The sequence below is a fragment of the Amblyomma maculatum genome, chromosome 10 (genome assembly GCF_055883805.1).
Source record: "Amblyomma maculatum isolate TAMU_Amacu chromosome 10, ASM5588380v1, whole genome shotgun sequence".
In the NCBI taxonomy this organism is placed as follows: domain Eukaryota; kingdom Metazoa; phylum Arthropoda; class Arachnida; order Ixodida; family Ixodidae; genus Amblyomma; species Amblyomma maculatum.
This window is the reverse complement of record NC_139353.1, coordinates 1,787,611-1,930,700: the sequence shown is the minus strand read 5'-3', so window position 1 is coordinate 1,930,700 and position 143,090 is coordinate 1,787,611. Positions and strand designations below refer to the sequence as shown.

At 46.6% G+C, this 143,090-nt stretch overlaps 5 protein-coding genes, 1 non-coding gene and 2 pseudogenes across 11 annotated transcripts; 2 read left to right on the top strand and 6 right to left on the bottom strand.

Annotated features, from left to right (window-relative positions):
* The window catches only part of LOC146175369 (uncharacterized), a 7,420-nt pseudogene extending 3,954 nt beyond the window's left edge, over positions 1-3,466 (bottom strand).
* A 21,444-nt stretch (positions 3,467-24,910) lies between these two features.
* Positions 24,911-29,132, bottom strand: LOC146175368 (uncharacterized; annotated as a pseudogene).
* A 7,562-nt stretch (positions 29,133-36,694) lies between these two features.
* On the bottom strand, positions 36,695-38,984 carry LOC146175367 (uncharacterized). Its single transcript, XM_084580798.1, has 3 exons — positions 38,939-38,984; positions 38,379-38,607; positions 36,695-38,274 (listed from the first exon to the last, which is right to left on the bottom strand). The coding sequence occupies exons 1-3, from the start codon at positions 38,982-38,984 to the stop codon at positions 37,875-37,877; spliced, it is 675 nt and encodes a 224-aa protein (XP_084436924.1). The 3' UTR covers positions 36,695-37,874.
* Positions 38,985-45,338: 6,354 nt separating this feature from the next.
* Polr3F (RNA polymerase III subunit F) lies at positions 45,339-69,234 on the top strand. The gene is made up of 10 exons (XM_084581702.1): positions 45,339-45,634; positions 45,751-45,868; positions 45,966-46,033; positions 46,083-46,150; positions 46,222-46,334; positions 46,468-46,611; positions 46,674-46,781; positions 51,858-52,067; positions 67,727-67,832; positions 69,169-69,234. Exons 1-10 carry the CDS (start codon positions 45,576-45,578, stop codon positions 69,174-69,176), a joined length of 1,002 nt encoding a protein of 333 aa, XP_084437828.1. The 5' UTR covers positions 45,339-45,575; the 3' UTR covers positions 69,177-69,234.
* Positions 69,235-69,242: 8 nt separating this feature from the next.
* LOC146175365 (protein dpy-30 homolog) lies at positions 69,243-70,761 on the bottom strand. The gene is made up of 4 exons (XM_084581703.1): positions 70,701-70,761; positions 70,295-70,383; positions 69,981-70,129; positions 69,243-69,872 (listed from the first exon to the last, which is right to left on the bottom strand). Exons 1-4 carry the CDS (start codon positions 70,708-70,710, stop codon positions 69,779-69,781), a joined length of 342 nt encoding a protein of 113 aa, XP_084437829.1. The 5' UTR covers positions 70,711-70,761; the 3' UTR covers positions 69,243-69,778.
* Positions 70,762-70,876: 115 nt separating this feature from the next.
* On the top strand, positions 70,877-75,013 carry LOC146175364 (uncharacterized). 2 transcript variants are annotated; one of them, XM_084581704.1, is made up of 3 exons: positions 70,877-71,163; positions 71,831-71,959; positions 73,517-75,013. In XM_084581704.1, exons 1-3 carry the CDS (start codon positions 71,086-71,088, stop codon positions 73,631-73,633), a joined length of 324 nt encoding a protein of 107 aa, XP_084437830.1. In that variant the 5' UTR covers positions 70,877-71,085; the 3' UTR covers positions 73,634-75,013. The 2 variants fall into 2 exon arrangements, with proteins under 2 accessions (XP_084437830.1, XP_084437831.1); XM_084581705.1 differs by having other exon boundaries at positions 70,881-71,130.
* A 10,023-nt stretch (positions 75,014-85,036) lies between these two features.
* Positions 85,037-136,961, bottom strand: Ccdc85 (coiled-coil domain-containing protein 85). 5 transcript variants are annotated; one of them, XM_084581697.1, is made up of 9 exons: positions 136,847-136,961; positions 133,641-133,935; positions 129,280-129,531; positions 123,080-123,431; positions 112,880-112,959; positions 110,248-110,436; positions 108,113-108,163; positions 107,056-107,157; positions 85,037-86,934 (listed from the first exon to the last, which is right to left on the bottom strand). In XM_084581697.1, exons 2-9 carry the CDS (start codon positions 133,884-133,886, stop codon positions 86,899-86,901), a joined length of 1,308 nt encoding a protein of 435 aa, XP_084437823.1. In that variant the 5' UTR covers positions 133,887-133,935; positions 136,847-136,961; the 3' UTR covers positions 85,037-86,898. The 5 variants fall into 5 exon arrangements, with proteins under 5 accessions (XP_084437823.1, XP_084437824.1, XP_084437826.1 ...); XM_084581698.1 differs by having other exon boundaries at positions 133,641-133,959; positions 136,847-136,940; XM_084581700.1 differs by having other exon boundaries at positions 133,641-133,938; positions 136,847-136,940.
* On the bottom strand, positions 122,641-122,713 carry TRNAK-CUU (transfer RNA lysine (anticodon CUU)). The gene has a single exon. It is a non-coding gene; the product is annotated as a tRNA-Lys (tRNA).
* Positions 136,962-143,090: the final 6,129 nt, after the last annotated feature.

Here is a 143,090-nt window from a genome sequence, read left to right as displayed (position 1 = left end):
CTCGGTCGCGAAACGGCTCGAGTGTCCGCTCTTTACTTAAATGTTTCTCTATGGCCTACCTGCAAAATGAAGCACACATGTTTCCATGAACCGTTTGCCATGCCGCTGCCAGACCCACTGAAGAGGATTGACCGGTGCGTCGCTTTTATGTCCCGTCGGGTCCGTGTCGATGAGGTTACGGTGTTGTGCCATGCGCGGTCGAGGCAGGCAAGATCGGGACCAGTCGAGGCTACGGATGCATTGCCATCTGTGAGTAGACAGCAATTACTGAATGGAGGGCCAGTGAGGGTGCAGTTCCCGTGAAGGAATCTTGAAGAAGAAACATTGCTCAGGAAGTACGAGACAGCGATACTTCCGGCTATCTGCAAAAGGAAGCACGCATGTTTCCATGAACTGTTTGTCATGCCGCTGCCAGACACACAATAAAGTGCGTTCGCTGACGAAAATCCACACCAAAATGCATTCAAGAAGCTGGTAATAGCGCGTCTAGCTTAGAACATTTCACTGCTTATGTAAATTAAAGCAGCTTGCCCACTTGCGGCTATCTGCAAAAGGAAGCACACGGTTCCATGAACCATTTGCTATGCCGCTGCCAGATCTACAATAAAGTGTGTTCGCTGACGAAAATCCACACCAAAATGCATTCAAGAAACTGTTAATAGCACGTCCAGCTTAGAACATTTCGCTGCTTATGTCAATTAAAGCAGCTTGTCCACCATGCAGCATTGTAATATTGAGAATAACGCTGCTTCTATCAGTCTGTATACTGGTAGTGCAGACAGGGCTCTTTTATTTATATTTTAGTCGTATGGTTCTATGTCATAGCGGCCCCATATTGATGAGCTAGCAGCATGCTAAAGACCGTGCGCGTACATCTAATGGTCGATCATGCTCCACCGTGTAATGTAGAAGCTGTATGCGTAGTTCATGGTCAGAGCGCCCACGGCATCACGTGCGAGCCTGGTTGACCTACATACAGGGCCCCCCAGCGAGGTGTCTACCCCGAAAGCAGTCGGCGCGCCATAGCCGCCTGCGTAGTTGGCCTACTCGTCTCCATCGTGGCCGTCATGGCTGCCATCATCTACATACTCGTCTCAGGTAAGTGCGAAGAAAAAAACATTATAAGGGACACTTAAGCTCCTCATTTTAAGAATGTGACGAAATAGCGTTATTGGCATTCTTTCGGTTCCTCGTTCGCGTACATGTCTGTTCGCTTAATTGCCAATCATTTAAATTGTGCCTCAAAAATATCACACGTTCTGATTAGTAAACAGCCTTAAGTTACTACGTTTACGAGTTATCACCTAAACAGATATGAAGTAAAGCTTTAACCAAAGTCCTACAAACGTGTCTACATGGCATAGGATGAGTAGCGTGTCAGGCACCGCCGTGGTGGCGCAGTAGTTAAGATGCCCGACTACTGTGCCGATCCTGGTTCGAACCCGACCGCCGGCGGCTACGATTTGATGGAGTCGAAGGGGGAGGGTGGAAGGGGGATTGAAATAAGAGAGAAAGATTTGCCAGAGCACAGTGCTACGGAGTAATTTCGACCGCCTGGGAATCATGCAGTGACATAGTTTCGTCTCTATCGAAACCACGGTGTAAGTAGATATCTTGCACCGTGATCGAAACGCAGCCGCCGGCGGTCGGGTACAAACCGCAGGCGGTTTCGTTTCGATGGAGGCGAAACGAAAGGAGCAGTATCCTTTCTGGGTGGACACCTGAACCACACCATAAGAAAAGGAAGAATGAGGGAGTGAAAGAAAATAGAAATATATAGAGAGATAGAAAGACCGGAATAATTTCTACAATCTGAGCACTGTCACTGACATCGCATCATCAACACCCACGTTCGAACTGTTAAAAACCCCAATACGAACGCCGTTCTTAAGGTGGTGCCAACTCAAATAGGACTGGCGCGAGTGGGCGCCACATTTGGTGGGCCAGCCACACTGTGCTGACAGCGGCCGTTGTTGTTGCGAATGTAGGAAGATGGAAAAGAAAATGCAAGGCCCTGCTGACTGGCTCTATAGCTGAGCCGTCCCCATGACCTTGAGCTCGCTACTAGCGCAGAGCGCGCAGCTGCTACTGAGGTAGTGATGTTACGACTGGCGGCGGGCAGGATGGCGTTCTGCGCATGCGCGCCACCAGTCGCTGCCCCGCGGAGTATGGGGGGCCAAATTTCTCCTGTAGTGACGTTGGCAACCTTACGTGTCCGACGCAACTACGATGTGCTCCAGCAAGAAGAAAGATGACGGCGTAGTCGATAGAACGTCAAATCATGCGGGACGAAGCACCGACAAGATCGTTCTTAGACCACGTGGCGCTTTGGTCAGCCTCACCAAATAAGGAACGGCCCACCTTACGGACGCAATCAAGATGACGGCTAGTATCAACCCCCGCGTCGAGAGAGGATCTCATCAACATAAAACAACACTCAATCCTCGTCTAAACGAGCGCGGAGTGGAAATTGAAGTAGTACGCCAGTCTCAGTCACATCATGGTTGATGGCAGACAAGTGGACACCTTTGCCTACGTGGCCACCTCAGAACGCTGTGGCAAAGAGGGGAATCCACGGAGTGCCTCTGAGATATTTCATCGAGTGAGTTTTGTATCGACTAGACCGAAGAGACAACCCCGAGATATGGGGAGTCAGACGACTAGGCAAAAACTCCAAGTCGGTCTTCATTCTCTTCGAGGTGAAAGTAGTTTCAAGATAGATATATCTTAACAATGCGCCGTATCGATATGCCAGTTGTACTGTAAAAAGTAACGAAGTGTGCGCTCCATGTGGCCGTTTCGGGCATCGAGAGGGCGTGTGTATAGTGCCTAGAATATACTGGCTAGTGTGCCGAGGGTGGTGGTGGTGAAAAACATTTATTAGATAATATTTACATGAGAGAGAGAAAAAAAAAGGTGGGAGGCAGGCCTTAAGGACCAGCCTCTTACAAAGTTTAGGAGGGGCCCCTAGTCCGGGACTCATGTGGCTTATATGTGTTGCCCAGAGCGTGATGTCGTCGGCATACAGAGCATGCCTGATGCCTGGGACATCATTAAGCAATGGGGGGAGGTGAGCCATAGCGAGGTTAAAGAGGAGGGGAGAGAGGACCGCTCCCTGTGGAGTTCCTCGCGTACCCAAAGGGTAAGGGCCATGCTCCTGGTCTTGGATACGTATATAGGTTTGCCGATCAGTGAGGAACTGTCGGATGTACCTAAACTTGATGTGTCCACAGTTTGTCTGCGACAAATGTGTGAGGATGATGTCGTGGGTTACATTGTCGAAGGCCCCTTTGAGGTCCAAGGCGAGGACCACCTTGTCGCTACTGGGGTATTCGACCGGAGCCAAGATTTCTTTGTAAAGTTGGAGCAGGACGTCCTGCGCGGACCGGTGTGGGCGGAAACCGCACATTGTGTCCACAAAGGCGGGTTTAAGCTCTAGATATTGAGAGAGTCGGTCCCTGACCATGGTTTCCATCAACTTCCCCACACAAGAAGTCAATGAAATGGGTCGAAGGTTTTCGATGTTGATGGCTTTTCCGGGTTTCGGTATGAAGGTGACTAATGCGGTTTTCCAATCCATTGGGAGAGGTGTGCCCCCTTCCCATAGGGCGTTGAAATAGTGTAGAAGGCTCAGGTATGCCGAGTCCGGGAGGTTAGCAAGGAGCTTAACCGTCACTCTGTCCCGTCCGGGGGCTGTGCCACGTTTCATTTTTGCCAGTGCCGCTTTTAGGTCGTGGAGCTGGAATGGTCTATCCAGCTCCTCATTATCAGAGCCTGCATATGAGTATGCCGACCCGCGGGAGTCCTGGATGCCACAGAGATATTTGTCTCTCAGCGCTGTAGTCAATTTAGTGGTGTCCCCATAGAAAGCATGAATAACTCTCTGAAGGTGTTTCTGGGTTTCGTTGCGTGTTTGGTTCGGATCAATCAATGCGCGGAACAGGCGCCATGTGCTCCGATTCGACATTTGTCGAGCCGCGGTGTTGCAGCGGTCTACCCAGTTTGAGTCAGCGAATTGGGCCGCATACTCGGCTGCCTCTTGGGTGAGTGCCGCTATTCTAATTTTGAGTTTGCGGTTATGCTTCTGCCGGCGCTATCGGCGGATGAGGCTATGCCGGGCCTCCCAGAGGTGCAAGAGGTGGTTGTTCACCGCTGGCGTTGCCTCCGAGAGTTGAACCTGTTGTTCAACCTTACGAAGCTGGGCCACCAAATTTTGAGACCAGGATTCATAGCCCTGTTGGGCTATAGGCTCAGAGTTATTATACTCCGATCGGAAACGTGTCCAGTCTGGGAGTTTAGCTTTTTGGTGGGAGCGTGTAAGAGGCTTAGTGCGGCCCGCCGCCACCACGGGGTGGCACTACCAATAGCTAAGGTGCCATCGCTCCGCGTTCGCGGCCTTGGCAGCATAGGCAGCATATAGGTCCGGATAGCGCACTGCGCTTTTCACTGGGAAACCTGTCTCTTGACGGTTTGAGCGCACTTTTTGTCTAAAAACAGTCTTGGTGGAAGACAATTGTACCATCCTAGTACTGTGCGGAGAAAATGATACGCTGAAATAGTGCTCGAGGTAGCGTTTAACAAATACTGTCGGGTCCATGTCTGCTATATCTTACTGTTTTATTTATTCAGCTGAACCGAATAAGGTCTTGAGCAGAACACATATTGACTTCCTGATATCCAGCGAGACAAGAAATTTGAAACAACCACCTGAAGTTGACACGTTGGTTGCAATACTTTGTTTGATTAAACGATCGAGTCCGGGCCGGGTTCAATATATTGCTGCTATGAAATATCCTGATGGCGATTTTATTTGATCTGGAGCCAGTCGATTGCGATCCATGCATTGCGATCGCGGATGTAGGGTATCGTATGCATCTTCCTTCTGACTGAGCGCTCAGTCAGCTCATATCCCAGGTGGTTGTCCCGAATTATGGCAACTATATTCTCAATCGCGATAGAACCCGGAACGGATCGACGACGACTGTTATTGTCCGTGTGACACAGGTATCAGAAAATACCCTTAATATTTTACACTGTTCCTTAATCAAACTTTGAATTTTATTTACTCTTCGGTCTTTTCTTATGGTCCATAGTATATCGCGATGCCGCAGTCAAGTGCTACGAACGTCAATACGGGCCTCATGCTTTCGGATAGGTTACATCGACGTTTCTACAATTCAGTCATGCTTACTGCTAAGGTGATATATATCAGGTTAGTGACATTTCATCGCATCACATATATGTTACAGAAAAGAAGGGCGATCTTGCTTTTCCGTAACATATGGCACGTGCGCATGTTTTCAAAGATCGCATGCGACAATAAACACAAGCAGTCTGAATCTGACTTCATTTTTTGTTCTTACTCTTTATTCATGTGTTTTATTAGAAAGTCACTTAATTGTTTCTTCATACATAAATAATTATTGTGCGGTGTGCTTTCTTTTGTAACAGAAGGAAAGGCAAGAAACAAAAGTGGTGATTGTATTATTGATTCTTTTTTTCTTACAAAGTCTACAATACAGAAAAATTTGAGCAAAAAGGCGCAGCAACAGTAAACAAGTAAAAATAAAGAAATGCACCGCTAAAGGTTTCGAACAAAGGCCGCACACGACACCGCAATAATTTTAAAGTAGCACGATAGCAATTTTTGGTGGTATTTTTTTTTATTGTTAATGATGCGCTAGATATTCCTGTATAATTCTCCACGTGGTTTTTCGCCTACCACCGCTAAGTAATTTATAATTAATTTTACTTTCCTCCCCAGTTTCGGCTTCAGTTTCAGCAGCCGAGCGGTTGCTGTACGGTCACAAATTGTCTAGGTCACGCGCGGGATTAAAAAAAAGCTGCAACCGCAGACTCACTTATTAGCGCCTCATTTTGCGCTTTCATTAAAGCCACTTGCTTCTGCGCTCCAGCCAGTTTTCTCCTATGCTTTTCGCAGAGCGCGAGAAATTTTGCTGCATATGCTTTTTCCTTCTTTCTGCGCATCTTGAGTAAGCCTCGGCTGGTATTTGCATTAAGCGAAGCTAACCCCTTCAGAGTTGACAGTCAAGCGACACTTTTTCTGCAAAATATATTCCGATGAATGATATGTGCATCCTGATTCAGCTGGTTTCAGGCCACATCCGGAACAAGGACGTACCCTCCAGTGCACTCTGCCTATATAGCTTTCCAGCTTTAGCTGTTGTTGTATTGTACGTGCTTGTTTATTTCTTTTCCGAGAATATACACTGGTAGCGTCCACAGAACTGCGTTCAGGCTTCAAGCTTCCAAAAGTTATCGTTTTTTCTATGTACAAAGTGGCAAAGATTTTTTTTTTTTCGGCTCGATAACGCGCGTAGGCTTCGGTTAATTTGGTCCAAGTTGCAGGGATCTAAATTGAGTCAAATGGATGCTGAGGTTCAAAGCTGCACGTCTGCTGCTGCGGGCATGAGTTCTCGCTCGGCTCTTTTGCTGCCGGCTCCTCGGAAGCATTGTCAAACATCCTTGACGCTCCGTGGCTGTCGTCTGCACCACTGGCATTACTGGCACTGCGCTTTTGTCGTTTAGCGGCCGATTGTTCACAAAGGTTCCTCAACATCCTTTTCGATGTCTTCTTAGGCAGAGGATGGTTCGGATAATGGTCGAATAGCGTTGGCACTGTTTCGGGCTTAAGGCGTGGTCTATCTCTAGCGAGCTCGTTGACGATGCCGTTCACCGTCACTTTGAACGTTCTATCGATGTAGCCCTCCTCAAAATATTTTTCCCAGACAACACACGTTGAAGTCAACTTAAGGTCCTCTCTTTTAATCAGCCGCTTCCACTACTCAAGGTGCGCAGGGTCCGATGGCACACCGAACATAGTCCTGATTCGAGCGGTAGCCACTCCGACAGAGCGGTACGAAACATGTCTTTTCCCTGCCCTGATGCTTTATTTTTAGCATCATTAGTCGTTGCAATTTAATTCCCTCACATGAATGCAAGAAACAGAACGACCAAAACAAAAGAACAGCGTATACATGCGTCCAAAGCGCTCGAACCACTGATGGCTCGGCCAGGTGGTGGTGGTGGTGAAGACGTTTAATAAAAATATAGAGTTACATAAGGGTTGCTCTGGGGTCAGGCTTAGTGCCCTTCCCCTCACAAACACTAGGTGGAGTCCCTAGTACGGGACCCTAGTGGCTTCCGCTGCCGCCATTGCTCGTTTGACCAAGGCCTTTTGGGCTTTCAGGTCGGAGCAGGCGAGTAGGGTCGCCTCCCAGTCCTCCCGTATGGTGTTTGGGTTAGGTGCAAAGGCCGGGTTGGAGGGGCACGCCCACATTATGTGGAAAAGGTCCGAGGACATTTCCCCGCAGTGCGGGCACTCCCCGGAGAAGGCACTGTCAAAGCGTTTAGGTGACGCCGGGCACATCATGCTATTCGTAAGGAGGCGAAGAAACACGCGTTTCTCCGCTCTTGTTTACCCTTTACACGGGTGCCAGCGCAACTGCGGCAAATCAAGGGCGCGCCGGCGGCCGACGGCACGGATGGATGGATGGAATATAGGAGCGTCCCCTTTGAAACGGGGTGGTAGCAGTAGCTATCATGCTCATTTTCTCCCTATATCTTCATTATTGATTTAAATTGGTCAACTAAACCATCATTCTATTTATTAAATTTTTGTTTCTACATTACTAACATTATGTCACTTCTCTGATCTTAAGCCACCAACTTTCCAGTCGTTTTTTGCTAGTTTCCACCGCCGGTTTATTCACCCGGCCACTGGTATCTCTAAACCCCAGAGTTTCAGGAACAGTGATTGCGCCTGCATCAACTTCCGGATGGATACCACTACATTCGAGTATAATATTGTTACGGGAAATATTCACAGTACGGCAGTTGTCCACACCACTGAGGATGATCACAGCACAGCACTCGCACAGCACAGCACTCGTCTGCGTCTTCTTCTTCTGGGAGTCTGTCGCACTTCTTTCTCGTCAGCACGACCAGCGAATACCGCTTAGTAAAACTACCCCCCCCCCCCCCTCGGGAAAAACACAGTCCCGGTGCGTTCTACGTTTGCGAAACAGAACGTGCATAATAGTGCTTCAGGCGGGACACATGAACTATTTCAGAGGATGGCGCTCTGGACGAAGATTTCGGAGGCACAGATTCAACTTCGTATGTGACGTCTGTCACGGGGCGCAAAACTCCGTAAGGCCCTGTGTAACGGGGCAAAAGTTTTTCACACAAGCCCACGCGACGGCACGGGATGCACAGCAAGACGAGTGACCCAGGAGTGTAGTGAACATGACGGTGGCGACTGTCGTACCAGAACTTTTGAGAGTCTTGGGATGCAGAGAGCCTGGCATGAGCTTTCCTGCGGGCATCATGAGCACGGGCTACGGCATCACTGGCGTAAGTACTGGTGGCATCTGCCGCGGTTAGTGAGGTGTCGAAGGGCAGTAACGAGTGTCGACCAAATATTAAATAAAATGGGGAGTATCCAGCGGTACAATGGACAGATGAATTGTTGGCGAATGTCACAAAAGGTAGATGAACGTCCCAATCCAGGTGGTCGTCAGACACATACATGGACAGCATGTCTGTGAGGGTACGGTTTAAGCATTCCGTGAGGCCGTTGGTCTGGTGGTGATGGGCAGTGGTGAATTTGTGGCGGACGGAGCACGAACGGAGAATTTCGTCAACCACTCGCAACAGAAAGCAGCGGCCACGGTCAGTTAGTAGTTCAAGAGGGGCACCATGATGAAAATCACGTTTTCTAGGAGGAAGTCAGCGACGTCCGTGGCGCAGCTGGTCGGGATGGCTCTGGTAATAGCATAACGCGTAGCATAATCGGTAGCGACGGCGATCCATTTGTTCCCTGAGGCGGAATCTGGAAAGAGCCCAAGAAGGTCAACACCTACACGGGAAAACGGGTCAGTGGGTACGGGGATCGGCTGCAAATGGCCTGAAGGCATAACTTTGAATTGATAAAGGCCGTCAGGGGTGATGAACGCTGATTTTTCACGGTGTCTCTCGTCGACAGAGATCTGCCAGTACCCGGAACGAAGGTCGATGGACGAAACGTAGCTGGCTCCGTGCAAAGTATCAAGCGCGTCGTCAATACGCGGAAGAGGATACACAACTTTTCTGATTATCTTGTTTAAATGACAATATCCAACGCAGAATCTCCAGCTGTTATCTTTCTTTTTGACCAACACAACAGGGGATGCCCATGGGCCACTGGAAGGCTCAATTATGTCGTTCGCCAACATTTTGTCGACCTCTGTTTGTATGACGCGTCGCTCGGCAAGCGAAACACGATAGGGCCGCCTGTGAATAGGACTGGCGTCATCGGTGTCAATGCGGTGACTGACAACTGTGGTTTGACCCAATGGGCGGGTACCGAAGTCAAAAAGGTCACTGTAGGTGAGCAAAAGCTGTTTTAACTCTGCGGCGAATTTAGTCTGGAGATCAGCTGCAATCATGCTTTTAACAGGATCAGGGCGCGATGTAGAGGACGGTGGAGTGGTTGCAGGGATGGAATTTGGATTATCGGTAGTCAGAGCTGAAATGGCACAATCGGTCATCGGCGACAGCTCTGCTAGTGAAATTCCCTCGGGCAGAACTTGAGTTGATAAGCTGAAGTTAAGGACCGGGAGAGTGGTACGGTTCTAGGAGATATGCACAATCAGATGGGGAAGGGTGACGTGCCGCTGCAAGATGACATCAGTAATGGGACACGCGAGATAGTCGCAGTCTGGGACAGGTGGGAATGGCGACATAAGGATGTAGACGGCAGCTTGAGGAGGAAGGCGGGATAACTGTGCTGATCGAAGGCGGGGTGAGCAGGAGGGGTCTTCAGAGCAGAGCGGAAGGTCCAAGCGAAGTAGGCCGGTAGAGCAATCAATGAGGGCAGAGTGGGCTGTTAAAAAGTCAATGCCAAGGATAACGTCGTGGGGGCATTCTTGGAGGACGGTGAACAACACTGGAGCACGACGACCACCAATGGTAACTCGCGCTGTGCACATGCCAACCACGGCAGCAGGGCTTCCATTGGCGACGTGAACTGGGGGCGAGACGCCTGGAGTAAGGACTTTTTTTTTAGGCGACGGCGAAATGAGGAGCTGAGAACCGACAGTTGAGCGCCGGTATCAATGAGAGCAGAAACGGGAACACTATCCACAAGGACGTCGATGCGATTATTTTGTAGGGCAGGGGTCAGCAGCGGTTTTTCATTCCGGGTCACAAATACAGCGTCACCTCCGGGAGCTGCATTGGCTAGTTTTCCGGTATGTGGCTGGAATAGGACGGGGACAAACTGCGGCGAGGAAGAGGAGAACGCGAGCGTCGGGTCTGCGGGGATGGTGAACGGTTGGCAGCACGAACAGGGACAGGTGAGGTATAGCGAGGGGCATAGTCTCCGCGGCGGTCGACGTAGGTGAATTGACGAGATGGCGTGTACCAACGGCTACGGCAGTGACGGGAAATGTGGCCAACGCGGGAACAAGTAAAGCAGATGGGGCGGTTGTCATGGGTACGCCACTCATTCGGATTGCGGTACCGATATCGGGGCGAGAAACTGGCGGTGGGTGAGTCAATTGTTTCAGTGGAGTTACCACATACAGCACATGCGTCATCTCCATTGATAAATTTCTTTTTGTAGCTGCGTGTTCTATAAGGCACCCTGATCTAGCTTGAAAAAGTTAGAGCACTGCCTCTTGAGTTATCAAAGAAATCTCCCTTCCTGATCTGCATTTTCCACTTTCGGTATAATTCCACACTATGTTCCTTTTCCAACGAATTTATCCAATTTTTACCTTCTGTGTTTTTTACCTGTTGCTTAATGCTCTCTATTTCTCCGTCCTTGTGACTAGTATACTTACTAGTTAGTTTCCTAGTTCTTTTCCTCCATTGTGAGTCAACGCTTTTTAAGTAGATGTATTTAAATACTTGAGCTGCTCATCTGTTTCTGTCCAATTTCCTCAGGCGTTCCTTATATAATATTTTACTCCGAGCTTCCCGTACTTCGAAAGATGCCCAGCCCATATCTCCCTGTACCGCCTCATTTGTAGTTTTGCCGTGGGCACCTAGTGCTAATCGTCCAACGGATCTCTGATTTATTTCTAATGTCGACTGTACCTCTGATTGTAGGCACAAATCCGCATTTCCGAAAGTAAGTACGGGCATCATAATTCCTTTCCAAATACCCCTCAAAACCTCATACCTATTGTATCCCCACAATGCCTTATGCTTCATTATCCCCGCATTCCTTCGCCCTTTGGCCTTAAGTGATTGCTCATGCTTTCCAATGTATGCCAATTCTTCGTTTACCCATACCCCCAAATATTTATATTCTGCTACTCTAGGTATTTCAAGGCCTTGTATTTTAAGACCCTGATCAGTTGAGCCGTTGAAAATAATCAGACCTGACTTAACTGCGCTAGAACTGAAGCCTAGAGCGTCCCCTTCGTCTCCGCAATACTTAACTAGAGTTTGCAATTCTTCCACACTCTCAGCTAGCAGCACAATATCGTCTGCATACATCAAACCGGGAGGCGCTGCTCTACCGCCTTTCCACCTAATCTATATGACAGGTTAAAACCTAGGTTACTGTCTTGTATCCTCCGTTCCAGGTTTATCATATAAAGCATGAACAGCCCCGGTGATAGAGGACAGCCTTGTCTTAATCCTTTGCATACTTTGACATCCTCCGTACTTCTTATCCCTTCCCACGTAATTTCTACTTTGTTATCCCGGTATATTTCCTGTAGGAACTCTATTATCTCATAACCGATACCTTCTTCTTTTAATATGTTCCACAGGAGTTCCCTGCTTACGTTGTCGTACGCCCCGTTTATGTCCAGGAAGGCCAAATACAAAGGTCTATTTTCCACTCTAGATATTTCGATGCATTGGGTAAGTACGATCTAAGCGCCTACCATTTCTAAAGCCGTTCTGAAGTTCTCCGAGTATCTTGTTATATTCAACCCATGCTTGCACCTTTAATTTCACCGCCTGCATGGCTAACCTGTACATTACAGATGTTATGGTAATCGGCCTGTAGGATTTTATGCGCATCCTTTCTCCTTTCCCTTTATAAATCAAATTCATTTTACTCTGCCGCCAGCTGTCCGGAATTTGCTTATTCGTTATGACTGTTTCCAAAGCTTTTAACAACGTTTCCTTACTTTTTGGACCGAGTTCATTAATCAGCTTGATCGGAATTCCATCTATTCCTGTAGATGTGTTTTTAGGAATATTTTTTTCTGCCTTTTTCCAGTTTAGATTGGTCAGTTCTAAGGTGCTTTGTATTCTGATTTGTACCTTTACGATGAGCAGCGCCCCTGGCGGCCAAAGCTGGAAGGCATCGCTGACGCGGCCATCTCCTCCCATTGAGAGATCCCTCCGCACGACACACTAGCAAGTATATCCGAGCGACACCAAGTGCCGCGGCTGCGGATTGGAAAGACCACCCAAGGACCACCAGTGTGATCTAAAATGTCAACTGTGCGGCAAGGCCCACGTGCTGGGGGACCGGAAATGTCAAGAATTTTTCTGGACTCCGTATGAAGTCCAGAAAAAACAGGGGGGAAAGAAATTGGAAAAACAATAAGCGACATCTGGTGGCGAAGCACCAGAGCCGGCGACGTGCGCCGAAGAGATGACTTCCAGTTCCTGGAGGACTCTTTTCCGAAGTTGGAAGGCACTGACACCCAGCAACACCTTCTCGACTTTTACAAGGCCTGCTCACATCCTCCTCTCCCCAGCCGTCTACGTCACGCTAGTTGTCCTTTTCTCCAAACACCGTTGGCGTTTGGACGGTACACCATCGCTCCAGTCGCGTAGCGTTCCTTGGCCCGCGTTCAAGTGTGGGATTGCAGATGGCAGGAACGCTAGATGAAATGAGACTTCTGGTTGGTCACTTCGATTTTGATGGCTGGTGATGTCACTTCTCTGTCGACCAATCAGGTGTGCCGCTCGCCCGGACAGCTTTGTTCTACGACAGTATGAACCAATAAAGGCTTTCTCCGATCGTTTCCGCAAACAGGATCGAGCGAAAATGTTTGAGCAACTGAATATCAGCTTTTTAGTCGTCGCTGCCTACTCTCTTGGTTAGGTTTGGTGCTGCAAAGCTCCGCGTTTACGTTATTTTTGGGTCGCTTTCCCACGCTCAAGTGTGCTTCCAATCGCGTGCATGCATTTTTGCATGTATCAGTACGTGCAAAATATTGAAGTGTGACCAGCATTATCGGTGCTTCAAACGAGGATATGGCGTTGTGCAGAGGACTACATTTCACGTGGCGTAACATGGGGCGATGTTGTGTTCCTGGTTTTCACGGGAACTATAACACTGGTCCCAAGGTGCTTGTTCTCGCGTTTCCAAAGAATGCCAGTAGCAATGAAGCGTTGTCCTTGTGTTTGTGTGTGCTTCTTATGATGTGTGTTGTTACCAGCTCTTCTGCCTTCTTCTAAGAAATGAATCGTGAATTAGTCATCCCGCTGAAGTATTTCACACCCAGCGTTCATTCAATGGTGAGAAACTCAAGTTTATGCCGTACTCCTCATGTCCCACGTGCTCGACCAGAAGGTCAGGTAGTGCTTAAATAGTTTGACGTCAAAAGACCAGCAGTCTTAGTGACTTTCACCAGGGCAGGGATAATGAACAGAAGTATGCAGTACTGTGCTGGACTGCTTAATAACATGCAAATTATGTAATAGTGTGTTCATATACCGGCAATAAGTGACTACATATTTTTCATACATTGCGCAAGTTTGTGAACTTCACTTCCAAGAGAAAGACCTAATCAAGAAGCTATCACACTTTGATGCAGCAACAGGAAAGGCTTTGGCAGTTGACAGTGACAGGTTTCATCTGATGTCCAATGCCGTACCACCTATTTACCCGAACTGCACAGCTTACTTGAACCAGTCCCAGCCCCGTAAGGTCGTGCCTTGTCCACCACCGAAGCGGTGGCGGGTGAAATGACAGCCTATCAGATACAAATCTGGTGGCAGGCTAGCCCCGTAGGCATTTTTTTAGTCGATTTATTGCCTCAGGGCATCAGTAGGGTATGAGATGAAGGATGAATAAATGATTAAATGAATGGAAAAAGGTTGGATGATTTTATGAAGTCCAGAAGTGAGCGATGATGAGGTCCCTGCGTCCAAGTGACGTATGAGGCAGGATTGGTTGCTGAAAGGCCAGCTATGCTCAGGTGCCGGATTCGTGTTGGCTCTAGCGCTGGGCAGTCCCACAGTAAGTGGTGGATGTCGGCCTCGACATCTTCGTTTTTACAGATCGGGCATCCTGGGCGAGGATATAAGTGTTGGAAGTATGACCACGTCCTAGTGACAGCTGGTGTAAGGGCAACACCGACCCGGATCCTCCTAAGCGCAACCTCCTCTGCACGGGTGAGACCGCGGGGAAGGGATATCGCACACAGAGGGATAAGTGCACGTGTGCGGCCCCGGAGGTGCTCCTTTCTTGACAAAAGAAGGGTAGCGTCGTTGACTTCGAGAAGCCGTGGGATTGATGCGTCTTGGTTCACGTTGCAAAATCAGCTTGATTTTGGGAAGGCAGCAGATCCCGTGGGACCCACTCAATGCGTATTGATTGTAGGATGCTCGCCGCAAGCTGGTGGATGTCCTGGCAAATTTTAGGGCAGCGGCTGACACGTCGGAGCAGACGTACTGCTTGAAGTGCGTCAGTGCGGATGACAACGTGAGCTGTAGGGAGCATGGGTATGGAAGTCACGGAGCAGAGTGCCTCCTGAACTGCCACAAGCTCAGCGCAGAAAGATGTAAGTGGTTCCTAAAGCTGAAACGTAGTTGTCTGATTCAGGCTAGGTCTCCGTGGACAGATTGCCGTTTTGGCTTCACAGCCTTGCAGGCTTCCATCTACGTACACTACTATGGAATCTTGAGGCAGGTGAGTATCTTGCTCTTCAAATTTCTGGCGAAGCAACGATGCCGAGTTGGCAGACGTTGGTCTGCGGATGTCAGTTGGCTTGTTGTCTCCTAACTGTATAAATTTCTAGGGAGGGAGAACTGGGCGCAGGTGGCTGAAGAATAATGTGTGACGTTGCATACGTCCTCAGTGCTTGCGTGGAATGTGACAAAGTGGCCTTGAGTCTGCGAGCATGACGGCGCTGCTGCACCAGTTCATTGATGGTGTTGAGCTGCGCATTCTCCTGTAACGCTATGACCGGTGTGAGTCTTGGAAGGCATGTTATGGTCCTCATAGCTTCTCGATTTACGGCTTGAAGGCGATCCCATTGTGCCCTTGTAAGATGCTGGAACTGGGCCTGATAAACAATACGTGGCTGCAGAACCGCCCTCACTAACTGGCGTGCAACAGACGAGCCAGCGCCACCCGTTTTAGGTGCCATTCTTCTTATGAAACTCATAGTTTGAAGTGCTTGCTTTTTTGCCTGAGAAAGCCAAAAGAAAGACAAGCAGTCGCTGATCCTGATTGGTGAATTGTTAAGCCCAGAATTTTCAGGCTCGAACTTTCTTCTATTGGGGTGCCTGATAGAGAGAAACGAATTGGATTTGGGGTAAGTTTACGGCGTCCCCAGCGGTTGGCGACTGACGTGTATGAAGTTTTACACACAGAAAGTTGAAGGCCAATGGAGGATGCGTAATCAGAGGTTACGTCTAATGCTGACTGAAGGCATTTCATTTCTGTGAGATGCCGCCTTGTAAACTTGTAAAAATGGTCAGACACCAGAAACTCTATTGCGGCATATAGTGCGTGCCGCAACAAACATTATTTTGAACAACTTTTGTAAAATGAGAAACGATCATATTCAAAGTGCAGCGCAAAAAAAAAAAAGAAAGTCGCGGACAGAATAATGAAGACGTTAAGCAAGAAATGAAATTGGCCGCTTCCAACCCGCCCCGCCGGGGTGGTGCAGTGGTAAGACGCCCGACTACTGTGCCGGAATTCCCGGGTTCGAACCCGACCGCGGCGGCTGCGTTTCGATGGAGGCGAAACGAAGTGGCGTCCGTGTGCTGTGCGATGTCAGCGCACGTTAAAGATCCCCAGGTGGTCGAAATTACTCCGTAGCCCTCCACTACGGCTCCTCTTTCTCTCTTTCCACTTTCATTCCCACCTCCCTCCCTTCCTTACGGCGCGGTTCGGGTGTCCACAGAGCAAGTGTGACAGTTACTGCGCCTTTCCCTTCCTGTGAACCAATTTCACTTTATTTTATTTAACTTCCAACCCTTCATGTCAATAAAACCATTTGCATAAAAGCATTTGCCATTCTATTTCAGAACGCTGTTTACAAGTCTAAAAGCTGCCTTAGATATTGGCGGTGCATGCCTCGGTGGTGCAAAAAAAAATATACTCGAGTGTTAGTCAAGCTCCCTTAATAATTACCGAACGCAAAAAAAAAAAACTGCAACAGACGCGCACCTGGGTGTCATTATAACAAGCAGTCGCGACAATTCAACGCGAACGCCAGGCGGCCGAAAGCAGCGTCCGTGGTGCCGGGGGCAACTGGCGTGACGTCACGGCCTCCGTGGAAGGGCCTTAGTCAAGAGGGTGTTGCACCCAGGGTGCCGCTCCGCATCCCGAGCAAGAAGCCATTCAAGAGGACGCTCGAGATACTCCACCAACCCGTGGAAGCGGAGCGAGAAACGCAGAGCCGTGAATTTTGTAGACGGTGTCTCCCGGACTTAGAGAGTAAAGATGAGGAAATTGAGAGTTCAAAGGAAATGGTGGAAAGCATTGGGGAATTGCAGAATGATTAAGATCTGATAGTCAGAATTTGAGTAATCCGAATCAGCAGCGGCGACCTACGAAGAAGCAATGAGTCATTAAGCAGACGCACCTGCGGCAACAACCGCAACAGGGAGAGGATAAAATGGCCCCAGTTGAATCCAAAGCTAGCACGCGCTCGAGGCAGACGAAGCGGTGTTCATAGATAAGATTATATAAAGGCATTGGGGACACCCAGTGCTTCCCCCTACCGGAGTACAGTGGGGTGCCCACCGATGGGCGCTTCCAGAGACTGTCCGGCTGAAAACTAAATCCGCCCGGACGAATAATCTGCTGAGAAGATGATGACTCGATTAGGTACCTTCCAGAGTACATTCAAGATGTTTGGGAGATACCAAAGCCGGGCAAGTCGCCGCAGCATAGAGAATCGTAGACCAATTTCCCCGACGTCATGTGTAGGTAAATCGATGGAGCACGTCGTCCAGACAATCTGTGCCCACACGAGATGATCGGGTTTCGGCCACACTTGTACACGCAGGACGTGATGTTCCGGCTGAAACATGACATAGTGGACTCGCACACTAATGACGCGAAGATAATCTTAGGGCTAAACCTCACGATGGCGTTTGATAACGTCAAACATGACGCGATCCTCATGGGCTCAACGAAGTCACGTATAGGGAAGAAAACATACACGTACATCAAGGACTTTCTGTCAGGCAGGACTGCTTGCATAAACTTTCCAAATTTAAAATCGCCTTTGATAGAACTGGGAAGCAGGGATACGCTGCACAGCTCCGTGCTATCCCCTTCCCTCTTCAGAGGCAAACTCTCGCAGTTGAATGGGCTAAAATTTAGTGTTCTACGCGAATGACATTGATCTTTGGGTAAACCAGGGTAGCAATTAATGCGGAAGTCGAGAACTTATTGCAGTCTGCTATTGATGTAATTTTCGAGTATACAGCTGACAGGGGGCTCGCGTGCTCGTCGGAAAAGTAGGAACTCTCCGTGTATAATCCAAAACACCACCGATGCAAATCATTGACGCACATATAGATTGAGGTGGCAGGTACAGAAGTACCGAAGGTGGAACAGATTAGAATATTAGGGTTGATCCTCCAGGCCAATGGGTACAATCTAGAGGTCATAAAGAAACTCCAGCATTACGCGATACAGACTCTGGGCTTTATTAATCGCATAGCAGTCAAGAGCAGAGGACTTAAAGAGAGAAACCTAATGAAACTAGTGCAAGCGTACGCGATTAGCAGAATTAGCTACGCAACGTCATACTTGGATATCAAAGCGGCGGAAAGGGACAGGATAGACGCCCTCATGCGCAAACGCATAAAGAGAGTATTAGGGCTACCTATGTGTACCTGAACGGAGCGACTGCTCGCTTTGGGAGTACATAATACTTGGAGAGAGTTATCGCAGGCGGTTAAAGTCTTTCACACAGAGAAATTTAGTGCGACAAATATGGGCTGGGTAATTCTTGCGAAAGTAGAAATAAACCCGGAGGAAGGACAGAGAAAGAAAGTGGGCATACAGAGGGAGATAAGGAACGCCCATGGTAGTTCCCCCCCTCCCTAAAAATATGCATCCGGAGTTTAATAAAGAACGAAGGGAGAAGCGACCTAAGCCCTTAAAGCTAAGATTCGGAAACATGGATGACAGGTAGCTACGTTGATGCGGCCTGAGGCCAAATCGTGGCGGCGGTGGCTTAATTCGGTCGTAAAAGGGGCCAAGGAGTGCCAGTTTCCGCTGCAGCTGTCCGGGGACGCAATATAGAGGCTGCGGAGGAAGCGGCTATAGCTTTAGCTTGCGCGGAAACAAAATCAAAATTCATCATAAGTGACAGTAAGACTGGCATTCAAAAATTTTGGAAAAGGCAGGATCTCACCGAAGGCGGCAAAGATCCTTAATCAAGAACAACTGAACAGGAAAGTTCAGAGAATCTCGAGCACTCTACTTTCGGGCAGCCATGGGACCCTCCGACGACCGAGGTAACGAGGAGCGGTTGCTAAATCATAGGGAAATAACCAACCATTATCGACTGACACGTAGGCTGGTATCCCCGCCAGACCCAAAATTGAACAAAGCTGCTGCATGGCAGCGCTTGCAGACTAATACGTGCATGGATCCGGTCTTGGCGTACCATGTGTACCCCGAAAAGAGAGAGCATGATAGATGTCATGGTGGGGCGAGAGGGGCCCTCAACCTCATAATATGGGAATGCCCGTACTCTCGCGGGGTGGGACAAAATATAATTTGTAGAGAGAGCTGGGAGACCCTGCTACAAAGCTCGGACCCTGACCTCCAGCGGAACGTCATCCACCTGGCGGAGGAGGCTGCCATGGACCACGGCCTGCGTGCCGGTGGTGGGGGTGATCGGCTTCTTCTGATGGAAAATAGCGGAAAATGGTGGAAACGTTTTTCAATCAATCAAATCCAGCGTGCTGAGAACGGGTATAACGGAGCTTTCAGTCTCGTCAGGAGTGCGCCGGCTGTCTGTGCGCTCGCTTCAGCGCAAGCGTCAGGCGAAATCCTGTCACTCGACGAATGTAGCTCGGCGCAAGTAACTTTAGCCGGGGGCCACAGCCGCGCCAGCAGGTTGCCGATGACCACCGAAAAGACAGATTATAGCCCTTTACCGAGAAGCTTACCAAGCACGAAAGCGTGTGCCATGATCGAAACGGAAGCAGCTACTGCGGCCCATGGCTTACGATCGTGAAACTTGGCTCAAGGATAGCTGAACCCTTAAAAGTTTTTTTGCTACCTTCACCACATTAGCGAAGTACACTTTAAAGGATTGCCAAGGCCAAACAGGTTCTTAATGACAGTGCATGGCGCGGCTGATAGAAAAGAGGACTGTATATACTATATAAGGAAGAACAGAATGTACAGTTCAGCTAGCGCATGAAATTAGTTTTGGAATGTGTTAATTGTGCAACATGTCCTTGATTTATTAGCGATAATGGAACAAAATGATTGAATACGGGAGTTCATTACGGGTAGCGGCACAAAGATTAACTGATTTGCCTTAACTTATGAACACCTGGAGTTTAGTGTCATATATATTCTACAAAATTTTCCACAGATTAGGAGACAAAATATGAATACTGTGCCATTCCAGATCAGTTTTCTTGGGCATTAGATTATTGTAAGATATTGTTGCAAACATACTGATGGGGATGCATATAAGAAACCTTTCAATGCATTGCTTCCATTTGCGTTTTTCCTTGTGCTCGCACAAAGTAGCAAAAGTCTGCTGTAGAATGGGTCTGTCAATAATTGTGAGGCAACTGTTCAATGTAGTGAGATACTTTTGTGAATGCAGTTGTGGCGATGATCAAATTTTTTGTTGCTTAACAAACTCTTGCTTTTAATCTTGTCCAGCGCTCTCAATGAGTAGTGAGAGACAAATAGGGTGAGCTCATGACGATAAATAGCAAAATAACTGTTATGAATACAATTGTGGTAATAGTCTAATTTTGTGTTTCTTGACAAACTCTTGCCTTTAAGTTTGTCCAGCGCTCTTACTGAGTAGTGAGAAATGCAATAGGGTGAGTTTATATACCAAGAAAGCTACAAGCGTCCCAAGGGACGATCTGCAGTTATACGATGGTGCAACCTTACGATATGCAAAAAGAAAGAAATGCATTCTAAAGCAAGTTCCTTTTAAAAAAATTGCGCTTGTAGAGACTTGTTTTGGTAAATTCCATGGATTCATGATTGATCGGCAAATGACCTCTCGCTTTGCAGAGGACGCCAGTCCGTCTTTACCCGGGGAACCGCATCACAGAGTCGAAAAACGTAAGGTGTCTCTGCAGGTTTGGTATAATGCAAGCTCTGTGTGATATAAGGCAAGAATACGAGACGCAGATCAGGCAGTATGTACTAGGAATCACCTGTTTCTGCGTAGAGCGATCGGCAGCTGTTCGGTCCGTTGCAGTGACTTTCAACGTTGTGGCGTGCTACACGCGCATCGCTAAAGGAGGTCTCTCTGATTCAGCCCGCTGTGTGGGGTAAGGCTGCGACAGTTGTGAGTCTCACCGAGGAGGAGTTGCTGCCTCTTTATGTATCCGTTCTCTACCACGACCGAAACACCCAACTGAACCCAATATGGCAAAATCTAATCACAATGAAAAGCATGAACCCTGAGCTCTATACCACACTTCAGGGGATTTGACAAATTTGCTGCTGAAGAAATCCTCGTTGTTCGCAGCATGCCCTGCTCCAGAATTAAGGCAAATCATATAAAACCTCTCTTGAGTACATTGTCAATATTTCCGCTCAAGCTCAAAGCTGGACCAGCCTGTAATACAAGATGGGTCCATCCAGGAGCAGGCAGGTCGGAGAGATCTCTGTCGCATTTTTTGCACTTCCTCGACTACGGTTTTCTGTAGACATTGCATGTCTGTACTTTCGGCCCGTATGTTCTGTGCTCTTTTTTTTTTCCTTTCTTCATATTATAAAAACCGCAGTGAAGCGCTTGGGATGATCTGCGTGCTGAAGACTTTGGCTTCAATACTGGGAGCTGGAAAAGGTACGCCATCAAAGTTTTGCGGGATGAAGAAATTAATAAAGCGTTGAATATCGCCGAGCATATGCTATTTTTGCGAAGAAGCTCCCCGAAATAAGTCCTGTCTCATAAGTTTCGCTTCCGGACATAATTTGTGTACGGTCCCGCCGCGGTGGCGCAGTGACTACGGCGCTCGACTACTATTCCCAAGAATGCGGGATCGAATCCCGGCCTCAGCGGCCGCTTTTCGCTGGCGGCGGAAAGCAAGACGCCCGTGTGCTTTGCGATGTCAGTGCAAGTAAAAAAACCCCAGGTGATCGAAGTTTCCGGAGTCCTCCACTACGGCGTCTCTCATAGCCTGAGTCGCTTTGGGACGTTAAACTCCACAAACCAACCATAATTGGTGCACGCTTAACCGTGCCTCCGGATACTTTTTCCATGCTTGCATCAAAACCTACATAATCTTATAACCATTTCTGCGACATCATTTTGTAGCCATTAAGTGCGAAATATGCGTGAGAATTGTAGCTTTTGCAGCAGTAACGTATGGCTGCTACTGACAGAACGTACCAAGGTATTCGACGTTGCGCGCCACTATATAGCTAATTTAACGTTAAAGAATATTCCAGTCATTAACTTTAAGATAGCTAAAATATACTTCTCGCTTTGGCATTTCTCTATGATTTTCATGTAGAAAATTGCAGCACCCGCGACCAGCGGCCATTAGGTGCAGTCAAGGAGAATATGAATCGTATTTTTATATCCGCATTGCAGTTAGTTTGCCTGCCCGGCTGCCCTTGCCTTTGCCGGCTCAACTGCCTGCCTGTAGACAGAGAGACGGACGGATGGACAGAGTCAGTGATGAAGTAAAAGTTAGTCCCACGAAGAACTTACCCCATCACAATCTCTTTTTCCTGAGAATGTACAGTGTTCAGTCTTCCCATGGTACTGTAATCAGAGCTCATGTGGTACACTATGCGCCGACCGCCCACGATCTTACGTCTTTCGCTACCCAACGCAATCGAGTGAGCTATACCCGCAAGCGTGGAATTTTGAATTGAAACCTGTCAACTTAGACAAATTTTGATAATGGACATTGAAGCGAACAGGACAAAGTCCTGTTTACTGAAAGAACGTTTTGTTGGGCTAGTTGGTGACAGTTCATTGTAAGTTCAAGACACGAAAACACACACGGACACAAGAAAGGTAACGGGACGGAGCGCCACTCATAACTGCTTTATTGAAGGAAAAACACGCCAATATATAGATAGTCGTACACACAAGGAACATCATCGTGATTCAAGGTTGATATGTGTGGTAGACGTAGCCGGTATAACAAGCAAAACTGTTTATTTATACATCATGTTTTCGCTCCGCTTGGCGCGGTTGCCCATGCCGGGGTCTCCCGGCGGTCCGCCTGGTTAGCTTGCCGCTTGGGGCGCTGTCGTCAGTAGGCCTGAGGAAATTGGACAGTAACAGATGGGCAGCTAAGGTATTTAAATACCTGTACCTTAAAAGCGTTGACTCACAATGGAGGAAAAGAACTAGGAAACTAACTAGTAAGTATGCTAGTAACAAGGACGGAGAAATAAAGAGCATTAAGCAACAGGCGAAAAACACAGAAGGTAAAAATTGGATAAATTCGATGAAAAAAAAAAAAAAAAACAGAGTGTGGAATTATACCGAAAGTGGAACATGCAGATCAGGAAGGAAGATTTCTTTGATAACTCAAGAGGCAGTGCCCTACTTTTTGAAGCTAGATCAGGGTGCCTTAGAACACGCAGCTACAAAAAGAAATTTAACAATGGAGATGACGCATGTGCTGTATGTGGAAACTCCAGTGAAACAATTGACTATATTATACTCGAATGCAATAGTATCCATCCGGAAGTTGATGCAGGCGCAATCACTGTTCCTGAAGCTCTGGGGTTTAGAGATAACAGTGGCCGGGTGAATAAACCGGCGGTGGAAACTAGCAAAAAACGGCTGGAAGATTGGTGGCTTAAAAGCAGAGAAGTGACATAATGATTGTAATGTAGGAGCAAAATTTAATAAATAGAATGATGGTTTAGTTAACCATTCTAAATCAATAATTAAGATATATGGAGAAAAATGAGCATGATAGCTACTGCTACCACCCCGTTTCAAAGGGGACGCTCCTATATTTGATCCATCCATCCCACAACACCCCCTTTCTTGAAAGGTTTGATCTCACAGGTCCAGGCGTTCTGGTCGCTTACAAACACGTCCACTTCTTGTGGTGCTGGTGTCCTGCAACGGTTGCAGGTGTCTTGCTGTACGTCTTGCTTGTCCTCTGTCGGTTTGTACAACGTAGGACCTTGGTTTTGATGTTGGCTGTGTTACCACGCCGTGTGATGCAGCTCCAGCGAGGATGCGCACCGCTGGTCCTAGCGGTAAGCGCTCTCGGCTCCGTACCTTGTGCCGGATGTCGTATCATCGTTTTGCACGAGCTCTGTAGGTTTCATTATTTTGTCTGAATTCGCTGTCGTCCCACTTCGGGGCTAGCAGCTTCGAAGTGGTTGGTACCCTATTGCAAAAACCAGTGCCACTGGGCCCAGCGCCCCAGCGCCATACATGATTATGGTCCCAGTATGACGCTGGAAACTGGGCGCACTGGGACGCGGCATACTGGGACGCTTCGCACTGGCGGCACTGTTCGCCCGGAGAAAAAAAGGCGTGGGAAAAAATTAAAAGGTAAAAAGTATCGAAACAAGTTAGGTACATAAAAAAACCTACAAAGGTAAAAAAAATAAAAAAAAATTGAGTGCACCAAGCGCGCTTCGAACTAGCCCTAGTCCAAATCACTGAATCAACACGCTAACCACTCGGTCACGACGATTTTTTTTCTTTATTGCCGACTTTGACATTTGAAAGTGAAATCAGAAATACAGTGCATAAAACGCGTAAGTCAGGCTTCGGCAAACACGGATTAAAATTCTCTCAGCGACACCAAAACATCCAGCAAGGTAATCCATTCTGGTGGATCAGGGAGGGCTCGGTAACACTCTCTTAGTGAAACGACACTTTCAACAAAATGCTCGCGAACAGGATGCACGACAAGATCAACATGTTCAAATTGCATCCTCGTTTTCCATATTGAGTGCAGGCCCAGAAGCATAATCAAATCATATGGTATATCCTGTGATGTTTCTATCGGCAAGAACCTTATTCCATATGGATCGAGTGGTAACTGTTTCTTAAGCGTGCGCTGTAAAACATCCCAGTGAAATATTGGGTCCCAGCAGTCAAGAAAAACATGCTCTATTGTTTCAGGTTTTTTGCATACAAAACAATTGGTAGTCCAGGGTACGAAGATGCCTTTGCTATGAAGCCATGTCTTAACGGGTAGCGTGTTAGTGTGCAATTTAAAGAAAAAAGTTTTGACTGAAGATATTACCGGCATTCTTTTAACTCTTTTAAGGACGTCTTGTCCGGGGCCTCCACGGTATGGCAAACGGTACAATGGCTGGGGAAGCATGATGTCAGTGAGGTCTCTATAGAGTTTCTTCTTGGTGACATTGCACAGATATTCATGAGAGAAACGCACATTTAACAACCTAAAAGCAAGCATAACTTCACGCAGATATCCAGTCACGGCACCGCACATATTTTGACATGACGACACCACGAACCCTGGAAGGAGTCTGCTGAGCCTGACTTGAATCACTGTTCGGAGAAATGGATTGTTTTGGTCGCGTAGATAAATAAAGCGCGATACAACCTGGCGCATAAATAAATGCACAAACCCTAGTCCTCCCTTCGTGGCAGGAAGGAAAAGATTGGTTCGACTTGTTCTCTCCTATGTCGAAGCCCAAATAAACACAGCAAAAACACGATGATTTTTTTGTACACTGATCCTCATGGCACCCAACACATTCATTACATACCAGATCTTAGATACAAGGAAGAGATTGCAGATTGTGGCTCGGGAAAACATCGACAATTGCCTTCCTTGCCACGCGTCAGCCTTTTCTTTTGCAGACAATGCTTGGTTAGCCCGATATGGCTCTGGGTCGCGATAGGCATCAAGCGGTACACCAAGATAACGTTTTGGAGCAGATGCCCAATTGAGCCGACAAAAATTGTCCGACGTGGCTTCCCAGTCTCCATGCCAAAAGCCATGACTCTTTTCCCAGTTTATCTGGGCCCCGGTGCACTCACAAAATTGTTGTACAACAGTTGTGGCATGCTGAATACTGTCTCTGTCGGAGCAAAAAACGGCGATATCATCGACGTAAGCCAAGATTTTAACATGGGCCGCCTGCAGTCTATAACCTGTTATAAGTTGGCTATTTGCAATGGCCAAACAGAGTGGCTCGAGGTAAACAGCGAACAGCAAGGGTGACAGCGGACATCCTTGCCTCACGGACGACAAAACTGGCAGGCTGCCAGTGAGTTCTCTGTTTACTATGGCTCGCGTTGAGCAGTTCGTGTAGGCCATTCTCACTCCCTCGGTTATAACAGTACCGACGTTCGAATGCTCCAAAACGCATAGCAGAACCTCGTGCGATACACGGTCGAACGCCTTCGCCAGGTCGAGCTACATCATAGCCACGCGGTCACCGAATGCATCGCAACACTCAAGAATACTCCGAGCAACATGGACATTAGTTGCTATACTTCTGCATTTTATGCCACAAGTCTGGTGCGGTCCAACTAAAGTTGTTATCACTGACTGCAAGCGTTTGGCCAGAGCTTTCATAAAAATCTTGTAGTCTACGTTGGTAAGAGTGATCGGACGATAGGACCCTACCAACAAACGTTTATCCGCATCATCACTCTTTGGTATGAGCACAATGTGCGAAGTTGTAAAAGACAAGGGCACTCTTTTTATTTCGTAAGCTTCATCCAGAACCTTATGCAACATGCGGGCTGCCTTCGTTCTGAAAAATTTGTAAAAAGCCGCTCCTAGACCGTCAGGCCCGGGTGTTTTACCTAGGGCGAGGGCGTCGATTGCGCATTCTATTTCGCCCTCAGTAATTGGCTGCTCCAGTTGCTTCTTGACCGTTTCATCGAGACGTGGCATAAGCGAAATGAATTTCCAGAATCCGTCCTTTGCCTCGCGTGAGCAACTAAACAGATCCTTAAAATGATCGGCAACCACTTTCTTGATAACGGTGTTATCCGATGTGATTGCGTTCCCGGTTGATAACTGGCGTATTTCTTTCTGACATGCATATCTTTTTTCGTCAGATAGCGCTCGCTTAGTTGGCGTTTCTCCTGCCCAGAGCTTCTCTGATCTAGCGCGTACAATCGCCGCTTTGTATTTTTTCGCATCCACACCTTTCAGCTGGCTTTTAACTTCCCTTATTTCTTTCGTGTAATTGAATATTTTCCATGCTTATCAAGAACTCCAGTTCTTGCTGGAGTTTTGTTTCGTTCTCTCTTTGCTAGTATGCTATGAGGCTGCTTCTTTCGATTGCTTTCATTTTAACTCGCTGTTTAAATTCCTCCCATTCGACTGCAAAACAGGGGGGCTGCATTTCAAGTAACTTTTCGAATTCTTCCGTTACTGCGTTAACGAAGACCTCATCCTCAAACAGCCTCACATTTAATTTCCATAGGTCCCAGTTGAATCGAATATTCCTCTGTCTTTCCCCAAACGTTGCCATCACCAAGCAATGATCACTAAACTGGACGGGCTTGACTTCGTAGGCAGTACATAAGGACACCAACTCATGTGATGCATATATTCTGTCTAGTCTCGCGTGACTTTCACGTTGGAAATGAGTGTACTGCGGACGATTTTCACCGGTCAGCACGCTTCCTATGTCTTCGAGATTGCATTCATGTACCATTGCATTTAGCACCTCTGCACTTTTGTCTCGGACACGCGCACGCTTAGCGCGATCCCAAGCTGAGCACACGCAGTTGAAATCTCCCAACAGTACTATCACTCTGTCACAGTGTATGTAAGCATCAAAACGCTCAAAGAAGTATCGACGCTCTGTTTCAACATTCGGTGCATAGGCACAAATGACACGGAAAGACAGACCAGAATAGGTGAAATCAACGACTAAAAGGCGCCCACTTTGACAAGAAAGCACTGATTCCACAGAAATCCCAATGTTATTGCGTATGAATAGGGCACAACCACCTGATCCACCATCTGCATGACATACACATACATGAAACTGCATACGGAAATTAGACACCATTCGATCAGTCGCTTCTTCGTTTTCACTTTGTGTCTCTTGGACGGCAACTATGCATGTAGGTCATTGTCAAGAAGAACGCGACTAAGTTGGCACTGCCGTCTCCTTGCACAAAGCCCTCTTACGTTTAGAGTGGCTACCCGTAACGCTGTTTCAAGAATGCTTGCCATGGCGACACGAACGAATGGTGCCCATCACAATGAAACATGCTTCTCGTTTGATACATTTTCGATACCATGGGAACCGCATGCTTCCCAACCAAAATTCTGCCTTGGATTTAAAAGGAACGTAAACGATTTTTTCCGGCATCCGTTCAAATACTAATTTATACAGTGTTTCAGCCATTGTTGTCACCAATATCCCCCCCAATCCTTTTACGACCCTGACAGCAAAAACTACGGTGGCGGCTTGCCCGCCTGCCGAGCATCGGCGGGATTGCTCGTACGCGGCTTGAAGGATGATCGCCGCATACCTGGTCCTGGCGTTTTCGCTGGTGGTTCGTCTCCACCAATTCCTTCCTGATGCAATTGCTTGCTGTCGGTGTCATCGTGCGGCCGTTTCCCTGCCGGGAGGTTAGCCGCTCCGAACGCAGTGTCCATGCTGTCGGCGTCTGCTTGGCTGACGGCCACGGCGGTGTCTGCAGGCTTTTCGTCCGTGCCCTTCGGCGTCTCCACGATGTCTCGTGAAGGCATTTGTAGCGGTTCTTCAACCACTGCTTCTTGTACAGTGCTGTCCCCCACTTGCGGTTTAGGTTTGTTCGACGTCGCCACAGTGGCTGGCGCACTTGCTGCAGCTGATGCTTCCTCCGCGTCTGCCTCGTCCATGAGCAGGTCAGACACATCCTCACTGCCCACGGGTCCGGTTACACTGGCATAGGTCCGCGAACATTGGCTCTCGTCGTGGCCGAAGCGACGACAGACACCGCACCGCGGAATACGGCACTCACGGCGAATATGGCCTGTGGTTCGGCAGCGAAGGCAGAGTGGAGCCCTGCCCGGCACAACAACACGAGCTAGCTCACCGGACACGCTCAGCTGATGAGGTAGATCGTCAACCTTCACACCGACGTTCAGCTTCAAGGTCACGTTTCTTGTGGTAGAGCCTTTGTCTGTCACTCCTTGAGCACGCCACCGCTCTCGAGAGATGTCACTGACCTTGCCGAAAGGAGCGAAGGCGAGACGCACGTCCTCGTCTGTACACTGTGCAGGAGCCAGTGCACCTTCATGCGTATGTCCCTGTTGGCCGGGTCAATGACGAGGCAGCGCTTCTTCTTCACTTGCAGTTCGCCAATGCTGACCACCTTCTTGACTGCTTCGGCATCCTTGAGTGTAACGGCCCACACATGGCTCATTCGATACGCCCCCAAAGCGATAACGTCGGGGAGCACCGAAAGCTGAGCGAGGGCGTCTCGAAAATCCTCAACCCTATACGGCCGGGCAGTTATGTCAGCGTGCAAAAATACGGTATTTAAAACGAACCGACCTTCGGGAAGACTGGGCAAAACAACCTGGTAATCACTGTCAGAGGACAAAAACCTGTTACCGCGGCCCTGCTGGGCCGCTGACACCGCTCCGTAGGAGCCCATGAATACACGTCCGCTCGCTAGCGAAGCCGGAAGTGGAATCCACTCGGCCACGACGAGAACTGGAATTCTTCGAAACATTTTTGCATTTTATGTCTATGACCCGCATTTATAAGGTTTGGACTTCATGTTTCGCAGTCTACAGGCCATTGCTACCGCTCTAACAATTACAACTTCTTGATCATTGGAGCTTGCTGTCTGCTCTCACGACTTGCAAGTAATGTTCTGGGTGCCTATGCACGCTATTTTGTGCACTGGAATCATTTTAACATGTGGAGTTTGAAATCGCTGGTAAATTTACGAACGCCGGCTCTTCGGTGGTGCTCTGCTACCGTGGGCGTAATTTTCGCTAAACACGGAGCTTTAGTACAAACCTTCAAGGAAAAAAGTGCGACCAAGCTTCAATAGCGGCAAGCGCAGCAGCGATGACCCTATATTGCGTGTAACTAAACCTTATTTGTATGTAAACATTTCGGGAAGCGTTGCGATGACCGAGGGCTCGGCTGCTGCATACGCAGAGTAAGAAGGAGCGCAAAAGCTTGAGAAACACGCCAAATATTACGCATTACAAGCGCTGTATGTTGTTTTTTCTCTCATGGGCCCATCGCTCGGTAAACTACTCTCTTCCTCGTTTTAGTTTTTTTCTTTCTGCTGTTTATACTGGGCCGTGGTGTAGGCTACGCTCGCCTGCGATTGAGCCCGCATTGAACATTTTGGCAGTGATCATTGTGTTAGAGTGCCCTAAAGATCAGGTCTGAAGTTGGTTATGCATGGTAGCCCACATTATTCAATTCTAGCTTTAGTTGTGCGTTAATCGTCAGTGTGTCATGAGACAGAGGCGCGGCGGTCATGGTCTCTCTTGAAACGCTCGAAAGGACCTATCGAAACATGGAAACTCTAGAAAAAAGATACTGCCTTTGTTTTCTTACAAATGCGCAACGACTTCGCAGCAAAAAGCGCTTCCTTGAACCAATATTTTTCATATGCGCCCCGATGGTCGACTGCGAGTACGCTGTTTCCCTGTTGGCCCTGAGGGATGCTACTCCGGCTGACGCCGCAGGCCGCACAGGCTATACTGGGGCACTGGGACCAGTGCGGCCCCAGCGCACATACAGCGCTTCTCCCAGTGTATCGCGGATGCCAGCGACACACCCAGCGTCAAAAGGCTAATCCCAGCGTTTTTCTCCCATCGCACCAGTGCAGCCAGTGTCTTCCCGTTACTGCTCCAGTGAATATCGCAGACCTCCAGCGTGCCCAGCAGATCCAGTGCAAAACTAGCGCGAAAATCTTACTGGTTTCGCACTGGAGACGCTGGTTTTTGCAATAGGGTACTGTGGTGTTCAGACGACGTCCCATTAAGAGTTCTCCTGGTGAAAACCCTTCCACGCTGGGTGTGGCCCTGTAGGCAAGCAACGCTTCGTCTATGTTGGAAGACTTCCTCAAAAGCTGCTTTGATGTCTGCACAGCCCTCTCAGCCATACCGTTGCTCTGCGGGTAGTAAGGGCTTGAGGTTGTGTGTGAGGCTCCCCAGTGATGCACTAGTTCTTTGAACTCTGTGGAAGTGAACTGCGGCCCGTTGTCTGTGCGTATTGTCCGTGGAACACCGTACCGTGCAAACATTGGCTTCAAGACTAGGGCTATGTTTTTTGTAGCTGTCCTCGGCAGCTGTTCTAGCTCGAAAAATCGGGATTAGTAGTCTATTACTACAACATACTCTTTCCCCTCCAGCGTGAAGAGATCCATGCCGACTGTGTCCCAAGGGTGTGCTGGCAATGGGATTAGAAGCAGGAGTTCTGTTTCTGGCTTTCTGTGCTCTCTGCAAGTTGAACACTTTTCCACGTAGTCTTCAATGTGCTTGCCTATGCCTGGCCACCCTATGCATTCTCTTGCCCCCACTCGGCACCTCGTTGTGCCCAAGTGGCCTGCGTGGAGTTTTTTCAAAACCTCTACTCTGATGTCTGGCGGGATGATTATTCTGTCACCTTTGAATAGCAGACCATCAACGAGCGAAATCTCACTAGCCACCTCGACGTACCTTTTCAGGTCAGGTGACAGCCCATGCACAGTTGGCTATGATGTAGTGCAAAAGGTAGCCACCCTGGCAAGTGTTTCGTCTGACTGGATGCTTTCTTTCTTTCTTTGTCTGCTGGTTTCCCAGATGGCTTCAGGGACAGAAGGTCAGCTGTGTACAGCTTTTTGCCGGGAGTGTGGGACCTGGTGTAGTCGTACTCCAAAAGGCGCATCCTGAAACGTTGAAGGCGAGGACTCAGCTCGTCAAGTCGTTTAGTCGTCAGCAGCGGTATTAACGGCTTGTGGTCCGTTTCCACGTGAAAGGTTGATCCCAGCAGGCATTTGCGGAAATGTTCGCAAGCCCATGTGATTGCCAGTGCCTCCTTTTCGATTTGGGCATATCTTTGTTCTGTATCCGCAAGGGAGCGTGATGCATATGCCACAGGTAGGAGCTTTTCGTGCGACTGCTGTAGAAGTACAGCCCCAAGACCGTATGAGGAAGCATCCAAGACACTGTGTGAGGCGACTGAGCATCGTAGTGAGTGAGAATAGGCGTCCTGCTTAAAGCTTGCTTGAGTTTGTCAAAACTCTGCTGCTGAGCTGGGCCCCAGTGCCAGTCGGTGTCTTAGTGGAGCAAGTCTCTGAGAGGCTTCGTAAAGTCTGCTAGCTCTGGAAGAAATTTCGCTAGGTGGTTTACAGAGCCCAACAAAGACCTGACTTCTGACACATCACATGGTGGGTCGAGCTGGACTATGGCTCTGACCTTTTCCGGGTCGGCGCTGACTCTAGCTGTTGAGTTTACGACGTGTCCTAAGAATGTTACTTCTGTTTGTAGAAAGGAGCACTTGTCGATGTTGAGGGTAACACCTGCATCTTCCAGCTTCCTCAGCACCAGCAGTAGGTTGGTGTCGTGTTCCTCAGTTGTCTTCCCTGAGACAATGATTTCATCTTGTAGACACCTCACACCATCTAGTCCTTCGAGCACACGGAGCATTTCTCGTTGGTAGAACTCTGGCGCTGTGGAGATTCCGAAGGGAAGCCTCAGGAACTGGAACCTGCCAACTGGCGTGATGAAGGTTGTGTATTCGCGAGAGTCCTTGGGCAGTGGCGCCTGCCAGTACCCTGCTCGTGCATCTAGGCGGCTGAAAACTGTTGCACCTGCTAATTTTGCAAGACATTAGTCCACCGTAGGCATGAGCACACGTTCGCGTATTATTTGTTGGTTGAGTTGACCATAGTCCACGCAGATGCGCAGCTCATTGCTCTTTTTTCGTGCGACAACCACTGGAAAACACCACTCGGTTGCTCGCTCGATCTTCTGGATGATTCCCAAGTCTTCCATCCTTTCTAGTTCTTTCTTTACAAGTGGAAGCAGTGGAAGAGGCACGCGCCTATGATAATTGACTGCGTATGGCTCAGCATCCTTTTTGACTTTGATGCGGTACTCAGTCTTCATGACTCCAAGCCCAGACGTTAGCTTTGGGTATGACGCCAAGAAGTTGGGGACATCACTTGATTGTGCGAGGGTTTCGTCTAGCTCAAGAGGGCGCTGTAGAATCCCAAGTGATTCTATAGCTGGTCGACTGAGCAGCGGTCCTTTTAATCCTTTAATGATGAAGACTGCTTCTTGGACTTCAGTGTTGCGCCAGGTGACTGCTGCATCGATGTAGCCAACAGTGGCTATCGCTGTCTGGCCTGGGCCTATCAACAGCTGTTGCGTTGACTTGATCGGTCCCATGACGCTTCTGTCGTACTGGTCGTGTGCGATTGCAGTCGCATCCGCGCCGGTGTCGACCTTGAAGGTAAAAGGCAAGTTGTTCACGGTAGCAGTAATCCTCCACGGCGTGTTCACTCCTACTTTGATTTTGCCTAGATATAGCTCTCCGAGATCTTTTGGTCGTTGTCGGATACTCGAGGTCTCGTCCTTCGGCTTAGACATGCAGACGCGGGCGTAGTGGCCTTTTTCCCACACTGGTTGCACGTCTTGTCTATCGCGGGACACTGTGTCTTCGTGTGGTCACGCACACCACCACACCACTTGCAGCGTTCGTCTCCCGTCTTGTGTGTACGTTGAGGGCGCGACTTGAAAGGCACCTTCGCTTCGTTCCGGTGAGTTTTGACGTTTGTCTGGCCGCGAACTTCTCCCATGTCGAGAGCTGGCTGTTCAATGGAGCGAATTTCCTTGTGTTCCCGCTCTCTGAATTGCGAGCAGCTGTAATTGCTTTTCCGAGAGTGAGTTCTGCGTCAAGCTGCAGGCTCTGGCTGAGCTTTACGTCTCGCAAGCCGACCATGAGCCTGTCCCGAATCAGTTCGTCTTTGAGAGTTCCGTAATCGCATCTTTCGGCCATCTTGAACAGTTCAGTCGCAAATGCGTCGACGTTTTCACGCTGCTCTTGTTTCCGAGAGTTAAATCGCGCTCTCTCATGGATGACATTCTTTCGAGATAGGAAATGCTTTTCAAAAGCACTCACCACGGCGGAGTATGATGCCATCTGTTCGTCTGTCAGTTTCAAAGCAGCGAGCACGTCCTCCGCTTCTTCGCCCACGGCGTAGAGTAATGTGTTGATTTGCGTCGTCTTCGGGCTAGCGGAAGTCGAGCTTTGTCGGCAGTTCCATGGCGAGCGGGTTGAACGTCATTCTCGGAGTGCAGCTCGCGCGCTCTTCGTTCGCGCCGCGAGTGTCTGGCATGACGCTGCGTCCGCTTACGTTGGGCTCGCTGTCCTTCTGGGTGTCACGCTGCGTTGGTTATCCCGCCGCTGCCACCATGTGGTAGACGTAGCCGGTATAACAAGCAAAACTGTTTGTTTATACATCAGGTAATGGCGCCCGTTTTCGCTCTGCTTGGCGCAGTCGCCCATGCCGGGGTCTCTCGGCGGTCCGCCTGGTTAGCTTGCCGCTTGGGGCGCTGTCGTCAGTGGCGCCCACGGAGAGCTGTGCGTCCTCACACTCGGCGATAGATATTTCGCGACTGCTGCAGCCTTCGAAGCATCAGTACCTATACGCCCAATTTTCTTCGTCTGAACTTTGGTAATGAGTGATTACACATTTCCGGTTACGCCACCGAGTCCTCAAGTACAAAAACTAGTGCACCACTAGAAGTTTCAAATGGGAGACCAGTCTCGGGTACACAAGACGATCCAAAAAGCACACGCCATGGAACGGCGGCAAAGCATGGCCAGCGCGCGTGAGCGCCTTCAAGCTTTTTTATTTAGCCACCAGACGGCACCACCTGTTTCGTGAAACTCTGGGAGGGATAACGACAAGCCCGGAATCGCGCGAGAAGGGTGAAACGCCGCTACGACAGGAGAGCCAACGAGAACGAACTGGTGGAGACGAAAGGCTAGAACGTACGTAGAAGGGTTCTGGTGGTGGGGGACTCCAATGCAGCGATATTTGAGGAGGCTGTCCTAACAACAGTGAAGGGTGACAGGCGTTTGAAAGTGGAGGCCCAATCGAGAAAAGGTATGGTAGAAGCGGTGGCCAAAGCCTAGGCGGTGGTAGGGAACAACAAGAATGTAGAAACCCTGGTCATCATCCATGCTGGACTCAATGACGACTTGAAGGGGACGAGCCGGAATCCCGAGAGGCAGTTAGAAGTAGGTTAAAGAACATAAATGAGGCCTCTGAGAAAGTGCATGTGACTATATGCACAATCCCGGAAGTCCAAGGGCAGTCCAGCAGAACAGAGGGGAGAGTAGTCCAGGCCAACCGGATCATTATTAGGAGCCTGAGCCAACGACTTGGATACAACACAATGGAGATTAACAGGGATGTGTACTAGGCCAGCCTCCACGCGTTTGCACGAGAAGGCATCCACTACAGCCGGCCACCGGTAGGAGGGTAGGAGGCAGGATAGGCCACCTGGCAGCAGCTTTTTAGGAGGGCCCAGGGTCCTGAAGCCATCAGTGTAAACAAAGGCAACCAGGAGGACGAACCTAGATCAGGGAAATATAGAAGCCATATAGGAGAAGCAACAGGCATACGTGCAAGAGCCAAATTAATTCATACATAAGGTATATTAACATGCAAGGTGGCAGGAATAGACTAAAATGGGAGGAAATAGAAGAGCAGCTAAGGCAGGAGAAGTTAATGGTTTATGGATTTGTGGAGACACATCTTCAGGACATGGAGCAACCACCCTGTAACCCTGATTATGCATGGGAATACTGCAACAGAACAGAGGGCAGTAGAAAGGGAGGGGGAATTGGTGCATTCATCCATAAAAGTACAAATAGGCAAAGAGTCAAGCAGGAATGCAAGGAACATTTATGGCTAAAAGGAAAAGTGGCAGGGGAGCAAACACTCCTTGGCTTTGTATACCTGTGGACAGGAGCAACCGCCAAAGAGGAAAACAAAAAAATGGTGGAATGTACAGCAGATGACATTAATGAGCTAGCAAAAGGATGCGAGATAATTGTAATAGGGAACATGAATACACAGACTCAGCAGGTACCATGCTGCTGGATATGTGTGAAAGACACGACTTAGTTGTCTGTAACAATACTGAGAAGTGTGACAGGGTCATAACGTTCGAGGTGGGGAGTCTGCATTCGACAATAGATTATGCAATAATGTCACACAGGATGTACGATAGGCTAGGGGTCATGAACATAGATGAACATGGCGCCAGGAGTCTAGGCAGTGATCACAAACGTATCAAGCTGAGTTTTGGAATAAAAACTAAAGCAGGAATGAAGCATGATGACCAGCCAGATGGGATCTTTTACTCGGAGCAGCAAATGGGAACAGCAAGCAACCAAATTGAAGCAGTAATCTCTGAGGATAATAAAGCAGAGTGGACATACACAAAGTTAATGGGACTGTTTGAGCTAGAGCTGGCTAAGGTGCGAGTCGGGAAAAAAAGGACAAGACGAAAACCAAAGAGCTGGTGGGATGGGGAGGTTAAGCAGGCCATAGTGAAACGTCAGGAAGCGTCCAGGGAACACAGAGTTTCTAAGCGTAAGGGAGAACCAGAAGCAGACGTTGAGAGAAATGGGATAAATACATAAAATGTAGAAGGGAGGCATCCTACTTAATCAATGAGAAAATTAGAAGACAGGGGTCCCAGTGGCTGCCAGAAGTAAACAAAAAGGACAAAAATGCAGCTAAGACATTCTGGCAACATCTGAATTCCCTTTGTAATAAGACTAGCCTAGAGCAGAGGTCTATTGTTACAGATCAAGGTATCCGGCTAGAAGGGGAAAAGGCAATAGAACATATACGACCAGAAAAGTTTAAAGAACCAAGAAATGTCGTAGGTGCCTTAGTAGAGGAGGATAAACCGGTTAGTGCAACTGTTTCAATTGGACAAAGAGAGTGAGAAAGGGCCGAGAAGAGAGTACCAAGTAGTACATCAGCAGGCCCTGATGATATTCCTATTATGTTATTAAAGACATTAGGCCCAAAGTCTAAGGAAACGTTAAGAGAGGTGGTGAGCAAAATGTTAATGGATGGCGAAGTTCCTGATGAATTGAGACTAAGTAAGATGAGCATGATCCTCCCGAGTTCCCAGGTGCATTTAGGTTCACAGATTGTTTTGAAAGTTTCAGAAAATGACGTGTACATTACAAGGAAGAAAAGTGCAATTTATTTCTTCACCATTGTCTGCGGTTTTAGCATAACATGCTGTCCAATATATTGGACACTGGCACTCTACCCGATTATTTCTAAGCTAATGGGCATGCTAGGAAAATTAACATGAAATATGATTCCAAAGTGCAAAAAACTTTTTATTATTCACATATTCAACAAAATACGACCCAAAAAGAAAGGTGAACCTTCACTTGGTTACAAACACCTATTTGGTCACTTTTTGTGAGCCATTTCAAAGCATTGCCTGTCCTTTGTGACACAAAAGAACATGTTGCACTTCGTGCAGAAGAACTTCGTATTCATGCTACAACCTCGCAGTCTGCAACGGGTGGCATTCACAGCATCAGTTATTCTGGGGAGGTGCCCACTGGTGTTTTCTTTCGTTGCAGCGGGTGAATTTTTGGACGCTTAGCTGGAGGAGCCCACTCGTCACTGTCGCTATCAGTGTCTTCCTATTTGCGGCCTTCAGCAACGAGAGATTCAGCTACAGAAAGGCGAAACTCTAAAAATTTCATGATTTCTTTTTTCTCTCTGTGCATGTCCTCACTGTACTGCACCCATGAATTGCTCAATGTAATGTCAAATAGATGAAAAATACTTCTGATAGTCCATTTTTTGACCCGGGCCTTGATTCTGTAATAGCTAATCATTCGATCAGCCAGATCAACACCACCCATGTTGATGTTGTACATTTTGACATGTGGCCGGGGTACGTCAAGGTATTTTGTCTCCTTGCGTGACCATCTGCGACAGCTGTCTTCTGGCTCCTGGCTATGAGTTGACGACAGCAACGTAATAGGCTTATTATCGTACCATCGTACCACAATTTGCCGATAGTCCTTTCTTATTTGTGCTTCTGAAGCGCCTCGCCCTCTCATCTGTAGTTCTTTTTCACTGGACAGCTTGATATCTTTTGGCAGTCGGTTGTTCATCACTGGTCCAGTCGCAGCAATGCCTTTTTGCTCAAATTTATCCAGAAGTGCACTTGAAGTGAAATATCTATCAAAATATAATTTCGTCCCTGGGCTGAGTGTTTCTGTCAGTCGCAGCACCGCTGACTCCGCTATTCCAGAGCTTCCAGCATACAACTTTGTTTTTTTTACCTTGGCAAATCTCAAAATCAAGGATGAGACCGTTTAGTGTTGCTAGAACAAAGTTTTTTAACCCCTCAGGATTTGGCTTGCGTGGTACAAACTGCTTGAGTTGTGTTCGCCCGGTGAACGGTATCATCTGCTCGTCAATGCAAACGTGCTCGGGGCGAGGGAGTTTGTGACACCCATCCATAATTAAAGAGACCAGGGGTCAGATTCTCCAGAGCAGGTCCTCTTTCTTCTCTTCATCGCCAACATCAAGCTCATTGACAAGCTGAAGCCGGCGTCGTAACTTGAAATACCTGTTACGAGTCATGTTTTCGGCTACAAGCGGAACTCTTGTCTTTCTTTGCCAGTACATCTGAATCTGTGGGTAGCCCAAGCATGACATCGTCAATGAGGTCCCAAAAAATGTCTTAAGTTCTTCAACTGATACATCCAACGAACGTCCAGTCGCTTCCACATGGATTCCGTTCATTGCGTAGGACATTTTTTCGTATGCCTTTTCAGGTACATACTGCAAAAAGTAATTGTAGGGGGCCCAAGAGGACCGCACTTCACTGTCATCAGCATTGCCGGGAACGAAAGCTGGAAGCCATGTTGTAATGGGCCTGCATTGAAATAAAAAAAAATGTGTGTAAAATATAAAAATTGTTTCTTTGCAGGTTCGTCACAACAAACACAGCGAAGCCATACACAGTGTCAGAATGCTTACCCTTTAAGACGTTTCCAGCGTGCTCCAGATGTTTTGCCGATAGAAGCTGACGGACCATCCTCTTCACTACTTTCATCGTGAGAGCTGACAGCTCCCAGTGGTCCAGGAAAGCTGGGGTCCACTATGGTGTCCTCATCGCTGTCAGAGAGGTCAATATCTGATGAGTTGCCAGCAGTTATTCTTTGTAGGACTGTGTCTGCAGTTTCGACTGACACCAAAGGCCTATACCCTGACCAAAAAAAAAAAAGAATGTTTAGTGCACAGAAATACAAAACAGTCCAAAACGCACAGACCTCCATCACGGCAATGGAATTGTTGCGCCGATAAAACTAAGGCGCGCTAAGCTCATTCTGGCGGCCATCGCATTTCTGCGTTCAAAAAGACCGCGTTGAGTGCCAGCATACCACGTGTTGGTCATTCAAAATAAAACGAGCAGGAAACGCCAGAAAGCGGGCACACAAACAAAAGTTTCAGTTCTGCGTGTTCTCTGAAACATAAGTTATGATTTGAAGCAGGTTTTGTGCCGAAATACACGTGAAAATACGAGAAACAGAACTTACTTTTCCGGCGGTCGCCGTAGAAAGATGCCCTGCTGAACGCCGCCATTGCAAACTCCCCTGGTAGCAAAATAACCACGGCCGGTCTCGAGGGGAGCGCGCGCTCTCCCTCGAGACCGGCCGTGAAATAACTGATGCAGTTTGAACGCAACTTCCTAGGTGGCGCTAGTAGGTGTCCAACATTATCCAACATATTGGACGATTGGGTGTTACCGGCTAAAAAGCTTTGATGCCTGAGTAGTGGCGTAGTATTCGATGTCCAATATATTGGACAAATGCCTTATAACGGGAACTCAGGAGGATAAAAGGGAAAGGGGGACAAAGCTGACATAAGCAACTACCATCCCATAACAGTAACATCAGTGGTCTACAGGCTTATGATGCATATTATAAAGGACAGACTGCAGGCATGGGTAGAGAGCAAGGGGGTGCTGGGAGAGCTGCAGAATGGTTTCCGGAAACAAAGGAGGTTAGAGGAGAATCTGTTCTCATTGACACAGTGTATTGACTTATGAAGTATTCTGGATGTATTAGGTGTGGAAAGTGGAGTAACCAATCTTTTAAAATATATTCATAAGGATAACCAGGCGCTAATACAATGGGAAAAAAAAGGTGTCGAAGCCTGTAGAGGTAAAGCGGGGGCTTAGACAAGGATGTTCCCTGTCACCTTTGTTGTTCATGCTGTACCTGCAAGGATTAGAGGCTAAACTAGAGGGGAGTGGACTCGGCTTCGACCTTTGCTTACTCAAGCAAGGAGAATTTATCCAACAGTCATTACCAGGGCTAATGTATGCAGATGATATAGTACTGATGGCTGATAACAGGGTATATTTGCCGGATCGAGTTGATGAATATCTGCGGTACAGAGGGAGATAAGTTAGGTCTGCAGTTTAGCAAGGAAAAATCGGCAGTCATAATTTTTAATGATAATGAGGCTGGCGAACATAGGATACAGGAGGACATGCTGGAAGTAGTGGATAAGTACAAGTATCTTGGGGTGGGGATGAATAATGGAGCTGAATATCTAACGGAGCATGAAAAATATTTGGCAGCTAAGGGAAGCAGAAACTTAGCCGTCATGAAAAACAGAGCACTGTGGAATTACAATAGTTATGAAGTGGTGCGAGGGATTTGGAAAGGGGTGATGGTTCCTAGTCTAACTTTTGACAATGCACTCCTGGGTATGATATCAGAGGTCCAAGCATGGAAATTAAGCAGCGCGGGGGGAGGGGGGTAGGTTTGCTTTGGGAGCTCATGGGAATACGCCAAACCAGGGTGTGCAGGGCGACCTGGGATGGTCTTCTTTTAATAGCAGGGAAGCTGGCAGCAAGCTAGCGTTTGAGCAATGATTGAGAAAAATGGGCGAAAAGCGGTGGGCTAGGAAAGCCTTCAGCTACCTCTACATGAGGAATGTTGACACAAGATGGAGAAGGCGGACAAGAAAATTGGCAAGCAAATATTTGGACAGCAGTAGGGGGACCAGCCAGGAATTATCAATCAAGGAAAAGGTTAAAGAAACAGAGAGGGGTCTGTGGAAAACAGGGATGGAGACCAAATCAGCATTGGAAATGTACAGAACTTTCAAGCAGGAAATAGCCAAAGAAAATATTTACGATAATTCTAGGGGCAGCTCATTGTTGTTTGAGCCTAGGACAGGAGTATTACGGACTAAGACGTACCGAGTGAAGTACCAAGAGATAAACACGCTGTGCAGGGTGTGTGCGGAGGATGTGGAAACGGCTGAACACTTAATAATTTCCTGGAAAGGGCTCCGTCCTATAGTTCAAGGCAATGGGGCAGCTAGATTTAGCCAAAGCATTGGGGTTTAAGGATAATGGAGGAAAAATAGACCTTAAAAGGGTAGAAATAACCAAATGACGGTTAGCTGATTGGTGGCTGAAAGCAAGACAAGAATAGGTCCAAACTACATTAATGCTACTCACGGCTAGGCGACCTGTGGCGCCGCCGTCCTATTCAAAGGGTTCAGCCTTATCCATCCATCCATCCAACCATCCACCCACCCACCCACCCACCCATTCACCCATCCATCCATCCATCCATCCATCCATCCATCCATCCATCCATCCATCCATCCATCCATCCATCCATCCATCCATCCATCCATCCATCCATCCATCCATCCATCCATCCATCCATCCATCCATCCATCCATCCATCCATCCATCCATCCATCCATCCATCCATCCATCCATCCATCCATCCATCCATCCATCCATCCATCCATCCTACTGCATTGCAGGGTGCCTTGGTGCAAAGGCCGTCCCGACATACTCGTAGCTGTCGATTTACACAAGGCGTTCAACACCATCAGCCATCAAGCCATTGTCGACGCGCTCATCCACACTGGAGTTGGAGCCTTCGTCATCAACTTTGTGAAATCTTCCTCAGTAACCGAACCTATGAAATTCAAATCGATACCAACCACACGGTGCAACATTTCACAGACTGCACTGGTGTGCCTCAAGGCTCAGTCATTTCCGCCATCTTATATTTAACATCGGCATGGCGAAAATTGCATTGCAACTAGACAAAATCGATGGCCTATGATTCACAATATACGCGGACGACATCACGCTTTGAACCACGTGCGTGCCGTAATACGGCTCGAGAACAAACGGAGACGCTACAAGTGGCACTAGATACAATCGACAATGAGCTTCATTGTACAGGCATGCGTCCATCCCCTGAAAAAAACAAAATTTCTCGTCTACATCCACAGCCTACCTCAAAGCGGAAACTACAGTTCTTGCGAAATTACACACACAAAAATTATGACGATGACACCAGAATCACGTTTGCAACCATGCCTACTACCAAGAGGGTTCACAGCTGCGCGCTACTAGCCACAGTGGTCGCAGGTACTGGTCCGCAACTGAACTCGAGTTAACGGCCATCGACGAGGCCCTTCAAAACTGCACCAAAGTAACAGCTCGTTTCATCCACGTCTACACCGACAGTCAAACTCTGAAAACTCGTTCTTGCAAGACCTCAGTGCAACACCGCATCAAACAGCACTGCCACTACCTGCGAGAGACCTCACAAGTCTCGGTACGGATTCATCGGAGACCTGGACATCACGCACAAGGAACCGGGAACAGGACTGCTCACGAGGTCGCTGGCGCGCAGCTAGAGGAAGACCGCGCCGGAATAGCCTAGATGGTGGTCAGTCCAACTCTGACCACCCTTACTGTTCTTCAGTCTCCCTCATCATACCGGATTGTCATCACACGGCTTAAACATGAGCGGAGGGGTTTGTTGCGAGACTTTGTCCCCGATATTTTTCCTCCGATCCCTTCCGGCCTTTCTCGCCCTGCCCAAGTTCTGACTCACAAGGCGCGAGCCGGTGCGAGAGTACACACAGGACATCCTGAGTCCTTGGCGCCGAACCAAGCTCGGCTGCCCCAACTGCCCAGACAACACACATACATCCCAGGGATTCCGATTATGGAAGTTTCGGATGTCCTAGGGAGGTCCGGAAACGTCCCACAAAAATCCCCAAAACATCCCAAATGAAACAAGAAGTGACTTCCTCAGGACGTCCCAAACAATACCGAGGTGGAACATGTTTGGGGTATTTTAGGAGCTTATTGGGACATTGTTTAGGAGATCTTCCTCTGGTTGTTATTCTAGGCCGTCTTGTCGAGGCCTCTAAGAAGCATGCATGAATCTCAGCATTATGAGCAGACTCAAGTTGCCATCTTTATTTGTATTGGGGCAATTAGGGCAGGGATGATTTGGGAAGAATTAGAGGCAGAGTTGAATTTCAACGGGAAAACCACTATGCTGGAGGTGACCATTCCCAATTTTCTACTTATGATTATTTTGTGTTGAACTAACGATGCAAAACAGACATTATAATATTTACCTAGATAGCATGTTACTTACTCGATAAATGCCCATGTGCAAAGCAACATTGCGGGCGTTGAACACTGCATGCTGCAACCTGTACATACAGGTTTTCTGCATGTGTCTATATACTGGGTGTCAGCTACTATGCATAATAACCACACAGCGAAAACTTTGCGGTTCTTGAGAAATTACACATATTCACACTTTGCAAAGAACAGAGGAGTCACAATTTTGAGATCACCACACTCCTCAAGCAATTCAATATATACTCCACAACAAAGGTGTCCTGATATGTGCAAGCTATGCACTGCATATATGTAAAGCTATATAAAATTATCTCTTGAATACTTATATATTTTCTTAGCAGTACAGTTAACCAAGGTCACATGTCACATTATGTTAACTGAGCCTCTTCATTGCTTTGTCGACAATAAAAATAAAGCCATTAGTTATAGCTGATTTGTGTTTCTCGGAGAAGTTGGGCACTAGGTTTAGCTGTTGCAATTGGCATATGCCCTTTTTGCGAACACGATTCCCATTGAACCTTATCTCTCATATCATGGTAGGCTGCATATAATGCAGCACATTTCGTGACCGCCTTTTATATATTTTCCAAAGGAACCAATTTCCATGCAGCAGCTAATGCAGTTATGAGCTTACATTTGCTGTTCATATGCTCTGAAAAACCACAATGAACAATGACTTGCAACCCCCAACATAGCCTCTTGGAAAAGCGCAACTGAAATTTAGTTAGCAACTATTGAGTGTCATAGCAGGGACGGCGCTAATTTCTAGTTATAGTGACGATGCCTTTTGTTTTTGACATTTCAGGTGAATTTGTGTGGTTCTTGTTCACTAGCTTTCGTGTGACAGGGTGCATGATCCCTTGCAACTGCCGTGGAATGTGTTTCATCATCATCATCATCATCAGCCTGACTATACCCACTGCAGGGCGAAGGCTTCTCCCATATTTCTCCACTTTACCCGGTTCTGTGCTAGCTGCATCCACTTGACCCCCGCGAACTTCTTAACCTCATCCGCCCACCTAACTTTCTGCCGTCCCCTGCTACGCTTTCCTTCCCTTGGAATCCAGTTTGTTACCCTAAGCGACCATCGGTCATCCTTTCTTCGCACTACATGTCCTGCCCATGTCCATTTCTTCTTAATTTCCACTAGAAGGTCGGTAACCTGAGTTATTTCTCTGACCCACTCTGCACGCTTCCTATCTCTTAATGTTACCCCTACCATTTTTCGTTCCATAGCCCTCTGGGTTGTCCTCAACTTAAGTAGAGCACTCTTGGTTAGCCTCAATGAGGATCGAAAGTGACCGTGTGACAGAGGTATAAAACTCTGCTTGCCATAAAACACCACAGCTGAATCGCCGGCATCCGCAATTTCATACCGTAGAAACATTTGTGAAATGATTTACTCAAAAGAACATATAGCAATGGCCCGAGGTATAGGATGCTGGGGCAATCCGCGTGAACAGTTGAGAAATGTTTGGTGCAACATTTAAAAAAGCATTAGGTGAGATTTCTTGGAGCACTCTAATTACAGAAATTTAATGCGGCATCATTTTATTTATGGAATTAGCAATGCGTTGTTCAGCTCGTGAGGCTGCAAACCTGTATTAACATCATTTCTGTGACGGATGGAGTTGATGACTTCTTCGACCGGAAACCATGTTGACATATTATTTTAATGAAGGAGCCGGGAATTAACAAAAAAAAAAAAAAAAAAAAAAAAAACGACGGATGCACAACCAGCGCCGCAAGGTACATGTATAGTACATGCAAGGTCGGCTTCATCTCTGCAGTAAGTTGAACCGGTGGTATCAAATTGGTCGAGACGTCCTTGTGCCCCGTCACGAATGCACGCAAAAAAAAAAAAAAGAACAAAGGACATTGGAACCGTTAATTGGAGTATAATTGGAGCACCCGGCGGACAAAGGTAATTAGTTTATCTGTTACGAAAGGTCCGAGCTTGAGCTTTGCCCTACGCTGCATTGCTGCGTGCAGCTACACGTAGACAACACTTGCAATCTGGAGCTCCTCCTAGGTGCACCGCTGCGACTATAGTGAACTAGAGCGACCGACGCGCGCAATCTAGCGGTGACGTCTAGATTGTTGTTCGAGGCTAGGACAGGAGTATTGCGGACTAAGACGTACCGAGTCAAGCACCAAGAGATAGACACGCTGTGCAGGGTGTGTGGGGAGGATGAGGAAACGCCTGAGCACTTCATAATTTCCTGTAGAGGGCTCCGCCCTATAGTTCAAGGCAATGGGCCAGATTTAGCCAAAGCATTGGGGTTTAAGGATAATGAAGGGAAAAATAGACTTTAAAAGGGTAGAAATAACCAAACGAAGGTTAGCTGATTGGTGGCTGAAAGGAAGGCAAGAATAGATGTTTCTCTATGAGAATAGGTCCACACCACGGTGGTCCACACTATATATTACTATTCACGGCTAGGCGGCCTGTGGCGCCGCCGCCCGATTCAAAGGGTTCAGCCTTATCCATCCATCCAACCATCCATCGTCTGTGACGTAGAAGAACGTGAGAGCAGCGAGGGACCGCCCCCGGTGCAGGATGCTGTGAAATTTGTCTCCCGGCGTTTCGCAATGGCATCAAATGATGGCATAACTAGCATAGCGAAGAGCTTGTCAGTCGTGGGGCCATCTACCTTGGTTAGCTCTCACTCCACCTTCAGGCGGGTTCTGGTTGTTGGCGTCTCCAAACCAGTTTATTTACGCCTGTACTGTTAACTAGAAGGATGGCAGAAGCTGTCACGGTGAAAGTTGAGAAGCTCGACGCTGCCGAAATCGAGCAAAAGTAAGCAAGCACGTTACTGTGTTTATATTCTTGCTGCGCACCAAACAGTGCCCTGTACCAATGACGCGAGTTCTTGGTGGGAAGACTCGGGAAGTGTTCCAAACTTTTCTTTCCAGGGTCATCGAACTGTGCTCCGCAAATCCGGCGGGCATCACGGACAAGCTAGTGCAAATGCACGTTCCAAGCTGTGATCCCAGCGCTAGGGTTGCAGCTTTTAACAAGTTGCTCAGCCAGGTACTGTTGTCTCTCAGGTTCTTCGCAACTTCCCTCCGCTTGTAGCCCTGTTTTCGCAATGCGGTCCTTCCTGTCTATTCTCCCTTGTTGTTTTCAGGGGAAGATTGAGATCCTCAAGCAAAAGAACCAGCTCCTCTACCGCCTGAAAGATAGCGATGCGGACAAGTGAGTCAGGACGCTTATTAGAACATAGGTTAACCTGCTTGTTTTACAGGAAGTGCAAGGGGTCCGACAGAGAAGAAAAAGTTGTGTACAAGATCGTCGAAGAAGCTGGAAACAAAGGTGTGATTAAATCGACCGTCGCAATTCGTCATGTAGTTCAAGCATTGGTTTTGGCTTGGTTTGCTCGACAGGAATTTGGATCCGTGACATTCGCAACAAGAGCGGCCTTGTTTTGACGTCCCTCAACAAGATTTTGAAAAGCCTGGAAAGCAAGAAATTAATAAAAGCCGTCAAATCTGTGTCGGTAAGCCGTATAACCTTCGCCTTTGGTGTTATTTGTGCAATGCAGTCACTTCAGTTGCCTTGCATGGAAACAGAAGCTTGCAAGGGTGTTGCCATGTATTTCTCACTGTGTTCTTGATCATTGCTTATTACAGGCCTCCAAAAAGAAGGTTTACATGCTGTACAACCTCGAACCTGATCGTTCTGTGTCAGGTGGTGCATGGTACAACGACCAGGAATTTGAGTCAGAATTTGTTGAAGTGTTGAATCAGCAGTGCCACAGGTTTCTTTTGAAAAAGGTGACCATCATATAGTCAAGACATTTCATTGAAAAGCTGCTCATAGATTGATGTTTGCTCAGCTCACAGTTGCCAAAGAAACGTCGAGTGACCCTGTTCTCGAAAAGAATGCTTCTTTTGCCTCTTCTAAAGAGGTTTGGGAGTTCATCAAGAAGCTTGGAATCAGTAAGGTATGTGTGCATGACACTTCTAGCAAACCATCTGATTATTTTATATTTGTGTGCATGGTTATTTCATTGTTATGTTAGGGTGGCAGTCTTTTTTCTGTCTTGCATGATACATGGCTTTGTGGTTGGTCTGCAAACAGCTGAGTTTCCTTGCAGACTTTTGTAGTCCGCTTATTCTTTTAGATGCGGCTGAGTGCTCTTTTTTGCTGCATGTGTCAAGCAAAACTAGGAGGGGATATAGTTCAGCTGCTAACTGACACACAGTGCATCTGCTAGCTTGAAGCACATTTTTGTTAGTGTATTACATTGTTGTATGAAGCACCATCACTGTGCTCTTATTCACAGCATGTCTGTGTGAAGCATTGAAATAGCTGAAATCACAGTGACTCTAACATATTCGACTGGCCAAAGACATGGGAACACAAGAAAAAGAAGTACTTGAGACAGCGTTGTACAGTGCACGAATTTATTGAACAGACTGGTGCCACTCCATTTAGAACACGAGTGGACTAAATGTAGATTCTTTTTTTTTTGATCTTTTAGTAATTTAATTGCTGTCAATTGTTGTGGACTTTCAAAGGAAAACGTATGCGCTAAAGAATAGTATTTGCATTGGTGGTGCTAGTGTAGCTTCATCATCATCATCATCAGCCTGATTATACCCACTGCAGGGCGAAGGCCTCTCCCATATTTCTCCACTTAACCCGGTTCTGTGCTAGCTGCATCCACTTGACCCCTGCGAACTTCTTAATCTCATCCGCCCACCTAACTTTCTGCCGCCCCCTGCGGCATCGCCTCGGTGGTGTCCAAAAATATTTTTTTTTTTTTTTTGGCCAGGTGACAATTTTTTTTAATGCAGCCTGACGAGTGAGTTCTTCGTGTGTTTAGATATGTTGACGATTTTTTTATCATTTTGAAGCTTGTGCCAGTGACTCTCTGCTAACCATCATCATCATCAGTCGGACTATACCCACTGCAGGGCAAATGCCTCTCTCATATTCTTCCAATTAACCTGGTACTGTGCTAGCTGCATAATCATTGTTAGCAAGGTGTTGAATATTTTTAATGACCATACATTCAACATCTTTTTAGCCAACGTTTAACAAAGGCCACGTGTGCTGGAGCTACTCCCCAAGAACAGAAAAAAAACTCGTTTGGTGTATGTCTTCGCATACTCTAAATTGATCAAGAGAGCCAGCTTTTGCCTGAGCAGTGTCCTGAAGAAGAGCTGTCCGCACGCAGCGAATGACAGCTTTCACCAAATCCTTCGTCTAAGTGGTGCAGTCTGTTCAGATCACTTGCCGAGTGCAGTTGTTGAGTTGGTACTGCAGGAAATGAAAACCGAGAACAGACGGGGCTTGGAAGGGGCTGAGCTAGAGAACAAAAAAAAAAAACGGTGCGGTGCCCTATCTACTTGGCATTTTGCATAACCTGAAAAGGGTGGCAGAGTAGTGTGCTGTGAAAGTGGCCTTTTCTGCACCCTGTAAGCTGTGAAGCCTCTGTTCAAGAATTGCCAATGGCAGAAAAGGAAAGCAAGTGTCCTTTGAATAAACTATCAAGCATACCAACAAGGTGATTAGTTGCGCCACTCATGTTTTGTATAAAATCCCCCTTTCCTGTGGTAGTGTGTATATGGGTCAATCCGGCAAGTGCGTGAGTGACTGTGCATGTGAACAAAAAAGTTCGCCCAAAAATGCGTCCAACCGAAATAAGCTCCCCCATTACAGCAGGCAATTTGAAAATTGTATTCTGGCTTTCGACAGAATTTCAGTAATCGGGGAAAGGACAGGGAGGAAAGGGAGCTTCTGAAAGCCTATCACATTAGGATGCAAGGTAGTGACAAATGCATCAATGCACCATCGCTGCTGCTCACAAATAGACAGTTTAGGCTATTAGGCAACAGTGAGCACGGGCAGGTTTTAATTTTGTGTTGCGTGTGCCAATGAATATTTATGTGTTCGTGCAGCTGTGGTGGCCCGCCACGCATGTTTTTTTTTTTATGTGCTTGATATGTGCGCGTCATTTGGTTTCCTGGTCATTGGTTGGTCCAATGACATGGTCACCGTGTTAATGTTCACAAAGTGAGTAGATGGTAGTAGCGAATACCAATGAAACCTCTTACTTAGTGATGACAGTGATCTGCCAGTAACTCGGGCAGTGGCGGCATACGATTGAAGACCTAACAAAGCCATGTAAGGAACTTAAAAAAATTATACGAGGACTAACCTAGAGTAGTTACTAGGAATTGCAAAGGTGTAAAAGTGCAAGTTGTAACGGGGTATCAGTTTTAGCCATGGATTTCATCACACCAAGTTCATGGGAAAGAAATTATCCGGATACTGACTGGTTGTAGTGCGTTTTCCTGGATTCTCAAGTTACAGGCAATAGGATCATTTTGAAGAAGCATATGTAACTGACTTTTGTCATTATGCTCACCTATGTGTGCATAACTTGAAGGCTAATACAAAATCTTGATATGAGTAAAGCCACCATGGGAAGGTAATGAAGGGATGATGACAAAAATAGCATTCAGAGACAGAAAGCTGTGTGGAATAGAGAAGAGATAGCATTGTGGGTTTGATATGCACATGTCACTTGGCTTCCTGAGCTGGTGAATATGGCAACTTAGGACAGGCAGTAACTGCATCCCATGAAAGGGAAATAACTAGCAGAATAAGAGGATGGAGTGCATTTGGCAAGTACTTGCAGGGTATGACTAGCAGCTTACCGGTATCGCTCAAGAGGAAAGTATATAACAGTTGCTTCTTACCTGTATTCACCTATGGAGCTGAAACGTGGAGGACAACGGAAAGAGTTCTTCTTAAGTTGGGGACAACGCAGAGGGCTATGGGTTGGAAAATGGTAGGTGTAACAGTAAGGGGTAGGAAGTGTACAGAGTGGCTCAGAGAAATAACTCGAGTTAGTGATAATGTAGTGGAAATCAAGAAGAAATGGTCTAGGGCAGGGCATGTAGTGCAAAGAGAGGATAACCAAAGGTCGCCAAGGGTAACGAATTGAATTCCAAGAGAAGGAAGGCCTAGCAGGGGGTGGCAGAAAGTCGTCAGGTGGTCAGATGAGATTAAGAAGTTCTCAGGGGTCAAGTGGATGCAGCTAGTACAGGACTGGGTTAATTGGAGGAATATGTAAGAGGCTGTCGCCCTGCAGTGGGTAATTATAGTGATGATCATTCGCAGTGGCGTCGCGAGGGTGGTGCGGTCAGAACCGGGTGCAGTGTTCAGGGGGATGCAGTTGGGCAGTGATCAGGAGAAAAAAGCGGGGAGCGAAATTAATTATTGTGTATGTAAAGACTCGACAAGGCATGCATTGGTGCCTCTGAGACACTGACTGGCAAGTGTGATCTTCTCGTAGAACGAATTATTCTGTTGTGAGGAGTGCTTGAAAACACATGGCTTAGTTTATGCCAGACTCTACGTCATTTTAACGTTTGACCGGGCCTGTGTACATGCGTGTAACCTGGAAACACCAGCATTAACCCGACACCCATCGGAAACCCCTGCGCAGGAACGTTAGACGACACCCGTCAGCGGCTGTGCTACCACATCGCCTCTTTTTGTGTATGTGCAGTTCATTCTCCTTTCCTAAGCGAGGACCGCTGGCAGTATCTTTCCGGCAGTGTTTAGTCTGGTTCATTTATATCCTGTCTTTCTCTCTTCTTGGCCCAGTCGCACATCCACCTCACACTTTCAAAACGCCGAAAGGCACAGAATGCCTGTTGCTCAGTGGAATGGCCAGTGTGATCTCTACAGAGTAGGTACAAAGGAAGTTGTGATCCGGTGCTTGCAATCCGGAAGTTGCGATCCAGTGGAGAGGGAGTGCCGCGCCTCCGCACTGGGTACAGGTGACCATAGCGATGCCACTGGTCATTTGTTTGCATTTTAGCCGATATCGAGAGTAGTAGATTTGAAAAGAATAGAATTTGTGTACAAAACGTAGACTCTTAATGGTAACAAGGTACCAGGAGTTAGAGGACGTAGCTGGTAGCAGCGTGTAATTTAGTGAGTGAGAAAATGCGGTTACAAAGTTTTCTGGTATGGGATGCAGGGGCATATTTACCGGTTACTCTCAGGAGGGTGGTTGAGGACTGGGGAGTTTCATTTGAACCATCTATTTCATGGAAATTTGTGGTGGAAAAAGTGAGCTGCAGAATAGTTTGCTTGTGTAAATTTTCTGCTTGGGGGTGGCCGGTAGGGGCTATACCCCCCCCCCCCCCCCCCAACTAAATCCTCTTCTGCTTAGGATGGGCACAGCTCGTATGAGATGGGGCTGACCAGTGATCACTGAGAAAGATGCCTTTACTGTGTGGTGCATGTAATAAGCATAGTGAAAGTGGCAATTTTATTACAACATAAAAGATCTTTATGTTCTGTGTCATACTTTAGTCATCACAGTCAACAACTGCAGCCTAATTTGGACATCTTTCGTTCTTGGGACAACTTTGATGGTCTCATTGCAACCTAAGCAGACTTTTCAAGCTTATGTGCTTGCTTATGTGAAAGAAGTGAGCAGGGATTATTAGGATGCACATTCTAGCTAAGCCATCATCCCCATACCCATTGAAAATTTTGTTTTTCTGGTCCTTCGATAGCTTCAAGATTCTGTACAAAGTAGTTTGATTTATGGAGTTTCAACATCCCAAAGCGACTCAGGCTATGAGAGATGCCATAGTGGAGGGCTCCAAAGGTTTCGACCACCTGGAGTTCTTTAACGTGCACTGACATCACACAGCACACAGGCGCATAGCTTTTCCCCTCCATCAAAAAGCGGCCGCTGCGGTCGAGATTCGATCCCGCATTCTTGGGCGCAGAATTCGAGCACCCTAGCCACTGCACCACCACAGTGGGTTGTCCAAAGTAGTGGACAGAAAAACAGGCATTAGGGCATTGCACAGAAAAACATGTAAATTGAAGCCAGCAGCATGAGGTGCGACATATTGTTGTCTTCTATTTGTGTTCACACTTTTATATTTCAATGGAGTGGTTATCTATAATAAATCGCCACCAACTAGGCTGCATTTCTGTATTGTTGCTCACAAGATACTTTTTCTGCCGTTCTTCGCAGGTCCAACTATCTCTTGAAGACATTGAGACTATCCTGAATACACTGATCTATGATGGCAAAGCTGAAAAGACGGTCGTGTGTGGGTCTAGTGTCCTGGGCGGCTCTTCGAAGAACTCGTCCTCCAGCGAAGAGCTCTTGAATCTCTACCGTGCAATTGAACCACTGGTTGAAAGTGCTGGGCTCATGCGGATGCCATGTGGAACTTGCCCCGTGAGAAATGTTTTGTTTGCTTTTGTGATTTTTGTGATGACCAGTGCAACTGCCCATAGAGAATACATGCACATTTTCAGGTAGAAGCGCTAGCGTGCCTAAGTTTAGTTGTATATATATGGGTTTTTTGGCAGCGTTCTGTGTTCAAGTAAGAGAGAAAATGTTTCAAGCAGAATTTTTACTTCAACTTTCATTTCTATTGCACAGGAAAAATAAATGTCAAGGAAAATCATAGCTTTAGTCAGGTCGCTCTTTTTTTTGCCCTTCTCCTGAAAAAAGTAAGCTATCAAAATTTACCCCGTAACAATTTTTTCCACTTTTCTTGTTGTGTTTTAGGACGCAGTTCTTATTCAAATCAAGCTGATGGTTTGCATTTTTGCAGGCTCTGAAATTATTGCATATATTTTCTGCATACTTTTAAACCAAGTTTGGATGGATGGAATATAGGAGCGTCCCCTTTGAAACGGGGTGGTAGCAGTAGCTATCATGCTCATTTTTCTCCATATATCTTAATTATTGATTTAGATTGGTTAACTAAACCATCATTCTATTTCTTAAATTTTTTGTTTCTACATTACTAACATTATGTCACTTTTCTGCTTTTAAGCCACCAATATTCCAGTCGTTTTTTGCTAGTTTCCACCGCCGGTTTATTCACCCGGCCGCTGGTATCCCTAAACCCCAGAGCTTCAGGAACAGTTACTGCGCCTGCATCAACTTCCGGGTGGATACCATTACATTCGAGTATAATATGCTCAATTGTTTCACTGGAGTTACCACATACAGCACATGCGTCATCTTCATTTTTAAATTTCTTTTTGTAGCTGCGTGTTCTAAGGCACCCTGATCTAGCTTCAAAAAGTAGGGCACTGCCTCTTGAGTTATCAAAGAAAGCTTCCTTCCTGATCTGCATTTTCCACTTTCGGTATAATTCCACACTCTGTTTCTTCTCCATTGAATTTATCCAATTTTTACCTTCTGTGTTTTTCACCTGTTGCTTAATGCTCTTTATTTCTCTGTCCTTGTGACTAGCATTCTTACTTGTTAGTTTCCTAGCTATTTTAATCCATTGTGAGTCAACGCTTTTTAAGTACAGGTATTTAAATACTTTAGCTGCCCATCTATTACTGTCCAATTTCCTCAGGCGTTCCTCATATAATATTTTACTCTGAGCTTCTCGTACTTCGAAAGATGCCCAGCCCATATCTCCCTGTACCGCCTCATTTGTGGTTTTGCCGTGGGCACCTAGTGCTAATCGTCCAACGGCTCTATGATTTATTTCTAATGTCGACTGTACCTCTTATTTTAGGCACAAAACCGCATTTCCGAAAGGTCCGGGCACCATAATTTCTTTCCAAATACCCCTCAAAACCTGATACCTGTTGTATCCCCACAATGCCCTATGCTTCATTATCCTGGCATTCCTTCGTCCTTTGGCCTTAAGTGATTGCTCATGCTTTCCAATGTATGCCAATCCTTCGTTTACCCATACCCCCGATATTTGTATTCTGCTACTCTGGGTATTTCATGGCCTTGTATTTTAAGACCCTGAACAGTTGAGCCGTTGAAAATCATCAAACCCGACTTAACTGCGCTAAAACTGAAGCCTAGAGCGTCCCCTTCGTCTCCGCAATACTTAACTAGAATTTGTAATTCTTCCAGACTCAGCTAGCAGCACAATATCGTCTGCATACATCAAACCGGGGAGGCGCTGCTCTACCGCCTTTCCACCTAGTCTATATGACAGGTTAAAACCTAGGTTACTGTCTTTTATCCTCTGTTCCAGGTTTATCATATAAAGCATGAACAGTAGCGGTGATAGAGGACAGCCTTGTCTTAATCCTTTGCATACTTTGACATCTTCCGTACTTCTTATTCCTTCCCATGTAATTTCTACTGTGTTATCCCGGTATATTTCCTGTAGAAACTCTATTATCTCATAACCAATACCTTCTTCTTTTAATATGTTCCACAGGAGTTCCCTGTTTACGTTGTCGTACGCCCCGTTTATGTCCAGGAAGGCCAAATACAAAGGTCTATTTTCCACTCTAGATATTTCGATGCATTGGGTAAGCACGAACAGGCTATCATCTAAGCGCCTACCATTTCTAAAGCGTTCTGAAGTTCTCCGAGTATCTTGTTACTTTCTACCCATGATTGCACCTTTAATTTCACCGCCTGCATGGCCAACCTGTACATAACAGATGTTATGGTATTTGGCCTGTAGGATTTTATGTGCATCCTTTTTCCTTTCCTTTTATAAATCAAATTCATTTTACTCTGCCGCCAGTTGTCCGGAATTTGCTTATTCGTTATGACTATTTCCAGAGCTTTTAACAACGTTTCCTTACTTTTTTGACCAAGTTCATTGATCAGCTTGATCGGAATTCCATCTATTCCTGTAGATGTGTTTTTAGGAATATTTTTTTCTGCCTTTTGCCAGTTTAGATTGGTCAGTTCTAAGCTGCTTTGTATTCTGCTACCTTGTGTTGCTTCCTGATTTGTGGAGATTACCCTATCGTCGCTTTTAAATGACTCGGCTATAACTGGCGTAATGTAGTTCACTGCGTTGTCTCCCTTTAAACAATTTCCCTCGTTTGAATCCGATCTTGCTTTCTTTGATTCTTTTTCCCTAGCCAGCTTATATGGTTCCAGAATTTTCTTGCTCCGCCTCTAAAGGCATCGTGTATGTCAGCCATCCAGTGATCAGTGGACTGTTTTATTTTACTTTGGACAAGGGCCTGTACCTCAAGTTTCTTTTGTCGATATGATTCCCATTTTTGGTCGATTTCCTCCTGAGATACCTGTGCTTTCTTTGCCACTCGATGTTCCCTTGAAGCAGCCCGTCGTTGTTCAATAGCTTCCCTGATTTCCTTATTTCACCAGCTCCGTGGCTTCCTCTTTCCATTCCAGCGGTTTGCTACTTTAACCTCCTTAATTTTCCTCCTTATGAGTAGTTCTACCTGTTCATAATCCCAGTCTTCCATGGGGCTTTTCTCTATTGCTTCCTCTATGTCTGCTGCTATCTACGCTATTTGATCGTCATTTAATTTTGCATTTACTTTTTGTCTAAGTTCCATTTCTCTTTTCATCAAGGGCCCCATCTGCAGACTAATACGTTTATGATCACTTCCCAGACTACACTTGCCTTCTTCGTCTATTTCCAGTTTTGTGACCTTGCTATAAATTTCCTGCGACATTAGACTGTAGTCAATGGTCGTCTGCCTGTTGCGGAATTCCCACGTGATTTGGCCTTCACATTTTGTTTCTCTATTTACTATAACTAGATCATGTTGCTCACAGAAATCTAGCATTAGCTACCTGTTACAATCCGTGCATCCATCCAGATCGTCGATGTGGCCGTTCATATCCCCCAGTAGAATAATATTGGCCCCGTTTCCAAACTGCTTATATCGTCACTGAGACATTCAACAAGATCCTTGTTTTCTTGCCTGCATTGGTGTCCTGTTCCTAAATAAACTACCCCTAGCCATGTCCTTATGCCGGCAATTGTTCCTGATACCCAGATATGTTCTTTACAAGATGATTTAATTCTTTGCCAACTTGTTCCCTGGTGTATCAACATACCTACCCCTCCACCCTTTTTTTCCGTTCCCGTTCTGTTGCACCCTTCCCAGACGTAGCCTTCTATAAACGGCAGATCTTCTAGATCTCCGAGATGGGTCTCGCAAAGAGTGTACACACCTATTTTGTCATCCTTCAACTGCTGTTCTATCTCTAGCCATTTCGCTCTTTTTCTACCTCCTTGCATGTTTATGTAGCTGAGTTTAACGTTTTTGAGTAAGTTTAACTTTATGACATGGCTCCACCTGGTGGCCGGCTATTATGATGATACTACACTCTACCATTAGTATCATGTCTGGTCGTGTACTTTGTGTACATGTAAACAGGATTTCTTGGACTTAAGCAGGCTGAAATGAACCGAAGTCTTTTTATTGTCCACTCAGGATGTACCCTTGTTCTTTCCCCTTTTGTCGCCGAGCATGTTTCAAGTGACCAAGGGGAAATAGATATTGAGGTCAGTCATTGCAGGTGTCGTCCCCTTATTGTGCGCAGGAGCGCATTCTCTGCAGAAAGCCATTATTGTTCCTCATTGAAACATGGAAAGCCACCAACAACACATTTCTTTTCATCCACGCCTACCGTTAGCACAAGATTCACTCGTCAGTACTTCATCTGTTGTTTCATTCCTAAAACAAGCAAAATATTTTAAATCAGTTATAGAATTTTAAAACAACTCTTTAGATGTCTCTCACACAAATAGCACACTAAACCTTGCGTTTGGTGCATGATACCTTATTTGCCTACGTGCCATTAAACGAAACTCAAACTCTGCAGAAAGCTGCTCCTCTCTTGTGCTTCAACACTTCAATTCCAACTCTGCAGAAAGCTGCTCCTCTCTTGTGCTTCAACACTCCAATTCCGACAAACGTGTTTCGTGCATACCCTGCCATCTGGAGAGAATGGTTTGAAATAGAAGAGCATGCTTTAGAATTGGGCAGCGGGATGTAAAAGGTAAAAAGCAAAAATATACGTACTCAGTACGTAACGGGGGTGTTTATTTGTCTTCTAAAGCGCTGCGAGTCCCCCAAGGAACACCAGCACACACCACTGTGGCTTCTGTTTCTTCTTCTTCCCTCCAATCTCTTCTTCCTTTCCTAGCGCCCCGAAGCACGTGACACTTCTTCTTGGGCCGTAGCCTTTTTGGGCCGTTCCTCTTTTATGTCTATGCTAACGACCTTCTGAGCATAGCCTATCATACAAGTTGTATTCAGTACGCTGACGACACAAGTTTTTTTCTTAGGGGATCTTCTGCCGATGAACTAATCAATAGTGCAAATCTGGTTCTTCATGCTCTCCACAAATGGTCCGCACTAATGGTTTGGTAGTTAACTCTAACAAGACCAAAGCAGTCTTTATTCATCCCCTTAGCCTGGATATTACAGTAAACAATACTCTGCATCTAGAAAACAACGTTATTTGAAATTGTAGACAAGTTCAAATCACTCGGTGTTGTATTCGACTCTCGCATGAGGTGGTCTGACCATATAATGTATATTGAAAGCAAGCTCACTACATCTGTGGGTTTCCTCTCGAGACTGCGTAACGAATTTTCCCCAAAGCATAAGCTCCTTATTTATCACGCTATAATTCAATCGCACATAAAATACTGACCTCGTTTGGGGTACAACATCCAAAACAAATCTAAACATCATACTCGGTCTCCAAAAGAAGGCAATTAGACTGATCGCTGGTGCATGCTACACTGCCCACACAGAAACATTATTTCCGAAATATAGGATTCACCGTGTGCATACCATGTTTGAGTATCGTCTACTTCACTGCCTTAAATTGTCACCTAAATGCTTAACTGACTTGAAGAATATATCTGGACTTAAGCCTTACGAAAAACCCTTTCACACCAGAAGTAAACAAATATGGGACGTTCCTCGAACGAGGACGTTATACGGTAACCAGAGGCTTCGTTTTACTTTACCATGCATATTAAATCATTATAGCATACACAACCCAAACATCTTTACCGCCTCAATTAAGGACTTTAAGCTATATTTTATCAATTCTGCACTGTTTCTCTGTACTTTCCGTTCCTTGGCTTAAACATTATTATAAGAAAATAGTCACTTCATTTTCATTACGTTTTGCCATGTTTCGTGCATACTGTTACATTATTGTGGGCCGTTAATTTACTGTGCCGGTTTTTATTTGTATATATGTGCTCTTTCTGTGCTTCACAATTTTCATGTTAATATATGGATATATTCGCCTTAATGCCAGACGTCCTGTTGCTCTGCCATTACTGGGCCTCGGGCATCTCTCAAGCTATCGTTGTAGCTTTTCGCCTGAGGCCCATTTCCTGTATATTACTGGAAATACATTTTTTTTTTCAATTTTCAATTCACTTCCCCCCTCGCAGACGAAGCCGCAGGGCAAGCAGTTTAAGGAATGTGCCGGGGATGGAACCTTTTAGCCGAGCCACATGCACCACCTGGGTCTGGCGTGAGCATCGGCCACTTTCGGTGCGGCGTGAAATTACATAGTTCACGTCACTCAGGTGCGCCAAAACGACAAAAGGGCCACTATAGCGAAACAGCAGCTTCTGGGCTAAACCACGCTTGCGCAGCGGTGTCCACAGCAACACTAAGCACACATAAGAGACATGTGGGTGTCGGTTGTCATAACGTTCCTTCGAACGTTCCTGTGAGTCCAGGATACGGAGGCGGGCAACGCGGAGAGCTTCTTCGGCTCGACATAAAGTGGTGGCGATAGAAGGTTCGTTGTGGAGGGAGAAAGGAAGGATGGTATAAAGACAGTTGCGGGGAACTCGAGCATACAGGAGGTAAAACGGAATGTACCCAGTCGTCTCGTGCTGTGCAGTGCTATACGCGTATGTAATGAAAGGGAGGATGTCATCCCAGTTCTTGTGATCAGAGTCCACATACATCGCCAATATAGTGGTCAGAGTGCGGTTCGTCCGTTCAACAAGTCCATACGATTGCGGGTGATACGGCGTTGTATGACGGTAATCGCAGGTGCATAGACGAAGGAGTTCTTCGATAACTTCAGCTGTAAATTGGTGCCCACGGTCACTGATCAGAATTTGAGGAGGGCCATGGCGCAGACGAGAAATTGCAGAAGAAATAGGGATACTTTGTAAGCAGTGGCTGAGGGTATTGCGGCTGTGTTTGAATATCGAGTCCTCGCACCAACACATACCACTATCCACCGATTACCGTTCGAAGATCGCGGAAAAGGACCCAAGAGGTCGATGCCCACCTGCTTCAAAGGGTGCGGTTAGAGGCGCAATAGAGTGCGGCGGTCCCGATGGACGGGAAGTAGGGAGCTTATACTGCTGGCACTTGACACAACTGGCTACAGAGCGCTGAATGGCTTGACGCATTTTCGGCCAGTAAAAGCGTTCCTGTGTGCGATGAAAGGTCCGGGCGACACCCAAGTGGCCCAACGTGGTATCGTCGTGTATCATTTCAAGAACGGGAATACGGAGGTTTTCCGGCACGATGAGGTGAAAGCGTGCACCTCCGGGGTTGAAATTCTTCTTGTAAAGTAGGCCGGCACGAACGCAGAAACGCGCATCTCTTGAACCATGAGCGGCAGAGAAGAGCGGTGCCAAAGTCTGATTGTTGCGTTGTTCTGTCTGGAACAGTTGAGGGTCAGGAAACGTTGCCGAGATAGGCGCCGCAATCTTCTGAGGATTCGGCCGAGCACCATCCTTATCTAGCAAGTGACCAAGAACAATTGTTTGGCGTTCGCCAAAGTGGCATTTCTTAGAGTTGAGGACGAGGCTTGCTCTCTCAGTGCAATCAAGATCGATGGCGAGGTGGCTATTGTGTTCCTGAAAGGTCTTGCCGAAGATCACGTCATCCAAATAGCACAAACAAATTTTCCACTTGAGTCCGCGCAGAATGGGTGTCCATGAATCGTTCGAACGTGGCAGGCGCATTGCACAATCCAAAGGGCATTACGTTGAACTCATAGAGACCATCGGGTGTCACAAATGCGTCTTTGTCGCTTGGGTTCATCGGTATCTGCCAGTACCCCGATCTCAAGTCTACTGAGGAGAAGTATGATGCCGAATGATGGCATTCGATTGCATCGTCAATACGTGGAAGCGGATACACATCTTTTTTGGTGATGGCGTTAAGGCGACGATAGTCGACACAGAAACGCCATGTGTTGTCTTTCTTTTTAACGAGAATAACTGGAGCCGCCCAAGGACTTGAAGATTCCTGGATAACACCACGTTGGAGCATGTCATGAACTTGTTCGTCAATAAGCTGACGTTCGGTCGGAGACACACGATAGGGATTCTGTCTGATCGGGCGAGAGATTCCAGTATCAATCGAATGACGGATGCGAGAATTTGGAATCGGTGGCTGATGATCTCTGGTGAAGTCGAAAACCGAAACATGCTTGGAAAGCAGGTCAGTCAAAATTCGGCGCTCCTGTGCTCCCAAAGATGTGTTTATCATTGCCTGGATTCGAGACTCTGCAAAATAGGATGTTTTCTCTTCAAGAGCATGGTTACTTAGTGCCGCCACGTAATTCGACACACCTTTCTCGTAATGAGCGAGCCTCATGCCACGAGGCAACACGGCTGGCTCGTCTGAATAGTTTACAGTCCACAGCAAGATGTGGTGGCCTCTGGTGACTGAAACTATGCAACGAGGCACCAAGACACTCTTCTTTGCACAGGCCAGTGTTGTAAGTTCCACTACGGCGTCGAAATCCTCGCACAAATTCGTAGATGAAATAACTTGAATGAATTCTCCGGACATCGCAGGTACAACTGTATCTTCAGACACAGAAAACGCTCCTAAATCGAGCGACGAGGTTTCTACAAGAGCCGACATCAACGCAGCATTAAGCGAGATCTGTCCACTATGGCAGTCTAACGTTGCACCACACTGTTGCAGAAAGTCTATCCCTAGAATTACTTCATGCGTGGAACGAGGCAACACTGTGAATTCGGTTCGAAACGCTTGGCCACCAATCACAACGTTCGCATAGCACACACCCAAAGGCACCAATGATTCACCGCCAACACCATGGAATACTACAGCTTGATTCACGCTAAACATCACTTTTATGTCCTAATAGATTCTTGAATGCTAAACTCATAACAGAGACTGTTGCTTCAGTGTCAATTAGTGCCATGGTGTGGATGCCGTCAATGGATACTTTGAGTTTGTTCTTTAACATAAACACAGGCAGAGGTACAAGGTTGATTTTCCAGTGACCTCACCCCCATCGGCCGCGCCTTCTAGTTTCCCGAAGGGGAAGAACGGCGTCGAGGAGGCGGTGAACGTCGCTGTCTTTGGGTTGGCTGCGTGAAGCTGCGGTCCGAAGCAGGCGATCCGCTTTGCATCTGTGCTGGGCGGTATGTATCCAGAGTCGGCGTCGGATAAAATTCAGTGTCGAAATGATCAGAAACGCTGGGCAGCGGGCGATGATCTTGTGGTAGCAGGCCCCTCTGACGGCAATACCGGGAGATGTGTCCGGTCATGCCGCAGCTATAACACACAGGTGGCTTGCGCCACCGGTCCGAGTAAATGCGGGCGGGAACTCGTTCTGGTTGGCGGTAATTATCGGGACGGCGTTGCTGACGAACAACCTGGCGTGTCTAGGTGGTTCTTCGGCCCGTCCGTGGCTGAGAAGTGCTTAAATCATTATGCTGTCTGCTCTCGCCAAAGCGTGACGCATTTAAAGCCGGAGTCCAGGAAGTAGATGGGGTCGCGGGTTCTGCTTGCAGCACGCAACCGTCATACTGGTGTTCGTCCCGGCATGCAGAATCTTTGTCAACTAGCAATTCTTCCCGCACGATCCTGCGTATCAGATCAGCCATGGACTCCGGAGCACTGACATCAACGCTCGCAACAGATGTGACGTTGGCCAGTCGCCCAAATTTAGGAGTGATGCGGTGCAACTTCAAGGTTTCGAAAGTGCAGCAGCGCCTGATGAATTGTCTTTGCTGATAAGAAAATTATAGACATCTACAGCGATACCTTTGAGCAAGTGCCCCACTTTATCTTCCTCGGACATTCGAGGGTTTACAATCTTGCACAATTTCACAATATCCTCGATATATGTGGTGCAAGTTTCGCCAGGTACCTGGGCCTGCTGCATCAATGTTTGCTCTGCGCTTTTCTTCTTCGCGGATCCGTCGTCAAAGCACTCCTTTATCTCTTCTGTGAAACAATCCCAGCTGGTAAGTGAGTCTTCATGATTATCAAACCAAACTAGGGCAGTGCCTTCTAAGAAGAACACTACGTTCGCTAGTTTCACGGTCGCATCCAAACGATTGTACCGGCTCACCCGTTCGTAGTTGGTTAGCCACTCGTCGACGTCCTCGTCAGATTTTCTACCAAATATATGCAATTCACGGTAGTGCTGCCAGTTGCTCACCGCAGGTGTTGTTCGATCAGCGTCGCTGTGTTGAGCCATGTTAGATGGTAGGGGTGGCAAACCAGCGAGTCGGCGGCTTCGTCGAAGACAACGGGGATCCGTGTTGATCCACCCCGCACCTCCACCACAACTGTTACATACTCAGTACGTAACGGGGGTGTTTATTTGTCGTCTAAAGCGCTGCGAGTCCCCCAAGGAACACCAGCACACACACACCACTGTGGCTTCTGTTTCTTCTTCTTCTCTCCAGCCTCTTCTTTTACTGACGTCCCGAAGCACATGACAATATATATACATTGCAGAAAATTTTCTCATTCGAAGGCTTGAAGGCCACATAACAGAAACCGATTGGGAGGTGGCACTGCAGAGAAAAGCATTGACGACATTCTTGACCAGCAGAGCAGTGGGGAAGTTTTTGACCATCGTATTGCATGGACAGGACGCACCCTGTCTGGTGTGAAACGATTACGCACCTTGAACAGTGTGGCAGTAAGCTGCAACAGCAAAATAACTGCCATGTTAGTGTTCCAAAATGCACTATCCCCAGCATAGCCTTAAGCAGACGTACGCTTTTTGCATGCCTGGCATGGATATGTTCCTCTCGTTCAGTATTTATTTTTTGCTTATTTTAAATAAAATAGAGCGCAAATTAGGAAAGCATTTATGCAGTTTTTAAACAATGAACAAAACCTGGGATGAACTACTCTGCTGCATTTATTTAGGCAATGCTGTTTTGAGAATTGTATTTCTTCCATCATGATCCTTTTTATTCTTTGCCTTTCGCCTTTATTTCTGTTTATTTTTGTGTGTTATGAAAATGGGAGCTGGGTACCTGCCAGTCACTCTTCAGCAGGTGATTTGAGGTAAGGTGATGGTGCTGGAAAACATTTATGCCATACTAAATCTTTCTAAGTGAAATAATGAAGAGAAAAAGATGCGCTATAGTTGGTGGCTTCTTGGTATTTTCTCCACACGGCAGAAAGTTTGCTCAGATCATCACCTCAGTGCAGCTGCGCTTCCAGGGGCTTGGTATAATAAAAATGCATGGGCTTGTATGTACGTCATGATTTTTACTGGCACTTTAGAATTTCAGCAGGACGAGCTTGTTTTGCGGCTTCTTGGCTGTCGTCATTTTTGGGCGTTTGCTGCAAAGGTGCTCTAGCAGATGGCTCTTTTACACGGTGATAATATAATTTCCCACAGTCCATCGCTTATACGTAGGCCAAAAATACATTGTTTTTGGAAATTCACGCAATCCATCAGCTATTGTACACAGTGTAGCCTCTTGGGCAGATTAGTGCGACACACCCTCCTAACGTATTAAGAGTGCTACATGCTAGCGTGCATGCACAGTACGTCTACGTCGAAAGGGTGTGTCTATATGGGTTTGGGGTTCTCCATTTGCACCAACCTCATTCTAAATCGGTCTACTGTTGTATTCTTCGAAAAGCGGCTGCTGACAATGTCTTATTGTGCAGGAACCCTCATGTCATGGTGGGATTTTACGCACCTGGAGTATAATAGAGGTTATCTCATTTTGATGGTGTGTAAGTGCTGCCATCTCTAGACAGAAAATGTTCAAATCTGAGTTATCTTGGAGCTGGTGAGCCCTTTTAAGAGAAAAAAATAGCTGTGTTGCCCGCATTTCAATTGTTAATGGTGTCATAGCTGTGCTCAGTGCTTTCACTGAAAATTAACCTGAACAATCGGCTTTGCTTGTTTTGCCCCATAGCAAGCTGCTTCAGCGTATTAGGCAGGTATGCTATTCTAGCAGAATATGTTGTCGCTTGACGCTACTGAATGTAGCTGCTGTATGATGTACAAAGTGGTTCAGAGATTTCTAAATCCACATAATGTTTTAAGTTAAAGTCTTGCTGTTCTTGCCACTTTAGGCTACATTTAGTTTGGTATTAAATCCTGGTTTCTTGTGAATGGGAAGCAGCACAAGTTTATATGAATTGATATGTGACTAAAAGAAGTGGGAAATAACAAAAACTTGTTGGACAGTTTAAGTGCTATGCAGTACTTGCCGCTTTATTTTGCCATTTGCACTATTTTGCTGACCTTCTTTCTTCCCATATTTATCTGTTGACAGCACATTGTGCAGAAGAAGTAATTGCAGTACCGGAAATGTGTGGCTTCAAGTGATTTGGTCGTGTGGCTATCACCCTCTCACTGTGCAGTGCACAGTGCTTCAAACCCGTTTTTCCCTAGAAAGCAAAGTTAATTGATATTCAAAGGGTGTTCATCTTGGAGCTAGATTTATGGTTTCTCTAAGAGAATTTCTTCTTTAATGTGTGACCCATTGCTCTCAAATTTTTGCCCTAGTTTTTATCTGGGTTAGGTCAAGAGCTGTGACAGCATCGTTTCTTCAGGATGATGACCACAAAATCTTGGGAGATGGGGTTCTACATGTAACGGTGCTGTAAAGGAAAAAAAGTGCCGTGCTCATGGGAGCTACACTTTGTTACCCATGTCTGCCATATATGGGGATGACAGCATTGCCATTGCTGCTGTAGCAAGAGCAATTGTGTAGCTTTGCCTGCCAATTGTGTAAAAGGTCAGACCAACATTTATAGATCCTTTTCAGTTTCGTATCTCCTCAGCGCGCTTGCAGGGAGCAGGCGGCCCGCCGCTGCTCCCGCTGCCGCGGCGCTACTGTCGACCTTTGCGCCAGGGAAGAGCGTCGTCTCCTACAGAAACGCCGCGCTCCACTCAGCTTCCCGAACTGCTCTGAAGTGTTGCTCGCGCTTTGTGGCGCCATTATCTGCGCATTATAGGCTTATGGACTTGAGTGCCGTGACAGTAAGGACTGTCTTTGTGGACTACGGCACTAGCTCTTAATAATATTCCTGCATGAAAAAAAAAAAAGAAAAAGCCTACGATCAATGCACATTTTCATCCAGAGGTGCCGATCTCCAAGTAACCACAAAGCGCAATTTTTTTTCCCCATCGGTTGGTTAAATTTCAATCAGCTCATTTACTCTGTATCCTCTGCACATCGCTTTGCTTTGTGTCACTGAGTGCAACTTTGGTGGTTCTTCTTTTTAGATTTTTGCCGTTCCTGATGTAGACAGGTGTAGAATAATAGATGAATAGGTCCATATGCTAGGAAATGCATGACGCCCGAGGGACCATGCCGCTCGCTAGATTTTGACCACTTCTTCGGTGAACGCAAGTTTGTAGAATTTAGCAATATAACCTCTTCCCAGAAGTGTGTGTTGCACACGCTTGATGTTGTTCGCAACAAATTGGCTCTCCGGGGTACCGTTGTCTCCCAGTTGCAAGACAAACGGTCATTTGGTGGCGGAGAGAGGTGTCTCTTCTCCCAGTTACGCCGGTGCCTGCTGAAATATTATGGCTCAAAATGCATTATAATATGTTTCCTCAGTCATGACACATTCTGAAAAAGATAACTGTCACCACCTACCCTCTGAATGATTATTTTCAAAATTTTGCACTCGACGAACGTCCGGCAGCGCGTGGTACTTGTAAATCGATTAATAATTAATCGCCAATGCCGGCGTCCACATTGAACTGCAGGGTAACATGTGAAGTACAGCTGAGGATTCGCAGACACACACACAGAAAAACGATATTTGTACGAAAAAAATAAAAAATAAAACCTAAATTAGTGCACGCAGCTACTGCAGCATCGGCCGCGCTGCCGTATCGGCGCGTAGTCGGCGTGGAGCAAACTTTGATCGCAGCGCTATCTCAGTGCCTAGGCGCAAAGCGCACCCGCTTTTCGAGGCACAGTTTCACAACTGAAAAGGCTCTATAAACGATGGGCCAGACAGCACACATAATAGAGTCTGGTACAAAATTAGGACTAATTGAACACCGCTTTCTTTTCCCACTGCCAAGGAGAGGGTGTCTGCTAAAACTTGAATAATGTAATGTACATTGCTGACTTGAATAGATCTGGCTTTCTGCATGGCATAATGTTTAGATGTCAGTACCTATGGTCCTAATAATGTCAAACTTAATAATTAGGCTGAGCAGCGAAATTTGTTGCGGGAGTGAGTAAATGGAAAGTCAAGGAAGGAGAACACACTTAAAGGAATAAAATAAACATATTAATTTTTCACTATCCATTCCATGCCAGCCTAAATGATGCGCAATTTCAGTACACTCAAAAACACAAAAGTGCTGGTGCCCATGCACTGTGTGATGTTGGTGCATGTTAAAGAATTCAGAGAGGGGTACTGCATACAAAGAGGCACAGATTAGAAGGGAACACCAACACGCGCAGACTCGCGACTGATCTTATTTGAAAAAAAAAAAAAAAAAGAAGAAAAGAAAAAACTCGCCTTTTATAGCTTTAAACTGTCATATCACACACTATGTGCTTGTCCAAAAACCTGCTTTCGTTCTGATAGAGTTTGATTTATGGGTCACTTGCACACTTGTTAACCTTCTTTCTAATACAGTATGCCTCGGCCAACTTGCATGCCACCTGGTTACGGCTCCTCCTCAAAACTTTGGTATCTACCAGTAAGGGCAGGCGTGGCTTATCGCATGTAGCATCCGGGTATGTGCCAGATTGCAGGAGTAAATTAAACTCTGTTCCTGATTGCAACGAAATGTGGTGTTCTTTTAAGCATTTATGCAACCACCGGCTCATCTGACCGATGTGTACTGTTGCCACAGGTGAGGGTATCATGTATACAACACCCGTCAGGCACCTGACGAAATGAGTAGCACGGCTCTTCAGGCAGTACACCTTGCTTTTCCCTCCATACATGATCCAAGGGCACATTGGGGCAACATGCACGGGACGGAAAAAACAACCGGTATGCCGTAGCGATTTGCCGCATTCTTCAGATTGTGGGAAACCCTGTGCACATACAGTAGAAGCGCTGGGCTCATTTTTTTGGAATGGCCATTAATCCGGCTCGTCCCATCATTTAGTTTGTGCAGAAGCTTCTCTGCCACTGCAACAATGATCGAAACAGGAAAACCAGCCTTCGTCATCCTAATGATCTGATTATTGAGGCTCTCGTGTGCGGGGTGTGCGCAAAAGACTTGGACATACATTGGCACCTTGCAAGCAATATGTTCCAGTGGCCCGTTTTACAATCTTGGAATGTGCCGACCCAAAAAGCAATGTCTTTTTGTGCCTGTGGCGAGTACTTCCAGCACACATGATCTGGTGTTAAAGTCAGGTTAATATCTAAAAACTGTAGCTTGTCATAGTCCGGCAATTTGCGAGTAAAGGCTAGACCCCTCCCATATAATCTGAAAACCGATACCTCTTCCACAGTTAGTGTGCGACACACTGGTCTTTAGGAAAACGAAATAGTTATCAACATGCCTAAAATTTTCAGAGTTTCAAATTTTCCGCATTCACCGGGTGCCCATTCAACACGCTTTTAAACAGTGACCCTTCATGACCTATGCCTTTGCGTGTCCACCTGGCATGCAGTAAGCCTTGGTTCAAACCCGAGTGTTGCAAATATGCCTGCATTAGAGGAACCTCCTTGCCAGTTTAGGCCCTCTTCCAATTCGTAAGCTTTAATGTGGTCTCTGGAATTTCGCGAGGCCATGTGATTGTGACGTCGTGAACTTGTTGACCATTTGGGACTTTTCCTGCTGCCACTTGTGGCGACAGCTTTTCAATGGTACAAGCTTTATGCACTGTTGCGCGAGAAGTGCATAAATGAACATGTTGACAAACTGGCACCATCTTGCAGGTGAAGCAAAACTGCTATGAAGGTGGTGTTGTGTCGCCATCGACATGCCAATACTTCAAGAAATGGCTGTCTGAAGATTTTGACGAGAATGCATCATTTGAAGACGGTAGGTGGCATGCTCATACTTAGTTTTGTTTTTTACTGCCATGTACGTTTTTCTTTTTTGCTTATTTAGGTAAAACTTGCATGTATTTCTTGTCATGTCGGCTCTGCGTCGCTTTGCTACCTGCAAACGGGGGTGCAATGCCTTTGTCAAGCCTTTTTAGGCTTTTTGCTTGCACCCCTGAACATCACACCTGTCCAGTGGATGTTGATGCTGAAATAAAATTTAACTTTGGATGGAAGAGTTGCAATTGTCACCACTGAAGGACACCTTTCATCAATACTTACCCATCCATTAGAATTCTTCTCTCCTCTCTTTTCTAAGGAAGTGTAAACAAATGTTTTGTTGTTGATAAGCCAGCAATCGATCCTGTAAGTGTAGCAAAAGATCTCAGCTACCATTGGATACACTATTTTGCTATGCCAAGCATTACGACTAGTTTTGCAGCGTTTTGCTGGAGAACAGGCTGTCATGTGCTGTTCGATGTCAGCGCGCATTATAGAACTTCACGTAGTCTCAACTCAGCCCTCCAGTATGTCATCACTTATAACTCGCGCATTACTTCGGGAATTCAAACCCCACAATTTACATTAATGTTAATAATATTGTGCCCATTCAACAAGCTTGTTAACAGTGACCCTTCATGACCTATGCATTTGCGTGTCCACCTGGCATGCAGTAAGCCTTGGCTCAATCTCTGTGATCATTTGTTACGACATTGGGTGGGAATATTGCAAATTTAGAAGTATATACAATATGTCTGACGTTAAGCTGGCTGCAAGTTCGGCTTGTCTTCTAAATGCAAGAACTTGGACCAGTTGCCAGTTTTAAAATGCACTCCTGTGTTATGGCAGTGACAATTAAATGCTTATGCTCTGATGCCAAGATAGCTGCAAAATAATTTTTTAGCCTCATCTCAACCTAACAGATGTAATGAATAGTATGCCAATTTATGAAGCTTTTTGCACTACTCGGCTCATACGTGGTGTGTTGCCATGTTTCCAGACTTCTCCGTACATGTATACCTCCAGCTTTTCTAGGCACTCAGGAACAACGGCGCAATGAAGACTGCACTCGCTGTTTCTGGGTATCATGCACCAACTAGCCCCACAACATTATTCTGAGGCACTCTTCTGGACTATTTGCAAAGCTCAGAAGGCTAAATCAGATAGGTTAACTCAAGAAGTTGCCCAAGAACTTTCAAAATTCATTACACATTCAAGCAGGTATTGGGTCACATTTGAAAAATGTCATAACTACACTGCTGCTAGCTCGTATGCCATGACGGTAAAAGCCCAAGTTTTGCAAGTAACAGCTATGCTTGTTTTCTCCTTTACAGTTTTCTGACGCCGGGGAAGAGCAGTACGTTGTACAGCTAGTGAAATAAAATTTGAAATACAGACAATGCCCATGTTTCATTCTAACTTGTTTTATTGACAGTATATAGCTTTTTTTTTTTTTCCTGCTCCCTTTCTGTAAGACTTTTGGAAAATGCCAACTCTTCAAGGTGAGCGAGAACATCAACAGGGTGTGCAAAACGAGACACAGCATTAACACACTTTTTAGGTGAACAACTGGCAAGAAACTATACTCTCACACACATAGGTGCCTGCCGCTTTTGCCTTCCCGTAAACTGCATGATCAGAACAGCACCAGGTCTACAAGTGATCTCCAAAAGCACTTGAGCTTATGACTGATAAAAAGCAGTATGTGCTGGCAATGCACTGCTATGCATAAATAAGCTAACTGAACGTCTTGCCAGCCGATGCCGTTCTTCGCATAGCCATCAACACGTGCACAGTGAGCACTGGCATTACAGGCAAAACGCTCCGTTGCAAACGCAGGGACAACTTCGGTGACACGATTTATGCGGTGTTTGCACACATGTAATGACTTAAAAAAAATATACAAGTCTATATATATCTCTCTTGGCCTCTCTCCCACGACTATCAGTTCTGCCCGTTGACGGAGTGACTTCCGTGTTCGAACTGCGTCTTGTTGCGCATCAGGTAGTTAGCCAAGTACTCGATCGGGTTGGGAGGTCTGCAACGATAAGACGGAAGAACCGTGACCGAGTGGTTCGCACAACAAACTTAATATATTTAAACGAATAAAATAATCCGGCGAGTTTCCGTTCTTCAGCGCACTCACCGTTCCTTGGCAAGCGTCGATAATGCCTGTAGGAGAATCGGGACGACAGTCTGGTCCAAGTACTGCCTTGTCGGTAGAGAGTGAAAGTCGGTGTCCATTTTAGATTTTTTTGGTAGGCTGGCGCCGATGTTCTCCTTATCGGCGTTGGCCTGCAAGCGAATAAGGAACTGTGAGATTATACGTTCTATCCCCTCCCGGCGCATGAAACAGCAAAAGTAAAACGCGTGTAAGCACACACAGACCGATACCGCTACACACGTTAGCAAATCAACATAAGACTAGCGCTGTTTGCAATGGCGCGCAGGGCAATTCACCTGAGTGTTTTCCGATGCGCCGGTGGCCACCGTGTCGGCAGCAGCTCGGACCTCGTCCGTCACTTCTGTCTTGGTTGAACTGGTTTGATCTGGAACAAAGAAATGGGACAGCCCACTGCAGTACTGCGCTAACGGCATTGCTAAATTATTATTATTATTATTATTATTTTTTTTATCAAGAACATGCCAGGAGAAGCGCTCATCGCTCTTTCAGTACCAACAATAAGCTCTTCTTGAAGTTGGTAATTTTACTAGTCTCTCAACGAGTCAAAGTGCACCAAAGCGTTGCGACGCCTACATGTCAAACTGCTAGTATGCCCGGCTGTAAACTTCAATAAGATAAAAGCCAAATTCAATAAGAAATGGTTTGTATTAAACAAGGTCCTAGGCAAGAGCGTTATCTTACCTTCCGCCATGATCTAATATGAGGCGGAAGAGGCGTCACGAAACCGGAAGCTTCCGCCTAAACGCTTTGACTTGGTTTGGCTTGGATTTAAAAAAACGCCGTAAGGCTATGGCCGTACACAGTATAACACAGTCGTAGGTGGCCGTAACCACAACCACTGCAGAGTTACAGCAGAGTAGTTTCGTGGATTTCGATCCAGACCGCACCCAGCAGGAACATCCGTTGACTGAACTTAATATTCGTCTGTGGGTGGGGTTGAGGCGGAACTCAGTGGGCCGCACGGCTAACCTCTGGTGGCCTTTTGAGACAGCTTAACCAGCTAACCTGCAGTCTAGCAAGTCGGCGCTTGATTTTGCTCGGAGTTGACGGTATCGTCCGCTTCGAAATGGGTTCACCGTTTTTAAGAAACGGTGGAGATTTGCTACAGCAAGTAAGCGCTGAAAATCTTGAGTTGCTAGAACAGGTCAGACAGCGAGTACCGCATTTCTTCCCTCTCAGCCTGCTTGAGCATCCTTGCAACGGAGCGATGCATGGACGTCGTCGGCACCAGATATCGTTGTTAGAGCACTGCTGCTCCGGTTGCATTTGTGTCCTCTTTATTTTGCTTCCTACATCTTTTTTTTTTTCGTCCTTCTGTCGTCTTTTGACTTGTCTTTTTTTCCTTCAGAGTTTCATCGTTAAAATTAGTCGTAGCCGAAGCACGCTTTCTCGAATGTCCCGAAAGAGTGCAACGCATGATCTTATATATGTGCCGCGGAACGTGGCTGTTACGTTAATTGTTTTTCGTCTGCTTGTTCTTGTCTGTAAGGGCGAATTACTGTTTCTGTTGTATGTTCTGTTATATTTGCAGTTATTAGATCGTTACATTGGTCGATTTCAGGCAGGTCTAAAACATTGACTATATGTTGTCCGTTTCGCTGCTACAAAGCAATGTATCTTCCATAAGTTTGGACGTTCATTTCACAGTAGCATCATAAAAACCGAACTGCGGCTTTCTATTCGGCCACAGTAGCAGCATAAAAATCTAACTGCGGCCAAACAGCAGTCATCTCTATTCGTGCCTATAGACTCCTAAACCTCTCCATTTGCCTAAATGCCAGTCTTTTTTTCCCATGTCTTCCTTCTTTCAGATTGGCTTGTACCTGTCCTTAGAGAAAATAGAACATGCAGAAAAATTCTACAAAACGGTTGTTGGTGCCAGGCTTTTGCAGCATTTGTGGAAGAAGCTCACTAGGGAAGAAGAGATTGAAGCCTACAGGGTAAGGTTTTGCTCCGAGTTCTTGCCAAACTTTGCATGGTAGCCAATATGGCTTGCTAGCACTAGTTTCCTGTGTAGTGGCATTGAGTATAAGAATTTTTTTCCTGTGAAAATTTAAGCACTAAAATAAATTAAAACATATTTTGCCTTTTTCACTTATATAGGTACAACCACGGACCAGAGCCATTTCTGCTACAGTGAATCAACCACGAAAGTAGAATATGTTAGCGTTAAGGGAAAATAAGTTCCAACTTGGAGCCACGAAATACGTTTTCAGTACACGTGATGAACAAATTCTAAAGCCTTTTGAGTACATTATGGAGCTGGGCATCCTTCCTTTGAAGATACCTTTGGCTTGTACCTGAAATTCAGCTTGCTTGACTAACTTGCTTCTGACTCTGCACTGTGCCACGAACACAAAAATGGCACCATAGGCAAAGTAGGCTATTTAAAGGCATGTTGGGGCGATAACCCAGTTTGAAGCCAGCTTGTAGTGAACTGCTTCTCAATGAAACGAGTCGCTGTTGCTTCATTTGCATTAAAAAAAAAATCACCTCAAGGAATCCGGTTCAATGTAATAAAGAAAAGTTCAGAACTCTTCTGTGATTCTCACGATGTGGAAAGATGCAGTGAGATTGGGTTAAACTTGATGATAAAGTGGCTATATAGCTTCGTGTTGCCCCATTCTGCCAATGATTTGTCAAGACTAGCATTGTCACTGATTTTCTTTCTCGTGAAAGTTAAGGAAATAAATTCAGTGCCATATTGCAATAATCTTAAACACTAACCAGTTGTTCACTGTCACCTAAACTGCTCTCCCAGTATTGAAATGCTCTCCTGGTGTGTGCAGTTTTGGACCACATTGTGATGATCACATTTTTCTTACCTCCTGCAAGTGTTTGGTACATACTTTATGAGGGTTGCAAGGTTGAGGGTTTCATTCCTGGCCATGGTGGTATCAAGTTTTTAAAAGTGAAATATAATAAATTTTGTTCAAGTTGAAAAGCAGAGGGAACCCAGAAGGCAGAAAATATTCCACTTCTCTTTACACTATTTTGTTGGCTTTGACATGTAAAAGTTTATGAAGATTGGAAAGTGTGTACTGCTAGTTCTTAATTAGCTATGTAGCTTGCAATTGTTTATGGTGAAATTTGGAGTATGCAAAATAGCAGCTAATATTGTGTGCTTACGTTGCCTAGCCTATTCTCCATCTCAACAGTGGAACATGTACAAGCTCGGTGTGTTACGACAAAGTTTCTTACTAACCGAGAAATATACAATAAAGAAAAATATTCTCTTCCTCCGTTTGTCTCAAGTAGCGGCGCTGTTTTTTGATTTTGCAGTGCACCAACTAGCTGAGATTTCCGTTCTTCTACAATAAACCAAAGTTTAGACATGCTCTTTCTCCAAGCTATCAATATGGCAGGTGGGCTTTCATGAAAGCTTTCTCTGTAAATTGGTGGTGTGAAATTCCAATCACTGCAAGTTTTCTGAAATGTTTACAGTATTTTGGTGAAAAATAAAGTAAGACTGAAATGAATGCCTTTTTCTTTTGCAGAATGAAGCCTTGCTTGCAATAGCTGACTATGTGAAGAAAAACCCGAGGGCAACAGAAGAGCAAATTCTGAAAGAAGTACAAACTCAGATAGATGCTTTTGTGCAGAAGATTCAATAGCTGGCTGACTGAAGCACTGTTCCTCTGCTGTGATCTCCACGCTGCCAAGACGCATATTACCTTTTTTCCCTTTGTGCAGAGTCAAACAATGCACTAATGAAACAGAATGATTGTTCAGCTTTTATTTTCAGTGTTCCAAAGCCATGATGATACATGCTTTCTTTGCACATGTGATTTAATTTAGCACAGAAAGCCCTCCCTAACATCCTGAAAGTTAGCTGCAGATTTGCTAGTTCCAGTTACTGAGGAAGGAAACCGGAAGATTTGTTAGGTCTGTACTGACCGACACTAAAAGCAGGAGGAAGCTTAGGCCATCTAGAAAGATGGAACTGTCCTAGTTGACGAAGCTATTACACTCTACATTCATCTTCATTGCTAATTACGCTTAAGCAGGGGTGTGCGAATATTAAAAATTTCAGATTCGAATTGAATATGTTTATTTAATTTCCATTCGAAAAACTCATATTCGGGATTTTTGAATGTCTGAAAATTACCGAATACACAGAAAATTTACCGCAGTTTCCACGCACTGCGCACTTGACCGTGCGGGGCTGTGGAGAGAATCGTCCTCAAAACTCAATGGGGCCATTTTGTGAACAGGGCCTTCCAGACAGTGTGCGCAAGACTGAGCACTTGACCAAACCGGGAGCTTTCCAACTTCAGTTTCATTTCATCATACGCAGATATTTATTGTATGTGCTGATCATATGACATTACTCTGATGCAAATGGTTCTTGGCAATTTCTTTAGGCCCATTCGATAATTCGACGTTTAGGTTAAGTCACATTTTTTTCTGGCTCCTTGAAGGCTGAATAAATGAGTTTACTGCATTCAGTAGAGATATCTGAGCTCCACCTGTTTTCATGAAGGTCCTTCTATACTAAAAAAACTGAATTATGTATAAAATTTATACGGGATTTTCTGTACGGTATACACTCCTGTGCAGTTGCAGCTTTTTCTTTGCAAGTACCATGTGAATTTTGAAATAAGATGAACAGTGCCCGCAATTTTTAAAATTCCATTTTAAAAGGAATCTTTTTCCCATAGTCTTATTCGATTCATATTCAGGAATTTTAATACTCGCATACCCCTACTTTTAAGCTAAATCTGCAGCTTACTTTACAAGAAAAGATCCTTCCTGTTACATATACAGTCATTTGTACATTCCACCAGTAAGTATTGCGTATATCGTCTTAAAAGTCCCCATAAAAAAAAACAGAAGGAATGATGCAATGGAACAAGCTTAAACTCTGTGGCATAACACGCAACAAAAATACATGGTCATCTGCTACATAAGGCACAAGGATCTTTTTTTTTTAATGTCAAGTGGCACATATGTATGAATATGTATACAAAAAGGAATAAAAATGTGTGTCTGCATGTGTATTTACATTATTGAAAACAATTATGTTCACTGCAAAATGATGTTTGATGTGTTTGCATACCCTGGTGCCAGTGTAAATTCATTAACATCTGAGGTGCGCTTCATGCCGGCGCATTGAGAACATTTGATGATGTCGCTAGCAGTTGCTAGTGATATTTCGATATGAACCAGTATTAATTTAATGCTGCCCCGCAGATCTTTGGCCATAGTTACAAACTTCATCCCAGTCCAAACATCTAACTAGCAATACATGGATGTATTCATGCAATTGTGACAAAAAACACTTTTACGTTCAGTGCACTGGAGAGCAAATGCTTCCAATGCAACTTTTGGGAGTATACATGAAGTTTACTACAATGATAAAGCACACTTTTATAAATCACTATTATCAATAAAACTGGACATAGTGGTCATGAACTCGAGAATGTTCTCTACAGTCAAGATCCGCGGCATTCCTTTATAAAAGCTACACAGGAACCCTAGCATCATCTTTTATGATGTATCATACCCCTTGGGAGCTCTAAAGCACTGAAAAATGTGTATACAAAAGGAATCATCGAAAACGTACTTGCAAGAGCAAGAAAATACCAAATATTTTTCCCGTTCCTCTATTACCGTATGGCTTAGCCTTTAGTCAAGCTTGAGGTGATGTACAGCACAGGTCATCACAGTAAAACTGTTGCGGAAAAGTTTTGTTATTCTCTCCACAATTTGCTGTTTTAAAAACTACCTTCTCTGTTTACTTTCAGGCTGAGGCACGTATACAATGACACTTCAGTTCTTTCCCACAGCTTGTTTGCATGTGACAACAAAGAAAAAAAAAAGTAACGGCAAGAGTGAGTTTCCTGATGATGAATTCCTGACATCAGCAAATGCTTTGTAAAAGGGAAAACAGTTCGTTCACTATACATGACCTCTGCCTGATACCTTTGTGATCTCCAGGGCTTCTCAATAATGCTTGAACTCCTGCTAAATAAGGCGCCTGGGTCTGCTAACCCCACTGCTAGTCCCTAAATGCAGAGCTGTGGCCGTCATCAGCTTGAAAAGACAAAACTGTGCCTTCCAACACAGTCAGCTGAGACAATTTATTTGCAGTTCAAGAGGATTGCACAGGCTTTTTTTTTTTTTCTTCATGGCACTCACTGGCATTTCAAGGCACTCTTTTTTTTCTTTCACATTGAGTATGCAAAGAGGCTACCCAACATGTGATAAACAACCTCGAAAAGTCCTACATACAAATATACCCTGGTGGTTTTCTTTCAAAAGCCTTGACATAACCTATGGTTCACAACCTATACCTATTTACACAGGACACTGAGAACAGTTGTACAATACAGCTGAAAGGCAGCTGTTGATAATGCACTTGCAGATAACTCTTAAAACAAATTAGAATAAAATCCTAAATCTTTTTCATCTCACAGGGATAAAAACACACTCACTGACAGCATCAAGATTAAAAACAAAGTCACTGAAAGTTAAGTTCAAACCATTTTCACATCTGGTGTAGACGTGGTTAACAAAATGCATTCAGATTTGATCACTTCAATCACAACAGAGATCTCTGTGCAGACAGTAACATGAATGCTAATGAAAAATGTTTGTTGCACAAACTGTAACCGCATGCCAATGACAGATGGCCAACAATAAACTTGTATAACTTTTAGCATGCTCCAAGCAAGCACTACATGCTATTTCAATGTCACTGATATGGAATAAATTTGTTTTGGCATACACCGAAAAGAACACTCAAATGTTGCAGCTGATGTGCTTTTATGACACTTCAACATGTGAGGGAATGTGGTGAAAAATAACAAGGTGCAAGATGTGTAAATAGGAAAACAATATCTGAGGTTGGCTGAGACTTCTTAAGTTTGATTTCTTTGATTGCATGTAGCCACCAAAAAAGACAAAATCATTCAGTCACAAGTAAAGAACACTTGCATCCTGTCTGCTCAAATATACCAGCAGATAAGATATCTAAGCTCAGTAACAGAAGTGCATAAATTCTTGAAGTGTAATACAGTCGAACCCGGATATATCGAATTTTGGTTATATCAAACTCACGGAATATCCGGAAAGCCGCGTCATATATCCAACTAAATTTCATTGGTCGTTCGATATATCGAACTCCGCACCACGCACTGGAAAAGTGTGCCTTCCCCAAGAATGACCGCATCACTCTCGGCCGTTTGCCGTGTGACGTTTTCAAGCCACGCGCGGAAGGAATGAGCGGGGACAGTTCGGCGACGGCTGGTCTAGGGCAGCGCCGCGCCCATTCCCCAAAGACGCGCGCATCTGCGGTTATAGACAAGCGTTAGCCCGTGACGTCAGTGGAAATGCGGCGACACTGGCGACAGCAGTGACTTTTGTGGTGTAGGCAAAAGCTCGGGTCGTCTGCATTGGATGCGCGGCGCTTGCTGTGTTCTTGGGCATAATTCCAAATATTCCTGCAAGCTATGGTGTGGTTGGTTGCGCCACGAGGCACACAAAGGAAAATAGCACCTGTTTTCACGTTTCTTGCGGTCGGACAAATATGACAGCGATGGGCAGCAGCGTTGAGCGCGACAAGGAGACCCTTCGGCGACGGATTGTCTTCGCGGCTAACGTGCGTAGCACAATTCTGCACTGAAATTTCATCAGTTCGTTTGCAACTCTTAATTGTCGTGACTGCTTTTCGGCCGCACGATGAATAGTGCAATAGCAAATGCCTGCAGATCGTGCACATTTTGTTGTACATAATATATCATGTTAAGACGCCGCCCTGTGAGTTCCATTCACTTGTGCCCATGCATATATTCGTACAGAAAATGACACAAAAGCTGCTGCGAAGGTAGCTGCTGTTAGTTTGACCAGTCACTCCAGCGCAATATTGCCGAATCAGACCTGAACTTGTGAAGCAGCTTTTCTCTGATATCACTTTCGAGAGTTTCAACGAGTGACTCTTCATCACCGGCCCTATAGAAAGCAAGTAAGCATTGTTAGGAACTGGGCAAAGTCACGCAGTGTAATTTCTCAAAACTTTCTTTTTGAAGGTCATTAAGATTTTGACGAAAGGATTAAATATACATATACAACGTAGCTCTGATCAAGCAGGATATATTTAAGTATGGTATATATGGTACATGCAATTTAATGTCCCAAAGAGTAATTGGCTATGAGGGGTGCAAAATAAGCAGATATGATGCATTTTTGAATAAACAGTTTCGGAGTATCTCTCCTAAAAAAAAAAAAAAAAAAAAAAAAAGAAAAAAAAAAAGAACATTCTAACGGGCCTCCATGTATCTATTAACCTGTGAATGACCTTGGCTACGTCTATACGATGAAACAGACGTGAAACGTCTTTTTATCAAGCAGGATAAAACATTGGCAGCACGCACTATAGGCGAATATGTTGCAAAGGACTAAAAGATTGAGTTCTTATTCAGTGAAATTCTGCCGGTACACTGAGCTAGAAATATGATTTCTAGTTCACTATAGTTGTCGGTAATATATTGTTCTTTAGAGTGAAGGTGCTTGGAGCATCAGAGAACCCATTAAGAGCTGTCATATGAAAAACACACTTCCAGTCATTCATTCGTCGTCTTTGCATATGCTGGCAGTAGGCACGGGAGTTGAACAATGTTGGCTGCTAGTTTTTTTATATACATTGCACTTTCTAGTTTTCATTTAACTCAGTCACTACAGTTGCCCACCGTAGCTGCGCACTGCTGAGGTCACGGAGTAGGAAGCCAATTCAGCGCTCTTTGCTAAGTAATTCCAGAAGTAATCGGCTGATAAAGTGCTGAACTACTCTCCAGGCATAAACAAAGTTATTTCTACGCACAAAAGAAGCTTACGTTTCAAATATTTGCACGCGCGAACTGGTTTCGAAGGAAGCATCGCTTGGCGCTGTGTAGGCGCGCTGCGTTTTTGCCTACACTCCATGTCGCTGCCGATCGCAGCGCCCCCTTTGCTTACAAACGTGACGCTTGTCTATAGTTTCCCACGTGCCAGCATGTGACGTTTGCAAGTCATGTGCGTGAATGACCCAGAGAGAACCGGTGGGAACAAGAGGGGAAAAACGCGATAGAGCGAAGCGCAAGGGTGTGCCCATTCTTTTGCCCAGCTATCTCACTCCTTCCTATCTCCCGGCCTTCGTTCGCAGTAGCACGCGCTACGCATGCGCCAAGCCAGCTCAGCCCGTTTTCAGACAGAACGTCGGATGCTTTCTTCAGCGTGTGTTGCGAACCCTCTGCGCGCGTCAGCTGAAGTGGCTATGGCGCCTGCGGAGGTTAAGAAGTGGCAGATCTCTCTCTTTTTTTCTTTTTGCAAGAGTCGTCCATTCTTATCGTTTACAGCCCCTTGATACTTTGAAAGTTACGCCAACAATTGAACTTTGCCGCCGCCGCGCTACCTCCTCGCCTCCTCCTCGCCCCTTCCCTGAAGGCCGGCTCTCCGCCCGATTTCCCGAGTGATGATTGGTCTCCCTGCCGTTGCCCTTGGAAACGAACGCGTGTCCGGCGTTTTCCTTGTGTTTTTCTTTTTCCTTCGCGCCATTTTTCTCCTAGGTTCGGAGAGCGAATGTTGCGCGCTTTGCTTTTATTGCAGCGTGCAAGCTCTATGCCGTGCTGTTGCGCGTACAACTGCAGCAAGCGGCTTGATGATGGTTATGCGATATTCATCATACCTCAAGGAAAGCGTGACGGCTTGCGCAAGAGTCAATGGATTCACAAGATTGGTCGAAAGAAGTTTATTCCTAGAAAGAACAGAGTTTGTGACGTAAGGCGCCTTTCTCACTCCTCTTAATAACGTGTCACCTGACGCTGCGTTTTCTATTCTTCCTGCTTGCTCCTCAATTTTTTTGCGGCGGCAACTTGTTTGTTGCACAAAAAAAAAGGTTGTCCTCTGCAGCACGCTGAATATTCTGCGAGGCTCCATCATTTCATACGCTGTCGAATTCTGTACAGTCAGAAATATGGCACTATAATCTGCTTTTTGCTGTCAGTGATAACTGAAAAAGTACAGCCTCTCGATTGCATTTGTCCCGATTATGTTTGGATCCCTGGCCTCCTTTACTAAAAATCAAAATTGGGGCTTGTAGAGGAGCTAGTCTTACCAGTTTGTACTTGTAGTTTGCGTCGGTTACTTAGGAGCGATGAATGCTGGCTCTGAAAAAACTCTTTGGCAAGTAAATCCGCGGTATTGTGGGTAATCAGCACTAGCTAGGTCGTACTGCAATTTTTTATTTTCAGTTCTTGAATGTGTCTTGCTATGCTTCCATGCATGTGTGGGTTAAAAAGTAAGGCTTTGTTTTATCAGGGATACGGCCAATGTGCAGGGGGTGTTCACATGATCACACATGCTTCACTTTGATCATGACTATTAGGCGTTGGCAGGTTACCTTCGCTTTAAAAGCTGGAGCTCTAAAACCGCAATTCCGCGTATTCATTTACTGCGGGAAAAGTTTTCCCATCGATGCCAAATCAGCCGGAATCATTGCATCAATTTGGTGTATTTACGAAACTTGAACAATCAATCATTATTTTAGTTATGATGTAAAAATAGGGAACATTTTGCAAATGATTCTTAGCACTGTAACATATTACTCATTTCAATTGTATGCAAGATTTTTTTTTTTTCATCTAGCTTGAGTGATTAACTCATCGCTCTATGTTCTAGCTACATGTCACTGAAGACCAGTTTGAGCCGCGAATATTACACGAACTCAAAAAAAAAAGCTCAGGCCCAACGCAGTTCCGTTAATCTTCTCTCACCGACCTGTCCTGAAGCAAAGGAAGCCTCCTCGACAGAGACAATGAACCTCGCGCTGATAGTAGTCAGTTATTTCTGTGACTAGCTCTTTTGCCACCTCCATGTATGAGAAAACAAGAAAGTATAAGAAATAAAAGTCAAAGTATAGTTGTCTCGTTAGATATTATGAGATAATAGAGATATGATTGACAACATAAGTCAATAAAATTTGAGGTATATCAATAGGTCATGGGAAGGCATCAGATTAAATAGTGATGGTTATGAATAGTGATAGCTAATGATGGTGACTGTTACGGATATTAATAGTAAATGATAGCAATAGGCGCAGATAGTGAGGTGATAGTGTTTGCTACGAATATTCACAGTTATGATAGGTCACTTGACGGCATTAATAGATATAGTGATAGATAGGATAGCGATAGTTAATGATTTGGCAGTTATATGCTGTCGCATTTCTGCACATTGGAGACTTATGTGCACCCTGTACTGTTTTTTATTTGATTATTGCGTTCAATGAAATTACGCTCTTTTATATAGCGCATGAGGTCACAGCATGCTTGCCCCAGAACTGCAGTGTGTCGGCAATAGGGCCCACCACTTCTCCCAGTGTACCCTGCTGTCTTTTAACCACACGCGAAGTCAGTGAGTGGCCGTGTACTCATACAATTATTTAATTTCTCCATCAGCATCATATCAAGACTGCCGTGGCGAACCTGTTCCTTGCCCCGATGCGACAAGGAACAGCTTAAAGTTTGGTTTTACACAAAATTAATCAACGCAGATTAATGCGGATCGCTAACTAGCACAGTGCCATTACACTTGGCCTAAGCTTTCCAACGGTATACGGTTCGATGCTGCAGCTAAAATTTGGGTTTTAATCTCAATTTACTAAATATAAATTAATTTGGCCCAGTAATTGATCAAAATACATGTACAATTAACCAATAATCCAAACTTATATGGTTGATCACGTGACATATACTATGCTTAGACAGATAGCTTGACAGTAGCGAAATAGACTGTTCTGCTTTGACCTTCTTTGATCTTGAAGTTCAAAGCACCAGCCTGGATCGCTTTCTAAAGTTTAACCGCGGTGACAGATTTCACGCTCTAAAAAAAACAAACACAGACAAAGTCAGAGGCAGTACTAGATTAGGTGCACAAAGTAAAACATCTTATCATAAGACTTAAAAAGTGTCTGCAGCACAGAACTCGCCTGAAAGCTTTGTTTATCAGTATTCCCCATTCATACAGTTCTAAGAAGAAACCAATCTCTTCATGAATGTTACTTTCAGCATTCTCAATGCTTTTCTCGCAATTTTTCAAAAATTTTGCGGACTCCTGAAGCGCAGACTTGGCTTAAAAGATCGCGCTTCATTCAGTGCTGCGGCCAGCCGGCGAGCGCCAAGGAGAAAAAGCGTGTCGTGCGCAGCGCTCGCCGCCTCCGCGCGAGGAGAATCGAGGAGGAAAGCGCGGCGCGGAGGAGAGTGTCACTACTTTCAAATTATCAAGAGACTTTTTTTATTGTTGTGCTGTACGCGCATTGTATGCGCGGCACAGCGTAAGATATGGCGACTGCGGACGTTGCGAAGCGGCAGTTTTTTTTTTTTTTTTTTTTTTGCGGGAGTCGTTTATTCTTGCATGTATGAATCAACGAAATCACACGGTCAGCTGCGATCCTGACACCGGCTTTTAGCATTTTTCGCTTCAAACAGCATTTGCAGCTATCACGCTTTCCAATGATTTTGTGGCAGTGGACTATGCCCGCTCCAAGCGCGGCGTGATAAATCCAACCAGGCTTGTGCAATCAAGCCATCACGGACACTCTGCCAAGTTCACTCCCCGCCACCACGAGAATTATCAAAAGATAAACACGCCATGACATTATCGCTGCGCAGCATCTTGGCACGCTGCCAAGAAATGAGCTGTGGATGAGACGGCCGAAACGGAGTGGCACGCGCCATTGACATGCAAGCGAAAACGCTCGCGATTTCTGCCGCGGCGACATAGAAATCTTGTTTTGAGCTGCCGGGGTGGCTCGAGCGGCGAGAGGGACACAGTTCCAAGAAGATGGAAATTTTTCGCTCTGTCGCTATCGCTCGTCGCCGAGATCGCTCAATCGCTTGTATGTGAGCGAGCTGTCCTTAACGCTTTTTTTTTTTTCCAAATTTTCAGGTGCGGCAGTTTTTTTTTTTTTTTTTTTTTTTTGTGGGAGTCGTTTATTCTTGCATGTATGAATCAACGAAAGCACGTGGTCAGCTGCGATCATGACACCGGCTTTTAGCATTTTTAGATTCAAACAGCATTGCAGCTATCACGCTTTCCAATGATTTTGTGGCAGTGGACTACGCCCGCCCCAAGCGCAGCGGGTTGATTATGCGAGTGGGTTGATTACGCGACAAATACGGTATCATTGTTTTCACATCGTAAGTGCTGTCACGAGCCGATTTTTGTATATCGAATTATCGATATATCCGGGTTCGACTGTATATGACACCACATTAAATTCTTTGAGATATGAGTGATATGAAAAGAAACCAGCAGTAATGTGATAATGACATCAAGGATAGTTCCAGTAGGGATTGAGAAAGCAGGGAGGTACCAGCAGCTTTATACTACTCTTAACTGCACGGAACGTACCTGAAGATAGTACTGAGGTTCACTGTGGTATGAAATAAAACTGCTGGAATGTCATACCAGAGTTTGTTGTGATAAGGGACCGAGCAACAGCACGATGACAATATTTGTCCCTTTAAGAAATACTGGATATTCAGTGTGTTAGATTGACAGTGCAGAGCTCAAAGACAATAATGGCAAATTCATGGCCCCCTAAAACCTACAAAGCACAGCTCTTTGATGAGCCCTTATTAGAAAAGTGCCTAAAAAATTATGACAATGACTTATACCCCAGTCAAACGTGCAAGTTCACTTACGGGAAGTGCACTTTGCAGCTCGAAAGACACTTTAGGCTATGCAGTGCTAACCAGGAAAGCGGAGTGCACTCTTATTAGCACTCGGTACGAAACTGGCAAGTGAAAAACATATTTGAAAAAAGAAATTGGAACCTCCAAGCGTGAAGATCAGAAAAATGCTTAAAATTTGACACCGGGCTATGATTCGGAGATCCCGCATCAAGAAGCACCATGAACAACAACTACTGCTCCCTAACTGAAAATGGCATCGCCACAGTGGCGCACCACGCTTAATTTGGAAGTTTCGTACACGGTTACATCATGTTTTTGTTATGTGATATTTTGCCCGTCGCTATTATAAAATAATTCCTCAAATAAAAATATGTACAAAACACGTAAAACCAACCTGTATACATATCTTATTACATGCTACATTTGCGACGAAAAAAGTTCTGGCGGCGAGGCTACGCACTCGGCCCGCAAAGTCTGTTTTGCGAACACACTCCAACCTGAGTGCACACTTTGGCAAGTGCACTTATGTTACGCGGTTTAGCAGTGGTAGAGTACACTTTTCGTAAGTAACACTCGCCGTAAGTGCACTTTATTTTGCGTGCTTGACAGGGGTATTAAATTACCAATTGTACTATGGCAAGATGTTGCACTGAATCATGAGAAATAAATATGTACCATAATGATGAGGTGATCTACTAATACTAAAATTGAACATGCATGTATGTGTATGAAAATAGCTAGTACACCCTAGTACTGTGCATGGAGCACAGAAAGGCAAGGAGAAACTAGCCGAGATAAGGCGCAACAAGGAAAAAGACATAGGAGCTCGATGCTGGCTTTGACAACTCCAGATTTCGCTAGCAAACATGCTTTTTGCAAAATGCTAAACGTGAAACTGCACATGTGCTCAATTTTGAAGCGATAGCTTCACTAGGCAAGGTACTAGTTCGAGCCGTTGGGTATGCACGGTTTTCACCTTAAGTGACCTTGAGACATACTGCAGCTTTCCTTTCTTATAAACCAATTTACAATGGAAGCGAAACCTTCACTTATACTAGGTATAGCAGGTCTTCGTGCGACACTAAATTTGCCCATCAAATGACCTTGCTTAATTAAGTGTAGGTGCCCACTATTTCGTGGTGTTCACCGAAATGTATACTGCGCCTTCCTTTCCTCAAAACCTAACTTAAACAGTTCGTCCCGCTGTGGTGGTGCAGTGGTTAAGATGCCCGACTACTGCCGGAGTACCTGGGTTAAAACCCGACCGCGGGCAGCTGCGTTTCGATGCAGGCGAAACAGAGTGGCGTCGGTGTGCTGTGGGATATCAGTGCACGTTAAAGATCCCTAGGTGGTCGAAATTACTCCGGAGCCCTCCACTACGGCACCCCTTTCTCTCTTTCTGCTTTCACCCCATCTTCCTCCCTCCATTTAGGAGGGTTCAGGAGAACAAGTGTGACAAATACTGCTCTTTTCCTTCCCAATGGTCCAATTATTAACGAAAGGGCAGCCCTGGGTTGTGTGGTGTCACCTTGAACAACCTTGATGGTCAGACAGATACTGCAAGTTTCATTTCTTATAAACAAATGTACAATATACAAGAAAAAGAATGTGAAAACATGATCTTGACTTGGTTAGGTGTAGGTGTCCACAATTGTTGATGTCGGAGTAAGCCAAAATCAAACCAAGATGGACATTTTACGAATCACCGGAGTCACTCCCTAGCAATAACCAAAGAAAAACCTTCTGCTGAACAAAGAGCTTTACCATGTGTAACCATGCTTCAGCTTTCGCTTCACATTAGGTTTAACTTAAGATAAACTACAACCAATTTTTTTTTTTGGTGTTAAAATTTCTTCAAGAGAGGAAAAAAAAACAGCTGAAGTTTAACCCTGCTAAACCTCTTTAGGCAAAGCGAATGCGTTGTTTTGCTTGGTTTTGCTTTGATTAGGCTTATGTTTAGGCATGGGTAGACATGGTCTTGCAGTGTTTAAACTGCCGAGACCATGGAGGGACACTGATGCTTTCAATTAAAACAAAAAAATCAGATGAAATCAACAGTACCAAAACTATTATGTACTATATATATTTTTTGATAGGCTTGTAGGCGATTTAATATCTGACACATCAACTAGCGCATCATCTGCCATATTTCTGTGTTAGTGTGTCTTGAAGGTATACTGTTCATTGCTTGTTTAAAGGGCAACTCCTGAAGATTTCTGAACATTTTGAGCAATGACCAAATTGTGTTCTTTGTACCTCTTTATCATAGTTGTGGTGAACAGTAGTTGAAAATAATAAGTAAGACAGTTATTAAACCAATGGAACTCGGGGAAATGAAAACTGGGATTCGATCAAAACACGATGCCACAGTTACTTTTATAAAGCACCCTGCGTGCACGTGGAATGGTTAGACTGGCAACTGCGAGTATTACCTCCAGTGATTTGCAGGAAATGACCATAAACTGGCCTGAAATTTTTCCTCCAGCAAAAGCAAAGTGAGCATGAATGAGTAAGTAGTTTGTAGTATCAACACACAAGGGTCCTAGTAGAAGACCTCCTCAATTGAGGCCACTAAACTAGGTTTTTAAATCACTTGATTTGTAGTAAAATGCCACCCAAATTTGAATCAACAAAGGCTTAGAATAAAGTTTCAGCAAAATGCATGGATACGTAGAAACCCCGGAGTTGCCCTTTAGGTATTCACAAAACACAGCACACCAAACTGGTTAAATTGTAATAAAATAAAAATGATGCTGCCAACTTCAAAGCAACTGTGCAATTCAGGTTTTCCGAAAAATTTTTCAAGCACAAATGTTCAGTTGTCAACACAGCATCCATGCTGATTTCCATTTTGTTGCTGTACTCTTATCTTGCCACTGCTGGTACTTTTTTAACCTTGTAGAAAATGATGCCGGTCACCCAATCTTTGCATACCTATGGTCTGGGCACTGTTTCGGTGATTGTCGGTACTGCGTAACTTTGCTTCTTTTCACTTACACGGAATAATTACGAAGTCTGTGAGAGCTAAGCAGAAGCAAAGAAGCTCACCACAGTTGCACTGCACAGTTAAATGCAGTGCTGACTGGATAGTTTCCAACACCAGTGTTGGCATCAAGCATCGCACCAGTCAAGAATGAAATGCCAAGCTGGAATACCAGTGACGTCGCCTCTCCTGCAGCGTGACTGCACCCCGTCTTTTTTTTGCGTCAGACCGGGCCATCCTCAAGCTTTCGCCAGACGACCTGTTACAAAGAAAGTGCGAATGTGAAATAAGTTTCTTGGGTGCAGCCAACTGCAGGAAAATATTTCTGTGCTCTCAAGGGCTCCTGAAAAAGGACATTGAATACGATTACATCAAGTTTTACAGTGAAACTTGTAAAAAGCATGGTTCCTTCCTGGCTCTGCAGCGCGGTTGGTGTACCATGGAGGAGAAACTAGGACTAGTAAAATGGGGGAAGATAGGAACTTATATATCCCTGTCACACACCGCTTCTCCAAGATCTTTACTGCAAAAAAAGTTTACTGCTCAAAAGAAGCAAAACCAAAAAGGAGCAGCGGCAAAGCTACACAGCAAGTGCAAAGGAGATAGATGACAAAAATGATGATGATAATGATCGAGGCAACCTCTGTGAGCCCCATCTGTCGACCGGCAAAATCACGTTATACAGTCAAACCTCGATATAACGAACACGCATATAACGAATTATTAAATATATCGAACTCTTCCGAAATATTTTTGTCAATCACATGTATTTTTAACTTCCCATAGCGAACGCGGTTCGGCTTAAAACGGATACAACAAACTTTGCGACGCCAAGCATTACCTCACTTTAATAGCAGGAGGCAGGCTTCATTGCACTACATGTGTATTGTGCAGCGCAGCAAACATTCAGGACTACCTCGCAGGCGCTGACAGCGCCACAGATGCCACGTCGGCATTGAAAGTTGACAGCCAAAGAAATCGTTCGCATCACAATCGCTGACAGCGCCACTTTAGCAGCGGCGGCAGCGGCGCAATCGAATGCTGCTTTTGCCTTTTTGCGTCTTTTGAGTTTTAGTGTTAGCAGCGGCGTCGCGGCGTGGCTGTCATAGCGTTCGGTGGAGGCTGCGTCGGCCGTCGTGTCGAGTGTGGTGCGCGGGTGTGCGTAGTGCAGTGATGGCAGTGAACGTGAAAAAAAGTGCAGCACTGACGTTAAAGAATAAGCTCGAGATAAAATCAGGGACTTCAAGTGAAGATTGACTTGCTGGGAGCATTAAAGCGGCATGGGACAGCGTCAAAGGCGGAACTATTGCCAACTGCTTTCGGCACTCCGGTTTTGGTCCAGCAGAGGCCCGTGCATCAAGTGACGATGGGAACAATCCCCACGAAGCAGAAACAAAGCACCGCGAGCTCGATGAGGCCTGAAAAGATTTTTCGCCTTTTGTTGGTGACATGCCCGCAACAATGTCTGTAGAAGACTTTGTAGGCGGCGATGACATCGCAGCGACCACGGCTGTACTGACGTACGCCGAAATCGCTGCGAAAGTTTCTGAACATCCCGCAGACGAAGCTCAGGCTAACCCTTCAGACGATGAGAACATTCCGACTTCACAAAAAGCGCTTGCTACAGTGGATATACTGTGCCGCCACTGCAGTGCTATTGAGGGCAGTGGGTTTGCCCTCGTTGGTGTTTGCAAACTGTGGAACAAGGCGTGATACGGAATGCGATCAACACAAAAAAGCAGGCCGCGATAACGAAGTTCTTTGCATGTAAATAAATGAACGTGACCCAAGTAAGCACCCTCCGAGTCGCTGTGCCTTATCTGATTGAATTTTGTTGCCCTTGTATGTATTTTCTACGAAATTTTATATTATGAATTATGGATACAGCGAACTATTTTCCGATTTTTTACCTGTTCGTTATAACGAGGTTTCACTGTACTAAACAGTTCATCTAAAGCATGGCAATATGAAATAAATAGTAAATTAGCAAACACTGCCAAATAAAAAAATGCGTGCACTACAAAAAGACAACAAAGAAATATTCAAAAATTAGTTACATGTAATATTCAAAATTATACTGCATCAACAATTTTGTTTTTGAGCTCGCTTGCTGGAGCTCATGTTTAGGCTGCTCCTTTACGCAGCTTGAAGGTCGCTGATGACCGCCTTTCCCGCTACAGGCCTTTTTCGCAAAGGTCTTGAGGCTTTGCCGTGTAGCTGCGCGTCAATTGCCTTTAGAGTAATGAACCTTAATTCCCAAGGCCTTACAAGCGCCCGTGTAACAGAGGTATTAAGTTCCATCTCTAAGGGTAGGATGCGTTAACGGCTCTCGACCACAGCTCCCTTTGTGGAAGCTCGTTACTCTCTTAATCATCAACCCCTTAATACTCTTTGATCTTAAAAATACTCTTTATCATACAGTTACAAGCTAAATTGTTATGTAAAAGATACAAAGCCCCACTTAACCAAGTCATATGAATGAACCTGCGTGACTTAGGGGCATCTGGACTCAGAATGAAAGGGTCCTGGTGAGTTTGATTCTTCTCAGCCTCCCACCTGAATTGAGAAGCCTGAGTTTGGAGCTCCTGCCAAATCGGTGTTATGCCATGTCACGTGATGACCAATAAATGCCATGTCAGCTGCCACCTACTACCCGCCACAGCCATGCTCGTCATTTTTCACTCACAATGCCTGGTTTTCTGGAAAACATTTTGATGTGACAGTGTTAAAAGTGGAGTGACGCCATTTGCCATGGTGCATATATGCACCATCTTGCAAGGAGCAGTGGTGCAAACCGCTGCTGTTTGCGCCTCTGAACGGACATCGCACCACTGTGTGGCATAGCAAATGGTGCATTCTTCAACACTGCAAAAAACAGCTGCCACCAAATGCTGTGACAGCTTCTCTTTATTGTTGGTAAAACCTCGCCACCAAATGACCCATGACATATCTTTGCTTGATACTAAAGGATACTTTCTTTGCTGAAAAATTAGTGTCAAGAGGGCGAACAATTCGCAGATCGAAACTAAGAAGAAGAAAATATATTGTCATGACTCAAGCCACAGGGAGCCGTGAAGGTACACGGTACCGTGAAGGTAAGACCAGAGAGTAAGGTCGGCTTCTAGCTCCGATGACAGTGTCCAGCACCGGCGGCGGTCGATGATCAGCCACAGCTTGGTGTCGGCACGTTGTCTGGAAACGAGGTCGGACGTACTGACTGCTTCGAGGAAGCTATCGTCGTCGGTTGCGTCTGACGGAGGAGGGTCAACGGGAGCGCGGGACAGGCTATCAGCATCGGTGTGCTTTCGGTCGGACTTATAAATAACGTCGAAATCGAACTCCTGCAAGCGCAATGCCCAACGTGCTAAGCGGCCGCAAGGATCCTTTAAGTTTTTCAGCCAACACAATGAGTGATGGTCAGTGATGACACGAAACGGTCGGCCATAAAGGTAAGGGCGGAACTTGGCAACGGCCCATACTACCGCCAAACATTCTATTTCAGTGGTGGAATAGTTGCACTCAGCACAGGAAAGTGCACGGCTGGCGTAGGCAATTGCTTTCTCGACCCCGTCTTGGTGCTGGGCTAAAACGGCACCAAGGCTGATGTTGCTCGCATCCGTGTGTAGCTCTGTGTCGCCGTTGTTGTCGAAATGTGCTAGGATCAGGGGTGACTGGAGCCGGCGTCGTAACTCGTCAAAAGCAATCTGCTGCTCGGTGCCCTAGCAAAACGATGCATCATCTCGAGTCAGTAGTGTTAGAGGACTAGCCATCTGTGCAAAGTTTTTAATGAAGCGGCGATAATAGGAGCACAGCCCTAAAAACCGTCGCACTGCTTTTTTGTGGGTGGGGATGGGAAAGGCAGCAACGGCAGCAAGTTTCTCAGGGTCAGCTCGAATGCCATCAGCACTGACGATATGCCCAAGGAACTTCAATTCGGTGAACCCGAAGTGACACTTTTGGGGCTTGAGAGAAAGGTCGGCAGACAGGGCAGCTTCGAGAATAGTTTTCAGGCGGCGTAGGTGTTCTGTGAACGAGGGCGAAAAGATTATCACGTCGTCAAGGTAAACAGGGCATGTCTGCCACTTCAGACTTGTGAGCACAGTGTCCATCATCTGCTGGAAGGTGGCAGGAGCGCAGCAGAGCCCGAATGGGAGGATGCGGACTTCATAGGGCCGATCTGGTGCCACGAAGGCGGTTTTTTCACGGTCCCTCTCATCAACTTAGATTTGCCAATAACCATTCCTGGCTCCGCTGGACAGGCTGCCATTGGAAACTGACCCTGGCAACGTTTAACGCTAGAACCCTAGCTAGTGAAGCTAGTTTAGCAGTGCTGTTAGAGGAACTAGAGGGTATGAAATGGGATATCATAGGGCTTAGTGAGGTCAAGAGGCCAAATGAGGCATATACTGTACTGAAGGATGGGCATGTGCTGTGTTATCGAGGTTTACCAGAGAGGCGACAACTAGGAGTAGGTTTCCTTGTCAATAAGTATATAGCGGGTAATATAGATGAATTCTATAGTATTAATGAGAGAGTGGCAGGCATTGTAATTAAGCTTAATAAGCGATATAAACTGAAGGTTGTACAGGCCTATGCACCTACATGTAGTTATGATGACCAGGCAGTTGAAAGCTTCTACGAAGATGTAGAATCGGCAATGCGAAAAGCAAAGACGCAGTATACAGTACTAATGGGCGACTTCAATGCCAAGGTAGGGAAAAAGCAGGCAGGAGATCAGGCAGTAGGTGACTATGGCATTGGTTCTAGGAATAGCAGGGGGGAGTTACTAGTTGAGTTTGCAGAGTGCAATAACTTAAGAATCATGAATACCTTCTTCAGCAAACGGAAGAACCGGAAATGGACATGAAGAAGTCCTAACGGGGAGACTAAAAATGAAATTGACTTCATAATGTGTTCAACCTCTGCCATTATGGAAGATGTAGAGGTAATCGGGAAAGTGCGATGCAGTGACCACAGGATGGTGAGGTCGCGAATTAGCCTAAATCTGAAGAAGGAACGCAACAGATTAGTCAGAAAGAAACCCATCAACGAATTAGCGGTGAGGGGGAGGGCAGAAGAGTTCTGGATCTCGCTACAGAATAGATATAGATATTCAGCTTTAAACGAGGATGGCGACATTATTACCCTTGAAGCAATGAACAATAATTTCAGAGATATCATTACTGAATGTGTGGTAAAAGTAGGCGGTAGGATACTTAGAGAGGATACCGGTAAGCTGTCTAAGGAAACGAAATATTTGATTAAGAAACGACAGAGTATGAAAGCTTCCAATCCAACAGACCAGATTGAATTGGCCGAGATATCAAAGCTAATCAATAAGCGCAAGGTGGCCGATATAAGGAAGTATAACATGGAGAAAATTGAGCATGCTGTAAAGAACGGGGGAAGCATTAAAGCGGTAAAGAAGAAATTGGGCATAGGAAAAACCAGATGTATGCGATAAGGGACAAGGCGGGCAACGTCATCACGAATATGGACAAGATAGTCAATGTAGCTGAGCAGTTCTATACAGATCTCTACAGTAGCCAAAGAAGTCAGGATCGTAACGAGATTGGCGGTAGAGAAAAACAGTCAGACGTTCCACCAATGACAAAAGACGAAGTCAAGAAAGCATTAGAAAATATGAAAAGGGGGAAATCAGCTGGAGAGGATCAGATAACTACAGATTTGCTGAAGGACTGGGGGATATCATGTTAGAAAAACTGGCAACCCTGTATACGCAGTGGCTGGTGTCATTGACGATACCGGAACCATGGAAGAATGCAAACATTATCCTCATTCATAAGAAAGGAGACTCTAAGGACCTTAATAATTACAGACCAATCAGCTTACTGTCTGTTACGTATAAGGTATTCACTAAGGTAATCGCTAACAGAATCAGGACAACCTTAGACTGCAATCAAGCAAAGGATCAAGCAGGTTTTCGGAAACGGTACTCTACTATCGATCATATCCATACTATCAATCAGGTGACAGAGAAATGCTCGGAATATAACCAGCCCTTATACATAGCATTCATTGATTACGAAAAAGCATTTGACTCAGTTGAAACCTCGGCGGTGATGCAGGCATTGCGAAATGAGGGGGTAGACGAGCTGTACGTGAAAGTGCTGGAAGATACATATAGTGGCTGCACAGCAACCATAGTTCTGCATAAAGAAAGTAACAAAATTCCCATAAAGAAAGGTGTTAGGCAAGGAGACACAATCTCCCCAGTACTATTCACAGCTTGCTTAGAGGAAGTATTCAGACGCTTGGAATGGGAGCAGTTAGGGATAAGGGTAGTAGATGGAGAATACCTTAGTAATCTGCAATTTGCTGATGACATTGCCTTGCTAAGCAACTCGGGGGATGAACTACAAATAATGATTGGTGACCTAGATAGGAAAAGTAGAAAGGTAGGCTTGAAAATCAATATGCAGAAGACTAAAGTAATGTCCAACAGCCTCGGGAAGGAACAGCAGTTTACATTAGGTAGCGAAGTACTGGAAGTAGTAGGCGAATATGTCTACTTAGGACAGGTAGTAACCGTAGATCCGGACCATGAAAAGGAAATAACAAGAATAAGATTGGGTTGGAGCGCATTTGGCAAGCACTCACAGATTATGACTAGCAGCTTACTGGTATCGCTAAAGAGGAAAGTATATAACAGTTGCATCTTACCTGGACTCACCTATGGGGCTGAAACGTGAAGGCTAACCAAGAGAGTTCTACTTATGTTGAGGACAACCCAGAGGGCTATGGAATGAAAAATGGTAGGGGTAACATTAAGAGATAGGAAGCGTGCCGAGTGGGTCAGAGAAATAACTCAAGTTACCGACATTCTAGTAGAAATTAAGAAGAAGAAATGGGCATGGGCAGGACATGTAGCGCGAAGAGAGGATAACCGATGGTCGCTTAGGGTAACAAACTGGATTCCAAGGGAAGGAAAGCGTAGCAGGGGGCAGCAGAAAGTTAGGTGGGCGGATGAGGTCAAGAAGTTCGCAGGGGTCAAGTGGATGCAGCTAGCACAGAACCGGGTTAAGTGGAGAAATATGGGAGAGGCCTTCGCCCTGCAGTGGGTATAGTCAGGCTGATGATGATGACTCCTGAGGTCAATCGAGGAGAAGTACTTGGCACGACGAAGTCGGTCGAGAGAGTCGTCGATCCGTGGTAGCGAATAGACATCCTTCTTTGTCATACTGTTAAGCTTCCGGCAGTCAACGCAGAAATGCAGTGTTCCATCTTTCTTTTTGATGAGGACGACCAGGGACGACCATAGGCTGCTTGACGGTTGAATGACGCCATCGGCAAGCATCTCTTTGACTGGCTGTTGGATAGCGTCTCTTTCCCGAGGAGACACACGATAGGGCTGCTGATGGATAGGCCAAGTGCCATGCGTGATAATCCGGTGTTTAATGATCGTTTGCTGCACTTTAGACGAAGACGTGAAGCATGCACGAAACTCCAGCAATAGATTCTGGAGTTGCCTCTTTTCAGCGGAGGAAAGGCTAGAATTGATGTCGACAGCGTGTACGGCATCATCCGGTTCGGTGCTGGGCGTAGCTTCCTCGGCAGCAAAACATTCGGCGACTTCTTGCAGATGGTGAACGTAAGCGATCGCAGTGCCACGGAACAGATGTCGATGTTCATTGGAGAAATTGGTGACGAGCACCTCCGTCTCTCTGCCATGAAAAAAACAGACCTCTTGCCACAGAAACTCCCACAGCGAGTGAGAGGGACACATTGGCTCAACCACCCGGAGGCCGTGATGTGGCTCGTAGCAGGTAACTCTGGCGAGGATGCTGGCGCGTAGTGGCACTGTGAGGCTATCATCGGCGACTCGCAGAGTGGAGTGGGACCCAGGGTACCCATGCTTTTCGGTGGCTAGTTTAGAGGAAAACATCACCAAGCAATTCGGGAGATCTATAGTGGCACCGTGCTCACGAAGGAAGTCGATGCCAAGAATAACATCGCAAGAGCATTTGCATAGAACAAGAAACGTTGCGACAAATGTGTAGCCTCGCACCGTAACTTGAGCCGTACACATACCCAGTGGTGCAACCACATGTCCGCCTGCCGTACGTATGTCTGGTCCGTTCCATGGTGTCATCACTTTTCTCAGCGTCATTGTAAGCCGCCCGCTAAGGATAAAATAATTGGCTCCCGTATCGACTAAAGCACTGACCTCCTTCGTGTCAACGATAACAGGGATGTCCAGGGAGACCCGGCCTCGACCAGGGCCTGTCGACGTCGGTTCGGAGTGAAGGGAGCGGTGCGGCGGCGGAAGCTGGGCGGCAGTTGGGTGGTCGGCGTGGGGGCGGTTCAATGTTGACGGCGGGTCGGAGTGAAGCGAGCGGTGCGGTGGCGAAAGCTGGGCGGCAGTTGTGTGGTCTGCGTCGGGGCGATTCAGTCGACACGGCGGTGATAACTGGTCGGCGATGCGGATGGCGTCTGGCCGAAGGTGGGATGATCTGGTCTGTGCAGCAAAAACTGGACACAAGAACTCGGCGTTCGACGTCGGGGCGAATCGAGCGGTGCGGCGGTGGAAGCTTTGCGGCGAATCGGTGTGCGGCGGCCTCGCCCCCAAAGGTCGCCGGAGCTAGTTTTCCCGACGAGGGCTCGAGGAACCACGGTGTGCAGCGGTATAATGTGGCCCAGAGGGCGAAAAGTGGCGTGGCGAAGGCGATCGCGACGAGGAGAATGTGGCGGACTACGCTGGCGAGTGACATACTCGGCGATGTCCTGAGGCTGTTGACCAGGTCGTGGATGAGGGCTGTCGGGAGCAAATCCTCTCAGGCCCATCTGGCGATAAGGGCACTGCTGGTAGAGGTGACCAGCCTTGCCACAATGCTAGCTAAGAGGGCGGTTATTAGGCGCGTGCCAGATATCAGTCTTTCAGGGCGCCTGGCGCCGATCTGCCCAAAGGGGCAGCGGTTCCGCACCGTGTACAGCGACCTCGGGTAGATTGTAAGGCGAAGGTTGAACGACTGCGCTTATCGGTGGCATAAGTGCGTTCTGGACCTCCTCATGGATGACGCTGGCCAGAGAAGCCGGACCTGGGGCAAATGTCCAGTGAAGTTGCTGCAGCACCTCGCAAACGATGGTGCGAATGAAGGGAGCTCAGGTCTGCCCCGGGATTGTAGTCGGTGCAATCAGTCGGCGGTGGTGCAGAGAGTGAATCGCTGCTGTAGCAGTTTCTCCATGATCACAGCTTCAGCCAGAAACGTCGCAACGGTGGTGGGCGGGTTCCGCATGAGGCCGGAAAAAAGCTGATCTTTGACGCCGTGCATCAGGTGCTGCATCCTGTTCTCTTCACTCATGGACGGGTTGGCACGATGGCAAAGACGCATGACGTCTTCAACGTACATTGCGACCCCTTCGTTCAGACGCTGAACTCGAGAGGTCAGGGCACGATCCGCGTTCTCCTGGCGTCACTGTTGGCATACGTACTGAGGAGCTGGCTTCGGAAGGCCGGCCACGTAGAGAATGTGGCCTCGCGGTTCTCAAACCACGTCCGAGCGGCGTCTTCAAGGCTGAAGTAGACGTTTCGCATTTTTGCAGCGTCGTCCCAGCCGTTAAATGTCGCGACCCTTTCGTAGTGAGCTAGCCAGTCTTCGGCGTCTTCGAACTGCTCACCGTGAAATGGCTTAGGGGTACGTGGGGTCTGAAGGATGAGACAGTACGAAGGGGTAGAAGGGACAGTTGTGGTATGGGCGGCCGGTGTCGTTGCCATAGCTAGGGTGGAAGCTAAACGCTCTTCGTCAAGAGGGAAGGTCTCAGGGGGGAAGGGGGGGGGGGGGGGGGCATGCCACGGAGTCGCCGGCTTGCACGATGAACAGGAGTGATCACGAGAGACGGCCACGTTGGGTCGTCCGCAGGAGAAGGGATCATCAATGGCACCTCCACCAGTGTCACGACTCAAGCCACAGGGTGCCATGAAGGTACACGGTACCGTGAATGTATGACCCGAAAGTAAGGACGGCTTCTAGCTCCGATGACAATGTCCAGCACCAGCGCGCCTCTCGAGCCAACAACCGCTTCGTCGTCGTCGGCACCAAGCACGGCAGCCGTGCGGCGCTAGGCACGTGGCAATATATATATATATTGTCACGGCATGGAAGAGGAAGCACGGGGCAAGCATGTGGATAGGTGATGAGAAAGAATAGTAGAACGGTTGGTCAGCGGTTTGTCGGCGCTTGTGCCTGTGTCGGTCCTTAGGTGCCATCCTGCATCATAACATTTTGGTGGCAGCGGTGAGATGGCACTCACTTCTGCTGAGCACCATACGAGACTGATGGTCGATCTCCGCAACCCAGGCTCCTATATAGCTCCTGTGTGCTTGTCTGCACAGTCCCGGGGGAAAGCCTCCAGGACTTCGCCGCAGATATCCAGCAGTTGGCATTGAAGCCACTGCCAGGGACGCCTCAGAACGGCGTGGCCCTGATCGACATCGAGGCTTTTCTCGACGCCATCAGGGATCCCAAGGTCTGGCGCCAGGTACATATCGGGCGCCATGATTCGATCCCTGCTGCTTTGAGCCTCGCCATCGAGGTGACCGGCAAGTGGCACAAGTGGGGTCCTGATCAAGAGGCCCACTTACAGAGGCAGCTGGCCAAGCGGGAGCGCGACCTGGAGGCCGAGTGCTAGCCCACCCTCTTGCACGCCACCAAGGTGAAGGAGTTGAGGCAAGAGCTGGATGAGTGACTGAGCAAGGTGCAGCCGGCACAGCTGCACCGGCAGGTGCATCAGCTGGAGGTGGGGCTACAACGGGCATGGGCCTCGGTGCGTGAATTGGTGCGTTCGCGAGAGGAGGAGCTGGAGCACTCTCTCCGAGAGACCCTTGAGAGCGAGTGGCAGGAGGCGGTGCTCGCATGGCTCAGGCCCAGGGGCAGGCTGAGAGCCTGGAGGCTGTATGAGCGCAACTGTGGCAGCAGCTCAACCAGAAGGCCCAGAAACTGGCTGCCCAACACTATGCCTCTGAGGAAAAAGTGAAAGAACTGAGCAAGGTGCACAGGATGGAGCGAGCGGAGCACCGTCACTGCCTGGACGTTCCAGAGCAGCGCTACGAGGAGAAGGCCCGCCTGGCAGAGGAGTTGTGTACCCGTCTGTCCGAGGCCATTGAGACCCACACCCGTGAGGTGAGTGAACTGTCACGCAAGAAAGCAGAGGCCGATGGGGCCGAGCAGCAGCTTACCCAGGCTCGTGAGGGTGCTGTCGAGTAGCTAGGTCGCGAATTGTATGATCAACGAGCCAAGAATTATCAACTGCACACCAAGAACAGGGAGGTGGAAGAGGCCATGCGGGCATTCGAACGAAAAGCCGAAGCCCAAGCCAAGGGGTTGAACACGGAGCTGGAGACACTCAAGACTAGGAATGTGAAGGAAATACAAATCCTGGTAGAGAGGCTGTTGGCCGATTATGAGCAGAAGGAGCGGACGCTGCTGGAGTGTTTGTTACCTGCACTCAAGGTGGATGGTGGTCTGGCCCACTAGGAGTGGCTGATGTGCTTTGAGCTGGAGCTGCGAGAATGGCTCCAGAAGCAACAGCTGCAGCATGGTATGGGCGACCACCTCGCACAGGAGGAGCGTTCCTCCACTGCGGATGTGAAGCGCCTGCAGCAGCTCACCGATACCAACACTCGGCTGGACAAGATGTGTCTGCAGAGCAAAGCGTCGAAAAAATCGAGGTGCTCATGTGGAAAGCTGGGATAGCAGTTTTGGTTTTCGCCCCCGTGATTGCAGGGAATGCTTCGTGCAATGACACAGACCAGGCACTCGATGGAGATGCCGGGCAGAAAGGACCACGTTTGGAAGTAAACGAGTTTCAGTTTAAGCCTGAGCAACAGGAGCTCACGAAAACAGAAGATGCCGACGGAGATACTAAGAACGAGGCCAAGGCTGCAGAGGGCAGCAGCGACGAAAGTGAGCAGGGAGACGAGTCCATGAAGGTCGAGACCATGAATAAGAAACACTCGTCGAGCAAGAAGGGTGAAAAGGAGGATGAACCTTGGCCTAGGGAGTCAAGGTTCGAGCCCGACATGACGTCCACGCCGACTGAGGTGGAAATTGCGGACATGGGGGTCATCATCCAGCTGAACGTCTTCAAGCTGAACCTATTCAACTTTGACAACATGCCACTACGGGAAGGATAACATTAATGAATGTACCATTAAAATTCTTGAGTGTGAGGCACAGGAATGCGAACAGTAATTAAGAACAAGAATTAAATGGCAATCCACCAGTTGAAACGAAGTGACAGTACTACAGCTGCACTCTGCAATCAGTCACCAAGTTGGAACATTGGAACATGTTTATTTTATTTATTTCATTATGGTGCAGTTAGTGGCAGATGATGTGATCTACATTCATTTTCTAGCTTTAGGAGACAACCATGTACAGCTATGAATGCTCGCTAAGTTCAGTTTACACAACATAACTCATATTTAAAAAGCCACTGTCTCAAGTTAAACAGATAAGCTGCAGGCCCAACAATACATGGGTGTATTGACCTTCCAGATAAGCTGCTGGAATGAACAAATGGACTATATACATTTCTTCTTTACTTTTCTTTATGCGCAACACTAAAGGGCCCCTTATACCCTATTACACTCAGTTATAAAACTTACCCCTGATGCTGTTGTTAGCAAACATCCACCGCAACCGCCTAATGCAAGCAATTACACTGGGCTCCTCCCGTCAAAAAAATTCAGGCTATATTGCTGCTCTAGCACTAGGTTCCAAAACCCACCTTTCTACTGCTCTGCAAATAATCCTTAGAACCTGCCACACTTGGTCACAAACCCCATCTTTCAGTCATATATTAACATATCTATCTCTGATAGTTTAACATATATTTGCGAAGTCCATCTTTCTGTCTTCGGAACACCTCTAAAAGAACACAAACTGCTTTATTGCGGGCACCCCCGGCTGGTCTTCAGCTTAGAGGGCGCCACTGGTAAGTCAATAGTATGGTGCCTAGAATATACTGGCTAGTGTGACGAGCGCCCGTGCTTTCCTATAGGCGAGGATGGCGCCGTCAGCAATAAAGGTGAACCGACAGCAGCAGAGGGCGCTGCTTGTCGGGAGGGTACCACCAGAGCAGATGACGCGGTTTTCTCGCTTCAGAAGACGGCAATCTGTTGGTATTGTGCGTGCGTGTTAAACCTGCTTCTGAGTGTCTTTTGTGTTCACCAAGGTGCAGCAGTTTATTTCGGGCGTAGGTGCTTGCTGCACATGCGAGTCGTTCCGCACTTTTAGCTGCTTAGCGACAACTGCATCATTCTTTTTTGCATTTTGTGCACGTGTTCAATGCCCGCCTGTATCCCTTTTTTCACTGTATTGCCAATGGTGAAGAGAGTTCCTGATTGTCGTTTCCCTTCTCTAAACTAAACTGCACAGAAAAATGCCAAAGACAAAGCGGCGGTGCACAGAGAAGACTTGCTTGGTGAGCAAACGGGGCTACCGCTAGAACAAGGAGCGTATTTTCATGTTTACTGCGCCACCTGATGCTATGTACGCATTCTGTAGGATGGGAACGAAACATCAATAGAGATGGCGGAATGTAAACGCCAACCGCTTTAGTTTGCGAGGAACATTTTTAGAGCATGTAGTTATATTCACAAGGGTGGAAACTTGGGCGAGTTGGTAACGGTGCTTCATAATATGAGTGTGTAGCACAAAAGGATGAAGGACAAGAAAATGTACACAATCAGGCACTACACATAGCAACTGTGTTGGTTGGTTGGTTCACAGGAAGGGAAAGGCGCAGTATCTGTCACACTTGCTCTGTGGACACCTGAACCGTGCCGTAAGGGAAGGGAGGAAGGTGGGAGTGAAAGTGGAAAGAGAGAAAGGGGAGCCGTAGTGGAGGGCTACGGAGTAATTTCGACCACCTGGGGATCTTTAACACTGACATCGCACAGCACACGGACGCCACTTCGTTTCGCCTCCATCGAAACGCAGCCGCCGAGGTCGGGTTCGAACCCGGGAACTCCGGCACAGTAGTCGGGCGTCTTACCACTGCGCCACCCCGGCAAGGCTGTGTTGTGTATCTTTTCTGTGCGCTCAGTCCTTTTGCGCTACACACTCATGTCATGGATGCAGTTAAATATTGGGCACACGGTTCACCGTAAGCGGCGTTCAACGAGCTTTCCCGTGATGAACGGGCCACATCTCGTGCCGATTATGAATCAGAAAAAAAAAAACTTTGTCAGCCTCTTCATTCAAAAGATGGTGACTTTGGCAAAGCCTGCAATCACAGGCTGCGGTGTACCTTAAACCATGCCGCTGTAAGTAAATGTTCCTCGTTTGTGCTCTGTTGTTCATGCAATTCTGCCACATGGCTGTGTTTGCTATTACCTATACTACAGTCGAACCCGGATATATCGAACTCGAAGGGGATCGCGAAATAGCTTGATATATCAATAATTCGATATACAAAAATTGGCTTTTGAAGGCACTTACGATGCCAAAAAACGGTAATCAACCCACTCGCATAATGAACCCACCCTCCGCTTTTGCACCCGAGAATTTGAAAAAAAAAAAAAAAAATGCGTTAAGACCAGCTCGCTCACATGCAAGCGATTGAGCGATCTCAGCGACAAGCGGCAGCGACAGAGCGAAAAATTTCAAACTTGTTGGAACTGCGTCCCTCTTGCCGCTCGAGCCAACACTGACAACTCAATACAAGGTTTCTGTGTCGCTGCGGCAGAAATCGCGAGCGTTTTCACTTGCATGTGGATGGCGCGCGTCACTCCGTTTCGGTCGTCGCATCCACAGCTCATTTCTTGGCAGCGTGCCAAGATGCTGCGCAGCGATAACGCCAGGGCGCGTTTATCTTTTTATAGCTCCTCCAGCGGCGGAGAGTGAACTTGGCAGAGTGCCCGTGATGGCTTGATTGCACAAGCCTGGTTCGATTTATCACGCCGCGCTTGGAGCGGGCGTCATGATCGCAGCAGCAGACCGCGTGCTTCCGTTGATTCACGCATGCAAAGATAAACGGCTCCCGCAAAAAAAAAAATAAATAAATAAATAAATAAAGCCTGCCGCTTCTTAACGTCCGCAGCCACCATATCTTACGCTACGTTGCGCGTACAGCACAACGATAAGAAAGGATGACTCTCGCAAAAAAAAACAAACAAAAAAAAAAACCCGGAGAGAGCTGCCGCTTCTTAACGTTCGCAGGCGCCATAGCCACGTCAGCCGCTGCGGGCAGAGGGTTCGCAACACACGCTGGAGAAAGCGTCCAACGTCTGTCTGAAAACGGGCTGAGCTGGCTTGGCGCATGCGTAGCGCGTGCTGTAGGAGAGAGATAGCTCGGCAAAAGAATGGGCAGACCCACGCACATGGCTTGCAAACGTCATGTGTTGGCACGCGGGAAACGATAACTGCAGATGCGCGCGCCTGTGGGGAAGGGGCGCGGCACTGTCCAGAACTGTCCCCTCTCATTTCTTCCGCGCGTGGCTTGAAAACGTCATGCGGCAAACGGCCAAGGGTGATGCGATCGTCTTTGGGGAAGGCACACTTTCCAGTGCGTGGTGCGGAGTTCGATATATCGAACGACCGGTGAAATTGAGTTCGATATATGACGTGGCTTTCCTATACTTTTACATGGGATTTTCAAGGGGATATTCCGTGAGTTCGATATAACCAAAATTCGATATATCCGGGTTCGATATAACCGGGTTCGACTGTAGTACATAAAAGAAGTGTTGCACGACTTTGTTTCCTGTGTTATTTACTTATTTATTGATACCTCAAAGGCCCCATTTAAGGGGTATTACATGAGGGAGTGGTTGATGGGTACATGAATCATTCGATGGATGATCAGAAGGTTGATGGGTCGAAACGAAGCACGACGGAGTTTGGCAAGTCATTCCAGTCCCGTGGGGTGTGAACAAAAAAAGATGACAGATGCACAGATGTCCGTGCAGGGGGAGGGTAAATGGTCTTTTCATGGTGCGTGCGGCTGGAGGTTGGTGGGGGGGCTGATGGCAGACATGAACAGGGGGTGGTGCTAAAACTTGTGAAAAAGGCAAAGTCTAGCAATTTCGTGTTTGTGTGCTAAGTTAGTAAGGTGAGCATTTTGTTTTAGTTCAGTGACACTTACATGATAGGAATAAGCCGAGTATATGAATATTGCCGCGCGGTTTTGTGTTGCTTCTAGTATGCTGGAAAGGTTATTTTAGTAAGGATCCCAGACAGCGCATGCATACTGTAATCTGGGATGAACAAATGTTAGATAAGCTAGTAACTTAACTGATGGGACAGTTGCGCGCAGCGTTCGCCGAAAAAAGCCGAGTACACGATTAGCTTCATTTGTTACCTGCGTTATATGATGGGACCAATTTAGATTGCGGGTTAAATAAATGCCTAGGTATTTACCGTATTTACTCGCATAATGATCGCACTTTTTTTTAAAAAATACTGACGCAAATTTCGGGGTGCGATCATTACGCGGGGTAAATTTTCTACAAAAAGTTTTTGAGCACCGAAAACGCAAACAAGTTGCAGGTCAGACGTCTTAGAACATATATCTCGATTACAACCAAAAATAAAAGCTGAGTAAGGCTTACCTTCGCAATAAACACGCACATTAAGCATCACATGGAGTGCACAATGCCCATTTATTTTTTTTCGTCAGTACTCTAATCAAAGTCTGAATCCTCGCCATCCTCGCTTTCACTGCTGCACGACTCATCGGAAACGGCAGTGTCGTCGCTGGGAGCATTTTCACAATCCCACAGGAAGTCATCTTCTGTTCCATCCAAAGCGTTAGATATGCCTGTCTTCTTAAAACTCTTAGCCACTACCTCGTCGGGGATACTGCTCCACGCTTCTGTGATCCACAAGCACAGCATCTCCACGGATGGCCTTCTAATCTTTCCGCTCGGCGTCAAATCATGCTGGCCCATCGCCATCCACTCAGCATAAAGTCGTCGAACGTTGTCCTTGAACGGTTTGTTCAAAGACACGTCGAGAGGCTGCAGCAGCGAAGTCAGGCCGCCAGGAATGACTGCAATGTCCGTGCGCAGCTCTTTCAGCTTGGCACGCACGCTGTCCACAAGGTGACCCCTAAAACTGTCCAAAACCAGAAGCGAGGGAAGCAGAAATGCTCCTGGTCTTCTTCCCCAAACAGTCTTGATCCAGTCGACCATCAGGTCTGCAGTCATCCACCCTTTCATCTGTGCACGTATATGGATGCCACGGGGAAAGTTTCCCTTCGGAATAGTCTTCCGTTTGAAGATCACGTATGGTGGCAGCTTCCGCCCGTCGGCCATCACAGCAAGCATGACTGTGCATCGCTGTTTTTCTGCGCCAGACGTCTTCACGAGGACGCTCCGAGCACCCTTCTCGTTCACAGTTGTATTCCGGGGCATGTCGAACGTCAGTGGAGTTTGATCGGCGTTTCCAATTTGCGACATGAGGTAACCGCATCTTTTGCGAAGCCTAGTGACGAAGTGATGGAAGTCTATCACTTTGCTTTCATACGCGGCTGGGAGCCGCTGGCACAACGACGTCTGCCGCCTCAGGGAAAGTCCATTCCATCGCATAAAGCGAGTCGTCCAACCGGAGCTAGTGCGGAAATCCTTTGCGGCGATTCCCAGCTTCCTGGCAATTGTGCGCGCCTGCGTCTGTATCATTTCTAATGACACTGCACAACCATCCTTGCGCAGGTCCCTCACGTATTCTAGGACCGCCTCCTCAACACGAGGGAACTTGACCGTTTTGGGTCCATGGAAAGCCCGCCGTGTCTTGTTCGTAGCCATCAGCTTCTCGCGCTGCTTCTTCCAATAGCGTATCCTCATTTCGTCCATGCCGAAATGCCTACCAGCAGCGCGGTTGCCATGCTCCAGTGCATAGTCGACAGCCTTGAGCTTGAACGCGGCGGTGTAACTGGCATACCGCCCCATGGTGAAATGGCGTAAACTCGCACAAAAACACAAAGCACGCTACGACGCTGCCGAATTGCAAAATGGCGAACGCCGCAAAGCATGGAATCATGGGAACTCCAACGTTACTAGACTAGGTTGGGAACTCGTCGGAATGCATTCGCTGCGGGATGACTGCAGATCAACCACCAGGCGGCTCCATGTTCGGGGTGCGATCATTACGCGGGGAATTAAAAAAATGGAATTTTGACCTCAAAATTCAGGGGTGCGATCATTATGCGAGTAAATACGGTATACAGTGAAATCTCGTTACTACGAACACCACATTAACGAACTTTTCAAATTAACGAATTTTTTAAGAATCCCCGGCAGATTTGCCATGTTTTCAATGTAAAACTATTTCAGAATTACGAATTTCAATATAGCGTATATTTCAGAATAACGAATGTATTTTATTTCTCGTTGTATAATTTTGGAACATCAGTATTACGAATTTGGCTAAAATTACCAGCACCGCAGATTGCAACTCTCGCGTGAAACGAAACAGAAACCGCCGTTTCTGCGTGCATGGTCCGTGGGCTGTAGCTATCATCATCAGGACATCTAGGACCAGCTCCTAGCGCCACCATGAAGCTATGGTTTATTACGCAGTAGCCGGCAGGCCTAGCTGCCTGCGTTTTTTTTCTTCCTGTGTGCCGTACGCGACTCAATCGTTCGCGCGTGCGGGACGGTATTTTTTTTTTTTTTTTTTTGCCGCTGATTATCTTATTGCAAAGTTTGTGCGAGATTGGCGATGATATTAGCCAGCGAAGTGCCAAGAAGATATGAACGCAGCTGCTTTCACTGCAAGAAATCGACTCAGGGAAAAAGCGATTCGGCCTCTACAGACAGCTAGCATTGTCCCATCGACTGCCGCGATCATTATGAAAGACCGAGACAAGATTTTCAAAGCTCAGGAAGCATTGAAGATGGGGTCATAATGAACTCCGATGTGTTTTTTTTTTTTTCACATGGACAAAGTCCGTACTTTCATCGCTCGGTGCAATCACGCACGCGATGAGGTGTTCCGGAAAGCGGAAGGTGTATGTGCTGTAGTGGTGTAATGTAGTGCGCGGTCGTGTTTGCTGCACGCGGCAGAAGAAAATAATGGATTTCTTCAAATAAATCAGCTTTGGAGTTAGTGCAACCTTTTCACTTGAGGTTTTGCTTGTCTACACACGTGCCTACTGCCAAGGTACGTCATTTTCATACCTAGGTTTGACCACTGGCCTATAATCGCAGATTTTTCATTACAACGATATTTCAAAATAACGAATGATTTTTCGCGGTCCCGCGGAATTCGTTATATCGAGATTTGACTGTACATTGATACAGCGACGATTTTAGCTTCATTTGTTACCTGCGCTATATGATGGGATCAATTTAGATCGCGGGTTAAATAAATGCCTAGGTATTTATACATTGATACAGCGACAATTTCAGTGTTAGAGATAAAGTATTTTGATGATGGCAGGAAGCGACGACGATGGAAAGATAATAATGATGTTTTCTTCGTGTTTAATGACATTAACCAATTATTGCACCAGGTTGCTACGGTTTCGATGTCTAGTTGAAGAGTTTGAGGGTCATTGCTATTTTTTATAGGACGGTAAATAAAGCAGTCATCTGCAAACATCCGGACGTTAGAATGTATGTTAGATGCTAAGTCAATAAGAAAAACTCCGGACCTAACAAATGTACGTGAAGATGAATATTTATTAGCTAGAACGAATTGCTGCTTGTTAGTGAGGAAGTCTCGAATCCAATCTAAAACAAAAGAATTAAAGTATACATATACAATATATAAATAAAACTGTATGCGCGTCCGTGTTTACTTGTCCAGCAAGTGTACAGTGCACAGAAGGAACCCATATAGGTATGCCAATACAACTGAAGTATTTCACTTTGCTCCAAAAATTACAAATATATTTTATATCAATAAAAACCTATGCTTTAACTGTTGCTCTAACTTCAAAGAAGCCTTCGCAAGCAAGAAGCGTTAAATATGTGCGCCGCTTCCAGTTCAAGACTCAAAACACACCCTGAAACTTGTTGTCAGCGGGCGGCTTCAGTTATAGGTGGGGTTTCTTGCGACTTAATGAGAGCTAAAATGTAGCGCGAGCAGTCCTCTTGCCGAAGATGCGAGATCGCGGTAGGCTGCGGGCGGCACCGCTGGTACCCACACAGTTTTCGGCGCTCTTGGTGGTGGCCACTGGCATTCATCGCTCGCGGTGCCACCCGGGAGGCCACGGTCGGCACACTAGCCAATATATTCTAGGCACTATAGTCAATAGCAGTCAGTAGGTGGCAACCTCAACAGCTGCAAAACCAATTTTTATGTTGTCATAGCATACCTAGCCACCATCCTCTAAACTTTAATTGCCACACTACTTGTGGCTACGCCTCAACAAAAAAAAAGCATACCTGGGAGTGGTGGCAGATACTCACATTGCACATCTCGCGTACCAGTGCCTTCTCCCCTTCAGCGAGCTCTTCAAATTCCAGCTCACTGTCCGTAGCTTTGTCCAGTTGTTCATGCACTTCGAGAACCTGCACATTATTATTTTTTTTTTACATCGTGGTACAGAGGGCCCCCAGGGTTGGACAGGTTGTTAGGTATTAATCTGTTTATTTCCTGTCACAAGCAGATTATTTTTTTTAGATGGCATGTAGCATATGCAAAAGTAGACTATGCGCACTTTGCAATGTTTAAAGTATATCCTCGCACTTTTGGTATAATTACCAGGTGAGTTAGGTTACCACATTTACACGAACATAATGTAAGTGAGTTTCTCGTCAATTCATAGGTTTCAGAAACGTATCTCGCGTTCTAGTACCAGTAGAGCGCAAACTTGTTCACTGCTGCTTGAGAGAGCTACAGTGGTCTTCAGCACCAGGCTTGCGAGCTGTTAGGAGAAGTCAACTTGTCAACTTCTGGATAACTCGAGGCAGGCCATGCACGGGCAGCGGGCTGGCTATGAATGCAAAAAGAAGCTGCCACGGTGCGTGTGAGCTTTGCGGGTTGGCGCACTGGCGATGAGAGCTACTGTAAGTATGTCGGCTGAAGCACACTGCTGGTCCGCGTCATATTTACGCTTCTCATTACATAGGTGCTCATTTCTGGGCATGTTTTATATATTAAATTATCAACATGTCAAACTATTTCATGACTTCCTTCAAGTTTGATACATCCCGGTCAACTGTAGTTATTGAAGAAGTAACGGTAGCCAATTGATAATAGCTAACATCAAATGAGCTGAGAGAAAGAGATAGGCACTCAAAAAAAAAGAAAGCAAAACAAACTGCTTAAGGTGACTGTAAAACCGAGAGAAAAGAAAACCTAAATGTATTCACAACAGCTGTGGCCTCTCACAGGCATTATCAGCTGCACCACACAGTGTATATCAAGGTTTACATTTTTCACAATTTGAAAGTAAGGAAAAATAATTATGCTTTGAGGGGACAAAGCAAAATACAAAAAGAAAAGGATGCAGCATCTCCTTACCTTCATGGCACGAACCACTGCTTCAGGTCTTGCTACACCCACATATGGCTCCTGGAGAAAAGGTTTGAAAAGCTGATTACACATCATGCAGGCTTCATCAGGAAATCAAACAACCCGATTCAAAAACGTGCCACTTTTTTCACATTATACTCCTATAAAGTTGGCAGAGTTGGCAATGTCATTAGCAATTCGGACAAGATAGTTATGGTAGAAGAGTAATCATGTGCTGATTTGTTCAGCAGCCAGAACCGCCATGTCATTACCCACAGAGTAAAGTTGGTATACGTTCAACTGCATTGCTTGTCCCTACGCTTGTTCCAACTGAAGCATCTGTGTGTGAGAACACCTCGTTAGTCCGTCTGATTTGAACCAATATTCGTGGCAACTACTTACAGCATTCACTCATACCCATGCAGATGAATAAATAATGCTCGGGCAGCCATGCGTTGCTGAACTTGTCGCAGTCAACGTCACTTTTGCCATAGTCGCCGTCATTTTCCAAGAACAGTAGGCGTACGGCAGCTTCAAAATGGGCCATAGTAATCATGTGTTACGGCAAGTAATACATTGCCACACAGTGCGTACATATTGGCTCATAGCATGATAAAGAGAACGTACTCTTCCCTGACCCCTCCCTGCCGGAGCTAAAGTAAAAAAATAAACACGCCGTTATTGCTGCGCGGCATCTTGGCGCGAAACGGAGAGACGCGCTAACGACTGCCGCCTTTTTTTTTTTTTTTTTTTTGCCGATTCGTAGGCACAAATCGGGGCTGGTTGGCTTCATTATGTGAGCGAGTTCGTTACGCGACTAAATACGGTATATTTACCGTAATACAAATGGTTCTGGTTAGATTTTTCGAGGCCATTCGATAATTCGAACATCGGATAATTCGAACTTTTTTCCCGGTCCCGTGAAGTTCGAATTAACGAGCTTTTACTGTACGTACTTTCTTCCTGGCACACCTTCCAAAACACAGTCAATAGACCAGGGTGTTGTTCATTCCCTGAAGGCAAGGTACTGCACTTGCTTTGCAGAGCGCCTGCTCTACGACATGCAGCAGAAGAGGGATTCTGTGATAGACTTGAAATTTGCTATACAGGTAATTTCAGTATTGTAGGACCAAATGGATGCAAATGTTATAAAGAATGCTTCTATAAAGCTGGATTTATTTTGAGCAACAATGAGCCACCACCACCTTTGACAGAGGATCCAGACCAGCCAAATTCAGCACTACGGGCAGCTGTGCAAGAAGCATTCGGCACGATAGACTTTACAGAGTATTTGGATGCTGAATTGGTCAGTACAGAACAGCTGACAGATGACAAGATTGTTTCCCAAGTCAGGAAAGTGCCTGCCGCTGACCAAGAGAGCAGGATGATGAAGAGGATGAATATGAGGTTACTACCTCCAAAGCACTCCAGCATATTTCAGGCCTGAAATCGTGCTTCGAGCAAAATGCTGCACCTGAAGATGATGTGTTTGGTTTGTTGGGTTTAACGTCCTGAAGCGACTGAAGCTATGAGAGACGCCGTAGTGGAGGACTCCACAAATTTCGACCACCTGGGGTTCTTTAACGTGCACTGACATCGCACAGTACACGGGAGCCTTGCTTTTCGCCTCCATCGAAAAGCGGCCGCCGAGGCCGGGATTCGATCTCGCGTCCTTGGGCACAGTAGTCGAGCGCCGTAACCACTGCGCCACCCCGGCGGGGTGCTGCACCTGAAGAAGCAAATCGCCTTGTGCTAATGGAGGTACAAATAGTGTCAAAAGCCATTACCTACTCAGTCAAAGTTGACTAACTGCTTTCAGAAGTGCCGAGTAATCATTGAAGCATATGTTGGCAGGCATTGCTTGTAGATTCTTTTGTTTATAACAGATTCATGCGTGGTTATAGACTAAAGTCTGTTGTAACAGTATTTGAATGACAGACTTCTCTTACAACAGACCAAAATCCTGGACACTATCGAGGTCTGTTATAATGACGTTTTTCGACTGTGTACTCCAACCTGACAGTGTTTTTGGGCAGATTTCGCCACAACGAAATTTTTCACGTGCCCCGTCAGTTTCGTTGCAGCGAAGTTCAACTGTATTTCTTTCAGTTAAAATTTTGGCAGAACCTGCGCCGCACACTGACCGAATTTTCTGAGGCAGTCTTGCTCGTGCCATGCAGTGGGGGTGGGGGTGGTGGTGGCGGCGGCGGTGGTGGTGGCAGGATGTGGCCAGTGTCGTCGGGCTTTCTGTAATGTGGCGACCGTGGGATCCCACTTTGGTACTTCTTGTCTATGCCTCCTGGTTGCAGCTTGAGCGGAACTTCCTCTGCTGGCTGCAAGAAAAAGTTTAAAACTTTTGCAATCGACAAACTGGGCAGACTTGGAAGAGGTCTAAGCAAAGCCACCGAAACGCCCTAAGAACAAACAAATTAAGTGTTGTTCTTTCTCACCTCAGCTCTAAAAGAGCTCTTACCAGACACTTTAATGTAGTTAGCCACTGAGCTTTTCATGTAGTCACGGCCTCTCAGACAACACGCAAGAGCAGTGCAACAAGAGAGATGCGAAGAAAAAGGCAAATGCAAAGCAAGACCAGAGCTCACATTAACTTTGTCAGAAAAACACCAAGAAGATCACCACTGCAACTTCTGTGTGAATCTGAGGCCTGGCTGGGTCTTCACTTTCTAAATGCAGCAATAGACAGCTGTCGCCAGAGTTCCTCAGTTTTTGGTAAATTTGGTGGAAGATTCTTACATAGCATATCAATAGATGCTAGCATTAGCAGCCGGAAGAAATGCCTTATTGGAAAACGTAGATCCAACAAATAGTGCGAATTCTTAACAAGCTCCATCCAAACTGATAAAAATAAGAGAAATTAAAATGGATGCAGTTATCATGAACAGAAAAACGATGTGTGAAGCAAACAATACGAAATACAATCAGAAGATTTCATTATTTCTGATTCTTTCTTATGCAGTCCTAGAGGGAAAACAGGTAATAACAGGAAATAAAGGATTTTGAACGCAGAACCTGCAGAAAAGAATGAATGCTGAAGACATAAAACAAAATATGGTGAAATAGCAAACCTTTGCTTACTTAAACTTAAGCAGAAAGCTTTCCATGCCATGCAAGAGGCACCATGTACATTCATTGCCTTGCCCTAATTAATACTCCAATATGTTCCTAGTAGGTGTGTACTAACATTTGAAATTTCATTTACGAATTAAATATGTCTGTTATTCAATTTTTATTCTATTCGAAAAACTGATAAATTAAAGTTTTCCAAATATTTCAAAATTACTGATTACACCAAGCATTTCTGAATAGTCCGGCCAAGCTCCATAGAGATCTGAGTATAAAAAAGCCCGTTAATTCGAATGCGAGTCGGTTCCGCTGCGGATAATTCGAACTACGCACTGCCGCATCTGGGCGGTTTGACACACATCACGCGGCCAAAAAAAAAAAGTAAAGAAACACCTCCACGATCGGAAGGCATAGTTAAAGGCTGCGCACGTCCAAAACAGGGACAGAAGATGGAACCAGGTAAAATCATGGAAAAGTGGGTAAAACTTAAATGGCGCCATGACCGGCGCGGCGGCCGGCGGCATTGAAGGGTGGGGAAAGCGGCCGCGGCAAGGTCAGTGCATGGCCGCGGCAGCGGCTGCCTGCTCTCTCTTCTGCGCAACCTCCGTAGCTCGGAACTAAATACTCGTTAATTCCAACCCTGTTAATTTGGAAATAGGGATAAGTACTGTCGGCGCGGTCCCAGCCAACGCCCATGAAGAGCTATGATCTCGGACGGGCACTAAGAGTTACATTTCTTTTTTTTTTTTTTTTTTTTTTTGCGATAGCCATCCATACTTTCAACCATCAGTTGTCAACAGAAGCACGCGAGTCAGCCGAGTCAGCCGCGATCATGACTCCTGCTTTTAGCACCGTTCGCTTCAAAAGCGCTTGCTGCTATCGCGCGTTCCGATTATTGGAGTGGCAGTAGACGTGCCCGCCCCAGCCCCAGTCGCTCATAGCATGATAAAGCGAACGTACTGAAAAGGAGGCTTGCACAACCGGACAAGCGCTGGCAGTTTGCCAAGTTTGCTTCCCCCCACCCTGCTGGAGCTAAAGTCAAAAGATAAACACGCCGTTATCGCTGCGCAGCATCTTGGCCCACAGCCAAGAAATGTGTTGTGGACTGTGAGGGCGCCAAAGGGAAGGACACGCTAATGACTGACGCCTTGCTTGCCACTCCCGCCGGGGTGGCGCAGTGGTTACGGCGCTCCACCACTGTTCCCAAGGACGCGGAATCGAATCCCGGCCTAGGCGGCCGCTTTTCGTGGAGGCGAAAAGCAAGGCGCCCGTGTGCTGTGCGATGTCAGTGCACATTAAAGAACCCCAGGTGGTAGAAATTTCCAGAGTCCTCCACTACGGCATCTCATAGCCTGAGCCGCTTTGGGACGTTAAACCCCACAAACCAACCAACCAACCTTTATAGTTTTTTTTTCCACATTCATTGGCACAAATCGGGGTTGGGTGGGTTGATTATGCGAGCGAGTTACGGTACATTTTAGGTAATACAAATGGTTCTTGTCAGTTTTTTCGAGGCCATTCGATAATTCAAACATCGGATAATTCAAACTTTTTTCCCGGTCCCGCGAAGTTCGAATTAACGAGCTTTTACTGTAGTACTAAAATGGAAAACACAAGTTAATGCAAAACAGCATTTCCACGCCGGGGGTGGGGGGGCCAAAGAATGAGCAGGAAATAAAACCGTATGCCACTCACAATGTCTTTGACGATGCCCTTCTCAGCCTCCAGGATCTCAATACGTTTCTCCAAATTCCGGATGTAACGCAAAACTTGTTCTGTGGGAAAACAGAAATAAAGACAAAGAAAATAAAACAAAGGAAGAATTCAGAGCAAAAAGCAAGATCCTTAGATCGTCCTGCATACCAAGAGAAAAGTTAACGTAATGTCCCTGAAACAGCACAATAATGTCCCAATGATAATACACACGTTCAAAGGACTAACCGGTTAACTGAATCACACAAATTCCTTGCATTCTTTTAGGCACATACAGTAGAATTGTGGCGATACGAATCTTATGCAGCAGTGAAAAATGTTCATAACACCCAAACAAAACACAATTTGCAAGCAGAAGCACGGAAAAGGCAATAAACAAGAATCTGTTTACTGTTGACGGGATTTACGCAGCCGCCCCTTTTGCTAATCACGGTGCAGATCAAGTGATAAGTAATCGCCACACTGTAATTTCACTACCAGCTCTCAGTGCACACCACATGACTGCCAAACGACGAATCAGTGATGTGTGGGGAAGCACGTAGTATTCAATGTAATGACTTAGGTTTGTGCCATTCCTAGTGGGACAAAAGGATGTTTTGCACCTCCGAAATCCTGCACACTGTACACAATGCACCATTCAAAGAGGGAGTTCAGATTCCTATCCCCTGTGGTCATATCGCCTAGACTGTAATCCCCATTCACAGCAAGCCTCATGAACCAAAACAAGAAAAGAAAAGAAGTGTTATGAACACATAGGACAAGTTAATGCTGAAGCTAATGGCCATGTAGTGCCAAAGATATATGCCAAACTTCGAATGCTTGAGAATGTGACGAATGGTTGTGCACATTTTCACCTACATTTTCATCAGGTAGTAGTGATGTTGCCCATATTGATGAGCTCACTGACATTGCACTCGATTTAAATCAGAGATTGCACGCATATTAAGGGTTCCAGTAGGTCTGTTCTAGACCTTGCCTTTGCACGTAGCAACATCCCCGGTGAAATACAGTGGACTCCCTTTAATCAAAACTCGACGAGGACAAGAAAATCTGTTTCATTTATTAGCAGTTTCGTTTAAGGGTTGTGACCCCCAAAGAAACTGTGCAATGCAGTTTGTTTCAGGTTGGCATGCCGTTGCTTCACTAAATAGGCATTCATCTTAGCTAGGCTGCACGTGTGCTCTAAGCAGCCCTCTTGCTCAAAGTACTGCTGGAGTACTTGAACTGCTTGGCTAGCCTCATTAGTCGACACTGGAGAGCTTTGATTGTTATGATGTTCGGTCTCCTCTTCCCTGTCATTATCGTTGGCTTCGTCGACTTCCTTCAATATGTCAGTCAAGGTGTCCTCACGGCAGGTGACAGCATCATCATCAACAGCTTTATAACCATCCATGGTCACAGTGCCACACTTGGGAGCCAGTACACTAAAAACAGCTTGTGCTTCAGCAACTTCATCAGGTTCTTTTTGGTCAGCGGTCACTGCTTTGGGAAAGCCCGCATGATGAAAGCCACATTGATTTGTTGTTGCCGTAACTTCATCCCACGAGTGAGCCAAAATGTGGATGGCAGAGAGGAGGTCTACGGTGTACTCTGTCGCTGTCCATACACAGCATCATCCTTTTCAGGACGTGGCGACGGAAGAACACTTTAACACTGTGAATCATGCCCTGGTCCATAGGCTGGAGTGTGGCTGTCGTGTTTGCGGGAAGGAATTCCAGGTGAATTGAAGTCAGGTCTCGCACTTCACCATGCGCGGGGCAATTGTCAACAAAAAACACGACCTTTCTGCCTTTTCTAATAAACTCTGCGTCCCTCTGCCGCAGCCAGGTTTCAAAAATGGCCTGCGTCATCCAGACCTTGGTATTCGCTTCATATAAAACCGGCAGGTTTTTGACACCCTTAAAAACTCGCGGTTTCTTTGCTTTCTCAATAACGAGAAGCTTCAACTTCTCGGACCCGTCCATGTTCGCTCCCACAAGAACAGTGACACGGTCCTTACTGTGCTTACCACCCGTGCACCTCTCACCTTTAAAGCTGAGAGTCTTGTTAGGCAGAAGCTTATAAAGCGCCATTTCGTCCGCGTTGAAAACGTCGCTCAGCTCGTAAATTGCAGAGAGAGAGAGAGAAAACTTTATTTCAAAAAAAAAAAAAAAGAAGGGGGGGGGGGGCAGTGAGTGGAGTCTTCATTTCAAGACCCCAGTGGCCTGGGCTGCCGCTCTTGCCTGAGTTACCAGCCTACGCTGGGTCTCTAGATCAGAGCATTGCAGAGTGGCCTCCCACTGCGCCTCCGAATGGTGCATGTTTATGTGTGGAGGTTTGGGGCCTGTGCACCCCCATGTGACATGGTAGGCGGTGGGCTGGTCATTGCACCAAGGGCATATGTCTGTGTATTGTTCTGGGAACATTATGTTGTATTGATGTAGGTTGGGGTAAGTGTTGGTTTGAAGCTGTCTCCATTCCCGCATTTCTTGTGCATTTAGACCCTTGTGTGGAGGGGGATAAATCCTACGTTGTTCCCGTAGGTACTTAAGTCGCGCGCCGTAAGTCGCTGGGACAGGAATGCTGGTTGTGAGATCGGGATTAGTGGCCGCTCGGTTTGTGTGACCTCGAGCTAGCCTATCCGCGACCTCATTACCTTCCAATCCAGAGTGCCCCGGAACCCAAGTGATCTGATGTTTGAGCTGTGCAAGTAGGTCTTGAAGCTTGTGCTGCTGCCAGTCAGAGCAAACATTGTTATCTACCATGGCACTTTCACCTGCTATTGTGCGGAAAACAAGGCCGTGGCGCTTCTTGAAACGGCTTAACCAGCCATCGCTGAATTTGAAGTCTTCAATTTCCATCTGCAGTGCAATGTCTCTTGCCTTCTCCTCCAAAATAGGCCCGGTCACTGGAAGATTGGAACTTCGAGCACGCTTAAACCACAGGAAAAGTGCCTTCTCGAGGTCCTCATGTTCGGCCAGACGCGTCCTTTTCCTATCGGGGGCTGTTGTATGCTTTTTCAATCTTGTCACGATCCTTCAGAATCCTCGAAAGCGTGCACTTTGGGATGCCATGTCTTTTCGCGATAGCAGTTTTCAACTCCTTGGCACACTTCACATCATCAAGAATTTTCATTTTGGCTTTTAAAGACAACGCATTATGGGGACGCTTTATAGCAGCTTCTTCTATAGGCAACCTGCAATGGAGTTTGCTGAGACATGTGGCGCAACCTGGCGGCCGACGGGAGCTAATACTGAGTCGGCGCAGAAGCTGACGCCGTATATGTTGCGGCCGCTGTGTTCTTTCTGCGTTCGCGTTTTGTTATCCCAGTGAGTGTGATTTACTCATTTAGTGACTTCAGTGGTCTCGTGCGATGCTTCGACTACTACGGATGTGAACAAGAATAAAAATAAGCGCAAGGGCGGCGAGAAAGACTACCACAATCACGAAGGAGACCTAAGCGTACCGCTTGCTGGGAGAACCTGGGGAGAATGATGAGAGAAGGAGATATTGGCTGCGAGAGAGTAATGTAACTGAAATTTGTTTTGTTATAGGGCCATTGGCGTACAGACGCCAAGAAGCTAAAATAAGACGATTGCCCGTGAGCAGAGGAAACGGTATAAACTTCTGACTCGGGGAGTCGCACGCTGGTTGGGGCACACTACTCAGTACGCGCTGTAAAATTTGGCGTGTACTGGTATATGCTGTGCAAGATCGAGGGGCATACGTCCAGAAAATCAACAAAGCCGTGCAGCCGCAGCATCGTATTCCAGCCGCATTTCAACGGAGGCGAAATAAAAAAAAAATGTTTGTGGATCTGTGAACCGGATTTCTAATGCGGTGTCTATTTGGAACCACAAAGCCAAAATATCTTCAAAACTTCCAATTACAGATTTCAATAAGCATATTTATCTGTAAATTAGTTCTTAAGGTGCTGAAAAAGTTGAAGTGGGGGAGTGTAGAGGCCCGTGATACTGTGTACGCTGAGAATGGAACTTCGTTCTATTGTTCCGTGCCAAATATTTCTTTCACCGACTGCTCAAGCTACTCAAGAGTCTCTTGTCTCAGACGATAGAATATTTCATCATTAGTAACAACAGTAAAAAATTCTAACTCTTAACGACCTCCGTTACGAAAGCTTGCCGTTGAGTGCCAGCATTTCCCGCCGGCTTTCCCCAAGCTTGAGGTATGGAGATACAAAATGCATGCCAGTTATTGTTGTTGTTAAGGGCTTTATTTTTCCAACGGTGTAGGAGGCCCCCTACTCCCCGCCCCCGGCACGCACAGTTTTCGTTGATGACGCACGCTACAACCGCACAGTGCTTGCAATCGCCACGACATCCGTAGCGTGTACCGCACCATGCCTCCTGCAACTTCCGCGGCACTGTCGAAAGGTGCACCACGAACAAAAGTGTTCGTCATGGTATTAAACTTTAAAGCAAAACCGCTAGGAAATTATTATGCTGCTGTAATCAAACAGCAAGAACAAAAAAAGAAACGGCGATCAATCTCTTCTCAGGTTCTCTCTGCACTTTCAATGTTTGGGTATGAGGTGTGAACGCAATAGGTGAATGAAAAGCTACGTTTAAAACATTTTTCATTCATTTAATTATTTCTTAATTCATCATCACATATCCGACTAATGCCCTGAGAGAATAAATTTCATTAAAAAAAATTCCGTCTACTCACGCGACATTCAAAGCTGTGCGCGCGGGTGTTCCGTCGCGAGCGGCGCGCACTTCGCGGTGACGTCGACACCGTTCACGTTTTAAACATGAGCATTCTCAAACAGGCGGTGTCATTTCGTCAGTATTGGTTTTCGGAAGTAGCTCTCAAGACATTCGATTGCCTTAAAACTGCAGAAAATGAGAGCCGAGATGCTTCTAGCCGTACAACGCGAACGCAACCCGACCGCGCCAGCCTACTCAGATTGCTCGGCGCCGCCGTTGGCGGCGCTGAACGCTGCGCTCCACTAGCGCCGCCTGGCCACTGCAGGTTGCCTATACTACACGGGGGAAAGAAGTCACGAAACACAGTCACGGAACAGAGCAAAATGGCGCCCACACAACAAAAAACAAGGCGTGCAAGGTACTGGATTGGATTGGATTCTGGATATCGACATCAGCAAAGACGACTCATGCACAGTTTCGGTTTCGTTTATCCGAGTTACAAGCAAAATGGGGTTTCGATTGTCAAGCGCGACTCTGCACAGATTGTGTATGAAACCAATTACTTTTTTTTGAAATTGTTTCATTTAAAAGGAGTTTCCGTTTATGCGGGTTTCGTTTAGCGCGTGTCCACTCTATGTTGCAAGGTCGTTGACGTCATTTCAGACCATAAAGCCGTCTTCAGTTCAGTTCAATTAAACAAACAAGGCCAACTAATGTAGCTTGGGTGCCAGTTTTTTTCTTCTGCTGATGTTAGCATTATAGATAGAATAGAACTATCACTTGGTGAACTTGTAAATGGCTCTAATAACAATTCTGATGGCGCAAACTCGATGTGGTTGAAGTTCAAGAACACTGTGCATGCCTGTATTCATCTGTTTGTTCCATGAGACTAACCCATGGATCACGAGAGATATCATCTATTTAAAAATAAAAATTGATCGTCTTAAAGAACAAAAGAAATGCAACACTAACCAAGGAATGCTAGTTCAGTTGTTTTTACTCTTGACTCTGCTTCTGCTTCAATTGTTGGTCTTGACAGCGCTTGCGCTGTGTTTTGTTATCGTTGGTAACGCGGTGTCCCATTCTCTGAATTCTATTATCATTGTGTGCATTGGCTCAGGATACGTTTAGCTGTGTAGCGATCTTAAACCATTTCAGATAAGGGCCTTTAGATGACATTTCTTGATTGACAATTTTGTTCCTCTTGTTCTCATGATGTCATGTGGGTTATGGTTTGCGTTTATATGCTGCTTCTCGCTTTCAATAAATCGGTTGGTGGTCAGAGCCTGTCCTGTTGTGTGTTTGTCCGTGTCTATTCGCGCTGTCTGATATTAGTGCATATTTGACTCTTGTGCAAAACGGGTGCTTGATGCTGCTAGTCGTCCGTGTCAATTGGAAAATGAGCTGTGATTATCGCGTATATTAGTTTCCCTAAAGCTCGGTAAAAGAGCAGGAAGGGTAGGCACACCTGTCCGACTAACAATTTTACTTGCCACTCAGACGATAAATGCACACAAACAAAGAAGTGCATGCATGTGTTTTGGGGCACAAAGCGATGGTCAGTTTGAACCGGGCTTCAGTTCACCAGGCGTGGTGGAGGGCACTATTATCGCTCTTGCCGGCGTGGAAGAAGCGAGGCGGCACCAATTGTGCCATTGAATCTGTGCCGTGATCAGGACTTGCAGTTCAGAAGGACGACAATGATGGTGAAACAAAAATTATATGGATATGTCATCCCCACCACACATGCAACATCCACTTCCACCAGGTTTAACCGACTTCATTATACAGTCGCCGACCGTTTTTTCAAACTCGGCGGGACCCGAGAAATGGTGCGAATAATCGAAAAGTCCGAAAAATCAGCAAACTTGAATAAAACCACTTTCCTACGAAAAATCAGCTTTACAAATCAAGAACTTTGCCGCTCCCCATGTTTCGTTCATACGTCGATAATAAGGAGTTATAGCATAGTGCGATCTGATACGGTGGGCCTGGCCGCCAGTGCGGGCGTGCCATGGAGGAAGGAAAGAACTTAGAGAGGCCCTGACATCATTTTTTTGAAGCCGGCGCGGCCGCGCCGCGACCGAACGCTGCAACGTCCCTCCTCCTTCTTTACCCTCCGCATTTTCTTTCTCCGCGACGCTCACGTACTTAGGGTCCTTAGCAACGCTGTTGCTAGTGGCCCGAGTTTTCATAGCAACAGCGTCGCCGCTGCTTATGGCCAGACTTGGCTAACCGTAAATTTTGACGTCACTTCCGCTACACTTTCTCCAATGCATTGGGAATGGCTAAGGGCCTCTCCTAAGTTGTTTCCTTCCTCCATGGGGCACGCTGACTGGTGGCAACATGGTAGGCATGCGTGCTGCTGGGAAGCATTCAATCCAATTCAAGTCAGTCACTGCATGTGCAGTGGTGCCCCGTAGAAGTGGATCGTGCTAAGCTGTAACCACTATAGCCCTCCAGTTAGAATATCTTGGTCAGTCACGGTTTCATCATGTCTGTGCCACTTCACGACGTATTGTGAAGCGAAGGTCATGCTCACGCTGGGAACGAATGCACGCGCCACGCAAGGAATAACATTCAGCTTCCATTTCCATGGTTAGCAACTGCAGCAAAGACCACGAGATGAAACTTGCGAGGGAAAAAAAGTGAGGGGAATGAGAGCCTACGTGAATGCACTGCACTGCCCCCATTCCGCTTTTCCCTGTCGGCGGCAGCAGCCGTTCGATTGCACGTTCTAGGCTACCACAATGACAAAGCCGAGCATTCCCTTATCGACACTGCCTCCAATGGCAACGATGCACAGAGAGCCAAGCTAGTCCGTCCGAATGACTCGCTTTGGCTAAGCCCACGGTCGCGTAAAACTGGGTTGTTTGCGACAACGGTGCCCGCTCGCGTCTATTTCATGCAAAAAAAAAAGAGAGAGAGAGAGAGAGAGAGAGAAAGCCTTCGGCCAAAAGACAATGTCTACAGTATTGATGGCGCCAAATTTGGTCTGAAAAATCGAACTTTTGGACACCATAGAGTCTGAAATATCGGTAGTGAAAATGTACACATTCCCATAGGGCAACGTGACGGTTCCTGAATGAAGTCCAAAATATCATGCAAGTCTGAATTATTACAGCCCAAAAAATCGATCAGCCACTGTATCAAGGTTTAACTGTTTTAGGTTGTTCTGACAAGTACAAATTTCATAGGGTTGTAAATATATTTGCATATCCGAAATTCAATTGTCTAAAAGAAATAAAAGCCGTATAATGAATTAAAGGGGATGCACTCCCACATATATACAGCTGAGGAATTCACTTATGGCCACGCGTTGCCACTTCTTGTATGTGGTGCGTACTGCACAATTGCTGAGTACGTCAAAATATACACTGTGAATTAGGTGATGCGCAGGCTCCTAGGACTGATTATTACTGTATTACTATGCACGCCTTTCTCCCGGGAAAAATTGCCTAAAAGATGACACTTGTTGACAAAACCAAGTATGAAAATGAAACCATGCCAGCAGCGCCCAATTGCCGTTAGCATCACAAAATGGCCTCTTGATATTTCTTACGCACCAATATTACTGATGATGCTAACGATATCTATTATCATTATCGCCTGCTTTTCCTACCGCAGTTGTGGACACTGAAATACCTTGCAAGCATCTAATATGTCCTGCCAATGGGGCACCAACCTTGAGCTGAGTGAACATGGAAGCATTGGTTGCGAAGGTGTGCCAAGTTCAGTACGAGACAGGGTTCAAGAAAATTTTTTTTTTTAAATGCGACCTCAGTTCATATTCAAAGTTTGGCATCGTTATCGAAAGTGGAAATACTCTCTCTGATACCACCTCTGACAGGTGGAAATGCCGGAACAGGATGTTATCCCCATTTCCGGTTCCGTACTGGTTACATCCGGTTCCAGCGTTTACACCAATCGATGAGTTGAGGTCAGGGAGATGGGGACATTTTCGATAACGACGCAAACTTGGAGTACAGACCCTTGTGTGCGGAAGCATTCTAGGCGCATAATGACGCAGCTAGGTACCTGCATGCTGCCTGCACTGCTCATGCCAAGAGTGCCACAGACGCTTTTATTTCATCGTGACATTAGAATGGTTACAATAAAGGCTAGTTATTCTAAATACTGTGTAATAAAATTCATTTCAATCTGGAGTGCTTCTATGAATCGAGGCCTTGTCAGAAGTGAGTAAATATGCTACTTGCAATGCATGTAACCTAACTGGCAAACATATGACATTGGCAATGTTTTGGGTAGTACCTACTATTCAAGACTGTGGTCACAGCTCATACCTTTGTGTCGTCAATAGCGGTGTAGGAGGTTGCGGTGAAAAATTTCTAGCAACCACGTTTCTACCGCTGAAATTCTGTGCATAAGTGCCAAGATTGTGACCGATAAAAAAAGAGCTGGAGGCCACTGCATGTCCTTCCGGTGTTTCAGCCCCATGTTTTATGTTGTGGGGCTCCGCAGCCCCTTTAAGTGTTTTAACCCGCGCGCGTTTTCCTGTTTGTGTTGTGTTTGCGTGGGCAGCGCGAGTGCACATGAGCGAACAGATAATCTTGGGGGGCGTGATGTTAGTGGCGACAGACGAGGGTAGATAAGCGAATCAGAAGCAAGGCGTGGGGCCTTTTTTGCCCCAGCAGAGAGGCCGGCGCGGGGCAGCCGGCGAGCGTCATGGGCCAGTAGGGTGTGCCCGGACGACTGAAAGAAGATCGCCGACACGAAGATGGAAGCAGTGCCTGCAGAAACGACCTAGGCGTATTCGTGTGAGTTACTCTCACGCGAGGAGCAATGTTTCTTGTGCCGCCGTTAGCGCTTTGGCCCTATTGCTCGTTTTATTCGCTCCGCAGTGTGTTTTGCTTCGCCGCGGTAAAGCCCTGACACTCTTCCCGCTTTCCGTTGGTGTTCTATTGTCGCGCGCATGAACAGCCTGTTCTCAGCGCAGTAGCACCTTATGTTTCTTTGTTTTGCTTTTTCGTTCATCCAAAATAAACCGGTGTTTTTAAGAGACTGGATTTGTCACTCGTCGGACAAGACCATTGCTCGCGGACCCGTTTTTTTGAAGGCGAGGCCTTCATCTGGCGCCCAACGTGGAGCCCGAACCCACTACCCTGAGATTAAGAGTCCCATGCCCTACCGACTGAGCTAGCTGGGCCGCTCGCCAGCTGCCCCGCGCCGGCCTCTCCGCCAGGGCAAAAAAGGCCCCGCGCATTGCTTTCGACGCGCTTATCTACCCTCATGTGTCGCTGCTAACATCCCGCCCCCCAAGATTATCTGCTCACTCATGCGCACTCGCGCTGCCCGTGCAAACACAACACAAACAGGAAAATGCGAGCGCGGGTTAAAACACTTAAAGGGACTGCGGAGCCCCACAATATTTATGCTGCAAGTTTCCTGCGACAGCAAAGGCACAGGCCCTGTTGCTGCAGTAGTTCGTATAATCGCCTGTCTTTTGTTTCTGTTTTTTTTTTTTTTTTTTGTGTGTGTTGAAGCTGCTTCGTGAACAGCTCCCCTCACTCACCATTGATGACGCTTCTGTGCCGGTGAATGGCCTCTTTGATAGCAGGTGCCCTGACGGGTGGAACCGCGCTGCGGCTGGGCAGGCGGCTTCCATTCTGAATGTTGGACGGCGGTCGAACGTGGGAGCTGCCACTGCACGTGCCATTGGGCAGGCCACCAGAGGGCATCCCCAAGGGAGGCAGCGAGGGTCGTGGAGGAGGTGGCGATGAGGGCAGTGGAGAGGGGAGCTCATCCTGAGTGGTGATGGTTGAGGAGGAGCTCCCGTCACCATCGTCACGGCGGCCCTCAGGCATGCCACTGCAGTTTGCGCACAGCGTCTGTGCTCGCTCCTGGTCCAGGTACAGGCACAGCTCCTGGCCATCAGGAGACGTAGTTGGTGCGGTGGCAATTCATGTCAAAACGTGCAAAATACATGCTACTCATTTGATGCGATTGGTTGTGACAAAATATTAAGGACGAAACTAACCAGTCTAGCAATAAAACTAGTGTAAGTAAAATAGGTAGGGCCACTTGGGTGCATTTTTAAAAGAAAACGGCACTTGCGCACTCGATAGCACTTCGAAAGTGCTCTCAGACAAGCGGGCGCCATCGAGTGGGAGAGCAGGAGTAGAATCACTGGCTTCCAATGGTAGAGGAGGAGGGCTTTTCCTCCGCTGAAAGCACCCGAGTGCACTCCCGGCTGCTCCCTCGTCTAAAGTGAGAATAGAGGAAGACCCATGGCATAAAGCATCAAATCAGCGGCATTTTTTTTTTTTCCTCTTGAGTGGGTGACGCTCAAAATGGCAGCTGTAAAGCGTTGGCACTCGCCGAGCGGAAAGCATTGCTCAGGTGCTGTATGCATGTTTGAGAGTCGCTGCCGGCGTCGAAAGGGCCAAAGGAGGCAGATCGCTACGCTGTGAGAACAAAGGCACACAAAACAAGTGGTTCTACACGAAGCGTTGGCCTCTCCTCCGGTTGCAACTGCCGCCACTGCAGGCAGGTGGAAAATGCTGGGGAGAGAAGTGCGGTAACATGGTCGTGGCGTGCTGCTCTCGACACGCAGAGAGTGTTCCCGTGGGAGGACAGTTACACTCTCGCTCTGCTCTGTACTGCTTGGCGCCTCTGCTCTCGTCCCCCCAACCTAATGCGCCATAAGCGGCCGCATCCCGCGGCGCCTTCGGATCACCTCTCTTCCTTTCACCGAGGTAAGAACCTATCTCCTGCTTTTGCCACTGAGAATTAAAAAATAAAAAGGGGCAGTAGCGCATCCCTCCGTTTCTCGCCGTCGCAGTTCAGTGTATTTCTTGGCAGCGCAATAACATCACGTTGTGTCTCTTGGGGTTAGCTCTAGTGGTGGGGTGAGAAAAGGAGAGGGGGGGGGGGGGGGGGGGGGGGGGGCTGAACTTGTCAGAGTACCAACAATCCTGGTTTTCAATATGTGCACTTTATCACGTAGCGATTGGGGTGGAGGATTGCCTGCGGTGAATTGCTCAGCCCATCCTGTTGCACAACCTTGGTTTTCAATATGTGCGCTTTATCACGCAGCGATTGGGTGGGGGCTGTTCGCTACCACAAAATCAAATCAAATCATTGGAACTTGTGATAGAAGCAAGGGGCTTTTGAAGCAAACAATGCTAAAAGCCGGCGTCATGATCGCGGCTGACCGCATACTTTCTTTGACAATTGATGGGGGATGGACAACTTGTAAAAACGAAAATAAACTCTTCCCACATACTAAACCCTTCCATTAAACACACCTCAATTTTTCTTGAAAAAAAAAAAAAAAAGAAAAAAAAGAAATGGGTTCATTAGGCGAGTAAATACGGTTAAATCTTTGTCGTCCTAATTGGCCAGTGACCTCATGGCATGACGCGTCCTAAAACTTCCGCACTGCGGGTTTTGTATGCACACGACAGATGGTGCGGCGGTACGCCCCTGTCATTACCTTAATTTCGCTCGCAGATCCCAGACTGCCGGCAAAATTGGTGCGTAAAAGGGCAGATGTAAACTGTAAAATGCGGTGTGTCAGGGCTGAAGTTTTAGTTCTCATACAATTGTCAAAGTGGCTGCTGGTACATGCATGCGATGAGCAAGGACTTCGTTAAATCAAAAGCGCGGCATAAAATCACTTCGTTAAATTGCGAAAAAAAAATACATGGTTTTCAATGGGGTAGAGATTGGGAAGTAAGAAAACTTCTTTACATCGTGAATTTCGTTACACTGAGGTTTGTTATATCAAAGTTCGACTGTATATGTTTCCATCAAAAAAGTAAGACCAGAAAAGCTTTAGTTTTTTGTGGTTTCAAATAATTTTGAATAATTTTTGCATAATAATACAAGCAGTTTATGAAAAGGAAATCATATTTTCGTAAGATGCACCTATAATAACAAAGAAATCATTACAAATCTGAGTTTAACACCTTAATTATAGTTACAAAACATTTTACACCATAGTCTGCATTGATGCTGATCAGAGGCTCTCAGTGAATGCTGCCATGAAGCACTGTAGAGTGGTCAAGCACCTCATTACTGTGACAGTGATAGTATCAGCGGACAATTATCAAAACGGGCAAGACACAAGGCACTGCCGACAAAATGCAACAACATGACAGCTTGGGAAACAAACACAAGAGCAGCAACCTCAGCCACAACACGCGCAAATCAATCCTTTCCAATTTCCTTCATGTCATGCCTAAGACGAAGCTCCAGTTGTGGAATGCTGATGTATGCGCAGCATCCACAACGATATGTAGCGTGTCTAACGATCACGTATAGGCCTCGCTGAAATGCAAGCTCTGGGACGGGCCCAGGCTTTTTTTGAATGGTGAGCTGAGGATGTAAAAACTGAACCATGATGTTAGTTGTACACTGTTGCATGAGCTGGCTTCAAGCCTGATGCTTCTGGTGTGCACATTTCTCGCCTCCTCTGTGGCCAGAGATACAGAGTTCCCAAAATTCTAACCGAAAACAAATTGAGCACAATACAAGCAATCACTGTAACATCTCCCCTTCCACCATCCCTCAGAAGCTGGGCTGCTTTTGTGCATGGCCCATATTTTATTACGATGGTCTAAAATGTGAGGATCGCTGCCAGCATGTTCGTAGGAAGTTGTAAACTCCATTATGGAACGACACAATGATGTGCTGCTACATTGCAGTAGTTGATTCCACAAGGAAAGAGCATGCTAACTTGTACAACAAGCACAGGATACTACCACCGTCTGGAATCGTGATGTTTCGTCACAGGTTTAGAAGAATAAAAACCTCTTAGCTGCTGTTTTATAGTAAGGTCTGAATGGTGATAATGTGGTGCGAATAAATTGGATAGTAAATACTATTTACTCCCTATTCGAGGCTTGAAATATTCGCTCACCACTAGTATCAGATATCTACTGTGGTGGCTAACATGCTCAGCTGCTCAGCAGGAGTACCCAAGCTTAAACTTGGCTGCGGTGGTCATATTTTGGTGGAGGTAAGACGTAAAAACATCTGTGTGCTTTAAAATGTTAACGCACGTTAAAGGTCCCCAGGTGGCCTAAATTTTAATTCCGTGGCCTTCCACTACAGCACTCATAACAGATATCATATCACAACTAGTTTTCATGCACGCGCATGCACGTGCTTGAGCGTATGAGATTTTACTTTTCCATTCCATATAGCACTGTGATCGCATGCACTCTAAGTCGCAAGTCGGTGCCATTGCGTACAAGGCCACTAGTGAGAAAGGCCACACAATGTAGCTGCGCGCCACACACTTCGAACTTAAGGATCCCATTCTCAAAAGCCTTGAGGTGCCCACGTGCAGAGATTTTAGCAGCAATTTTTTTATTTGCTGATATATGCCAATTTGTAGTGGTTTTGCAACTGAATAGACGGCGCACTCTGAACCTCAAACTGTACAACCAACATGATGTTCAAGGCCCTTTCCACCAACTTCCTCAATGAATGGACAATGAGAAATGACGCAGTAAGAAGGCTGTGGGTTCACTTCAACCACACAGTGTTCTTTAATGCAAGCATAACTAAGGGGAGTTCTTGCATTTTGTCCTTGTGTATCTGATCTGGCCATGACTTACGTAATATCATCACCTTGGGCTCATAGTCAAAACATCACCGCCACTCATTCACGGCAGCGGGTCTTAATAAAGTTTTATTTTATACTAGTAAGAGTGGGCACTGCTTAAAGGGGGTTAGTGAGGAGTACTATCCAGCTGTTCTAGGCACAATTGAAGCTTAGAGCGAACAGTAGAATGGTATGTTGTGGGACATGTCTGTTATCCAAATCTATGTAAAAAGTGAGTAAAAAATAGACACATGACAGAGAGAGCACACAGGCAGAAAGGACCTCTTTACATCTCTTTGTTCGTGAAAAACAAAAGAATGCAAGAAAGACAATGTGTATAGAAGAGACTGGTACACGTCTGTGGTTCAGTCGCTGGCGGCTTGTCCCGGTCACAGCTGTATATCCCCTTCAGGAGAGTTTGGCGGAGAGGCGGGGCCAACAACCACCCAAATTTAGCGGCAGCACTGTCCACCATTTTGTGCTGAGGCACCCGAAGCTCGCCTTGGTGACCGAGCAAGCGCTGGGTGTCTGGCTAGCTTTTATCGAAAATAACCACAAATAATGTGCGTATTTGAACGTGCTCACAGAAAGGCACGCTTAGAGAAACAGAATCTTACATGCGTCAAAGGCAGGCCTGCATTTGCGAGTGAAAATGCACTGTGCGCAGCGGTTCACAATAGAACTGCCGCTGTACGCTGCACCTTGCTGTGTACAACATTTGCGCACTGCCAGTTTACATTAGCCATATAAATCAAATAAAATTGCCTTTCAGGCGCTGAGATACATACTTTCGGCGTTTTGTTATGTTGGACATTTAAATAAACTAATGATGTTAAAGGTTTTGATGCAACTTTTTATTCACTCACATAACTGCATGTCTTTTCATTTTTTGCATGTCCCATTTGACAACGCCGCCAAGTACAACATCAAATCTTTTTAGGTCTTCTAATGCTTTCACTGCTGGCCACTGAGAAAGTGAAGCAGCTTTGTGCACAGACCAAAATATAACGAGTTGTACTTCAGCGCACACCAGCACCCGAGTTTTTACAGGTGTGCAGTGACAGAAAATTTATCACTCGATTTTCCTTTCTAAACAAACCTGATGAGTATGCATTTGAATGGATTATTTGAACTTGCCACAGGCTCAGTAAGAGCCCTAGCAATTGGGGTCATCGTGAAAAAAATGCACAAAGCATAGCATGAACAAAAAACGCAAATCAGTGAAATTGTCTATTTATAATTTCAGTGCTGGTAAAGAATGATAACTGTGGCTTGTCTCACTGAGAGCTGCTTGATTCAATCGTCTATGGCCTGAGTAAAAAGTATAATTAGCAGTTTGTAACAGGAATCGTGCTGAATTTTGCGGTCTATCACGTGGCTATTTTTGTCGCATTCATGGCTTATGCATAAACGAGATCGAAATGTTTATTTGCTTATTCATTTATGCAGTAAACCTAAAGGGACTTTTAATAGACTGCCGAATGCAGTGGGCTAATTTCAAGATATAAAGAAGGAGTTGTTTGACGGCTTGTCAAAAAAAAAAAAGAATTGAAGTAACAAAATGGCACACACAATTTCGAGTTAAATATTGTGTACAATAATTGCAATGCTCATTATGTCTGTCCCCTTTAATATGAACACTGCAGGAAATACTGCATTCAGTTAGCAGTGTTAGTTGTCATTTGTATTATCAAATTTTTTTTCTGCTCTTGCAAAAAAAGCCTTAACGATATTATCCAACTTAGGTTTAACGTTGGATAACAATATTATCTAATGTGCACGAATAGCAGCAAAGCTGCAAAAGGTCGGTCACAAGAAGAGCAACTGTACACGCACAGCATTGCGAAGAGCTAGCCACCATAGAGGAGTCTTCGCAGATTGCCACCATAGAGGAGCCTCGGTACAAAATGTGGAGCAAGCCACCATAGAGGAATCTCGGTACAAAATGGCATCGGTGCAGCGTAGGTGCTATGTTGCCAAATTCCACAGCAGTGGTGTCCAGACTGGCGGCGAGATCAAGGAACCGCCGAATTTTCCCAAAGGGGATATACAGCTCTGGTCGCGGTGATTTGCACAGTGTAACACCGTTGCTGCATTTTTCCTTTACACCTGAAGCGAACACTCAACCTCAGTGAAAAGAGATCCCCGCAAGTGCCCACCTTGAGCTGGATGTTGTCCCTGATAAGGTCCTGCTGACGGGCGTCCAGCCCACGCAGCTTTCCCTGGTAAGCAGCTACCTCCTGCCGCATGACGGACGCTGTGTACCGCCCAAACCGTTGCCACTCCCGTGCCAGCTTGCGCCCTTTTTGTCGGTCGTCATCTAGAAAGCAGCAGAGGTCACGCAGCTCCTGGCTGTCCCGTTGCAGCCGCTCGTTCACCTCGCGAAGGTTGCGGATTTCCATCAGGTGCACCTTTCATGAGGAAAGCAAGAAGAAAAGAGAAGGAAAAGATATATGCACATATGCCATTTCACACTGCCATCCCTATCACCACTAAGAGTAGGCCTAAGGGAGAGTTTCAAGTTTGAAGGTTAAGTTTAGTTTATACATACGAGAAAGTAAATACAGTAAAATTTCTACAGAAGGAAGTCCCGTAGTACAAGACTGTCAGAGGGACCTGCCTGAACAAAGCAAGTGAGGTAGAAATGCAAGAAACAGGAAGCGGTGCAATAAGTAGTAATTAGTACAAAGGTACAACCTACAAGAGAACTAATGTCAGGAAAGATACATCAATGAAAATTAAAGAACACAAATATACAGAGCCTCAACTTGAGTGCACAGAACAGACAAAATAGCACAATCAAAAATGAACTATAACTTATGAAGCATATTAACTATGCAACATGTCTATTAAATATACTTTCATGAGGTAATGGAATGAGTGAACAGTATGCGATGCTTTAATTTCTGAAGATAAAGAATTCCAGTAGGACATGTTTGCAAACAAGGTAGTAAATTTTCCATAATTAGTCCCGACTTTTGGCAAAAGGAGATTATTGCACTGTTGAAACCTGGTAGGATTAGTATTTACAAACTGGTTGGTAATGCCATCAATATGAGCGTGATAACTGATTAGTCTATACATAATCATGAATAATTTTAGGTTGAATAAATGTTGAAGTGGAAGTATGTTCAAGCCATATTACAGTGGCAAAGAGTATGATTGGAATGAACTGAATGACATGAGCCTGACGGCTTGATTATGAAGGTGTTAAAATCTTTCAATATGCATGCAATATGTATTTCACCAGCAAGACAAACAGTAATTAAGGTGACTATGGATGTAGGCATAACATAATGAACATATTATGTACGGTTTAAAGTATGCAAGGGTTTTTATTATGATGTGAATGCGGAATGAAACTTTATGCATGAGCGATTGAGCACTGTGATGAAACTTGAAGTGTTTATCGAGAGTTACGCCCAGAAATTTGGAAGTTTCTGAGATAGATAGTGCATGGTTATAAAACATCAGAGTTGGGAGAACATTTATAAAGGGAGAGTGAAATAGCATGAAAGTCACTTTTTGTTATTTTTGCACCACATGTTAATGTTAAGCGGGGTTTAGAAGTGAGACATGAATGCTATCTACAGGCATACAATAAAACTGGACTGCTATCATTAACTCTTTCATTATCACGAGAAAATGAACTTTCTCATAGGTCTCGGAAGATATTTTTTTGCCAATACAAATACTGCAGTACACGTAGCAGCATGCAAAATTGGACATAATGAAATGCTCTTTCCAAAAACATAAGTTACAAAGCGAGAAATTATCAAGGAACACACAAAAAATCGCAAAACTGCCGTTTCTGCAGAGAGTTGATAAAAATAAGATAGAAAAGGCACGATATCTACAGATGCATAATTAAAGAGACACTAAAGACACCCAAATATGCTATCAAAATCTAATAAACGGCATTTGGTGACACTGTCGCCGCATATCCGGCAGCAAAAAATCGAATAATTGCTGAGATATTGCGATAAAAGTTGAGGTTTTTGTTTGTTTCCGCCAGTCGAATTCAAACTGCTTCCTCCTACTACGTAGTAGGGTAGGATGACGCACACTATGACGCAAGAGGAGACTCCGTGATTGCTGGCGCGCGGGGAGCGGAGAATACTTCGCAGGTGGTGCCGAGTCATGATCTTCATTTGATACGCACTTAGGGTAGGCGCATCTGCTGCTCCGAGCTCATATTTCAGGCGCTGCAGGCCCAAACCAAACTGTCCGAGCACGCACGAAGTGCCTGAGCTGGAACATAACCGAAAATGAAGTGGACGCCTGTAGTGCCATGTTAGCTGAGAGACTAGCGGCATTTACCGACAAGTGGACGAAAGGAGTAGTATATGTATTTTTATATTTGCCTCGCAACATTTACGCTGTCTTTTCGTCTTTTCGCCGTCGTTTAAATGTGATAAAAGCATGTTATTTCATATTTGAGATAAGACCGACTACCGCAATCAAATGGTCAACGTAATTCGCATTTGTCAGCCTCCGGGATCCCTTTCGCGTCACGTGATTTGTAGTTGCAAGCTTCGGCCGTTTCGGCTGTGGCGGCGATACCTGTATTCCTGTTCTTCCTCTTTACTAATCTATAATAGCTCTGTTTTCAGTAAGAGTGGCTTTTTTGTAACCAGGAACTGGCATTCTATCGATGCAAGCCAACTTCATTTTTCTCTTTAGTGTCCCTTTAACAAGAAAAATTCAAAATGTATATTCTAAAGATCATGGATCCAGGAACACTGTGTAAAAAATAAACTATATGTACAGGTTCGTTATCCAGGTACATATAAAAACTACAGGTGGAAACAGCCTTTCTCGTGCATGCAGTGAAGCAGTTCCTGGTTTTGAGGAACCAAACCCCATAACTGCGGCAAGCTGGACGTTAAGGTTGGGTATACATATTGGGCATGATGCAGACCTTCATGAATGTGTATTCGTAGAATGAAACCACCCAAACTCAGAGTAAAGGCTCAATAGTGAATAGCTGGTGCCATTTTCGGGTAATTATCATAACTCACCACAGTCAGATAACGAAGCCGACAATATGATTCAATATTTGACTTGCTAGAAGTCTTTTGATCACAGAAATTTGATGATAATGCTGCATTACCATGAGTACCAGGTTTTTTTTTCAAGCGCGGCCGCCAAACCCTCTTTTGCAACAACACATGCACGTTAGTGATTAAAAGGGTCCATCAAAAATCAGAATGTCGCCACAGTGGGAAAATTTAAACTAGTTCTACAAGTGCCTTGCCTAGACTAAAATAACCACTGGGTGGCGCTAGGTGCACAAGAAATGGTTCCAACATGTCAAAATCAAGGATTTAATGCATCAAGTCAATCACCGGTGACTAATATCAATAGGCATGGTAACGAAAGAGTTAATGTGACTGCTGTGCAGCATGGGATTTTCTTCTGCATACATTCAACAGCTTTAAGCAGAAGTGAGGCTTATGGCACATTCAGTTAGGGGGATGAGAGCAGAGGCGCCGAGCAGTATAGAGCAGTACAGGAGCACGCCGAGCGAGGGTGTAACTGTCCTCCCACGGGAACGCTCTCTGCGTGTCGAGAGCAGCGCGCCAAGACCATGTGACCGCACTTCTCTCCCCATCATTCTCCACCTGCCCGCAGTGGCGGCAGTTGCAACCCGAGGAAAGGCCAACGCTCCGTGTAGAACAGCTTGTTTTGTATGCCTTTGTTCTCACAGCGTGGCGATCTGCCTTCTTTGGCCCTTTTGACACCAGCAGTGACCCTCAAACATACACACAGCACCTGAGCAATGCTTTCCGCTCAGCGAGTGCCGACGCTTTACAGCCGCCATTTAGAGCGTCACCGACTCAAGAGAAAGAAAGAAAGAAAGAAAAAAAAAAAAAAAAAGATTGCACAGATTTGACGTTTTATGCCATGGGGCTTCTACTCTCGCTTTAGACGAGGGAACAGCCGGGAGGGCACTCGGGTGCTCTCAGCGGAGGAAAAGCCCTCCTCCTCCATCTTTAGAAGCCAGTGATTCTACTCCTGCTCTCCCACTGGAGGGCGCCCGCTTGTCTGAGAGCACTTTCGAAGTGCTCTCGAGTGCGCCTGCTCTCCCACTCGAATTCGCCATTAGAGCAAATAGTAGATGCACATTACTGTGGTGTAAGGAATTAAGGACAAAACATTGATTCCGCTCAATTCGATTGAAGATTTGAAGCTACTCTGAGCCAATGGTACAAGCCTAGCACATAATTTTCCCGTCTCCGAGGTACTGACTTAACTCACGTCTTAAAATATTTTTTTGATGCAGCTTTGACAGTAATGAAAGGAATGAGCAGATTTTGTCAGTTTTCAAAGGATCTCTATAACTTTAGTTCTGCGCTGTGCTAAAGAGTAAATACAAAATGTCTGTAGTTGTCTCTGACATCCTGTTCCACAAGTTAGCATGATCGCTGGTGGTAATTTCATGACCCATCATCTCTGTGATAGCACAGGAACGCACCAATTTTCCGGCCCAGACAGTGCCAAGGCACCCTGTGCTCACCTGCATGCGGCGGTTCACATCCTGCATCATCGCCCCGTGGTCAAACATAAGTTTGAGGTTCTCTGCTTCAACCTTCTGTAACCAGCGGAGGATCTCCTGGGGCGACTTGCGCAGGAGTTCTTCATTGCTGGGTCGGCCCCTAGGTGTCGCCACCGCAGCCATGCCCTGCGGCTCGGAACCGCCCACTGGCTTGGCTGCTGGCGGCTTGTCCCAACCTTCTGGACCCTTGGCTGTGTTCCGGATCATTCATGGTCTGGAGCTGGGGACCGTTTGGTTAGTTACCAGCCGCAGCTTGCTGCTGATAAAAAAATCAGGGTGCCTGCATCAGATACAGAATACTGAACAGCTTGATAAGCTTCCTTCTGATCAAGCTGGTTGCAAAGCTCCTTTGCCATCTCCGACTAATTTGGAAGCACATCAATTCTGACGCCACCTGTGGGCCGGCAAGTGAACTGCTCATGGCCCCTTGCAAGGCATAGGGCACTAGTGGCAGCTCGTGCACCTGAATCAGCTAGCCACCTAAGCTGACTACATAAAAAATGTCACGATTTCAATATGAAATTTCACTACTTGTATGACTGAAGTATTTAAACCAAGACTTGGCCAGCTTCTATGATGAATCCACGATTCCAGCAGTTGTGCAGGGCACAAGGTATGACAGTCATACGGCAAGACAGAAGTGCATAAATCAAGGCCACGGAGCCGGAGCACATAGTGTTTCTTGAATGGAGTACCATGTTTTGTAAGTGCTGCAAAGACAAAGTGCTCAAAAAATTGGTTCACCAAGTTTTATAATTCGAGTTCTATCTAGATATTAATTCATGCCATGCCAGCATTATAACTCAATATGACAAAACAAAAGCAGCATCAACAGAAATATGCGGCAGTCAACTGTACAGCTGAAAACAATTGGCATGAAGTACAAAGGCTGACCGCCGAAGAATTGACGCGTTTGAATTGTGGTGCTGGCGAAGACTCTTAAGAGTTCCTTGGACTGCCAGAAGATCAAATCAGTCGATATTGTCGACCATAAACCCTGACTGCTCATTGGAGGGTCAAATTCTAAAGTTAAAGCTCAGCTACTTTGGTCATCTGATGAGAAGAGAGGAGTCGCTGGAGAAAGATTTGATGTTGGGAAAGGTTGAGGGTCGCCGGAGAAGGGGTAGGCAGCGAACGCGATGGTTAGATGGCATTCTCGAGGCATTGCAGATGAAGCTATGTGATGTTAAGAAGATAGTGAGAGACCGGAAAGCGTGGCGTGACATGGTCCATAGGGTCACGAAGAGTCGGACACGACTGAACGCCAAAGAAAAAGAACTACAAATCCAAATGTCGAAAACTTATTTGCTGATACTTTGGTAGCTGATAAATGCATTCAGATGCTCAAGCTTTTTTGGTGAATGCACCCTAATTTTACAGTGATGACCCTATTATAATCGTTTTTTCAGAGTTAATGGTGCTGCTCTGACAGAACATCGGTGATAAATAAAAACTCGCCGACATTATGACACAACCAAATTCAGATTAAAGAGAATATGGTTCAGATGGGCTTGGACCAAATCGGAGTGAAACTGAGCCATCTTAGGACAGGCAGTTGACGACCCTGCTCACTTCCTTGCCCCAAAAAAAAAAAAAAAAAAAAAAAAAAAAGTAGAAAGTCATTCTTTTCTTCTTATCTTCAACTGCTGCAGCAGCAAGTTACAGTCCAGTGTTCAACTTTAGTAGTTGTACCACACCTTGGACTCTATATGCATCTTTTCACAATCAGGTTGAAGGCATCATATTTGATACTGGACCATGGGGAACTGCTGCCGACATACGTTTGCAGTACAGAGAACAGTACAGGTACAAAGATCTCACACGCTATCCAAAAACACTTTCAAAGCATGAAAGCAGTCTCAAGGACAAAGTACAGGTGAATACACGTCGTTAGATGCTAAAGCGCATAATGCATGCAACTTTTACTAGCTGATGTGGCGCTTCTGAATACATAGTAGTAAGAGCAGAACTCGCGAAAAATGCAAGCTTTGAGAAAAGCAAAGGATTTTAATAGAGTTAAAAATATCTCTGAGCTTTCTATGCTCGAGAAGCGAATGCTAGATGGTACGACAACGAGCCAGGAAATCCCGTTGTAGGTTCTAATATTTGTGTGACACAAATGGAACGAGGTAGTACGTAGCAAGTACCAAACTAGACACAGCAGTAATTACGCCAAAGTAGCGACAGTGACTTCACTCGTAAACACCTCAAAACGATCGGAAATCGGCTTCTAAGAGGTGGTTTTGTGCACTAAACGGAAATCCCAATGTGGCCCCAATCGTGATCTAGCGATCTACGGTAGGTGTGTATCACCCTGTGGTATGCAGTAAACAGCCTTGATCCGCGTTTATCCGGACTATGACAGGAAAATGTTTAGCGCATTCGCAGGCCACTCACTTTTGTACGTACGTGAAAGCAGGAGTAAAAAAGAAAAAGCCGAGGTCGTCGTGCAGAGCGCGTCGAACGGCACAGGTCACTTCGGTTCAGGTTCGCGAACACGCGCGTACCTACTTGCCGCACCGCCGCCGGCTCGTCGTAATTGCTCCCTGGAACCTCCGCGCCTCCGGTACACTTTTTTTTTTTTTCTTCACAGCTTCGTTGCGACAATCTCTCCCATCGTGACACAAAATCTTCTCCAACACCATGTGTACCACAGTTTCAAAATCCAAATAGGTCAGGGAGACCTGGCAGCGTGCGCGCAGCGGCCAGCATACGTGTTTGAAATAGTAAAATCGACAAATAAAAGCAAAAGGCGATCACGCTCTCCGCCACCCGCTTCGCAGAACCGACTCCCAGCGGCGGAGGTTATGCCTCGACGCGAGCAACTTTTGACACTGCGCCACTGCTCCTCCTGTACGCGACCTGACAGGCACCTCGGCAACAGTCATGGTCGGTTTAAAGTCGCGTGCTTTGCTGCAAAGATCATAATAAATATTGATCGTTACTACCACGAGGTGTGCATGAGCCTTGCAAGCAAGCAACAGGTAGTAACGAAGCGTTACGACCGCGCAGAAAAACCTCGCCGCACGCCGAGAAAGAGCGGCGGCAGTTACAAGAACGTGTCACGAACGGTGCGCCGAAAGAAACTGAGCACGACCGGGTCGCTACTGAAGACTTGAAGCGTGCACACTTAAATCAACGCCGGTGGACAGCTCCACGTGACTTACGTGTCTCTGAAGTGTCGCGCGGTTGCGTGAGGTTTTCGATCAGATTCATGTATTTACATACGGTCAACATGACAACGGAAAGTAAACAACAAAAACGAAGGTATGCGGCTGTTCCGTTCAGTGTGCAGTATTAACCCTTGTCCATCAATGCAAGTCTCTAAAACCTTTAAATAACTTTAAAATGTCTTGCAAAATAATTATAATTGAGAGTTAAAAACATCTGTTCTTAGTTTAAACAAGTGGTTTTATTATAGTTTGTAGGGGGTAGGTTTGGCTGACAGAACGGCAAACAAGGCGGCTTTCTCTTCTTTTATTTCTAATTTTTGTTTCGACGTGAGCGCCCGGCAATTTGACTTGGGGTCACGCCGTCAACGAAGCGTTCGGCCTTGGGGCGTCCAACTTCAGTCCTAGATTATGATAAATCACGCAATGGACTTCGTGGGCGCTCTGTTCGAAAGCGGCGTTTCCCCACCAGTCGTTACCGGCGGGTTTGCGTCCGCCGCTCGCTGAAAACATGCGGAGACAATGTTCAACGCACTAAATCGTCGCGGATTTTTGCTAACTATAATGAAGTCGAAGTTTTCATGAACCTATTTGCAAAAACTTGCAGCGAAAAAACAACAAAAAGAAAAAGCTGACTGATAGTGACGCGTGAAAGAGAAAGAGAATTGCCAGTCCTTGATCGCGGAGGCTGCGAGCGCGGCGGCCCATTCGATGCCATGGATGACAGTAAGTATTTCTTCTGATGAAACTTTGATTTCTTCCTTCTGTTCCCACGAATCATTCTCCGCCGCGTATTTCGCAATAGGTTTTGCGCTCAGCGGTCTTCCTCTCCCTTTCAGCGCAGTCCACTGAGCAGTCCCAGTCGCAGCTGTCGCAAGCCTCAGCGTAAGTGTTTGCTTGAGCTAAGGTTCACGCGCGCGTAGTACTGTTCTGCACGATAAGCAATGAGTGTTGCGTTCTGTGCACGCCTAGCGCAGAGGCTGAGCGAGCGGCAATTGTATAGCTGAAAACTGAAGACGAAGCGCATTTCAAAGCATTGGCGAAGCTTCCTCGCACTGCAAAGCGAGCAGTGCACGAAATATTGGCAGTGGAAACTAGGAGGCGATCATGTCGCTGACATAAAAAAAAAAAGAAAATAAAGATGTGACAATATACGATATTACAACTGTACGAGCACAACTACTTTCTTGACTAAACATCTCTGCCATGCCATTATAGCGCCCGCCGACGCTATAAAGCGGGGGTGCTGAGATCAGTGTTAGAGATGGACAGCGCGTGCTCGGAGCGCAGGCACGGCACGGGTTGTTCAGAATGAGAAGCCTGCCACGCTGGTTGTTTTCATTGGGTGCTACGCTGCAACCCCGTAAATTCGCAACAGTGGTGACTCCGGCCTAAAAAATGACAGACCCCAGCAACCTACCGCCCTCAGGCGACCTTCCGCCTGACGCTATCTTGCGCCAACGGGACGTCGCAGTTCTCCAGCTTCGCCTACCAGCATTCTGGCCCAAGTATCTGCAGATATGGTTCGCCCAATTGGAAGCCATCTTCCATCTGCACCACATCACCTCGGAGGCATCTCGGTTCCGTCATTTACTTTCCAACCTGCCTCCTGAAGTGGCTCAAGAGGTGGCGGACATTATCGCTGGACCCTTGGGCGATGCCCCGTACCAGCGACTAAAGCAGGGCCTTCTGGACCGCACCACGGCGTCCGAGAGTGCCCGCCTTCAGCAGCTGCTCACATACGAAGAGCTTGGAGACCACCGCCCCTCCCAGCTATTCACTAGCATGCGGCAGCTCCGGGGGGAAAGCAACGCCGACTCGAATGGCGCACTGCTGAGGCAGCTCTTCCGTCAACGCTTGCCGCAGTCCACCCGCCTCATCTTGGCTGCTGCGGGGGATTTGACCCTTGACCGCCTCGCCCAGCTCGCTGATCGAGTCCACGACGCGACTTCTTCCATCGCTGCCCTCTTTTCTGCACCGGAGACCTCCGTCATTTCACGGTTAGAGGCCCGGATCGATCAGCTGGCCGATTCTATCGATGCCCTTCGGACGTCCTCTCATGCCCAGCATGATTTCTCAACACCTCGTCGCCGTTCGTCTTCGCCGAGCGGTCCGCACTCGTCCAATCCTCACAGTCCGCGTCTCTGCTGGTATCACCGAACTTTCCAGCACCGCGCCCGCCAGTGTGCACTCCATTAGGCGACTGGTCGGGAAACGCGGAGCGAGACCACTGACGGCGGCGTGTGACCTCGCTCTTCAACCTGGCCGCCTTTTCGTCGTCATGGACCGCATTTCTGGCCTGCGCTTCCTCGTCGACACTAGTGCCGAAGTCAGCGTACTACCGTCCTCCAGGGCCGACCGTGCCTCCAAGTCACAGGGACCTATTCTCCGTGCGGCCAACTCAACCTCTATCGCAACGTATGGTCTCCGATCTCTCACTCTGGACATTGGCCTGCGGCTCACATTTCGATGGGTCTACATCGTCGCTGATGTACATCAACCCATCGTCGGATCCGACTACCTGACGCATTTTGATCTGGACGTCAGCATGCGTCGCCATCGTCTCATCGACAGCAAGACAAGCCTTTCCATCACTGGCGTTATAGCGGCTGTCGCTTCCACTGGCATCCGAACTCTGATTTCGTCATGCCCGTACGCTCAAGTCCTCGCAGACTTTCCCGAGGTCACGAGGCCTTGTAATCTCCATCAGCCACCCAAGCACGGTATAACCACCACATTGTCACGCGTGGTCTACCTGTCACAGCTCGTCCGCGCCGACTCTTCGGTGAGCGTCTGTCTATTGCAAAACGGGAATTCAACCACATGCTCCAGCTTGGTATTATTCGCCCTTCATCCAGCGCTTGGGCTTCACCACTCCATCTGGTGCCCAAGAAAGAACCGGGTGACTGGTGCGGCGACTACCGGGCTCTCAACGCTCACACGGTCCACGACAGCTATCCCCTTCCACACATCCAAGACTTCACTGGAGATCAGGAAGGCTACAAGATCTTTAGTAAAGTGGACCTTATCAAGGCGTACCACCAAATCCCTGTTGAGCCGGCCGATATTCCGAAGACGGCCATCACTACATCCTTCGGACTGTTTGAGTACGTGCGCATGCCATTTGGGCTACGCAACGCAGCTCAAACTTTCCAAAGATTCATTGCTGAAGTGACACGTGGACTCCCGGAGGTATTCGCCTACATCGACGACATCCTCGTCGCGAGTCGTTCTCGCCAGGATCACGAGCGTCACCTCCGGGAACTCTTTCAACGCCTCCAAGAGTTTGGCTTGGTCGTCAATGCCCAGAAATGTATTTTCAGTTCTTCTGAGCTCGAGTTCTTGGGCCACCACATCTCGGCGCAGGGAATTCGTCCATTGCGTTCTCACGTCCAGGCTGTTAAGGACTTTCCAGCACCCACTACCCTACGCAAGCTCCGTGAGTTTCTGGGCCTAGTGAATTTTTCACGGCGCTTTATTCCACACTGCGCCGAGCTTCTTCAACCCCTGACTGACCTTCTCCGCACCACCAAGTCCTCATCTTCCGTGATTTCCTGGTCTCCCGAAGCTCAGGCCGCTTTCACGGCTGCAAAACAAACCCTCGCCGGTTCCGTCGTCCTCATCCACCTTAAAACATCCGCGCCCACTCGCATCATGGTGGATGCTTCTAGCGTGGCCATTGGTGCGGTTCTCCAGCAGCAGATCGACTCCGAGTGGCACCCACTGGGTTTCTTTTCTCGGAAGCTCCACCCTGCCGAGACTCACTACAGCGTATTTGGCCGTGAGCTGCTTGCCATTTACTTCACCATCCAGCACTATCGCCACTTCTTGGAGGGCCAGCCATTTTACGTTCTCACAGACCATAAGCCTCTGGTGTATGTGTTCCGTACAAACTCTTCAAAGTACGTCGCCCGTGAACTTCGTCAGCTGGCCTACATATCGGAGTTCACAACCGATATTCGACATATCAAAGGCACCGACAACGAGGCAGCTGACGCACGTTCACGCATTACCACCATCGGCGTGTCTTCACCTGCTGTGGACTGGCAATCTCTGGCCCGGACGCAGCTTGAAGACCCGGAACTGCAAGCCCTGCGTGCCCACCCCCGAGCCCTCCGTCTGCAGCTCGTGCCTCATCCGTTTGTACCCGGATCGCTCCGGTGCGACATATCATCGGCTCTACCGCTACCGTTCATCCCGGAGGCCATTCGCCATCGTGCCATTTTTCATTCCCTCCACGACATCTGCCATCCTAGCATTCGAGCCACGCAGCGACTCGTTACCCAGCGGTACGTCTGGCCGAACATTAACACCGACGTTCGCCAGTGGGCCCGCTCGTTCCTTGCTTGCCAGTTCGCCAAAGTGACACGCCATACCAAGACTCCGGCTCAGTCTTTCCTGCCACCTGGATCGCGCTTTGATCATATTCATCTTTACCTGGTTGGACGCTTCCCCCCTCTCAGGGCTACAAGTATATTCTTATGATGGTTGACCGCTTCACCCGTTGGCCCGAAGCCGTGCCAATTCCGGACATTACTGCGCAAACAGTTGCCTGCCAGAGCTTTCGTTTCAGCGTGGGCTTTCCGCTTCGGCTGCCCCGGCATTGTTACCACGGATCGCGGCCGCCATTTTGATTGTGCCCTCTTCACTTCGCTCACACGGCTACTCGGCACTAAACACTGCCGCACCACATCATACCATCCCTGTGCCAACGGCAAGGTCGAGGGACTCCATCGTCAGCTGAAGGCTGCCCTCACTGCGCACCTGGATCGTGAGCACTGGGTCGACCACCTCCCTATGGCGCTCCTAGGCCTACGTGCCATCCTGCGTCGCGACCTTGGCTGTTCGGCGGCCGAACTTGTCTGCGGTACATCCCTGCGGCTTCCCGGAGACTTGTTCGTACCTTCGGCTCTCTCGTCCCAGCCCCTACAATACCTTCACCGCCTACAAGACTGTCTTCAGCATCTGCGCCCAGTGCCGCCTCGCTCATCTGCCCATCAAGTCTGTGCACCCAGACCTTGCTTCCTCGACGCATGTGTTTCTCAGGCGAGACGCTGTAAAGGCGCCTCTTACCCCCTCATACGACGGCCCGTACCGCGTCCTCAACAGGACGACAAAGTCAGCGACAATCCTGCTGGCTGGTCGTGAAGAGGTCATCTCTCTAAATGGCCTCAAACCCGCGTACCTCGAGACACCTCCCAAGGAGCTCCCCTCGGATGTTCCCGGCTTATCTGCAGACCTGCTTGCCGCCGGGGCACCCCCATGTCTGCCCCGTCGGCGCGTATATTTCGCCGTTCCGTCTAGGCGGAGGGCCCTATAGCGCCCGCCAACGCAATAAAGCGGGGGTGCTGAGATCAGTGTTAGAGGAAAATAAAGATGGACAGCGCGTACTCGGAGCGCAGGCACGGCACGGGCTAAACGTCCTCGACGGAGAATTGACCGTGCCGCCCCGATCAAGCGTCGCAGCCAGCGTAGGTAGCGCAGACATCGAAACCGCTGAAGGCATCGTCGAAGGAAATATCCAATTGCTCTTGGAACGAGGTGTCGGCATCGCAAGGGGCATCGCGAAATTCCGGAGAGGACAAGCTCAGGTGCTGGTTACAAATTCACCGAAGAATACCGGCATCTCAACAAGGGCACGAAGATCGCTTTTCTCGACGAATTAGCGGACCTCAAAGACGTATTCGCCCTCCACGACCAACCACTGGAAGACGCACCGGACCAATTCCGTCAGCCCACATTTGACATCAATCCGGAATTGACCCACAACAGGAAAGACCAGATTCGCAGTCTTCTTCGAAGCTACAGGGAGTGCTTCTCGTCAGCATCGAAGGTACGACAAACACCACTGGCCGAGCACCGCATTATAACGGAAGAACACGCCCGACCTCTGCGCCAAAGCCCTTATCGTGTATCGCCGCGAGAACACCAGGCCGTTCGCGATCAAGTTGAGGAAATGCTGCGTGATGACGTAATCCAGCCATCGAACAGCCCCTGGGCGGCACCAGTCGTTTTGGTGAAGAAGAAAGACGACACACTTCGCTTCTGCATTGATTATCGCCGCTTGAATAACATAACTAAGAAGGATGTCTACCCGCTTCCCCGCATCGACGACACTCTCGATCGGCTCTGCAATGCAAGGTACTTTTCATCAATGGACATCAAGAGCGGATATTGGCAAATTGAGGTCGACGAAAGAGATCGCGAGAAGATCGCATTCATCACACCGGACGGCCTTTAT

Bases quoted from the DNA above. Each gene is read 5' to 3' on its own strand.
- Polr3F (XM_084581702.1), top strand. From the start codon at position 45,576: ATGGCAGAAGCTGTCACGGTGAAAGTTGAGAAGCTCGACGCTGCCGAA. The intron at 46,034-46,082 runs GTGAGTCAGGAC...CTTGTTTTACAG, and splicing joins AAAGATAGCGATGCGGACAA to GAAGTGCAAGGGGTCCGACA. The intron at 46,782-51,857 runs GTATGTGTGCAT...CGTTCTTCGCAG, and splicing joins AGAAGCTTGGAATCAGTAAG to GTCCAACTATCTCTTGAAGA.
- Ccdc85 (XM_084581697.1), bottom strand. From the start codon at position 133,886: ATGATCCGGAACACAGCCAAGGGTCCAGAAGGTTGGGACAAGCCGCCA. The intron at 112,960-123,079 runs GTGAGTGAGGGG...GTTTTCCCACAG, and splicing joins GCACAGAAGCGTCATCAATG to AACAAGTTTTGCGTTACATC. The intron at 107,158-108,112 runs GTAAGGAGATGC...AATAATGTGCAG, and splicing joins CAGTGGTTCGTGCCATGAAG to GTTCTCGAAGTGCATGAACA.
- LOC146175364 (XM_084581704.1), top strand. From the start codon at position 71,086: ATGGGTTCACCGTTTTTAAGAAACGGTGGAGATTTGCTACAGCAAGTA. The intron at 71,164-71,830 runs GTCAGACAGCGA...TCCTTCTTTCAG, and splicing joins ATCTTGAGTTGCTAGAACAG to ATTGGCTTGTACCTGTCCTT. The intron at 71,960-73,516 runs GTAAGGTTTTGC...TTTCTTTTGCAG, and splicing joins AAGAGATTGAAGCCTACAGG to AATGAAGCCTTGCTTGCAAT.
- LOC146175367 (XM_084580798.1), bottom strand. From the start codon at position 38,984: ATGGCGGCGTTCAGCAGGGCATCTTTCTACGGCGACCGCCGGAAAA. The intron at 38,608-38,938 runs GTAAGTTCTGTT...TTTTTTGGTCAG, and splicing joins CTACGGCGACCGCCGGAAAA to GGTATAGGCCTTTGGTGTCA. The intron at 38,275-38,378 runs GTAAGCATTCTG...ATTTCAATGCAG, and splicing joins CGCTGGAAACGTCTTAAAGG to GCCCATTACAACATGGCTTC.
- LOC146175365 (XM_084581703.1), bottom strand. The intron at 70,130-70,294 runs GTGAATTGCCCT...ATTCGCTTGCAG, and splicing joins GCGCATCGGAAAACACTCAG to GCCAACGCCGATAAGGAGAA. The intron at 69,873-69,980 runs GTGAGTGCGCTG...TTATCGTTGCAG, and splicing joins TCGACGCTTGCCAAGGAACG to ACCTCCCAACCCGATCGAGT.